The sequence below is a fragment of the Calypte anna genome, chromosome W, assembly GCF_003957555.1.
Source record: "Calypte anna isolate BGI_N300 chromosome W, bCalAnn1_v1.p, whole genome shotgun sequence".
In the NCBI taxonomy this organism is placed as follows: domain Eukaryota; kingdom Metazoa; phylum Chordata; class Aves; order Apodiformes; family Trochilidae; genus Calypte; species Calypte anna.
In genome coordinates this window covers 18,965,268-19,109,446 of record NC_044276.1, presented here as the reverse complement: position 1 = coordinate 19,109,446, position 144,179 = coordinate 18,965,268, and the positions used below count along the sequence as shown (strand labels likewise).

The 144,179-nt window shown below is 41.6% G+C and overlaps 2 protein-coding genes and 1 non-coding gene across 3 annotated transcripts; 1 reads left to right on the top strand and 2 right to left on the bottom strand.

Moving 5' to 3' along the window:
- Nucleotides 1-40,003: 40,003 nt before the first annotated feature.
- Nucleotides 40,004-105,144, bottom strand: LOC103534487 (zinc finger RNA-binding protein-like). The gene is made up of 20 exons (XM_030468298.1): nt 105,055-105,144; nt 104,722-104,806; nt 93,587-93,869; nt 88,101-88,239; nt 87,140-87,358; nt 85,609-85,856; nt 84,430-84,621; nt 80,573-80,861; nt 79,448-79,638; nt 76,433-76,552; nt 69,394-69,539; nt 68,856-69,018; nt 66,972-67,177; nt 66,580-66,730; nt 64,180-64,321; nt 58,704-58,801; nt 57,797-57,892; nt 41,121-41,232; nt 40,915-41,012; nt 40,004-40,235 (listed from the first exon to the last, which is right to left on the bottom strand). Exons 1-20 carry the CDS (start codon nt 105,089-105,091, stop codon nt 40,056-40,058), a joined length of 3,195 nt encoding a protein of 1,064 aa, XP_030324158.1. The 5' UTR covers nt 105,092-105,144; the 3' UTR covers nt 40,004-40,055.
- Nucleotides 96,404-96,540, bottom strand: LOC115600158. Its single transcript, XR_003988835.1, has one exon. It is a non-coding gene; the product is annotated as a small nucleolar RNA SNORA66 (small nucleolar RNA).
- A 17,387-nt stretch (nt 105,145-122,531) lies between the features above and the next one.
- Nucleotides 122,532-137,233, top strand: LOC103534485 (activated RNA polymerase II transcriptional coactivator p15). Its single transcript, XM_030468307.1, has 5 exons — nt 122,532-122,680; nt 124,493-124,565; nt 126,356-126,475; nt 131,801-131,909; nt 133,883-137,233. Exons 2-5 carry the CDS (start codon nt 124,494-124,496, stop codon nt 133,960-133,962), a joined length of 381 nt encoding a protein of 126 aa, XP_030324167.1. The 5' UTR covers nt 122,532-122,680; nt 124,493; the 3' UTR covers nt 133,963-137,233.
- Nucleotides 137,234-144,179: the final 6,946 nt, after the last annotated feature.

Below are 144,179 nucleotides of genomic sequence, written 5' to 3'. Positions count from 1 at the left end.
CCTGGGGTTCAGCAGCAGTCGGGAGCTGGAGGCAGGAACACACAGATTCAGGCTCACATGGATCAGGACCACAGGCAAACAAACGGACTGAATCCTCCCCCCAGGATGCTAAAGCAAACAGGAACAGGTGAAGAAGAGGAGGAAGGAAGGAAGGGAAGGAAGGGAAGGAAGGGAAGGGAAGGAAGGGAAGGAAGGGAAGGAAGGGAAGGAAGGAAGGAAGGAAGGAAGGAAGGAAGGAAGGAAGGAAGGAAGGAAGGAAGGAAGGAAGGAAGGAAGGAAGGAAGGAAGGAAGGAAGGAAGGAAGGAAGGAAGGAAGGAAGGAAGGAAGGAAGGAAGTTTGACCCTCTTGGTCCCTCAAATTTATACTGAGTATGATGCGTATGGGATGGAATACTCTGGTCAATTTTGGTCATTTATCTTGTCCGCTCCTCTGTAAAGGAGGGTTGCAGGTGTGACCCCTTTACTCCTTTTCTCTTTATGGAGCATAAGATGTTCCTCAGAACTGAGCAGTGTCCTTGGTTCTGCATACCATTCTCTGGCTGTAACTATAAACATTGAGCGTTATCAGTCCCAGAAGGAGACACTGTCTGAGAAACTTGCTGTTAATTTCAGCAACTACAGCTACTTACAAAAGATTTAGCTGAAAGCAAAATTACAAGACTTGTAGACTGGTGACTTGTAGTTTCATTGGTTTACTTTAGAAGCTTTCTGTCTTCCTTGTATGTCCCGGAAATTCTTGGAGTGTGTGGAAGATAACTTTGTAACACAGCTGGTTACTGAACCAACTAGGGAAAGCTCACTGCTGGATCTACTGCTTGTGAACAGAGAGGAACTAGTGGGAGATGTAAAGGTTGGTGGTCATCTTGGAAAAAGTGACCATGACATGGTTGAATTTTCAATTCTTGGGGAAATAAGGAGGGAGGTCAGTAGAACTTCCTCCCTGGACTTCCAGAGGGCAGACTGATAAGTTTAGGAGATTGCTCAATGGTATCCCCTGGGATATAGTCCTCAAGGATGAATGAGTTCAGGAAGGCTGGACAGTTCTCAAGAAGGAAATCCTTAAGGCACAGGAACAAACTGTACCCATGCATCTTAAAACAAGACAGCATGGTACAAGACCAGCCTGGCTGAACAAGGAGCTTTGGTCAGAACTCAGGAAAAAAATTAAAGTCTATCGGCTATGGAAGGAAGGGCAGGCAACTCAGGAAGATTACAAAGTTGCTGTGAAGATATGTAGGAAGAAAATTAGAGAGGCCAAAGTTCAGCTTGAATTAAATCTGGCTAGAGTCAATAGAGATAATAGAAAGAATTTCTATAAATACGTAAATAGCAAAAGAATAGCTAGGGAGAATCTCCCCCCTCTAATTGATGTGGGAGGGGAACTTGTGACCATGGACAAGGAAAAGGCTGAACTGCTGAGTGCTCATTTTGCCTCAGTCTTTGTCAGTGCCAATTGCTCCCTGAGGGTACAGCTCCCTGAATTGGAAGACCAAGATGGGGAGCAGAATGAAGCCCCCATAGGGAACTACAGACCTGTCAGTTTGACCTCAGTGCCAGGAAAGGTTATGGAGCAGGTCATCTTGAGTACCATCACACGGTACATACAAGATAACCAGGTGATCAGGCCCAGTCACCATGGGTTTACAGATGGTGGGTCCTGTCTGACTAACCTGATCTCCTTCTACAACAAGATGACTCACCTAGTGGATGAGGGAAGAGCTGTGGACATTGTCTATCTAGACTTCAGTAAAGCTTTTGACACTTTCTCTCACAGCATTCTTCAGAAACTTATGGCACTTGGCTTGGATAAATATACCCTGCATTGGATAAAAAATTGGCTGGATGGTTGGGCTGAAAGAGTGGTAGTGAATGGAACTAAATCTGGCTGGTGACCAGTCACAAGTGGTATCCCCCAGGGTTCAGTGCTGGGGCCTCTTCTCTTTAATATCTTCATTAATGATTTGGATGAGGGGATTGAGTATACCCTCAGTAAATTTGCAGATGACAGCAAACTAGGTGGGTGTGTTGATCTGCTGGAGGGTTGGGAAGCCTTACAGTGGGACCTAGACAGGTTGGACCAATGGGCCAAGGTTAGTTGTATGGCCAAAAGCCAGGTCTTGCACCTGGGTCATAACAACCCCATGGTTATCTACAGACTTGGGGAAGTTTGGTTAGAGAGCTTTAAGTTGGAAAGGGACCTGGGGGTATTGGTTGATAGTTGACTTAATATGAGTCAGCAGTGTGTGCATGTGGCCAAGAAGGCCAATGGCATCCTGGCTTGTATTAGGAACACTGTTGCCAGCAGGAATAGGGAGGTGATTGTCCCTCTGTACTCAGCTTTAGTGAGGCCACATCTTGAGTACTGTGTTCATGTTACTTCTAAATGGGAAGACTTGTTCCATTCTTCCAATTACTTTCTGTCCATTAAAAAAAAAAAAAAAGAGCTCATAAAATCCTGTAATTTAATTTTATTCAATTTTAGATGTATGTCAATGATGGTCATGCAAATGAAGAAGAGTAAAAGTATTTTTAAAAGTCAAATTCTAGTTTGCCTGTGATGGGTTAAGAACACACGGCATTTTACTGCCCCCATTTTATCCTGATATTTTGAATTATTTATAAAAATGTAATTGCATTATTTACCTCTAAAGCTGTCTGCAGGAGGGAAACTCACAGATGTCATTCATTTAATTGCTGGCCCAGCATTAAAATGCCACAGATTTGTCATGGTTTAAGCCAGGATAGAACTAATTTTCCTTGTTTTAATTTTACTTTCAGATAAGTCTCTTCTAAGTAGTTGTACTTACTGAAATTAATGGCATGTTTCTCAGTGTCTGCTTCTACGACTGATAATGCTCAACGTTAATAGTTACTTCTAGAGAATGGTATGCAGAACCAAGGCCACTGCTTGGTTCTGAGAAGCATCTTATGGTCTGGAAAGAAAAAGGGAGGAAAAGGATCACACCTGCGACCCTTCTATGGGGAGGAATGGACCAGGCAGGTGAACAAAATTGGCCAGAGTATTCCATCTCCTACGTGTCATACTTGGTATAAATTTGAGGGATCACTAGGGTCAAGCCCCTTCCTTCTTCTGATCCTTTGTCCATGGCCAGCATCCTGAAAGGATTCCATTCGTTTGTCTGCCTGGAGTCCCAATCCGTGCCATCCTGAATCTGTGTATTCCTGCCTCCAGCTCCCAACTGCTGCTGACTCCAGGAGCCCAGCCTGGGCCTTTCCCAGGGCCTGCCCTGCAGCTTCATTGGTGACGTGAGCATTATTGGGGGGAAGGGGGGAGGAACATGATATCACTTTTGTGTATATTTGTAGATATTTAATAATTTTTCCTTTTTCATCATTACTATTTCATTAAAGTTGTGGAGTTTAGTTTCCAACCTGTGAGTCTCTCTCCCTTATTCTCCTTTCTTTATCAGGCAGGGGAGGGGTATTAATAGAGAGCGTATGTCATTCGTTTAATTGTTGGCCCAGCATTAAATCGTAACATGTTTATGGTGCCCAACATGGAGGCTTAAGCTCATTATCTCAAGCCCAGGTTCAAATTTGGACTAATTTGCCTGAATAATTTGAATTCCAACTCCAGTGGGAGGATACCAAGATGACTCTGCTGAGAGGGAATCAGACTTTTCCCTTTGTACAGTGTGGTACATTGTGCAGTGGTGTTTTGTACAGAGATAGAAAACTTTGTTGATAATTATACTTTCAGTTTTAACTTGGGAAATTATTTTGTCTCAGGCTGAGTCCACCAGATTCTAGTCAAAATATCATTATTTTTCTCAGTTTCCTTCTGAGTGTTATTAATGTTTCTCATATATTGGGGAGGATTAAGACAACTATCCCAGCTCTAAGAGTGAACATATCTTTTGGGAAACTGAGAGCTGCTGCTCGGAGAGTGAGAGCTGCCCCTCGTATAGAGAGTACTTCCACTTCTGCCTCTGCAGCCACTGCTTCCCCACACACACGCAAGGCCAGGACTCTGATACAGATGTCAAGTATTGATAGTGTATCTGATACAACTGCAGCTGCTGCTTTCTCTGCCACAGATACTGCCATTATTCCATTTCAGGAGGTAAGCCCTGCTGCTGCCGCTACTGCTGCAGATACTACATCCTCTCCCCCTCAATCTACATTGCTACTAGTCGACACTGCGACTAGGAGAAAAGCAAAGAAAAAGAAAACAGTTCCTAGCCCTTGTCCACCAGAGTTTTTAAAAAGTCAGTGAAAGCAGCTAAAAGACCAGATCCTTCTAAGGAAGAATTATCTGAGGAGGACTCAGAACCAGAAGTACTTGTTCAATCCTACTCTATCAGGGACTTGCATACTCTGAGAAAGGACTTTGTCTGTTGTAGTGTAATGAGGCAGCCAGGTGCCACTAATTGCCAGGGAGTGAGCATGAGCTTGTGTCAAGCCCACCTGTGCCCAATTAGGGTGGGCCCCCACTGCGCATGAGCAGGATTAGGGGGCCCACCCTAATTGGGCACAGGTGGGCTTGACACAAGCTCATGCTCACTCCCTGGCAATTAGTGGCACCTGTCTGCCTCGTTACACTACAGTCTGTCATGAAGGTGAATCACTTCTCACTTGGTTATTCCGATGCTGTAATGATGGGGTTGATACCATGGATTTGGGTGACAGAGAAGCTAGGCAGTTGGGATCCCTGGCTGAAGATGCAGGTATTGACAGGGTGATTGGGAAAAACGCTGGAACTATCAGCCTATGGAGGCAGCTTCTGTCAGCTGTAATGGGGAGGTATCCCTATAAAGATGAAATAGACTGTCCCCATATCAGAGCACTCATGCTTGAAAAAGCTATCAGGTATCTGAAAGAATTATTTGCATGAGGTGGGATTTATGATGATGGTCAGACTGTAGATCCTGATCAAATGCCAGGTGCCCTAAGCCTATGCTGCAAAATTTGTGCATGCTGCACAACCACCATTTCCCCACATATTGTCAGTAATGTTATGGCTACCTGGAAGCCTCAAACCAACTTTGAATGACATGCTTAGAAAAGTACAAAAGTATGGAGATGTTGTCATTACTCCCCCTTGGGTCTAGATCTCAGCCGTAAAGGAAGTGACTGAGAGACTGTGTAAAACTCATTCTTCCCCAACAGGGGAAGTAGGACGTATTAGAGCCATAAGGAGGAGACGTCTTCCTATGAGACCAAATCGAGAGAAACAGAATATAAGAAGTGGTATCCTATGGTGGACTGTGTAGATGCAATGGCCTGGCACATTAGAGCCACAAAAATATAAAGCCTTAGAATCATAGAATCATAGAATTGGCTGGGTTGGAAGGGACCTCAGAGATCATCGAGTCCAACCCTTGAACCACCGTTGCGGTTGCTAGACTATGGCACTGAGTGCCACATCCAGTCTCTTTTTAAATATCTCCAGGGACGGAGAATCCACTACTTCCCTGGGCAGCCCATTCCAATGCTTGATCACTCTCTCCGTAAAGAAATTCTTTCTAATATCTAACCTAAACTTCCCCTGGCACAACTTAAGACCATGCCCTCTTGTCTTGTTGAAAGTCTTCTGGCAAAAGAGCCCAACCCCCACCTGGCTACACCCTCCTTTCAGGTAGTTGTAGACAGCGATGAGGTCTCCCCTGAGCCGCCTCTTCTTTAGGCTGAACAGCCCCAGCTCTCTCAGCCTCTCCTCATAGGGTCTGTGCTCGAGTCCCTTCACCAGCCTGGTTGCCCTCCTTTGGACCTGCTCCAGGACCTCAATATCCTTCCTGAACTGAGGGGCCCAGAACTGGACACAGTACTCAAGGTGTGGCCTCACCAGGGCTGAGTACAGGGGCAGCCTTGGTGGATACTGGTGCACAGTGTACCCTAATGCCATCGAATCAGAAAGGGACAGAACCTGTCACTATTTCTGGAATGATGGGGATCTAAGGAACTGAGTGTTGTGGAAGCTGATGTGAGCCTCACTGGTAGAAGGTGGCAAATGCACTCTATAGGGACTGGCCCAGATGCTCCGTGCATCCTTGGCATAGACTACCTCAAAGGAAGTGATTTCAAGAACCTAAATGGGTACTGGTGGGCCTTTGGTATAGCAGCTCTAGAGACTTAGAACACAGAATGGCTGCATACTTTGCCTGGCCTTTCAGATGACCCTTCTGCAATGGGGCTGCTGAAAGTTGAAAACTTCAGTAGTGCATCGAGGACAATATCACACAAACCAAGATGCTGTGATCCCCATTCATAAGCTGATCCGGCAACTAGAGAGCCAAGGAGTTATCAGCAGGACTCACTCACCCTTCAGCAGTCCTATATGGCCAGTACGAAACCTGATGGAGAGTGGAGGCTGACAGTGTACTATCGTGGCCTAAATTAGGTTATGCCAGTACTAAGTGCTGCTGTGCTAGATGTACGAGAACTTCGGTAGAAACTGGAGTCAAAGGCAGATAGATGGTATGCCCTTATTAACATTGCTAATTTTTTTTTTGCTATTTCTTTAGCACCAGAATGCAGGCCACAGTTTGCTTTCATCTGGACGGGTGTCCAGTACACCTGGAATCGACTGCCCCATGGGTGGAAACACAGTCCTGTCATCTGCCATGGACTGATCCATGATACCTTGGAAAAGGGTGGAGCTCCAGAACATCTACAGTACATCAATAACATCATCATCATGTGGTGCAACACAGTAAAAGGAGATTTTGAGAAAGGTAACAAGATGCTCCAAATTGTTTTGGAATCTGGGCTTTGCTATAAAAAGAAGTAAATTCAAGAGACCTATAGAAGAGATCCAGTTCCTGGGAATTAACTGGCAAAATGGGCATTACCACATTCCAATGGACGTGATTAACAAAATAATAGATATGGCCCTACCAACTACCAAAAAGGAAACTCAGTCCTTTTTAGGCACTGTGGGTTTCTGGAGGATGCATATTCCTGGTTACACTCAGATTGTGAAACCTCTCTATGAGGTGACCCAAAAGACAGGCTTTAAACGGGGCTCCAAACAACAAACAGCTTTTGAACATATCAGAAAGGAAATTGTGCAGGCAATGGGCCTTGGACCAATTCAAACAGAACCATATCTTATAAAATATGTTACACACCGCAGCTGGGGACAATGGTGCTACCTGGAGTCTCTAGCAGAAGCTCCAGGGGAGACTCGAGGTCAAACCCTAGGATTCTGGGATTTAAACTACAAAGACTCTGAGGCCAACTATGCTACTGCTGAAAAAGAGATATTGGCAGCATATGAAGGAGTTAGAGCTGCTTTGGAACTGATCGGTATGGAAGCACAACTCCTCCTGGCACCCTGATTACCTGTACTGGGTTGGATGTTCACAGGTAGAGCTTCTCCTCATCGTGACACCGATGCTACATGGAGTAAATGGACTGCATTCATCTTTAATTAATTACATTAATTGAGGAACGAGGCAGTGGCAACAGTGGCAACTCTGTGCCTGTGTCTACATTTAGTTGAACAGGGAGGTTCCTGTAGCCAGGGAAGCCTGAAGGGGAGCAGAGACCTGACTTCTACAGGAGTTGGTGGCTCTTGTGTATGAGACTGAGAGGCCAGCTTTCACAAAGGTAGTGCACCCAGGGAGCACTCAGGAGCCCAGCAAGCATTGTGCACAGGGAGGAGCATGAGTGAATAGGGGCTGAGCAAACAGGGAGTGGCAAGGGCAGTTAGTGTGGCTGAGTGTAGGCAGGGTGCTGAGAACTGTCATCCTGGTCCAGGTAAAATGGTGTCTACCCGGCAGAGAAAGATCATGCTCCCAGCACCCACCAAATTGGATGTGAGTACTCAGAGGGCACTCCCATGGAAGGAGGCAGCTATCCAGGTGACATGCTATTGGGAATGCAACAGCTTTTCAATGGTAACAGGAGGTAACTCTGACTGTGTCTGTGTCTGGTTTGAGGAGGTTGGTGACCTGCTCCACTGGGTGGCACAGTTGCAAGATGAAGTGATGGAGCTCAAGGAGGAGGGGATCAGATTAAGGAGAATCAGAGAGTGATAGAGGGAATTAGATAAGTGTTTCCACAACCTGGTCTCCACAGTAATGGAACAGGAGGTAAGCCTTATTAGTGGAGAGGATTTCATATCCTCTCAGCAAGCTTCCCAGCCTTCCTGCACCAACTTACAGGAGTGGGGACAATGGGAATAGGTCCCTGACCAACAAAAAAACCAGAGCAGGCATGTTCCCTTAAAAAACCCATCACCTCCAGTACCCTTGCAGAACAGGTAAGGGGCCTTGCAGGAGTAATCAGCAGTTAAGGAGGAAGATTGGTCTCAAAGGCCAGGAGTGACACCAAGACCAACTCCTCCTAGTCAAACTATCAAAACTAACCCTGAAAAGAAAAATAGATGGGTCATTGTTATGGGAGACTCCCTCCTGAGGGATGCAGAGGGTCAAATATGCAGACTGGACCTGCTTCATAGGGAAGTCTGCTGCCTCCCTGGGGCCCAGATAAAGGATGTTTCAGGTAAACTTTCCACCTGGTGCGGCCTTTAGAATATTACCTGCTCTTGGTCTTTCAGGTGGGTAGTGATGAAGTGACAAGAAGAAGCCCAAAACCGATAGAGATTTCAGGGCTTTGGGGCAACTGGTTAAGTGATCAGGAATGCAAGTTGTGTTCTCCTCCATCCCTCCAATGGCAGCAAAAAATGAGGAAATCAACAGGAAGAGCCAACAGATCAATTCATGGCTCTGGGGCTGGTGTCATCAGCAGAGCTTTGGGTTTTTTCATCATGGGTTGCTGCAGCCCTCCCTTAGGGAGGAACGGGCAAGATAGATGGCCAAAATTGACCAGAGTATTCCATCCCATACATGTCATACTGTCCTGGTTTGGGCCAGGATAAAGGTGATTTTCAGTATAAATTTGAGGGATCACAAGGGTCAAACCCCTTCCTGGTTCCCCCTCTTCACCTGTCCCTGTTTGCTTCAGCATCCTGGGAGGATTCTGTTCGTTCGTCTGAATGTGGTCCTGATCTGTGCCAGCCTGAATCTGTGTGTTCCTGCCTTCAGATCCTGACTGCTGCTGACCCCAGGAGTCCATCTTGGACTTTCCCAGGGCTTCCCTGCAGCCCTGGTGGTGATGTGAGAGTTACTGGGGGAAAGAGGGGAGGAACATGGTATCAATTTTCTTGTATATTTGTATATATTTAGTAATTTTTCTGATTTATCATTACTGTTTCATTAAAGATGTGTAGTTTAGTTTCCAACCCATAAGCCTCTCTCCCTTATTCTCTCTCCTTTCTTTATCTGGGAGGGGGATTAATACAGAGCATCTGTTATTCGGTTTAATTGACAGGCCAGTGTTAAACTGTGACAGATTTATTGGCGCCCAACGTGGGGCCCAACCTAATTGGATCGAGTCCAGTTCAAATTTTGACTAATTTGCCTGAATTGTTTGAATTCCAGCTCCAGTGGGAGGATACCAATATGGCTTTGCTGAGTGGGAATCAGACCTTTTTCTCTGGAAATTTCACAGAGTTGGAGATTAAACCAGTTGTGCTATACCTTTGGTGCTCAGGGTATGTGATATGTGGTTTTGCAGCTGGAACGAGTGTTAATGGTTTTAATAAGCACTGCTTGAGAAAAGTAGTTGTGATATGGTCTGCAATACTAATATACAGTGCAGTACATGGTGCAGTGGTGTTTCATACAAGGATTAAAAACTTTGTTGGTAATTACATTTTAAGCTTTAACTTGAGGAAATATACCACTCTTGGGCTGAGTTCACCGGATTCTAGTCAAAATGGCAATATGATTATTATAGTTTTGAATCTCCTTCTTGTTGTGTTCGATGTTTCTCAGATGTGTGTATGTATTCTCATATGTTATCATATGTTGGTGAGGAGTAAGACAACTACAATTAGGGGAACAAGAACACCTGGTACCTTCCCCCCCTCAAGCAAGGGCTCAACTCAAATACATCAGCGAGCATTGCCAGCTTATCTGCTACAGCTGCAGCTGCTTCCTCCACCCCCACAGACGCTGTTGCTGTTCAAAAAGTGAACCCTGCTGCTGCTGCTACTGCTGCAGACACCACAGCCTCTCCCCCTCAGCCCACACAGTTACTTGTTGACCTTGTAACTAGGAGAAAAGGAAAACAATGGAAATCAGAAATGAGCCTTAACCCTTCCAGCTCTGAATGAGATGACCAGGTGATAGAGGAAATAGAGGATACCGTCTCTCCTTGTAGAGCAGCTAGAGAAGAGTGAGCTGAGGAGGACTCAGACTCAGAATCTGCTCAGTCCTATTCCATGAAGGACTTGCGTAGTCTGAGAAAAGACTACAGCCGTTTTGCAGGTGAACCACTTCTCACTTGGCTACTCGGATGCTGGAAGGATGGGGCTGCTACCATAACATTAACTCAGAGGGAAGCCAGGCAGTTGGGATCCCTGGCCAAAGATGGAGGTATTGATCGGGCATTTGGGGAAAAGGCTGGAACCACCAGCCTATGGAAACGACTCTTGTCAGCTGTAAGGGAGAGATAACCCTATAAAGGGGAAATAGGCTGCCCACAGATCAAAGCAGCCACACTTGAAAAAGCTATCAGGTATCTGGAAGAATTGGCTGTACGAAATGTGATCTATAATGATGAAAACATTGAAGATCCTTATCACATGCCATGCCCTAGACCTATGTTGCAAAGGTTTGTGCATGCTGCAGGACCACCTTTTAACCATACACTATCAGTAATGCTATGGGTTCCTGGAGAACTGTATGGAATTGTGGGTGATGTGATTAAAACATCACGATGCTGTCACTTATCTGTAAAGGGAACAGCTGATGATGTAAACACTTTGAAAATACGAAATATGTCTCTCGGATCAGTATTTTTTCTGCTCTTTTAAAAATATGCCAAACATATTCTCAATTAACAGATTTTTACCCCAAACTTAACGAGCTTATGCTTTGTATCATGCCTGACAGGCACCTAAAGATAAGAATGCTAATCAGGTCACCTCCTGGTACATGGTCAAGACAAAGATAAATTTAGCAAGTTAACAAGGACTGAAAGATAATAATAAATAAAAGAGAAGTTCTTTGGATGGCAAAATCTGTGTCATCTTTAGCAAGTCTGTGTGCCAGTGATTTATGAAAAGAAAGAACCCCTTTTTGCTGTATAAAAACTCCAAGAGAAAAGGAGGTGCGGCTCTCTTTTCCCCCTCTTCTCTCTTGCCACTTCGGCTTCAGCTACGGGACAGCAACAGTAGAGGAAAGGAAAAGTGGAGAACATCAACCAAGCAGGAACAGCAGGTCCTACGGCCCCCCCCTCCAGACAGAAGCCAAGGCCGGTGGATTGTGATAAAACTTAATTGCTCTCTTGTTTTCCTTTCCTTTTCTTAAAACTCTCTCCCCAAAGTGACTAATTTATGAAAATTCTATCCTCTTGTAAACTTGCTTTTTATTTTAAAGGTGACGTTATTGTCTCCTTTCCCTGTGTCCTGGTTTGGACCAGGATAAAGGTGGTTTTCTGTTTCTGTACTTTTGCTTTTAGCTAAGTCCCTTGTAAGTAGCTGCACTTGCTGAAACTAACAGCAAGTTTCTCAGTGTCTGTTTCTAGGATTGATAACACTTGATGTTTATAGTTACTGCTAGAGACTGGTATGCAGAGCCAAGGACACTCAGCTCTGAGGAAAACATTTTACCGTCCAGGAGGACACAGAGGCCCCACCTGAGCCCTCCTTTAGGGAGGAACGGACAAGATAGATGCCAGAATTAACCAAACAGAGTATTCCATCCCATATACGTCACACTCAGTATAAATTTGAGGCATCACGTGGGCCGAGCCAGATCTTTTCCTGATTTCCTGCTTCCCTTCCTTCACCCGGCATCCTGGAAGGATCCTGTCTGTTCATCTGCCTGTGGTCCTGATCCGTGCCAGCCCATATCTGTGTGTTCCTGCCTCCAGTTCCCAACTGCTGCCGACTCCAGGAGTCCAGCCTGGACTTTCCCAGGGCTGCCCTACAGCCTCGGTGGTGACGTGAGAGTTATTGGGGGAGAGGGGGGAGGAATGTAGTTTCCATTTTCCTGTATATTTGTATATATTTAGTAATTTTTCCCTATTTACCATTACTGTTTCATTAAAGTTGTGTAGTTTAGTTTCCAACTCATAAGTCTCTCTCCCTTATTCTCTCTCCTTTCTTCATCGAGGGGAGAGAGAGATTAAAGAGAGCGTCTGTTATTCGGTTTAATTGCCGGGCCAGTGTTAAACAGTGACACCCTGAAATAAATCTTCATACTTTGCTTAAATCATAAAGCCTGTTATTTTTGTAAATTCGTGTGACGTCTATGAGTAGTGGCTGATTTTTCCTCACAATCAAAATATAAAATAATAGCTCGGATCGTAACAGCTGAGAAACTGCATTTACCCTTTTTTCCTCAGATAGGAGGATGCCACATTGCAGCCATTAAGAGGACATGCCCTCCTATGAGGCAGAATTGAGACAAACAGAATTTAGTAAGAGGAATCCTATGGACGCTCCTGAATGAGTGTGGAGAGGACATGAAAAAGTGGAATCAGAAACCTACTGCTGTCCTACAGGACCAAGTATGTAAGTTGCTGAGTAAGGCAAATGCAAAAGGAGGTCCTTCTAAAAAGGAGACTGCGCAGGTCTCCAGTGTGGAGTTACCCAATCCAAATATGCTGGTGATTCAAGATCCTTGCACATCAGGTGTGAGTAATGGGGATGCAAACTCCAGTAATGCACGTACTGACAATGCTGTATGTGCTCAAGCTTAGAGGTGCCCTGCCTCCAGCCAGGTGGAGGAGAGGGACAACTGAATTTATTGGATTGTGTGGATTTGATGGCCTGGCACATTAAAGCCACAAAAGTATAAAGCCTTGGTGGACACTGGTGCACAGTGCACCCTAATGCCATCGAATCAGAAAGGGATAGAATCCGTCACTATTTCTGGAGTGACGGGGGGGATCTAAAGAACTGACTATTGTGAAGGCTGATGTGAGCCTCTGTCCTGGTTTGGGCCAGGATAAAGGTGATTTTCTGTCTTGTACTTTTTTGCTTTTAGCTAAGTCTCTTTAAGTAGTTGCACTTGCTGAAATTAACAGCAAGTTTCTCAGACAGTGTGTGCTTCTAGAACTTGTAACACTCGATGTTTATAGTTACTGCTAGAGACTGGTATGCAGAGCCAAGGACACTGCTCAGCTCTGAGGAAAACATTTTACTGTCCAGGAGGATAAAGAGGTCCCACCTGAGCCCTCCTTTGGGGAGGAACAGACAAGATAGATGCCAGAATTGACCAAACAGAGTATTCCATCCCATACACGTCATACTCAGTATAAATTTGAGGGATCACAAGGGCCAAGCCGGATTTCCAGATTTCCTGATTTTCCTGCTTCCCTTCCTTACCCGGCATCCTGGAAGGATCCTGTCTGTTCATCTGCCTGTGGTCCTGATCCGTGCCAGCCCATATCTGTGTGTTCCTGCCTCCAGTTCCCGACTGCTGCCGACTCCAGGAGTCCAGCCTGGACTTTCCCAGGGCTGCCCTGCAGCCTCGGTGGTGACGTGAGAGTTATTGGGGGAAAGGAGGGAGGAATGTGGTATCCATTTTCCTGTATATTTGTATATATTTAGTAATTTTTTGTCCTGGTTTGGGCCAGGATAAAGGTGGTTTTCTGTTTCTGTACTTTTGCTTTTAGCTAAGTCCCTTGTAAGTAGTTGCATTTGCTGAAATTAACAGCAAGTTTCTCATGCAGTGTGTGTGCTTCTAGGACTGATAACACTTGATGTTTATAGTTACTGCCAGAGACTGGTATGCAGAGCCAAGGACACTGCTCAGCTCTGAGGAAAACATTTTACCCTCCAGAAGGAGTAAAGAGGTCCCACCTGAACCCTCCTTTAGGGAGGAACGGACAAGATAGATGCCAGAATTGACCAAACAGAGTATTCCATCCCATATACGTCACACTCAGTATAAATTTGAGGCATCACGTGGGCCGAGCCAGATCTTTTCCTGCTTCCCTTCCTTCACCCGGCATCCTGGAAGGATCCTGTCCATTCGTCTGCCTGTGGTCCTGATCCGTGCCAGCCCATATCTGTGTGTTCCTGCCTCCGGTTCCCGACTGCTGCCGACTCCAGGAGTCCAGCCTGGACTTTCCCAGGGCTGCCCTACAGCCTCGGTGGTGACGTGAGAGTTATTGGGGGAAAGGAGGGAGGAATGTGGTTTCCATTTTCCTGTATATTTGTATATATTTAGTAATTTTACCTATTTATCACTACTGTTTCATTAAAGTTGTGTAGTTTAGTTTCCAACCCATAAGTCTCTCTCCCTTATTCTCTCTCCTTTCTCTATCAAGGAGAGAGAGAGATTAATAGAGAGCGTCTGTTATTCGGTTTAATTGCCGGGCCAGTGTTAAACCGTGACAGATTTATTGGCGCCCAACGTGGGGCCCGAGCTAATTGGCTCGAGTCCAGTTTAAATTTTGACTAAATTGCCTGAACAGTTTGAATTCCAACTACAGTGAAAGAATGGCTTTCCTGAGCTGGAATCAGACCTTGTTCTTTGGAAATTTCACAGGGTTGGAGATTAAACCAATCGTGCCGTACCTTTGGTATTTAGGGTATGCAATCTGTCTTTTCGCAGCTGGAATTGCTGCTGCTATGTGGGTTTTCTTTCGTAAGAGTTGCTTAAGAACCATCATTGCAATATTGTCCTCAATACTGGTGTATATCATGGTGCATGGTGCAGTAGTGTTTCATACAGAGATAAAAAACTTGGTTGGTAATTACACTCCCAGTTTTAATTTGGAAAATTATACCATTCCATCGTATTTTGGGCTGACTCCACCTGATTTTAGTAACAGTAGCATTTCATCTCTCAATCTTTTAGTGGGTGTTGTTAATTTCTCTCATATATTGGTGAGGAGTAACACAAAAACCACAGTAATGAGATTGAGTATGCCTTTTCGGAGGCCGAGAGTTGCTGTTCGGAGAGTGAGAGCTGCTCCTCGTACAGAGAGCACCCCCACTCCTGCCTCCACAGCCGCTTCTCGCCCCCCCTCACGCAAGGGCACAACTCAGATAAGGCCGGCCAGCATCGCCAGTGTTTCTGCTACAGCTCCAGTTGCTGTGTCTACTCCCACAGACACTGCTGCTGCTCAGAAAGCAAGCCCTGCCGCTGCCACTGCTGCAGATGCCTCAGCCTCTCCCCCTCAGCCCACACAGTTACTTGTTAACCCTGTAACTAGGAGAAAAGGAAAACAAGGGAAATCAGAAGCGAGCCTTAACCCTTCCAAGTCTGAACGAGATGACCAGGTGATAGAGGAAACAGAGGATACTGATACTGCCTCTCCTCGTACAGCATTCCCTAGAGCAGAGTCAGATGAGGACTCAGACTCAGAATCTGCTCAGCCCTATTCCATGAGAGACTTGCGTACCCTGAGAAAAGACTACAGCCGTTTTTCAGGTGAACCACTTCTCTCTTGGTTACTCCGATGCTGGAATGAGGGGGCTGCTACCATAACATTAACTCAGAAGGAAGCCAGGCAGTTGGGATCCCTAGCCAAAGATGCAGGTATTGATCAGGCATTTGGGGAAAAGGCTGGAACTACCAGCCTGTGGAAACGACTCTTGTCAGCTGTAAGGGAGAGTTATCCCTATAAAGAGGAAATAGACTGCCCACAGATCAAAGCAGCCAGACTTGGAAAAGCTATCAGGTATCTCGAAGAATTGGCTGTGCGAGACGTGATCTATAATAATGATGGCATTGAAGATCCCTATCACGTACCATGCCCTAAACCTATGATGCAAAGGTTTGTGCATGCTGCACCACAACCTTTTAATCATACACTATCAGTAATGCTATGGGTTCCTGCAGAGGTAGATGCAACTGTGGGTGATGTGATTAAAACTGTACGAGAGTGTGAAGATGCTGTCATAGCCCCTTGTCGGGCCTGGGTCTCAGCTATCAAGAGAGCATCTGAGGAATGGTATTCACCCCTTTCTCCTCAGACAGACAGAGGACACCGCATTGCAGCCATTAAGAGGAGGCGCCCTCCTATGAGACAGAATCGAGAGAAACAGAAATCAGCAAGAGGGACCCTATGGGCACTCCTGTGTGAGTATGGAGAGGAAATGAAAAAGTGGGACAAGAAACCTACTGCTGCCCTACAGGACCGAGTGTTTGAGTTGATGAGTAAGCCAAAGGCAAAAGGAGGTCCTTCTAAAAAGATGGCTGCTAAAGTCTCCAGTGTAGAGTTACCCAATCCAAAAATGCTGGTGACTCAAGATCCCTGCACATCAGGTGTGAGTACTGGGGATGCAAGCTCCAGTAATGCACATACTGACAATGCTGTATGTGCTCAAGCTTAGAGGTGCCCTGCCTCCAGCCAGGTGGAGGAGAGGGACAACCGAATCTATTGGATTGTGTGCATTCGATGGCCTGGCACATTAGAGCCACAAAAGTATAAAGCCTTGGTGGACACTGGTGCACAGTGCACCCTAATGCCATCGAATCAGAAAGGCACAGACTCCGTCACTATTTCTGGAGTGACGGGGGGATCTAAAGAACTGACTATTGTGAAGGCTGATGTGAGCCTCACTGGAATAAAGTGGCATAAACACCCAATAGTGACTGGTCCAGATGCTCCGTGCATCCTTGGCATAGACTACCTCAAGGGAGGTGATTTCGAGGACCCAAAAGGGTACCACTGGTCCTTTGGTACTGCAGCTATTAAGACTGAGAATGCAGAATGGCTGCATGCTTTGTTTGGCCTTTCAGATAAATCCTTTGTAGTGGGATTGCTGAGAACTACAAACCAGCGGCTGCCAACTGCTACTTCAGTAGTGCATCGTAGACAGTATCGTGTCAACAGAGATGCTGTGATCCCCATTCACAAGCTGATCCGGCAACTAGAGAGCCAAGGAGTGATCAGCAAGACTCATTCACCCTTCAACAGTCCTGTATGGCCAGTGAAAAAGCCAAATGGAGAGTGGAGGCTGACAGTGGACTATCGTGCCCTGAATGAGGTTACACCACCACTAAGTGCTGCTGTGCCGGACATACTAGAACTTCAGTACGAGCTGGAGTCAAAGGCAGCCAGGTGGTATGCTACTATTGACATTGCTAATGCATTTTTTGCTATTCCTATAGCACCAGAATGCAGAGCACAGTTTGCCTTCACCTGGAGAGGTGTCCAGTACACCTGGAATCGACTGCTCCAGGGGTGGAAACAGCCCTACCATCTGCCATGGACTGATCCATGATACCTTGGAAAAGGGTGGAGCTCCAGAACATCTACAATACATCGATGAAATCATTGTGTGGGGTGACACAATTCGAACAGGGCCAGACATTAAAAATGTGCTTTACACCGGAGATGGAAGTGATGGTCCTTCATGGAGCCTCTGGCAGAAAGCTCCAGGAGAGACTGGAGGTCGACTTCTGGGATTCTGGGGTCAAAACTACAAAGGCTCCGAAGCCAACTACACAGCCACTGAAAAAGAGATACTGGCTGCATATGAAGGAGTTAGATCTGCTTCAGAAATGATTGCTACTAAAGCACAGCTCCTCCTGGTGCCACGATTATCTGTACTGGGTTTTATATACACAGGTAGAGAATCTTCCCTTCATCATGCTGCTGATGCTACCTGGAGTAAATGGATTGCTTTAGTCTCACAGAGAGCTAGGATAGGAAGACTCGTTCGTCCAGGAATTGTAGAAGCAATAACACACTGGCCAGAAGGCACAAACTTTGGAATGCCATCAGAAAAAGTGGCAAAATGGGCTGAAGAAGCCCCACCATGCGACCAACTACCAGAGAATGAGAAACAATATGCTCTTTTCACTGATGGATCCTGTCGTCTGGTAGTAAGACATCAAAGGTGGAAAGCTGCCGTATGGAATCCTACACGACTAGTTGCAAAAACAGATGAAGGAGATGGTGAATCAAGTCAATTTGCAGAGGTAAAAGCCATCCAATTGGCTTTGGACATTGCTGAATAAGAAAAGTGGCTGAGACATTATCTCTATACTGACTCATGGATGGCAGCAAATGGCTTGTTGGGATGGTTAAAGCAGTGGAAGCAAAACGAATGGCAATGTAGAGGTAAACCTATCTGGGATTGCTGAGCTGTGGAAAGACATTGCTGCTCGGTTAGAGAAACTTGATGTAAAGGTGCATCAGGTGGATGCCCACGTAACTTTAAGTTGAGATATTAAGGAACAGCGAAACAACCAACAAGCAGATGAGACCGCTCAAGTGTTCCAAATAGATTTAGACTGGGACCATACAAGTGAACTACTTTTAGCTAGGTGGGCCCGTTACACTTCAGGTCACCAAGGAAGGGATAGAACATACAAATGGGCTTGTGACCGGGGGCTGGACTTAACTTTGGATGCTATTGCGCAGGCTATCCACAATTGTGACATATGCAATGCAATCAAGGAAGCTAAACATTTGAAATATTTGAGGTATGGAGGGAGATGGTTGAAATACAGGCATGGGGAGGTGTAGAGGAATGGCTTGAAAGACAGGATCATGCTGTGTTGCAGCATGCTTGTATGCACAACCCCATATTTGAGGCCGATCAGAGTGACAAGGACACCCTGTCCTTGACACTGGATTAAGAGGAGGCACGAAGTGAAAAACAAGCAAGAGCGGATGCTATTCAGGACATTGCTAACCACAAGGTGGGAGGCGTGAGCCTGTGCTAAGCTCGTGGCTCCCACCCCTGCACTAATAGGATTTGCTTTTGCTGCGCATGAACAGCATTGGGTGACCAATAGAATAGAGTGCGTGGAGGGGGCATGGACAGCTGAAACAGTATATTAACCGAGCTTGTACGCAATAAAGTTGAAGCCTTGACCATACCTCTATGAGGACTCATCTTTGACTTTGCACCAAACCCCTAAGGTCGCCTTTCAGGAGGCCTGGAAAATTGACTATATCACACCGCCTCAAACTTGCCAGGCTAAGTGCTCTGTGCTTACAATGGTGAAATTATCACTTTAATACATATATTTCCCTTGTAAGGTGATGACTACCTAAACAATTTCTTAGCTTCTCTTAAACAAGCATTCTGTATTAGCTTCTATCAGGTCAATGTGACCCCTATTTTATATTTTATATAATATAATATAATATAAATATATAATTTACCTTTTATAATATACATTTTATACATATACATATACATTTTATATTAACCCTTACATCAGAAGCAAGTACTGGATGGCTTCAAACATATCCTGTGCCTCATGCCACAGCCTAGAACACCATCCTGGGCCTAGAGAAGCAAGTCTTGTGATGACACAGTATGCCAGAAAGAATTGAGTGGGACAATGGGACTCATTTCAAAAACAGTCTTATAAATAAGTGGGACAAAGAACATGGGATTGAGTGGGTATATCATATCCCCTATCATGAGTCCAGCCTCAGGGAAAATTCAGCTGTACAGTTGACTGTTAAAAACTACCCTAAAGGCAATTTGTGGTGGAACCTTTAAAAATTGGGGCAAGCACTTGGCACAAGCCACCTGGTTAGTTAATACTAGCATTCCATCAATCGAGCTGGTCCTGCTCAGTCAGACCTTCTATATGCAATAGATGGGGATAAAGTCTTCTGTTGGGAAAACTCTTTGGATTTCCCATTCTTTGGTCAAAGGTAAACGCATCCGAGGTATTGCTTTTGCTCAATGACCTAGATGTACTTGGCGGGTAATGATGGAAGATGGAGAAGTGTAATGTGTACCTCAAGGGAATCTAACACTGGGTGAGAATAACTAATTTTTTTGCCCGACTAGCTAAATTGATAGAGCATGGAATTTTGGGGGGTGTGGATTTGAGCTCCACATTAATTGGTGTTATGTAAATTGTTTCATAATACTAACAGTGTTCAATAAGTGTTTTTCAGGATAACATCACAGTGATGAAACCAGAACTAGGCTCATTGATTGGCATACAGTAACTTTCTTGAAGCTATCTGTAACCTGTAATCCGTGAATATGAACTGCGACAATCGTTCTTGCCCTGAGAGACTGCCACAATAGATAGACATCTGTAATTGTTATGGACGTGTCAGTAAATTGAAAAAAATGTCTCTTGAATCAGCAAAATTACATCCAAGCTGGCATCAGACTATGACACTTACTCTGTCTACACTCTTCAAGAGATAACAAAGTTATTTTCAGCAGCAGACCCCATCTCCTTTGATATAGTAACAGTCACCTTGAAGTAACAGGCTAATAAAATAAAATGCAAATCAGTGCGGGAGAACAGTGGACAACACGCAGATTAATGTAATCAAAGTATTGCCGTTTATTGAGAGTAGCGGTAGCCCTTTTATACACAGTCAGGCTGATAACATAATATAAGCATATTGCTGATTGGTACAACACAGTCTTCATATGCCACAGTGCACTATCTAAGTGGTTAAATACAACTGTTTATGTGCTGTCTATGTGATGCTTTCCCATCCTGTTATTCTTCTTTTCTGCTACCAGCTCCCTTATCTTTTGCCCGTAGCTGATCTTTTAGTAACCTTGCAGCTGGGCCTCAAGGCCCTTAGCTCACTCTGGTTAGAGCTAAATAGTCAGGATTGCTCACATGTCCATTTTCTTCCAAAAAGTCTCCAACAAATCAGAATGACTCCTGATACAAAGTTGCCAGACAGATAACGCAAAGAATACAAGAGCTAAGTAATTCTTGGAGTGCCTGAATACCAAATGGAAGGCCTACAGTTACCAATTTGCAATCTCTGGCAATGATTGATGAAAAGCAAAATTTTTTTGGCTATAAAATTCAGTGGAGAAAATCCGCTTCCACTTGATCCACTCACTCCCACTTCCTTTGACATCATTGGCTTCAATGAGACAGCAATCTGGAGTGCAGCCAGCAGAAGAACTATAACTTCTTCTTGGTGGCAAACACAGAGGCCAACCCAGTCTTGATCTTGATTGTGGTAGGAGGCACTTGGCCGGCATCTTGTCATGTGAGGCCAATACTATCATCCAGTTCCACAGTCTCTGGGGAGCCCCGGTTGCAGTGAGGATTTGGAAAACCCTTCCTGGTAAGTGGAATAATCATATGCGGTACATCCACCTGCAGGTGAGGCATCTGAAGTTGCTGCAAGTGGGTCCAACCTTCTATACTAAACAACCAACAAGTCAAGACGACTTGAATATTATCTTATACAGAAACACCTGGTTCATCTCCTGACCAGTGATGAACGGGAACGGGACAGAGTCCAGGGCATGGTTGGCAGGATTTCTTTAACATACTCTCTTTCCAAACATCAAGTCAATTACTTTTGATAAATGATGATTAATTGTCATGGTTTGGGCCAGGATAAAGGTGATTTTCTGTCTTGTACTTTTGCTTTTAGCTAAGTCTCTTGTAAGTAGTTGCACTTGCTGAAATTAACAGCAAGTTTCTCAGACAGTGTGTGCTTCTAGGACTGATAACACTTGATGTTTATAGTTACTGCTAGAGACTGGTATGCAGAGCCAAGGACACTGCTCAGCTCTGAGGAAAACTTTTACCCTCCAGAAGGAATAAAGAGGTCCCACCTGCAGCCCTCCTTTGGGGAGGAACGGACAAGATAGATGCCAGAATTGATCAGAGTATTCCATCCCATATACATCATACTCAGTATAAATTTGAGGGATCACGAGGGCCAAGCCATGCTTCCAGTTTCCGGCTGCCTGCCCTTCCTCCTTTCCTGCTTCCCTTCCTTCACCCGGCATCCTGGAAGGATTCTGTGCATTCATCTGCCTGTGGTCCTGATCCGTGCCAGCCCATATCTGTGCGTTCTTGCCTCCGGTTCCCGACTGCTGCAAACTCCAGGAGTCCAGCCTGGACTTTCCCAGGGCTGCCCTGCAGCCTTGGTGGTGACATGAGAGTTATTGGGGGAAAAGGGGGGAAGGAATGTGGTATCAATTTTCCTGTATATTTGTAAATTTGTATATATTTGGTAATTTTTCCTATTTATCATTACTGTTTCATTAAAGTTGTGTAGTTTAGATTCCAACCCATAAGTCTCTCTCCCTTATTCTCTCTCCTTTCTTTATCAGGGAGGAGAGAGATTAATAGAGAGCGTCTGTTACTCGGTTTAATTGCCGGGCCAGTGTTAAACTGTGACATTAATACAACTAGAGTATATACAATTTTGGATGGTTACACAGAAGGATTACTTACAATTGCTAATATTAAGATCATTAGAAAATAGGAATATAAAAGGATGCAAGATAAAATTGATAAGTGAATGCAGTGTCAGATTAGCTATAGTTTATTTTCCATAAATATACATCTGAGAAACATTTCGTTGCTAAAAAAACAAATCATGTTTCACTGTATGACCTTGAGTTTTCACCATTTCTACCTCATGACCCAGCAGTGTTTTGATGTTTCCCCATGTTAGCAGTTCTTTTCTCTGTGTATGCTGGCTTGGAGGTCTCTGACATCTCTGTCATTTGTTCAGCTGCAGGGTCAGCTGGCGGAAGGGCTTGGTGACATGTGGCAAGGCTCCTGTCATCACAGGTTTGGACATTCTTTTCTGGAACCCAAATGGGTTTATCTGCAGATTCTGGAAAGATGCAAGCAAAACCTTGACCCCATGTCATTAATGGATCAGGACCTTTCCATTGCCCTGTTAAAGGATCTTTCCACTTGACTGTAGCAAACAGGTTGTTTGAAATTTATGTTCAGCTGCTGTATCAATATTTTAAAAACTTAATGTATAAAGTGTTGTCATGAGAGTGGGCACGGATAGAGTTCCCCAGAGTGGGGGTTGACCCAGAGAGATTTGGACTGGACCCTCTTGCTTTCTAAACTCCTTCAACCCTTGAAATTTTAGTCCACTGTATCCTGGCATTATAAAGATCATGGATCCATACTTTTGGCAGATGGACAGGGCATGTTGCCCTGGTTGTATTAAACACAAAGGACAGGTTAATAGGAATAGCAAAAAATAGTAAACCACCTTCAGCAGATCTAGGCAGAGCAATACATAGTTCTTGATCTGTATGATTCCAAACTCGTGTAAAACCCTGAATCAAGTCCCATGCTAGATTATGCGCAGCATTTTCATCCCCTCCCTTGACACTAAGGGAGAAGAGACGGGTCGTCCAAAACAATGAGAATTGTGATAATATATATTACAATATTAAAAACTACACAGATGACTGAAAAAATAAAAAGCAGCATAAGCCTTCTGTTTGTGGCTGGCTTCTCTGGTACTCAGTAGATTCCTTTCCTATAAGAGAAAAGAAAAGAAAACCTGGCTCCACCAGAACCAGTGTTAAAAGGAAGGTACTATCCACCTGTTGTTAATTTTATGTTCTCTGCCATGGGCATCTGTGGCTACCCATGCATACACATTTATAGGAGTCTTTCGTACCAGTAAGACCTGCCTGACTTTTGGTAGGTCTACCAGCACTGGTTGTCCTGGATAGTGCAAAGGATTCCTGGAATCATCAGGTCCATCATTTTGGGGGAAAATAACTGTTGCTTTGAGACAGAATGCTCTAAGTTGTGGACATCCGTTTACTCCCCATCAATCATTCACCTTAATCATTGCATCCCAGAGTTGGTCTGAACACCCTGAATCTTGGAGTCTTAAGAATCATTTAAGAAGACCCTTTGTTCTTTCCCCTATCCCATTTGCTTGTGGGTAATAAGGAGCATGGAATACCCACTGAATTCCTTCAGTCTTTGCCCATTATTGGACTATCCTAGCATAAAAGTGAGTACCATTATCAGATTGAATTGGTTTTAGTTTGAGTGGAAAGCTAAACCAGATTTTTAGTCCTCTTACTGTACTTTCTCCTGTTGCTCATGTTACAGCTTCTGCTTGTACTAATCCTAATACTACCTCTACTCCCACCAATACATACTTTCCCTTCTGATTTCCAAAAGGGACCAATATAGTCCACTTGCCAGGTATCCCAAAGTCCTTTTCCTTCACATAAGTGAAGTGGGGGATTTTGTAGAGGTTGTTTCTCTAATCTAGTGTGGCACAGACCACATGCAGAGATAACCATTTCACACGCCCTTCAAGTGACAGGCCATTGTAGCGGGGAGAGCATTTCTTGCTCCTGAAGCTCAACAAGCTGCTAGCCTCTCCATTGCCTCACACCAGAGTGAGCTCCTCTCTGTAGGTGTGTGTCCCACCTTTATTGGCCCCCTGGTAACAGGGGGCCTGCCCTAACTAGGCACAGGTGGACTCACACCCACTCTTTGGTAACTCCAGGCACCTGGTTTATCTTGTTTCTCTACAGGCCATCCTCTGCTTGCAGCTTCTCTTAACAAATCTTTCACTCCAGAATGGCCATGCTTAACATGTAGCCATTCTAAGAGATAACCCCATTTCTCCTCTTCCTTTCCTTTCTCTTCTTCCTCAGCTAAAAGAGCTAAATGGGTGAGAGAGTCTACTTGATTATTCAGAATGTAGGCTGGATGGTCTCCCTCCTGGTGGGCAGCTACCCATCCAACCAATATGGGTTTTCATTTAGCCACATAGAATCATAGAATCATAGAATTGGCCGGGTTGTAAGGGACCTCAGAGAGCATCGAGTCCAACCCTTGAACCACCGTTGCAGTTGCTAGACTATGGCACTGAGTGCCACATCCAGTCTCTCTTTAAATATCTCCAGGGACGGAGAATCCACTACTTCCCTGGGCAGCCCATTCCAATGCTTGATCACTCTCTCCATAAAGAAATTCTTTCTAATATCTAACCTAAACTTCCCCTGGCACAACTTAAGACCATGCCCTCTTGTCTTGTTGAAAGTCGTCTGGCAAAAGAGCCCAACCCCCACCTGGCTACACCCTCCTTTCAGGTAGTTGTAGACAGCGATGAGGTCTCCCCTGAGCCGCCTCTTCTTTAGGCTGAACAGCCCCAGCTCTCTCAGCCTCTCCTCATAGGGTCTGTGCTCGAGTCCCTTCACCAGCCTGGTTGCTCTCCTTTGGACCTGCTCCAGGACCTCGATATCCTTCCTGAACTGGGGGGCCCAGAACTGGACACAGTACTCAAGGTGTGGCCTCACCAGGGCTGAGTATAGGGGCAGAATCACTTCCTTGGACCTGCTGGTGACGCTGTTCCGGATACAGGCCAGGATGCCATTGGCTTTCTTGGCCACCTGGGCACACTGCTGGCTCATGTTCAGCTTCCTGTCGATCCAGACTCCCAGGTCCCTTTCTGCCTGGCTGCTCTCCAGCCGCTCTGTCCCCAGCCTGTAGCACTGCATGGGGTTGTTGTGGCCAAAGTGCAGGACCCGGCACTTGGCCGTGTTAAACCTCATCCCATTGGAATCAGCCCAACTCTCCAGTCTGTCCAGGTCCCTCTGCAGAGCCCTCCTGCCTTCCAGTTGATTGACACTCCCCCCCAGCTTAGTGTCGTCTGCGAATTTGCTGATGATAGACTCAATCCCCTCATCTAAATCATCAATGAAGATATTGAAAATCATCTAAATCATCAATGAAGATATTGAACAGAAATACATCTAGTATCTCTTCCCATTTATCCCTTTGCCACACAGGCACTCTGTTTACTTCCCACTGGTTCTGTTTCCAAAAGGGAAGCCACACTGTGCATCCTCTTAATACAGCATATGAGTCTGTATAAATGTATATGGGCTCAGTACTGTCTGCATTCCATATTATCACACTCCAAACTGCTATCAACTCCCCTGTTTGAGCACTCCCTTCTCCTTATGTTATAATTTGTTCTCTGGAATCAATATGCAAAGCTACTGCTCGGTATTTCCAAGTTTTTTCCTCTCTCCTTGAAGAGGCATCAGTGAACCACACATTTCTCAGGTGGGATTCAAATGAGGGGGCTTCCTTGATACAGGAAGGAGGAGTTTACTTATCTAGGGAAACAGATGATCCTCCTTGTATCTGAAGTACTTTGGTTGCTCCCTCCTCTATTTGGTATATGCGACTGTAATGTTCTAACTGAGCATACCATTTTCTAACAGTTTCTCTTTGTGCAACTCCTGCAGAGGGTGGAGTGTCAGCTAGCACAGGTTTTAGGACCTTAAAGGGTCCCCTCAGAATTATTGTTCTTGACTTTATGGTTTTCTCGGCTTCTTGCAAGGCAAGACTGACTACAAACAGCCCTTTTTCCCAGATGGAATAATGTTTTTCTGCATCTTTAAAGCTGAAAGAATAAAATCCAATGGGATGAGTTGGAACTTCTGGTCCTCGCTGCCACGTGTGTATTGACACTCCATGAATTGCAAAGCCCTACTCAATTTGGAGTGGATCAGAGGGGTGTATTGGGCCTAAGGCCTGCTATACTCCTGCTTCAAAAATTAACAATTTTAAGGCTTTCTCATGAATGGAGTTCCCATTCCTGGCAACTCTTTTTTGTGTTATACAGAGGATGAACTATAATGGAGAAATCTGGAACATGTTTCCTCCAGAATACTAATAGGCCTAGGGCATGTTGCAGTTTCTTTTTGGTTTTGTGTGTCTTTATTTGTTCTAAGGCAGTCAGGGTGTTGGGAGGAATACATGCTGCTCCTCCTCTCCACCATATGCCTAGAAACTTCACCTCAGGAGAGGGAAGTTGCACTTTCTCAGCTGGAATCTGAAATCCTAGACCCTCTAGATGAGTAATTATTTTTGTTTGGGTTTCCCTACTGCAACAGTATTGGACCCTCCTATTAATATATCATCAATGTATTGGTACAGCCTAACTCCCTCCTCAGGAGTGATTTATCTAAGCGCCAGGGCTAGGGCATAATGTGCCAAGGTAGGGGAATGCCAATATCCTTGGGGCAAACGACTAAAGGTGGAAACTTTTTAAATGGTGTAAACGTACAAATAAGTAAATACCTTGCCAAGTGAATGCAAATTTATCCTGATCATTCTCCTGTACCATGAAAAACATATCCTTTACATCAATGGTAGCTAGAATTTGATGAGACTGTTCCTGTATGGTGGAAATTAGTTCAGTTATATTAGGTACAGCTGCAGTCAGGGGACTGGTGCCTGCATTTAGGTGTCAATAATCAATTTTTAGTCACCACTTGCTGTTTGGTTTGTGAACTGGCCATACAGGAGAGTTATAAGAAGAATGAGTTTGAATAATTACTCCTTGTTCCTACAGTTCTTTTATTACTGGAGTGATTTCTTCTCTTGCACCCAATGGCAGAGGATAAGGTTTCACATTTATGACCTTGGATGGTGGAAGTTTAGGGGCAGTCTGGAAGAGCCTTACCAGGGTTTCATCAGATCCAAACTTCCATTCCCTTCCTGATGTTTCTGTCCATGGTTTCCCTTTTAATAAATCTAATCTGAAAATAGTTGTAGGGAATGCTCCCAATATCATAGTGGTTATGGTGGAGGTGGTATCTCTGGGCAACCAGCATTTTACTTGGGCTGTAGGTTGGGATCTGGAATACCCAAAAACATCTTTGACCTGTATCTGCCTCTTGTCAGGGACTACCCCACTTTGTTTGGCATTGCTGCCATTTAAAGCAGACATTTGTGCTCCTGTATCTACCAAGAATGTGACCAGAGTCTTGAAAGGACCAACAGGAACAGTTACTAATAGATCCCCCTCCGCATTTTCAGTGAGCCTCCAGAAGTGCACCCACTATATCAGTAGTGATGATCGCTCTTAATTGATTGAGCACATCACGGCCCATTAGCATCTGTAGATTACCGGGCAGGTCCATCACATACACCATCAGAGTTACTGGGGTCTCTGAACGTACACTGACTGTTACTGGTTTAGTGCTTACCTGTGTCGTGGACCCTCCCCCGACACCAACGATATTAGAATGGGGTCATTTTAAGGGCCACTCCAGTGGCCAGCATGAATGGCTTATAATAGTTACATCTGCCCCTGTGTCAATCATGGCCATCAAATTAATGACCTTTGCATCCTGCTCAATTTTAACTGCAATAGTTGGTCTGTCATTCAGTGAGCGGGTAGAACAAACCACCGGACCAAAGCCTCCTTGTCTTTGAACATCAACAACCTTTTGTTGAATACTTTGCAATGGCACAATTTGCACAATGCAACTCCCCACAGGGATCATTAAAGGGGGATTTAAAGTGTAAGCCATGATTTGAATATTCCCTACATAATCAGCGTCTATCACTCCAGGAATCACAATTAACCCCCTAAGCCCTGCTGATGATCTACCAATTAATAGCCCTCCTATCCACTGATTTTGTGATAGAGGACCGTCAACTTGACTAGGGATTTTAGTAACTGAGGAGTTTGTTAAAGTCACTGCTACTGTAGTTTCCAAGTCCACGCCGAGGCTTCCTCAGGTGGCTGGCGAGTTGCAATCCAAGAATGCTGGTTTGCAGCTATTGCTGTCTTGGCGCGGATGCTCGCGCTCTGCTGATCGTTTCCCGGCCGCCGACAAATTTTCATACAATGAGAATCAATCTGACAATTATCGCACCAGACAGCAGTTTTACATTTGGTACAAATATGCCCAGGCTGTCCACATTTAAAACACAGTAACTTCCTCATCGTAGTTTTCTTTCCTTGTTTGATTGGCCATAGCGCTGCTGCCAGGACCTGGGTCTGACTTTCTACCACTCCACGACAAAAGCTGCTTGGGTGGAATGCATTGCTCTGTTAGCACGCTCTAACATCTGCTCAATAGAAGCCCCCTTTTGGAGGGTCGCCAGCAGCCTTTTCGTAGGTGGGTTAGCATTCTCAAAAGGCAGAAGCTTAAGCATTTGGTCCCAACCTGCATCGTCCAAATCAGATTGAGCGCGCAACGCCTCAATCAGGTGATCAATAAAATGTTCATAAGTTTCAGTCAGTCCTTGCTGGACACCTGCAAAACACGGCCCGTTTTTCTCACTCGGCAAAGGCATCTCGAGCTAGACGAGCAGACAAATTGTGTACAAAACCAGGAAACTGCAGCTGAGCTGTTACTGTCTCATAAGGACCTTTGCCTGTTAATATGTCTGTAGATATCCCATACAGGGGATCATTTGGAAGTCTGGGTTTTTGCACCTCCAATTCAGCCATCCTGTGCCATTCTTGCTCCCACAGAATCTGTTGTGAGGGAGTTAATAGTAACTTGGCCAAATTCTTGCAATCAAAGGCACAATTAATATCTGCCTGAAAAATCCAGCCTAACATCTGTCGTGCGGGTTCGGAGTGCAAGCCATATTCTGAAACCACCCTTCTGGCTTGTTGTAAAAGTTTCCAGTCTTGCACTTCCCACCTCACTGTTCCCTGCTGATTGATCATAATAGGGCAAGCCACCACGGAAGCTGTCTGCCAATCTCCTTCTATAATAGCATCTTTTACTAAACCCGTCCATCTTCGAGCAACCGTTCCTGCATTACGCATTGAGTGCCCTATGTCTCCAACCGGAGCCTCAGATCCTGCTGCCGATTCAATGTTCCGATGAACCTCTGCGGTGGAAAGCAGCACCTTCTGGGGGTCTAGATAATTAACCTTAGGATTCACGCGATTCACATTGCTTTCAACCTGTAACGACTGCAACTGCTTCACCACCTCCTGCAGCATTTTCTCTACCCTGCTCTCCTTTTGCGGTTTCATGATTCTTGGAGAAGCATTCCCACTATTATGACCACTTACACAGGTCGAAAGGTGCGAACAAGGGGGGGGGACCCCCCTGTAGCTTTTGCCTCTTTCAGTATGACCGTCTTTTCGTAATTCCAAAAACCCAGGTAAAGGCGGGGCCGTAGGGACAGCCCCAACTGCCCCTTTAGTATTGGTAACAACATCAATTTGTGCTGGCATTTGCTCATTTTTTGATTTAATGTCCACTATTTGCTCATTTTTTGTTTTAATGTCTGCTATTGTTTTAGCAACAGGCACCATCATACCTTTTACTGGTATCATTTTAGTGGAACCGAAAAAAACCTTTTCTAGACACAATTGACCTTTTTCCGCCGCCGGTGGCTCGGGTTTTTCTGGCGACGCAGATGCGGGAGCTGCCACTAAGGCTTGAACAGCAGCCATTGCCACTTGCTGCTCGGCTCGCATTTCTTGGCGACTGTTGGAAAACGGTGAGGGAAAACTCATGCAACCAATATGGCTGGTAAACAAGCTTCAACTTTATTGCACAGTAACTTTTTATTTTATAGTGTTTCTGTGACCACACCCCCGCCACTACACATCAACATAACGTTTTATTGGACACCCGGTGTGTTTACCTGTAGCACAGCGAATCCCTGGTGCAGGTAGCACAGGATTATGGGCCGATCTAATTGGCCTCTCAAACATGGGGTTGGGCATGGCAAAGGGGTTACACACCCTACCTTTTCGGGAACATTCAAGAGCATTCTACGACAGGAGACTGCTAATTACTGCTTTCCAAGTAGGACCTAGGTCCTTTGCAATCTTAGCATCATCTTTTTCTCCAGTAATGCTAGTGTCCCATAGTTTATCACCCACCTCTTTCCAATCTGTTGGGCTAAAAAGCAACGGAATTTCTTGCATCATTCCCCATTTCTGTGCCCACTTGATTAGCTCATGGAACTGTTTCGAATAACTAGGAATCCCTCTCTTAGAGAGTATACTACCTAGTAACGGCACCGCCGCCTCTGCCTGCATTTTGCATTAGGTTTGCAGCGCTTACCTTACAGGGGTGAGTGGCCAGCTCACTTCCAGCTCCTGCCACAATTGCCAAACAGTGCCTTCCCCGTCCACGTTTCCCAACGTCCAGGTAAACCGTCACGTGAAGCAACTACCAACAATTCAAAAACCCAATTCGGGCACCATTTGTCGGGAAGAGCGCTATGGAGACTGCAGCACACCAATATGATTAACACACAGCTCCCTTTATTCATTTTCACACCACTTTATATAGAGCCCTTGTTTACATACGATATCTTGCAGGTGGCTATATCTTGGCCACAAATCCTGTTCTCACAGAACTACAGCAGGCTACATCATTATCCTGCTTTTTACAGTACTGCTCTCATATCTCAAACCGCTTCTTCAAGGACAAGTTGTTTACTGCTCTCAGAACCAAAGGCCTCAGTCTGCTTCATAAGCCTCAAAGCATGGTTTGGCCATAAGTTCCGGGTCTCCACGTTCTTTCAGGAATTCCTCCACACTTCAGTATCAATAAGTCCTTCAAATTTTCATCCTTGAATAGTTAATGTTATTGTGGGTCATTGATCGGTAACTTCTTGAGTCACAAAATTTGTTGTTCCTGAGCTACTGAATCCAGTAACTACTCTCACTCATTTCTGTTCCTGGCCAAGTTTAACATATGGAAGTATAAGAATTTGTGCAATTCTAGGTTTCTCTGGGATCTCGATAACTCATTGAGACCATGCCAAAATCATTAAAGTACCCTAAGAATCCTCATCCACTACCCTGGGGATTACAAGAAACCCTTTTGCTTAATACCCACTATGGCCTACTATAAGGCCTACTGTAACAATATGAAGGGGCCCCGTAGTAATGGTAGGAATTTTTTGAATCCCCATTTCAGGTGTTAGTACACATCAGGAGGTGGTGTGGAGGTCCAATCCCGCACTGCTGTGGCTTGTCCTGCTGAGGCTTTGAAGCTGTGACTTGCTGGGATCTTTTGCAGAGGTGTCAATGACATCGCTGCCCTATTGTTTTGGGGGGCCAGGGCATACCCCACTGCCAGTTTCCTGACAACTGAACCCCATTGTTATGACATCTTTTTCTGCATTCAGATACCCAGTGAAACTCTTTCTGACATTTTGGACATAATTGAGGAGGTAGTCTGGAATTAGGATGGCTCTTGGTCCTTCTACAATCTCTCGCTAGATGTCCCTCTTTACCACAATTAGTCAACATTTCAAAGGTAATAGCTACATTTGCCTGTTGATTTTTTTGAGCCTTATCCATGCAAAGATCACGATAATACATTTTCCAGAGTAAATAGTCACCTACGTCTAGGGTAGTATGAGCCAGTATGTTCCAATCATAAAGGCACATAGCTTCAGTGGCTACAAGTTACAGTAAATACGTAAGGTGCAGCTGGACCATACACCCTATAGCCTGTTTTAAATCTTTCAATGTCTTTAAAAGTATAGCTTTATGCGAGCGAAATACTTGCCCAGGATTATTAGATCAAGATCCTCCGTAACAGGGGATGCCTGAAAAAGTTCCAAAGGGACTTCCTCCCCATTCTGCAGTGCAGCACTAAGACCTTTTTGTATGCTTGTCTGAAATACAGAACCAGTCAGAAGTCGAGGTGCTGGAGACACAGAAGGAGTTACAGCTCAGTGAACAAGGGACTTTTTTTCTCTCACAAAAATGGCTCATCCTGAGGTTGCAACACATTTTCTCTTCTATCATCATCTTGACCCTCGTCATGTCTAGCTACTGCAGCATCTATCATACTTGGTCTGTTAACTGATTTAAAGATATCAGTCTGGGGGGTTAAACATCTCTTTACAATATTCCAAATGGAAAGAGCTGTTAAAGGTAAAGCATCTGGTCTTGAAGCTGTGCATTCATTTGTTTCCCTATAGTCTACCATTGGTCTAAATCAATTGTTCCTGCTGTGGGAAACCAAGGACAACATTGCTCTATGCATCGTAAAATTTCCTCTATCTGATCTTTTGAAATATGAAACCCTCTTTCCTTAGCTACTTTTTTCAGTACGCTAATAAACTGATCTCTATCTTTAAAGTGAATTTGACCCATATTGTTCAGAAATAAATTTATACTCTAGGCAACCAGATTCTATGAAAGAGTTAACCAAATCGGCTAATTTCGTTACTGCTCCCTCTAGCTATATTTTAGCTTTTAAAATAAAGGGTTTGGGAGAAAAATGCACAGTTTTCTTAGATAGTGGACAGTTTCATTCACAAGACTCTATGAATTGTATCAAAATGTCTTAACAGCCCTTGAAGTTTCAGATCGGAATTCCGCATCTCACTCACATTTACTTTTACAACTACAAAACAATAATGTATGATGATACAAGACAAAGAATTGCAATTCCACACATAAAAGAACAAATGACAAAAAACAACAAATATCAAAACCAAATCTCAAATGCAAAAACCACCTAAGGCCTTTCTCAAATGCAAATAATACTTAATATCTTGGCGCCCATTCTTGTACTTGCTCTGTAAAAGACATCCCTCATAAAGCCCAGTGATAATCCTCTTACCTTCTCTATGTGTAATGTGGACTCCAGAGTCCCTTGTGGTAAGCCGCCATGTTCACGCACTGTCTCTATTCCTATAAGTCGCCCCATGTCTGGGTGCCACTTCTTGTGAACACAATGAGGAAAAAAACAGAGAGAAGATACACTGAATTGTAATATGTATGATTTTATTCATCAGTCAGTGTTATTTTATAGTGCAGAGTAAACATGGCATCACGATAAGGTGGATTTTTTAAAAGCAAGATACAATAAAGGCCATGGTTTTACTACCTACAGATGTTGCTTACAGCACTTTCTCACAATGGAACATCCTGGGTAAAGCCGAAAATTGATATAATACATAATACCTTTATTCAATCAGTTGTCCTCCAAATTCCTTACTATCTTTTCTGTCGATGAGCCTGGCCTCATCTTTATTTTTCTGGCAGCAGGCCTTGACTTGCTGCTATCTCTGGTCAGTCTTGCTTTACAGTGTGGGACCCTGCTTTTTCGCTAGCTCTCAGATCTGTCAAATAATTGCAGCGGTTTTCCACACCTTCCTTCTTCACCAGCCTTGGTATCTGCTCTGGCATTGCTCTTGCCTCCTCCTCTCTTCTGCAGGTATTTTTTGCAGTTTCATTTTCCCCTTCTTTAATATGGGGCTGGAATCCAAGCTGGGGGAGCTACCAGCAGCTTCTCACAGAAGCCAACCTTGTGCCCCCATCCTCCCCCAATATCAAAACACTGCTGCACTAACCCAAGATGCTATGAGCTTTAATGGTTTAACACTGAGCTGGCAATTAAACGAATGACAGATGCTCTGTATTAACCTCCCTCCTCTCTCCTGTAGAGAAAGGAGAGAGAATAAGGGAGAGAGACTTATGGGTTGGAAACTAAACTACACAGCTTTAATGAAAGAATAGTGATGAAAAGGAGGCTCCTGTAGTCAGTGGCAGACAGGAAGTGGAGGCAGGAACATATGGATTGGGATCAAAGGCAGATGAACAGACAGAGTCCTTCCAGGTCAATTTTGGTCACCTGTCTGGTCCATTCCTCCCCACAGAAGGGTTGCAGGTGTGATCCTTTTCCTCCCTTTTTCTTTCCAGACCATAAGATGTTTCTCAGAACCAAGCAGTGGCCTTGGTTCTGCATACCATTCTCTAGAATTAACTATTAATGTTGAGCATTATCAGTTGTAGAAGCAGACACTGAGTGAGAAACATGCCATTAATTTCAGCAAGTACAGCTACTTAGAGGAGACTTAGCTGAAAGTAAAATCAATAGAAAGAAAATTGGTTTTATCCTGGCTCAAATCAGGACAGGTGACACAAAAGAAGATCCATTTTTAATGAAGCCCTGAACAACAAACAACTTTTGAACTAATTAAAAGAGAAATTATGCAGGCAGTGTGCCTTTGACCAGTCTGAATAGGACCAGACATTAAAAATGTGCTCTACATCACAGCTGGGGACAATGTTCCTACTTGGAGCCTATGACAGAAAGCACCAGGGAAGGCCAGCCCTCAGGATTCTGGGGTCAAAACTACAGAGGCTCTAGCAGGATGCTCTGCATCAGTTTCCCTTTATGATTCAATTGCTTTGTCTCTCAGATTCACACTTTGTCTCAGTTTCACTGCCCTTAGCCAGGAGTTGGAGAGTTTCCACAAAAAGCAAAGGGCATAGCAGACTTTGAACTGGAAGCACTAACAGAAGGCCAAGTTGGTATCTGTGTTGCCAGCTGCTCCTCTGTGTTGAAAAACACAGAGCCCACTTTTGCTCCAGCTAGGCCAAAGACCAAACAAGAAAGGACAGGTAAATTAAATAATTTGTATAATGAGGGAAAAGGCTTCCTTAGCTTTTCCTTTGTTTCCCTTTTGTTCTCCAATAGGTGTTGGAGGTATGGCCAAGTAGTCACATGACAGCAGCCAATCACTTTATTCTAAAAGGCTAGTCCCATCTCTTGGTCAGTGAGAATCCTGTGCTCTTTCTCTGGAAGGTTTGCTGGATCTTTTCCCTCCAATGGGGATGCCTGCTCAAGTGATTTGCTCCTGACGAGGAGGAAAAGGGATACCCGACCACAGCCATTGAATGGTAAGAAGTATCAAATCCCATATATGAATTCTTCACTTTAAGTCTAGGATCCTTACAAAGCTGCAGTCATTGTATTATCATATTGCCTATAGGTATTACTTTAATCATTCTTCTAGAACTAGTATAAGACCTACTGATAAGTAATTTGCAAGTACTCAAACAATTATCCTTGTGTAACATTTATCCACATATTTGAATATTTGCATATTTTATTTTTAAGATACCTTTTTGTTTGTTATCCTAACATCAGACAGAGGCCAACTATACTACAACTGAAAAGGAGATATTTGCAGCAGTTGAAGGAGTTGGAGCTCTTTTGGAAGTGATTGTTACTGAAGCACAGCTCCTCCTGGCACCCTGATTACCAGAGCTAGGCTGCATATTCAAGAGTAAAGTCTCTTCTACACATCATTCCACCAATGCTACATGGAGGAAATGGATCTCATTAATCACACAGCGGGCTTGAATATGAAACCCCAATCATCCAGGAGTTGTAGAAGTGATCATAGACTGGCCAGAAGGCACACGCTTTAGAATGCCACCAGAATAGGTGGTGAAAAGAGCTGAAGAAGCCCTACCATATGATCACCTACCAGAAGATGAGAAACAGTATGCTCTGTTCACTGATGGATCCTATCATGTTGTAGGAAAACACGAGAGGTAGAAAGCTGCTGTGTGAAGTCCTATATGACTACCTGGAGAAGTAGCTGAAGAAGATAATGCTGCTCTTCTGGTGGAGAGATTGCTTTGTAATTTGAATGTAATTTAAGTAATTCTTTGTGCTGAATTCTCAGCTGTGGCCAGGCTCAGTGGAAACAACTGATGGAGTAGAGCCACAAAGGAGCAATTTCCAGCTTTCCCATCAGTTTTCTTTCAGGGATTCTCTCAACTACAAGTTGTCTCATATTTTCCTTTGAGACAGTCCTTCTTGTTAGGGTTGCCTTGGCTCTGGGATATGAGTAGCCTGGGTAAAGCATTATTCTAGGCTGAGTATCCTAGGCATTATCCTGTCTGGGGCACAGTTGGCAAAGATCACTGAATACAGCTTTGTACCACATTTCAGCTTTTCTGAGCCTGGGGCCATTTATGAACTGAGCCAATCTGCATCCTAAATTAGTAGTCTCTGGGTTGTTAAAACTGATGTTGTGGCAACACTTCTCCTGGGGAGACACAGATTATCTTTGAAACAATCTCAACATTTGTCTCCTGCCAATTAAGACCTGAAGTCAAAGATCTATTAATTCAATTGATTGTGACAGGAGAAACACCTTCCTGTAATTCTTCAGGACTCCAAGGAAGGAGGTTCAGAGAAGAGCCTGATCTGATATTGTCTACTGCTGAGCCTGGCTTGGGATCAGCTGTTCACACATGGTAACAGACAGAGTTTTCTTCTCTGGTCCCATACGTTTCCCTTAAACTTTGTAAACCTTGATGTCTTTGATAGTCTCAAGGGTGCTCAGATGGGCAGAGCTGGTGGGGGTGCTCACTTTCCATCATTTACCAGCAGTCCTGGCTGACTTGAGAGATACCATCTGATGTAAACACTTTGAAAATACAAAATATGCCTCTCAAATCAGTATTTTTTTCTGCTCTTTTAAAACATACCAAACATACTCTCAGTTAACAGATCTTTACCACACTATATCATGCCTGACAGGCACCTAAAGATGAGTGATTATCAGGTCGCCTCCTGGTACACAGTCAAGACAAAGATAATAAATTTAGCAAGGTAACAAGGACTGAAAGATAATAATAAATAAAAGAGAAGTTCTTCGGATGGCAAAATCTGTGTCATCTTTAGCAAGTCTGTGTGCCAGTGATTTATGAAAAGACAGAACCCCTTTTTGCTGTATAAAAACTCCAAGAGAAAAGGAGATGCGGCTCTCTCTTCCCCCCCTTCTCTCTCGCCACTTCAGCTTCAGCTACGGGACAGCAACAGCGGAGGAAAGGAAAAGCGGAGAACATCAACCAAGCAGGAGCGACGGATCCTATGCCCCCCCCTCCAGCCAGAATCCAGGGCCGGTGGACAGTGATAAAACTTCATTGTTCTCTTGTTTTCTTTTCTTTTCTTTTCTTTTCTTTTCTTTTCTTAATGACTCTCTCCCCCAAGGTGACTAATTTGTGTAAATGCTCTCCTCTTGTAAACGTTTTTCCTTTTAAAGGTGGCATTATTGTCTCCTTTCCCTAAAATAAATCTTTGTAATTTGCTTAAATCATAAAGCCTGTTATTTTTGTAAATTCGTGCGACGTCTATGAGTAGTGGCTGATTTTTCCTCACAATCAAAATATAAAATAAGAGCTCAGATCGTAACACCATCAGATTGGAAAACAGCCAATGTAACCCCCATATATAGGAAGGGATGGAAGGATGATACTGGAAATTACAGGCCTGTTAGTTTTACTTTGGTACCGGGGAAGCTGATGGAGCAGATAATCCTGAATGCCATTATGGGATACATGCAGAACAACCAGGTGATCATGCTCAGTCAGCAGGGGTTCATGAAGGGCAGGTCCTGTTTGACTAATGGAGTTGAACTAGCATCATGAACAGCAACTGTAGCTTTCAAAAAATTAGTAACAGCTAACTAGACACTGTGGCAGCAAGATATCTGTTGGGGAAACAGTTCAGAAATATACAGGTTGTGAGCAATCCTGACTTACTTCAATTTAGGCCACATTGGGTTAATGGTTATTGAGGCCTAGTTAGAGGCTTTCTGAGAATGAGCTACTGGGAAAGAGATAACTTAATTGGCAACAGAAGAGGAAAATAATTATGTGAGAAGAATCTTTCTGTGAGAATGGTATGTGTAATTGGAATACAAAGCCACCTGCATGATAAGATGGTGTAAACAAGGCTTCTCTATATAAAGTGAGTGCAAGTTGCTAATAAATGATTTCATACAATCATATTGATGTGCACATGGAATCCTTAAGCCTCCGCAGACTGTTTTCCCACAGATATCCTCTTAAAAAAAAGGAATTAGTGTAATTTTTAAAAGTAATTTTAAAGCACACATTATTGTATTTCTGATGCTGAAATTGGTGAGAAAGTTTTCCTTTTATTTGCTAAATAACCATTCATTTTAAAATTGAAGTCTGATGCTTGAAGGACACTATATTTAGACTAGATATTAGAAAGAATTTCTTTACTGAGAAAATAATTAGGCATTGGAATAGGCTGCCCAGGGAGGTGGTGGAGTCATCATCCCTGGAAGTATTTTAAAAATGTGTATATGAGGCACTTCAGGACATGTTCTAGTGGGTATGGTGATAGATATATATTTTTTACATTATTTATTTGGAGTGGGGATGTTAATGATTGGACACAATGATCTTAGAGGTCTTTTCCAACCATTACGATTCTGTGATCAAAATTTTTCTTTGATTTCCTCTATTTTTCTAAAATATTTTCTTTTTATTCCACAGGCCCATGCTGTTAGCAGTTGTTGCAAACAAAACATCCCCCTACACGAAGAGCTACTTAGTAAAAAGGTCAAAGATAAATTCAACATCAGAATGGAACAAGAGGTTTTTTTAGTGTGATACTCTTCTATAGTATTGATAAAGTAGTTACCAGAATGCTAGTCTGTGTTAATCAGTGTATTTTATGGGTTTGCAACAAAGCATAATACACATTGAATAGAATGAGTGAAAATTCTGTTTCCAGTATATAATTAATTTTAGTAATTTAATAAATTTTATGTTTTATTTGCATATTCCACTGTAGTACTGTGACAACAAATCACACCTATTTACCAGAGCATACATCAATAGTATGATGTAACTTTACTACGCCACTGCTATATTTAGTTTTTGAAAGAGACACAAGCATACACTATGGCCACATCAAATAATTTTCTGTAATTTTTTTTTTCTTCAATAGCCTTCACTTTTTCATTAATACTTTATTTTTTAAAATTTTAATTATTGAAAAAAATTACAGAAATTTTATACAGGAACAGCTAAAAGGAACAACCTCACAGGCACTGATATGGCAAGCATTTTTTTAAGGGCTGAGAGGCATTAATATCATATGGACAAGTCAACTGAAAATAATGACTAACTGTCACAAGGGGAAATGCCTACTTCTTATAAGTTGAGAAAAGAAATCCAGAAAGTTATTTTTTGGCCTTGCTACATTACTTAGTCAATTATACAAAGTCCTACACATTTAACCTAAAATAATATTTTTAAAAGCCCTTTCATTCAAAACAAAAACATCATGCAAATCTTTGATGCAACTGCTTTAAAACTGTTGCAAGACCACACTATATATTAGCTTTTGTACTGCTAATGCATAACTAACATCAAACTTGATTAGATTAACACAAATATGTCTTAATTACACCGTTATATCACACTAAGGAGACAAATGCCATAAGACTTGCAAAAACATTTAAATCTAAGCACTCAAATGTCAGGATAATTATGTCGTGTAATCCTTTCACAATTAGAAAAAGCACCCCAATACAATCCCACAGTCTCACTTTACAAAATAAAGTTACATAAAATATTAATTGTGAGGAGAACAGTTTATACTATCACAAAGTAACATACAACTAGAGTCAAAAGAAACAAAAAGTTCTAAAAAAAAGTTGAAATACACATAGCAACAGAAGCACAAATGCTACATTAAATACAGTCAAATAAAGAAGACAATGCACTTCAAAACCCCTCAAACTGTTTTTTCCAGTGACAAGAGGTTCCATTTGCAGTCTTTCCATCCATAATTTGTCTGAAACATTTACATTCAATATAGTATTTAGAATCTCACAGAGGAGCTAGATTGTTTTCTCTTTCAAATCTAATTACCAAGTTGGTTTTGGATGTTTTAAACAGACATTATGCCCCATTAAAAGCAAGGCAACAAATGGACTTTTTATCACCTTCAATCTTAGCACCAATGACAAACATTTTTAGAAGTTATCATAATCTTTTTTGTCTTTTTTCCCCTCTGCTTCAAATCCATCAACCCCATCACTGTCCCTTCTCCTTTTACGATTATTATGGATGTTGAAACGTTGATTCATCTGTGGTAAAGGATCCATTCCTAAAACTTTGTGTATCTGACGGAATGCAAGGAGTCTCAGTGCAAACTAGAAAAAGAGTAGAAAGGAGATATTTCTATAAGAAACAAATATAAATTTTGAGTACTTTGCCAAACAATTAATGAAGAACATTAGTGGTGAATATTACCCTTAGCTCTTATTATTCTCTCTTCCTTTCCTGAACAAATTCAACACAATAAAATGTGTACTTGATATTTGCTGCTTCTGTACAAAATACATAATCTTAGTTTAACAATAATATGTGTTTTAGCTGCTGGACTTGCACTGAAGCTGTCAAGGCCTGTCACATGTCCCATTATGCATTAGTAATCTTTAGCAAAAGGATCAAATTAAGAGGTAGGGGCAGTAACCTCTTAAGCTGCAAGTGGGAATGGTCAATATTGCAAGTGGATACAATAAATATTAAATGTTAAACTTACACAGATTTATTTATAAAATATTAAATGCCAATGTAATTTTAAATCTAATAACATACTGCTGTAAAGTGAGCATCTTTACAATTATAGATATATATATGGCAATGCTTCAACCTTTTCAGGAAAATACATTAATTTTAGTGCAAAAATGAAAACTATTATATATCCTCTGTTGTGACATTTTCATTGCCTAGCTTAAGAATGATCATGTGAAAGACCAAACTATATTCTAAAATGGGAAAATTCATGTCCACCATACATGTATAGATACATTTAAAAAAAATAATTACCTGTGCACTTGAAGTAATATCCTCTCGTTGCTGATCTGACATTACAGCAAGTGTATCAAAAGGATCTTTCTCACAAGGGTCCAGAAGGCCAGGACCACCTACAACAGTTAGGCTAATTAGTAGCACAGCTTTACCTTATTTTCATTAAGATTACAGATTTTACATTAGTTAAGCATAGCTATAGACACTGATCAAATTCAACTTGCCTTTAAGGATGATTCCTGAAGATATACACTCAAAAACTCTTCTCAGTGCATCCCCAGGACTCTGTGGTCCTGTAGCACTGCTAATTGCTTTTTCCACAAGCAACTCCATAGCCTAGACCAACAAGAAGAAAATACATTCAATTAAGAAAATTTATTTAAACAGAAAAAACCTACTACTGTTGTTTAATAAAGAAGTTTTGATACTGGAATTTTGAAGAACATTGCACTTCACAGAATGTTTGCGTTTAAAATGGAAAAAATCAGATATTTTTAAAAGACGAATAAAAAGAAAACTGCTGCAAGATTAACACTGAATATGCTGCTTCTCATCACGAGTTGTCTAAAAGTTTTGTAGAAATTTGTAGCCTACATTTGCAGGTAGACAATTTGTCCAACTTTTTTTTTTTACAGAATGTGGAAAACAGGACTGGCCACTTGGAAGGAATATAGGAATGTAGTCAGAGAATACAGGGAGGGATGCAACAAGGAGAGCTAAGGCCCACCTGGAAATAAATCTGGTGAGGAGTATCAAGGACAAGAAAGGTTTCTTCCAGTACATCAATAAAAAAAGGAAGAATAAGGGAAATGATGAATGAGATGGATGCCCTAGTGGCTGAAGACACAGGGAAGGTGGAGTTACTGAATGCCTTCTTTGCTTCAGTCTTCACTGCAAAAGCTGACCCTCTTGAATCCTGGAGGTTAGAGATAAGGTCTGGAGAGAGGAGGAGGCTTTCCCTCTATAGAGGAGGACCAGATTAGAGGCCACTTAGCCAAACTGGACATCCATAAATCCATGGGCCCTGATGGGATACATCCACGAGTTCTGAGAGAGCTGGCAGATGTTATTGCTAGGCCACTCTCCGTCATCTTTGAGAGGTCATAGAGAACAGGAGAGGTGCCTGAGGACTGGAGGAGGGCTAATGTCATTCCAGTCTTCAAAAAGGGCAAGAAGGAGAACCCAGGGAACTACAGGCCAGTTACTCTCACCTCTGTCCCTGGTAATGTGTTGGAAAAAATCATTCTGGACATCATCACAAAACATGTGAAAGCAAAGAATGTTATTGGGAGAATTCTGCATGGATTCACCCAAGGGAAATCATGCCTGACCAACCTGATTGCCTTCTATGACGTTGTTACTGACTGGCTAGATGAGGGGAGAGCAGTGGATGTTATCTACCTTGACTTCAGCAAGGCTTTTGATATTGTCTCCCATAACATCTTCATTGGGAACTATGAGTGTGGGCTCAGATGAGTGACAGTGAGGTGGACTGAGAGCTCGCTGTGTGACAGAACTCAGAGAGTGGTAATCAATGGAGTAGGGTTGAGTTGGAGGCTTGTTATCAGCAGTGTCTCCCAGGGGTCAATACTGGGTCTGGTCTTATTCAACATATTCATCAACGACCTGGACAAGGGGACAGAGGGAGAAATCCAGGATGTATTTTGGTAACAGCAAGTTTGCCGATGATACAAAGCTGGGAGGGGTGGCTGACGCTCCAGAGGGCTGTGCTGCCATCCAGCATGACCTGGACAGGCTGGAGAGATAGGCAGAGAAGAGCCTAATGAGGTTCAACAAGGGAAAATGTTGGGTCCTGCACCTGGGGAGGAAGAACTCCATGCACCAATATAGGTTAGGGGTGGACCTGCTGGAAAGCAGTGCTGAGGAGAAGGATCTGAGAGTACTGATAGATAGTAAATTATCCATGAGCCAGCAGTGTGTTCTTGTTGCCAGGAAGGCCAATGGAATCCTGGGTTGCATAAAGAAGAGTGTGGTCAGTAGGTCAAGGGAGGTCATTCTCCCCCTCTACTTTGCCATGGTGAGGCCACAGCTGGAATACTGCATCCAATTCTGGGCTCCCCAGTTCAAGAGAGACAGGAAACCACTAGAGAGAGTCCAACAGAAGGCAACAAAGATGATTGGTGGATTGGAGCACCTCTCTTATGAGGAAAGGCTGAGAGAACTGGGATTCTTTAGCCTGCAGAAGAGAAGGCTGAGGGGAGACCTTATTAACGTCTACAAGTATATAAAGGGTGGGTGCAAGGAAGATGGAGCCAGACTCTTTTCAGTAGTTCCCAATGTCAAGACGAAGGGCAACAGGCACAAGCTAGAACATAGGAAGTTAAATATAAGAAAAAACTTCTTGATTATGAGGGTGACAGCATTGTAACAGGATGCCCAGGGAAGTTGTGAAGTCCCCTTCTCTGGAGATATTCAAAACCCACTTGGACGCAGTCATGTGTAATGTGCTATAGGTGATACTGCTTTAGTGGGACAGTTGGACTAGATGATCTCTAAACATCCCTTCCAACTCTGATAATTCTTTGATTCTGTGAGTATGAAACATGATGGGTCACTGGAATCTGTCAGTCACATGAATAGTCAGCACACAGTATTAAATGATGTATTTGATTAATCTAATGGAATTAACAGGATGCTACAAATAAATTGTTTTCTACAAGAATACAAAAATTTAAAGCATCAAAAATGTAATGACCTTTTCATGTTTAAGTAGTTAAAGCTTCTTCAGTTTAACAAAACTGAAGTTCACAGCAATTTTTTCCTGGATGTAGGCTAACAATAACTCAGATGTTCAACAAGTGTAAAAAAACCTTGATGATAAACAGGTTTTCTGGAACTTAAACATTATTTGATATCATTTAAAATGCTTTAAATGATTAGCTGTATTTTAAGTAGTTTTTTATTTTAATATTTCCACTGTTTACTTTTATTAAACTAATTTTTTCCAGAAAAACCTATAAAATATATTTGCAAAAATAAAGAATAGCTTTCCTTAGCTTTTTCAGCATTAAATGGATGTTTCAATACCACCTCTTTGGAGAGTTTTCAAACAATGTGTTTCTCATTATTTGGTGGGATTTTTTGGGAGTCTGTTATTTGGTTCTTATTCAGTTTACAGCTGTTCCAATGTTGTCCTTTTATTTTTATTTTTCAAGAGTAAATGTCAATTCTATTGCATGCAAGTAACCACAAGCAGTGTTGATTACAATATTTCACTAAGGGTGCTCATTCTTTTCTATTTTAGCTCAATTTAAGTGACAAATTTCAATTCTTGCTCATGGTATTTCTTTACTACCACTGTATCAGTCAGGATCAAGCTTTGTGTTTCAGCAACAGTAATTTAGTTGTTTTCAAGTATGAAGCAAAATACATCAGGAAAGAAAAAAAGCAGATGATATTTCATTTATTCAAGTCTAGTTATTTTGGATCCTCAAACAATAAAGTCCACAATCCTAGGAAAATGTGAATTATGATGCCCTGGTGTTTATATGCACATAAGGCTGGGTTTCAAATTTGAAAAAAATAAACCTTGAATATCAGTTCCTTCTAAACTGTAGGAACTTGACAAAATTCTTGTCCTGGTTTGAGGCAGGATAGAACCAATTTTCTTTCTTGTAATTTTACTTTCTGCTAAGTCTTTTCTAAGTAATTGCACTTGCTGAAATTAATGGCATGGTTTTCAGTCAGTGTCTGCTTCTAGGACTGATAACGCTCGATGTTTATAGTTATGGCTAGAGAATGGTATGCAGAACCAAGGCCACTGCTTCGTTCTGAGAAACACCTTATGGTCTGAAAAGAAAAGGGGAGTAAAGGGGTCACACCTGCAACCCTCCTTTAGGTACTAGTGGACAAGACAGGTGACCAAAATTGACCAAACGGAGTATTCCATCCCATACACATCATACTCAGTATAAATTTGAGAGATCATGAGGGTCAATCTTCTTTGTCCATTGCTGGCATCCTGGAAGGATTCCGTCCATTTGTCTGCCTTTGATCCTGATCTGTGCCCTCTTGAAAATGTGTGTTCCTGCATCCATCTCCTGTCTGCTGCTGACTCCAGGAGCCCAGCCTGGGACTTTGCAGCCTCAGTGTTGACATGAATGTTGTTGACGGAAGGGGGGAGGAACATGATATCGCTTTTATATATATTTAGTAATTTTCCTTTTCATCACTATTGTTTTATTAAAGTGATGTGCTTTATTTTCTAACCTGTAAGTCTCTCTCTCTTATTCTCTCTTCTTTCCATGTAGGGGAGTGGAGAGGGGTAACAGAGAGCATCTGTCATTCATTTAATTGCTGACACAGTGTTAAACAGTTCAAATTTGGATCATAGATGAATACTTTGAATTCCAACTCTGGTAGGAGGATACCCAGATGGCTCCATTGAGAGAGAATCTGGTTTTTCTCTGTAAGTATCACAGGGTTGCCATCCGTACCTGTGGTATTTAGGGTATGCAATATGTAGTTTTGCAGCCAGGATTAGTGTTTCTTTGTGGTTTATCAATGGCAAGCACTGCTTAAGAGCTTCAGTTGTGATATGGTCTTTAATACTGGAATACAGTGTGGTACATTATACAGTGGTGTTCCATATAAATATTGGAAACTGTTAGTGATTACACTTTCTATTTTAACTTGGGAAATTATACTATTCCATTTACTCTCAAGCTGAGTCCACCAGATTTTGGTCAAAATAGCATTATGTTTCTGAATTTCCTGGTGGGTGTTATTAAAGTGTTATCTCATATACTGGGGAGGATTAAGACAACTATCCCAACTCTGAGAGTGAGCACATCTGTTGGGAGAATGAGAGCTGCTGCTTGGAGAGGGAGAGCTACTCCTCATGAAGAGAGCCCTGCAGCTTCTGTCTCCACAGCAACTGCTTTCCCTCACTGCATGCAAGGCCACGAGTCTAGTACAGCCAGTGAGCATTGCCATCATTGCTGCTAGAGCCACAGCTTCTCCACTCCCACAGATGCTGCCACTATTCTGATTCAGGAAGAGAGCCCTGCTGCTGCTGCCACTACTGCTGAAACTGCTATGGACACTCCCACTCAATCCACATGGCTACTAGTCAATCCTGTGACTAGAAGCAAAGCAAAGAAAAAGAGGAAGTCTGGTCCCAGGACTTATTCCCATGCAAAATCTCCAAACTTTGTACAAAGGGAGAGAATGATAAGATCTGTCCTTCTCAAGCAGATAAGGGAGCAGGTCCGTCTCAGAGTCATCTGATGAGGATTAATCAGAACCATAAGTAAATGTTCAATCCTACTCTGAGAACGGACTTTGGCCGTCATGCAGGTGAACACCTTCTCACTTGGTTACTCTGATGCTGGAACGATGGGGCTGATATTTGGATTTGGATGAGAGAGAAGCCAGTCAGTTGGGATCCCTGGCCAAAGATGCAGGTATTGACAGGGTGATTGGGAAAGATGCTGGAACTATGGAGGCAACTTTTGTTGGCTGTAAGGGAGAGGTATACTTATAAAGATGAAAGGGACTGCCCCCTAGTAAGAGCACCCACGCTTGATAAAGCTATGAGGTATCTGAAAGAATTAGCTGTACAAGATGGGATTTATGATGATGGTCAGATTGTAGATCCTGATCAAATGCCATGCCCCTAGCCTATGCTGCAAAAGTTTGTGCATGCTGCACCACCAGCATTTGTTCATACAATGACAGTAATGTTATAGGTCAGTGAGAACCTTGTACCATCTGTGCATTGACATACTTTTAAAAGTGCAAGAGTATGAACACACTGTCACTAGTCCCCATTGGGCCTGGATCTCAGCCTTAGAGGAAATAACTGAGACTGTGTAAACCCCATTCCTCCCCAACAAGGGGAAAGGGGCTGCATTGCAGCCATTAGGAGAAGACACCCTCCTGCAAGACCGAATCAAGGGAAACAGAATACACTACAAAGCGCGCTACGGACTCTCCTGCGTGACTACGGAGAGGAGATGAAAAATTGCCATGAGAAACCTACTGCTGACCTACATGCACAAGTACATGAGCTGCTAGGTAAAGCAAATACAAGAGGAGGTGTAGCAGACAGTGTTTTAGGTTATAGAAATTTTAGCCTAGATGAGCTAGTGCTTTGCCCTTGAAACAAAATAAGTTAACTTTAAGTAAGAAGAATGTAGATAACAGTCATAACAAGACCCTGGCAAGAGTAGAGCAGCACATATTCTGCTGATTAGGAAGATTACATTAAGCAATTAAAGGAGGCTCTGCTTCATGTGAACAATTTGTCATAACCTATCCGCTTTAAGTTTTGAATGCATGGACAGATTGTAATGGCCAATTATGAAATAACACGGAATGTGTCTGAACACGTGAACAGATAATGACAGTATAAAAGTAGAGATGTCTCATAAATAACGTGCTGATGCTCAAAGATCCCATGGTGTCAGTCATGTGTGGTTGCAAATGGTGCCCCGTGTGAGGAATAATCAGGACTTGATCATTTGGGGAGAGGACTGCAGATTGAGCAGATGTCATGACAGCTCTGCTGAATGGAACAAAAGATAAGGGTGGAATTCAGGACGGAGAGACTCCCGGGGACAGAGCCCAGATTCCGGAGCACAACAAGCTTGCATCTCTCGGAAAGATGATAGCAACAGAGAACTTTTTTGGTTATGAGGTCACAAATATATTCTGAGGATAAGTCTATTTTAAATGTCTTTATGAAAATTCTCCAAAAGAGAGGAACTCAATATGACGAGCATGCCATGAAAGTGTTAACTACCTGGCACTTGATCTTGGAAACCTTGAAACAAAACAAAGGCGTCGAGGCCGGAGCACAGCAAGATGCCTCGGCTGCCCTTCAGCCCCCAGGACGGAAAACTCGAGCCTGGCCCCTGCCTACAACCCCTGGCCGCCGCCAAGAAGGTACCTCACCTCCTCTCCAAGATCTGATCAAGCGGCGGCTGCCGCGGTGGCATTCACCACAACACCTCTATCCCTTAGATCAGAGGGCGGTTTGGCCTTCTGTGACGATTCAACAGGCAAAAAGGAGGCTCAGTTCAGACAACCCCTTTGGCCGACGTTCTTGTTGCACAAACACCACCCACGCCCCGTGGGCACAGCCCCGGCCCCTCCGCCACAGCGGGTGAACACAGTCAAGCTCCAGAGCAGCTGCGGACGGGGGACTATCTGCACCAACGGCCTCTCAGTGCGGTGTGAACAGGGAAGGTTCGGAGCGGCTGCCTGGGGGGATCGACATCCGCCGCGGACCCCAATGTGCCTCCGCCAATGCCAGTTCCCCTCTCCCCCTCTCCCCACCTCCCTTCCCACCCTCTAGCCGCTAATAGCTAGAGGGAGCAGTAACGAAACTAGCCGATTCGGTGAACTCTTTCATAGAATCTGGTTGCCTAGAGTATAAGGTTATTTCTGAACAATATGGGTCAAATAAATTTTAAAGACAGGATAAAGTGGCACAGCAGATACACAGGACAAAGGTCAAGATATTGATAAAGGAGAAAATGTGTTGCAACCTCAGGATGAGCCAGATTTGGAAGAAACGGGGTCCCTTGCTCACCGAGCTGTAACTCCTCCATGCCTCCAGCACCTCGACTTCCGACAGCTTCTGTATTGCAGACAAGCATACGAAAAGATCTTAATGCTGCACTGCAGAATAGGGAGGAAGTTGCTTTGGTACTTTTGCAGACATTCTCTGTAATGGAGGATCTTGATCCTAATAATCCTAGGCAGGTATTTCACTCACATAAAGCTCTACCTTTAAAGACATTGAAAGATCTAAAACAGGCAGGGCGCAGATCCTCCTAGTACCCCAATTACATGTTCTGGTTTGTATGTTCACAGGGAGAGATTCTCCTCATCATGCCACCAATGCTACATGGAGTAAACGGGTTGCATTAAATGCACAGTGGGCTCAAACAGGAAACCTCACTCATCCAGGAATTGTGGAAGTGATCACAGACTGTCCAGAAGGCACATGCTTTGGAATGCCACCAGAAAAAGTGGTAAAATGGACTGAAGAAGCCCCACCATATGACCAAATACCAGAGGATGAGAAAAAATATGCTCTTTTCACTGCCATCTTGTAGAAAACACTGGAGGTGGAAAGCTGCTGTGTGGAGTCCTACACAACTAGTTGCAGAAGTAGCTGAAGGAGGTGAACTGAGTCAATTTGCAGTGGTAAAAGCCATCCAGTTGGCTTTGGACATTGCTGAACAAGAAAGGTGGCCAAGACTCTCTCTCTACTGACTCATGGATGGCAGGAAATGGCTTGTAGGGGCAGTTAAAGCAGTGGAAGCAAAACAAATGGCAATGTAAAGGTAAACCTGTCTGGATTGCTGAACTGTGGAAAGACATCGCTGCTTGGTTAGAGAAACTTGATGTTCGTCATGTAGATGCCCACGTACCTTCATATCGAGCTACTGAGGAACATCAAAACAAACAGTGAGCAGATGAGACTGCTCAAGTGTTCCAAATAGATTTGGACTGGGACCATAAATCTGAAGTATTTTTAGCTAGGTGGGTTCATGACACTTCAGATCATCAAGGAAGGGGTGGAACATACTGATGGGCTCATGACCTAGGGGAGGACTTAACTATGGACGCTTTTGAGCAGGCTATCCATGATTGTGACGTATGCAATTGTTGGGAAGCTGTCTGGAAGAAAACAGACATGTGAGCAATCCTGACTAAATAGATTTAGCTAGAGTAAGCTAAGGGTCTTGAGGCCCAGTTGCAAGGTTACTGAAAGATGAGCTATGGGAAAAAGATGAGGGAGCTGGCAGCAAAAAAGAAGAATAACAGGATAATGATGCAGCCAGCAGAAGTTCTGTGAGAATAGGACTTGTGGCCAAGATATAGCCCCCTGCAACATATCGTTGTATAAACAAGGGCTTTATATAAAGCGAGTGTGAATTGTTAATAGACGACTTCACTTTAACCATATTGGTGACTACGTGTTGTCCTTAAGCCTCCACGGATTTTCTACATGCAATGCAATCAAGGAAGCTAAATGGTTGAAACATTTGAGGTATGGGGGGAGATGGTTGAAATAGAGGTATGGGGAGGCCTGGCAAATTGACTATATCACACTCCCTCAAACCCACTAGGGTAAGTGCTATGTGTTTACAGTGGTGGAAGCAAGTGCTGGATGGCTGCATGCATATCCTGTGCCTCATGCCACAGCCTGGAACACCATCCTGGGCCTCGAGAAGCAAGTCTTGTAATGACACAGTATGCCAGAAAGAAGTGAGTGGGACAATGGGACTCATTTAAAAAATAGTCTTATAAATAACTGGGACAAAGAACATAGAATTGAATGGGTATATCTCCTATTATGCACCAGCCTCAGGGAAAATTCAACTGTACAGTCGACTGTTAAAAACTACCCTAGAGGCAATGGGTGTAAAAGAGAGAAAAGATCCTGACAGGATTAACTCCTGTAAAGAGAGTGGATCAGGCCAAGCTGCTTGTGTGAATTTACTGTAAAGAAGTGAACAAAGCAGCTGAGACATGTCAAGACCCTAACGGGATTAACTTCTGTCTTGGAGATAATTAGGAATGTAAGTCTTGGCACCACCAAGGCTAGCTAGACACTGGGGGAGTGCAAACACCTGCTTGGAAGACAGGATGAGGCTGCCATAACCAGCAGATAAGGGGTAGATAATTGCAAGGGTCCAATTATCCTATATAACAAGAGGATGAAGTCATTGAAAGCAAGAAAGGTAAAAAGTTCAACCCTGAGGAAGACTTTGTTACTTCACCTGAAGACCCCTAAAGACCCCGAGACATATCCCCAAAAAGACGACTCCGTCCAGACTCCACCTGTTATGAATATGCATGTAAGGATGATGTAACCTCCCCTTTTAATGTATAAATATCCTAACCCTTTCCCTTAACCCTTGGAACTCTTTGTCCAGCGCGAGCTGGGAGTTCCCCGGATCCGAAAATAAATACCTTTGCTGTTTAAAGGCTCAAGATTTTGTCTCTAAACAGTTTTGCTGGCCTTTTTCGGCTTCAGGTGGTGGAATCTTTAAAAATTAGGACAAGCACTTGGTGCAAGCCACCTGGTTAGTTAATACTAGGGATTTCATCAATTGAGCTGGTCCTGCTCAGTCAGACCTTCTACACACAGCAGATGGGGACAAAGTGCCTGTGATGTGTAAAAGGAAACCGTTGCAGAAAATAGTTTGGGTTTTTCCTGCTTCGGGAAAAGGCAAACCCATTTGTGGGGTTGTTTTCACTCAAGGGCCGGGACATACTTGGTGGGTGATGATAAAAGATGGAGAAATGCAACGTGTACCTCAAGGGAATCTAACACTGTGTGAGAATACCTAATTTTTGCCCAACTAGCTGAATCAGTAGAGCATGGAATTTTGTGGGTCCTGGAATCGAGCCCCATGTTAATTGCTCTTATTTGAATTGTTGCTTTTCATCACTACTGTCTCATTAAAGCTGTGTAGTTCAGTTTCCAACCTGTAAGTCTCCCTTATTGTCTCTCCTTTCCCTATAGGGGAGGGGAGTAGGGTTAATAGAGAGCATCTGTCATGTGATTAATTGCTGGCCCAGTTTTAAACCATGGCAATTCTTCTAATTTAGTTTTTATTTTTAGGTATATAAAGAGGCAGACACCAATATCTGTGTTTAGGCTTCCTAGTATTATTCTTCTATTATTACTTCTGTTATTATATATATTATTAACTTCTATAACTATTATTACTTCTATTATTACAACTACTTAGGCTCTTCTTGAAAATCTCTTGGGCATGTAACAGGCTTCTAGCATACAGGTCAAGTTCTGTATTCAGAAAAATATATTTATTCAGTCTGTGAAATTTTATCTGTAACTTTCAGAAATTACACATATTTTAAATCACTGTTTTCATTCTGTTATTGCTTTTGTCAGTAAGACTTTACCAACAGGCCAAAAGAACAACTGACTACACAGATTCAGTGTTGATTCATGTCACTGGCAATGCATCAGGTAACAGGAGCAAGCCAGAAAACACTTTTGTAAGCAACTGAGACACAGCTAGGCATGATACACTGCTTCATATCCCTCTTCCTTTCTCGCTGTCCCTTAGGACACATATTACAATAAATAAGAAAAAAAAATCCTTGTTCTTCGTCTATTGCAAGTAGTTCCAAGGATGCTTTTCTAAAAGTATGTTAGGGTTTATTCTTTGGCAATTCAGTATCGTAGTGATATTAAGGGCACTTACACACTTCTAAGTTTCTTTTAGGCTTTATTTGTACAGTGTATCTTTCATTAAGCGCAGCACAGAAAATGGATCTTTTTTTTTCAATTTAGGTGTCTAAAAACCAGAAATAACTGCTTCACATTTTTTCCAGATGCAGTCATATTATCAGAAGTAATTTAACAGTCATCTGCAAGGTTAGTGCAGTTGTAAACCATTTCTCATTCAAATAATGCCAACTATTGTAACTGTCCTGACAATATTACCACTCTTCCTGCCAAAACTGAAAAGTCTACATTAAGAAGTAGCACAGTACAAAAGGATTTGGTCTATGAAACAAAACAGTCAGAGCTGAATATACCTCCATATAGACACATTTCAAAGATTTTGTTTCAGATTAATTTTGTCCAGCCCACAGATTAACTCTATGTTAATATTTGTTGCACTTCTGGAGAGCATAATTTTGTATGCAGCTACAGTGTAGGTAAGTCCACACTTGGGAAGGGGATCATGGCATAAAGGGCCAGCAAAAGGGCTCTTTTGGGGGCTTTTCAAAGATGGGAAAGCAGCTAGTCTGTGCAGGTAGACTGGCAGCTTGTGGGCAGGCTTCTGAGGTGGCACAGGCAGAGCCAGCACCACCTTCTATAGAAGGCTGCCCCAGGGAGAATGAGCAACCAGAAGTGCAGGGAACAGAACGAGGCAAGTCAGTCAGGGCGTGATGCAGCAGTTTGCGCAGGCAGGGTGTGCAAGACAGAAGCTCTGACGGTGGCTAGTTAGTATAGTAGTTGGTTTACACAGCAGTTCACATGGGAGGGTGCTGAAAGCCTGCAAACTCAGCCAGGAAGCAGTGGTTACCACTTGGCAGAAGACCATGGCATCCCTGAGCTCTGCACCCACCTGATGCAGCTTCCCAGACAGAGCTCTCATGGAAACATGCTGCCACCCAGGTGTTGGTCTGCAGGGTGTGCCCTGCTCTTATGCCAGTGTCAGATGGCAACTGTGAGCACCCCCGTGGGAAGTGTGCTCAGGTAGAGGAGCTCCTCGGCTTAGTGATGGAGCTCAGGGAGGAGATAAGCAGGTTGAGAGCCATAAGGGAATATGAGAGAGACAGATGCTTGTAGTTGTACCCTGCCCCTCATGATAGAAACCCAGCAGGCCAACGAAGCACCTGCTACAGAGAACTCCCTGCCCTTTCTCTGCCCAACTGAATGTGGTGACTTGAATGACAGGGGGCAATGGCAAGAAGTTCCTGCCCGGTGCAGCAGGCACCACAAGGATGTCTGCCCAGTGACTACCTCACCTTCCCAGGTCCTGTTGCATAACAGGTACAGTGCTCTGCAAAGAGAACAGGACAAAGGTGAGGATGATAGTTTTTCCAACCTGTAGGTGTCAGCAAGGTCTAGCCAGACCACCCCCTGCATCAAAACCTCCTCAGTAAAGAATAAAAGATGGGTCATTTTCATAGGCAACTTGCTTCTGAAGGGAGCAGAAGGCCCGATATGAAGACTGGACCTGCTACATAGAGAAGTCTGATGCCTCCCTGGGGACCAGGTTAATGAGGTAAAGAAGAAGCTTCCCTCCCTAGTACACCCCTTGGATTGTTATCCCCTTTTGATCTTTCAGGTAGGCAATGATGAAGTAGTGAGAAGTCATCCAAGGGCAATGAAGAAGGATTTCAGGGCCTTGGGATGACTGGTCAAGGGATCAGGAGCACAAGTTTTGGGGATGATGAAAGAATAAACTGTAAGAACCAGCAAATCAATGCCTGGCTCTGAGCCTGGTGCTACCAGCAGGACTTTGGGTTCTACAACCATGGCTTTATTTAAAAGACACCAGGTCTGCTGGAAACCTATGAGAAAAGCTTATCTTATGAGGACGAAAAGGACTCTAGGAAAAGAGTTAGCAGGGCTCATTCAGAGAGCTTTAAAGTAATTTCAGAGATACAAGGAACTGCTGGAGAGAGTCCAGCGGAGGGCAACAAAGATGATTGGCAGATTGGAGCATCTCTCTTATGAGGAAAGGTTGAGAGAGCTGGGATTGTTTAGCCTGGAGAGAAGACTGAGAGGAGACCCTAACAATGTGTATAAATATCTAAAGGGTGAGTGTAAGGAGGAGGGAACCAGACTCTTTTCAGTAGTGCCCAGCAACAGGACAAGGGGCAATGGGCACAAACCGGAACACAGGAAGTTATATCTGAACATGAGGAAAAACTTCTTTACTGTGAGGGTGATAAAGCATTGTAACAGGTTGCCCAGAGAGGTAGGTGATGGAGTCTCCTTCTCTGGAGATATTAAAAAAACACCTGGATGCAATAATGTGTAATGTGCTCTAGGCAATCCTGCTATAGAAGGGAGGTTGGACTAGATGATCTCTAGAGGTCCCTTCCAACTCCAATGATTCTGTGAACTGGAGATCTGTGTGTAGTCACAGAGCCATGATCTCAGGGCAATTATTGAGACATGGTGGGATAGCTCACATGACTGGAATGTTGTCAGAGATAGCTATGTCCTTTTTAGAGGCCTTGCTGGCCTGTCCTTTCTAAAAAGGATGAAGGGGCAACCTAATATGGGAGACATTGTGGGTTTTTATTACAGGCCACCTGATCACAATAGGGAAGTTGATGAGGCCTTTACGGTCCATTGAGAGTAGCCTCACAATCACAGGCCTTGGTTCTCATGGGGGACTTCAATCACCCTGATATCTGCTGGGAAGGCCACGCAGCCAGGCATGCACAGTCCAGGAAGTTCCTCCAGTGTATTAATGACAATGTTTTGACTCAGGTGGTGGAGAAGCCAACAAGGAGAGGTGTACTACTGGACTTAGTACTGACAGAGAAAGAGGGACTGGTGGAGGACATTATAGTTGGGGGCAGCCTTGGCTGTAGTGATCATGAGAAGACAGAGTTCAGGATCATGGGTATCACACACAAAACAATAAGTAGGATTGCAACCTTGCACCTCAGGAGGGCTGACTTAGACCTCTTCAAGAAATTGCTTGGAGAAATCCCATGGGTTAGGGTTCTGGAAGGTAGGAGGGACTCATGAGAGCTGGTTGATATTCAAGCACCACTTCCTCCAAGCTCAGGATCAGTGTATCCCTAAGAGCAAGAAATCAGGCAAGGGAAACAGGAGACCTGCATGGTTAAGAAGGGAGCTTCTGAAAAAGCTCAAGTGGAAGAAGGTAGTTGACAGTTTGAGGAAGAAGGGACTGACCACTTGGGAACACTACAACAATGCTGTAAGAGAGGAGGGAGGAAATAAGAAAAGCCAAGGCCTCCTTGGAATCAAGCCTGGCAAGGGATGTCAAGGTCAGCAAGAAGGGTTTCTTCAAGTATATCACAGGCAAAAGGAAAACTAGAGAAAATGTGGGCCCGCTGTTGAATGAGGCACGTGCCATCGTGACAAAGGATGCAGAAAAGGCGGAGTTACATCTTTGCTTCAGTCTTTACTGCTCAGGCAAACCTCCAGGAGTCCCAGACTTTGGAGGGAACAGAGAAGGTTACAGAGAAGAGACTTTTCCTTGGCTGAGGAGGATCAAGTTAGAGATCAATTAAGTAAACTGGATATCCACAAGTCCTGATGGGATACACCTGTGAGTGATAAGGGAGCTGGAAGAAGTAATTGCTGGGCATTCTCCATCATCTTTGAAAGGTCCTGGAGAACAGGTGAGGTGCCTGAGGACTGGAGGAAATCCAATGTCACTCCAGTCTTCAAAAAGGGTGAGAAGGAAGACCCAGGAAACTACAGGCCAGTCAGCCTCACCTCCATCCCTGGAGAGATTATGGAACAGCTCGTTCTGGGTATCATCTCAAAGCATGTGGAGGAAAAGGTTATCAGAAATAGTCAACATGGATTCACCAAAGGGAAGTCATGTCTGACTAATCTGGTAGCCTTTTACAATGGCATGACTGCATGGACAGATGAGAGGAGGGCAATGGATGTGGTCTACCCTGACTTCAGCAAGGCTTTTGACACCATCTCCCACAGCATCCTCATAGGCAAGCTTAGGAAGTGTGGGTTAGATGAATGGACAGTGTGGTGGATTGAAAACTGGCTTAAAAGGTAGAGCTTAAAAGGTTCCAATTAGTGGCACAGAGTCTAGTTGGAGGTCAGTAACAAGTGGTGTTCCCCAAGGGTCAGTACTGGGTCCAGTCCTGTTAAATACATTCATCAATGACCTGGATGAAGGGATAGAGTGTACCCTCAGTGAGTTTGCTGATTATACAAAACTGGGAGGGGTGGCTGACACACCAGAGGTCTGTGCTGCCATCCAGCATGACCTGGAAGGCTGGAAAATTGGGAAGAGAGAAACTGCACAAGGTTCAACAAGGGCAAGTGTAGGGTACTGCACCTAGGGAGGAACAACCCCATGCACTTAAGGTCACCCTAGGGGCTGACATGCTAGAAATAAGCTCTGTGGAAAAAGACCTGGGAGTCCTGGTGGACGACAGGATGACCATGAGCCAGCAATGTGCCCTTGTGGCCAAGAAGGCCAATGGCATCCTGGGGTGCATCAAGAAGAGTGTGGCGAGCAGGTGGAGGGAGATTATCCTCCCCCTCTACCCTGCCCTGGTGAGGCCCTATCTGGAACACTGTGTCCAACTCTGAGCTCCCCAGTTCATGAAGGACAAGAAAAAGTGCAGAACCACTAAGATGATTAGGGGACTAGAGCATCTACCACATGAGGAAAGGCTGAGGGAGCTGGGTCTGTTCAGCCTGGAGAAGAGAAGACTGAGGGGGGATCTCATCAATGCTTACAAATACCTAGAGTGGGTGCCAGGAGAATGGGACCAGATTCTTTTCAGTCATGTCCATTGACAGGACAAGGGGCAATGGTCACAAACTGGAACACAGGAGGTTCAACCTAAACATAAGGAAGATCTTTTTTACTGTGGGAGTAACAGAGCACCGGAACAGGCTGTCCAGAGAGGTGGTGGAGTCTCTGACTCTGGAGGAATTCAAAACACGCCTGGATGCCATCCTGTGACACTTGCTCTAGGTCAACCTGCTCTGGCAGAGGGGTTGAACTAGATGATCTCTAGAGGTCCCCATTTCCAACCCCTAACATTCTGTGATTTTGTGATCATTTAAGATAGCCAGTGTAAAAGAAATGTTCCAAGAACAATTGGCTGCAAGAACTGAGAGAGTTAAGTGGGTACAAGCTAGAGATCTGTTTCTAAGTGACACCGATTAAAATGCTAATGGTGACACATCTGCAGACTAGTACTGTAGTATTTCATCTTGCAGAAAGGATATATTAATGATCACAGAAATTATTGTGATTTTCCTTTCATGTAGCTTTTCTGTTATCACAAAGCTATCTGGGCACAGCTGACACATTTTTCAATCAGTTTCAGTAGAGTCCAAGCAATTCAGAGTAGATGGTTAGAAAAAAACAGGTTCTTTTATACAAAGGAAAAAATGCTGAAATCTAGAATAAGAATACTAACCACAAAGAATTCAAAAGGAAGAAAAATCCAGTTTCAAATGACAAAACCACATAAAATTATATTTTTAGAGGGAATCTGGATCATTTTTTGGGGAAAAACATCTCAAAAAACAAAAACAAAAACAAAAAAACCCCAAACAAAACCCTACATTACTCCTTGAAAAAGTGTACATTTTAAAACTGTAGTAACTCTTTCCTATGCTTTACTTGCAGTCCCATGTGCATTGAAAAGACTCATTCAAAAGAACATTACTCACCCAGCTTGGAAAATCAGACCAAGTTGGAACCCGTTGACAGAGGTCACGAAGAATACGTATGATAACCACACAGGACTGCAGGCCATTAGCTCTAGCCTTGAGAGCAGTACAAAATCAAATTAATTAATCCCAGCACCTACAGCAAATAGGACTTGTTGAAAGACTTAAACACCACTGTTCAATGGAAGCTCAGAGACAAGACTGAAACAAATCATTCTACAACTTTATTTCATGAGCTGCCATTTACAGCAGTATTTTATACAGGGTTAGTAACTTAAGGTGGTAGAAGTCAAAATGCACAGGTTATGCAAGAAAAATATTTCTTGATCCCCTGTACACTTTGGCCTATGTTCACTTGTAACAACAAATACAGTATCTTTCTATATTAGAAATAAACAGGTCTAAGAAATAGGTATAGAGATTGAAAGGTCAAGTGAATCTGTTTGATTTCTCTATTGTGCCTTTGCCAGAATGCAAAGTCACTAAACCAAACAGTTGTTTCTTGCCTTTCATTCCCTACACTTAATACACTTAAAGAAATTGTGGAAAAAAGGTTTAAATCTAAACACAAAGCTTTAAACAAAAATTCCATTATTTAAAGCAAAGTTACTCTGCAGCCTTATGGAATATATAACAAATATACAACGTATGATCACCCCAAGCGAGTCAAGTTTTCAACCTCACCTTCTCAATAATCAGAAAAAAAAAATAATCACGTCGAGTGAGCGATAACTGCATTAAGCAGTTCCTCCATACTCAACCTTCTACATTTAAATTTAGGGACCAGAAAAATATTACGTATTATTAGCATGAACAACGCTGAGTGTTTTCACGCAGTTAAACATTTACATTGCATTTCATAATCTCTCATAAGGCTACAAGAAGAAAGTAAAATGATGTTCCGAACCTGGAACCACTTAGCGTGGCGTAGAGCAGCCAGAGCGTCAAGGCATTTTTGCCTGTCCAAGACGTCCGGTGGGTCTTTCACCATACCCGAGGTTACATCTAAAATGGATTGAATTGGCAAAATGCAGTGAGGAAAGGGTGTTTGACCAGGTGAACAAGACACTTTAAAGTAACTTCAGTGTCACACATGCCATTTAAAGTTTAAACACTTGAACTATAAATGGAAATGTGCAATAAAAGCCATTCAATTAAGGGCATCAACCCAGTATGAAGATCAATAGTATACTATATTTTGTCTCTCAGATTATATTTGAATGCATTGCAGATTATTCAATGCATAGTACTTCTTAATTTAAATTAACACTGGAAAAAACACATATTCCCTAAAATTAAATACTGAAGGAAGGATGATTGGACACAGTGCACCAATACAGAGAACACAAGACAGAAGGGACACAAAAATCCACTTTAACTGAGTAGAAACACTTAAACTTAGTTTCTTGTAAATTTTAATGATAACGTGTTATTTGGGACATACTCTTTAAAAGAAAAAAAAAAAAGAAAAAGTGTATTAAAAAGAAAAATCTTAAAAGCACTAAATGTTTAGTAACAGTATTATTTTTATCATACCTTAAACTTAAAATGGAAATTAGTTTGCTTTAAAAAACTTTACTAAAGGAATGAGAAATGGTCTTCAGTATTATGCAGTTCTGTTACTTTCTAGCAATCTCTCTCTTACTCATATAAACTCCTCAGTCCATGGTATATGAGATCCAACGTCATTTAGGATAAAAGGAAGGATCTGAAAAGGGACTTAAGATTCAGCAGGAAAAAGAAAAGCAAGGAATAGTTTAAAAAGCAAAGTAGAAAGCCTGAAAGATAAAGAAAAGATAGCAGATCTTGTATATTTTAATGTCCAGAAAAAGGATTAATTCAATTACCAATCTGATTGCTTTGTTACCAAAAAGGAAAAAGCACACGGCCCTTTTGGAAGCGGTTTAAACAATGAAACTGGAACCACTGCACAATGTGAAATGGTATCTTTTTGTTACTTAAAAATTGTAGGTGTAAAGAATAAAGATTTAAAATTGTAATGTATTGTTTCGTTGAGTGTGTCTTTCTCCAGAATGTTCGATTTAATAATGTTTGCAATAATATGGTTGAGGCTTTGTTTAGGCTGTTTGTTGAAATAGCATGTTATATCCTGTTATTCTAAAGTGTATGTTTAAGCGTACTCATAAGGAGGAAAAGTCAGAAAAATAAGAAGAGGGGGCCGACCGCAAAAGCCATGAGGAAGACATGTAACCATTGGCCAATTCCCTCAGCAACAGGACAAAGCCCACGAAACAAGAACCAATGTTGGGAGAGCCCGCAAAATGAAAACCAATGATAAAGTGATAAGAGACTAAGGGGAAGGGGGTGACGAAAGGTATAAAAGAACTGGTTTTACCTTATTGAACTTGCGAGCCGTTGGTAAAGCTGCGACTCCCCGGCCGCCCAGCGCGCTGCAGCGCGCTGCTTTACTTATATCTCTCTCAATAAAAAGTTTTATTGTTGATGCATCAAGTCAGTCTTTTTAACAGTAGGGATATAACGCAATGATCAGCTTTAAAAGTTCTTTGGTTTACTAGTTATGAAAATAGCTTTTGTGACTAGTGACAAAGTATATTGGTAGCATAACTGGTGACACACTAGATAATATGGAAGAAAAAGTCCTCCCTTGATGGCACTCATTTCACAGGAGCTGACTATGTGGAACAATATATTTTTCTACAGCAAGATATAATTTTACGTAAGTCTGAAAATGAAATTTATATATATATAGAGAGAGTCTCATGAAACATGCCAGCAAGGATAAGCTTCTAGGGATGCTGCAGAGTCAGCTCTGAAACCACCTATTTATACACAAATGTAAAAATAACAGTAGGATATTTTACAGAGAAATAAAATGTTGTGAATGCCAACATGGTGCTATAACTTTGCATTAGAATTATTAATCTGAAGTACTACATTCATATTTGGGCATTTTTAATAGAATAGTGCCATTGCTCTGCACAGGGATAAAAGTGGGGGGATTTCAAAATATGAATGAAGCTGAGAAGAACATAGGTATCTTCTCACACAGATATTCAAACTTTTGGACTATATGTTAAAGTGGAAAGAAGAAAAACTGTATTAACAAGGCATTTACAGAGCAAATTAAGACATTTAAAGCAGTATTTCATTTAATTAAAAACAAAGCTAACTTCCCTCCTCCCCCAAATCTATACAAGAGAGTTGCCAGGTAAGATAACTCATGAAAAGAGCACAATTTGGATATAAAAGACAAGCAGTACTCTTAAAACTCACAGAGGGGGGGAAAAAAGAGTCAAAGTAAGGGCTGAGAAAACAAATGAAAAACAAATACATGGGTCTGTTTGGTCTAGTAGCCTAATCAGTCAATTATTTACATTCTTCTAAAACTAATATGCAAATAGGTGACACTGTGCAAACTTCTATCATAACAATTCACTATATAATTTGAAATTCCAATTACTTCTAGCTCTGCAAAAATTCAATTTGAAAAATAATTTTACCAAAAAGAATTACAAGTTTAAGTGCACAGAAGAAATCTTAGTGCTGAAAATGTCAGTCTAAAATGTGCTACTAATAGATATACAAATACCCCTGAAACTTAAAAAGACTAAGTCAGAAGTCGCAAGGCACCTATTGCACTGAGAATACATTCACTGAAAACATGTTTCAGGGAAAGTCTTGTAATACTTAATCTGTGGATTTTTGCATCTGCTTCACATTTCAGGATTAACCCCTTAAAGACTATTTAACTAAATTCAGATGCCTAAGATACCACCCTCTTAAGCTAAGACAAAAAAATTAATTAATTTACAAATACAAGCACAAATTCTTACCCTATATAATTTCATTTATTACTAGGCTAAATATAAGGGGTTAATCTTCAGTTAGACATACTGTGTCCACACTACTTCTTAATCAAAAAATAACAGGTATATCAATTTCAGTAAGTTTTATTATGTGAAATACATTTCACCCAGACAACTATTTCAAGACTAGTGTGAACACTGTTTAATTCTAGGAAAAAGAAAAAAACCCAAACACATAAAGTAACAGTAGATGCTAGGACTATGCATCCAAACCCCCTCCTTTGTAAAGCATGGCAGGTGTGACACTGAGCTTTAGAAAACCTTGGTCAAAAATCCTTCCAATGTCTTGGCAGCAACCCTGACAGGAAACAAGTCCCTCTGCTAGAAGGCTTTGGACCAGGGCTGTTAGATAAGGATAAAAAAGACCCGCATACAAATATATCCATTTATAAGTATGTACACTTTGCTTGCTGAAGGAAAGATTCTACAGCAGGGGTTAGAGGGGTTGAATATATCAGATTCAATAAATTGTCAAATGCACAATACTATAAGGAACAGTAACTATGCGGTTAACAATTTTCACACTATTTTTTTTAGCCTTTTATCATGTAATGGGATTATTATACATCAAACATAGTCCTAACTCCACATAGCAAGTCTCAGTCTCATCTTTACTCAAATTGGTTCCTTTGGTAAAACCTTCCTTATCACCTGAACTAGCTTCCCAAACAGGCTAAAAAAAATAATAATAACATAATGAAAACTTTAAAACATTGTAAGACACAGAACATGAGAAGCTGCAGTGAGAAAAACCACTTTGTTGCAAAAATTTGCAGTTCACTCTTCTATTTGCTCTAGTTTCAAAAGAGCTTTCTGTGCATCCATTTTATACTGCTCCGTGTATTTTCAAAGAGAAATCTAACTTGATTTTGCTTGCCTAGAGGTAGTACTGCATTTAGCAGTGAATAAACTCACAATGATCATTTTAACTCAAGCGTGGGTCAGACAAAATACAGATTTGTTTCCTTTAGGTGGCATAAATTAAGGAACTTGAAATATTAATTTGAAATTTCTTTGTAGTCTACATCATAGAATTTTAGGCCAGAAAATTGAAATTGAGTATTGTGGCAGGAATCAATATTGCACTTTTGCATAGTACATTAACAAATAAACATGGTGCTTAAGGTTAATGTAACTTAATAATCAATTATTTAAGTATTCTTTATAAGTCTAAATAATACATTCAGCACAGAAAAACCAAGAGTCATGTTATGCTTAGATTGTCAAAAAAGAAGTAGAATTGGTTGGGTGTGACAGTACACATACAAAGCCTTTATAGCTAGGAATAATAGACATGGTTTAAAAGTAATGTACAAAGCACTCTTAATGATTCTTGAGAAGTCATCCAAACCAGACGTTGTATATTTGAAATTTTTCTTTCTGATTCTGTAGGACAACTTTGTTAACACTGCTTACTTAGGATGCACTTAGTCATATCTACAGAACATTCACTAATGCAATATACCTAAAAAATAGCTCAAGTATTTTAAAGGGGATGTAATGATGAGATGAAATTAAAAAGCCTCTGTGGCTTATATTAATACGTATATATACAAGCACATGTATACATACACACTATTTTTTCAACCTGCATGAGAAGTGTTAAGATAGCTGCAGATTTCTATTTTGTAGGTTCACTGTCAAACACCAGAACCATATTTTCTGTGATCTCTTTCAACAATAAAAATACAGGATTTAAAAGAAACAAAAGTTAATTTTATCTGACCCATAAACAAAAAGAACCAATGTACTGCAGATATTAATCATGCTTGCTGCCTTAAAAGCTTTTGGAGCTTTGGAAGTGTTACAGAACAGACCCTAAAGCAACACTGCTGGCATCAGAGAAACTGTAAACTTAAGAAATGTAATTTGATTTGCAAGCTCCACCTTCTGCTTCAGCTCAATGACAAAGCCACTTCTTACAGTGCTAGTCTGGGTTTGCCAGTTGGATAGAAGACTGATTGTTACACAAGGAGCCTAAATATACTCAAAAAGCACTCCAGACCAAAAAGCAACCTTAAAGAGCTAGAAAAAAAACCCCATCACATCATTTTTTAAAATTAGAAGCACTGTTACCATAAAAAGTATTATAAAAGTGCATTTTAAGAGGTACTGCCTTTTGGAATGTGTAAGTGATGGTAATACTGATACAGTTTAAACCCAAAACCTTGTGATTTTTCTAAAGCTATATGATCTTTCTCTTAGGGTAAGACCATTCTAGAAAGCCAGTTTATAGCCACTTGCTATAAAATACCTAAGCTTTCCACATAATGTTATAAGGGGGAAGAGTAAAATTTGTACCTTTTCCAGAAAGCTGAGGTTGGACATAAAATTAGAATTTTTAAAAGTTAAATAAATGCATCATATAAACATTTATTTTTACTAACTATTCTGTACCGAAATTGGTTGTTGAAAAACAAGGTTTTGATTAAATACATAAGTTATGCCAGCATGTTACCTTCTAGGACCATAATGCATACAAAATGCATATAAAAACAGGTGAGAAAGAAGTAACATCTTTAACAACTTCCCAACCTCCATCCCTCATGCTCTCCTCCCGAATGACTGGAGATGTCAGTGTGATAGTAACTTGCATTTTGGGTTCCACACATGAATTTAAAATTATTGATGCTTCTGGGACTGCACACTTGATATCATACTTCTCAGGACTTATTACCTAAATATTGAGAAACAAATTTCTATTAGCATATAGTGAAGAAAAGTATGGGGAAGAAAATGGATTTCAACATAGTCTTTCTAACAGAAAGACAGAAATGCAATATAATTAGATGAAGCAGATACCTCTGTATTCCAAGAAACAACAGTATAAACAATTAAGATATACATATATATATATATGGACTTGCACACTGTTTCCAAATCATTAATGAAAATACACAGCAGTCACCAAGCATGCAAAAGAAAGAAAAACAACACGTAAAGGAAACTCATAGACTAAGTAAATTACATAATAAGAATCTTATAGAATCACAGAATGGTTTAGGTTGGAAGGGACCTTAAAGATCATCTAGTTCCAACCCCCCTGCCATGAAGAGGAACACCTTTTGCTAGAAAAGTGGACTCAGTGTCATTTAAAACTATTTCTCATTGGAACATAGAAGCCTTTAAAAAGCAAAAAGCTGCAGTGGTTGTTCAATGGATGTGAGGGTGATCTGGCTGAGACATCTGTCACCCCATTGATCACCAGGGTTAATTAGGCTGATCTGGCTGACTAGGCAGCTGTCTCCTTCCTCCCTCACCACTCCATGTGCATCCCTCCCAAAGCTGCGTGCTCGATCAAAGAGGATGACCTTCCCCGACAGAGATGTACCATTCATTGGTCAAGGGTACATGGTAGCTGCGCTCCCCTGCTAGAACCTCCAAACAAGCTCAAGGTCTGTTTGAAGGAGAATGCAGGGTGGACAAGCTTGGAAAAAATGGACTGGTTGAATCGATGAACTGAGGCCAATTGCATGAGGCTTGACAAGGCCAAGTGCCAGATCTTGCATTTCAGTCACAACATCACCAGGCAATGCTACAGGCTTGGGAAAGAGTGGATGGAAAGCTGCCTGGCAGAGAAGGGCCTGGGGGTGTGGGTTGACACCTGGATGAATATGAGCCAGCCAAGGCCACCAGCATCCTGGCCTGCATCAGGAATAGTGTGGCCAGCAGAAGGGAAGTGATTGTGCCTCTGTACTCAGCACTGGTGAGGCCTCATTTCTGGGCCCCTCACTACAAGAAAGAAATTGACTTGCTGGAGAGAGTTCAGAGATTGGCAACCAAGCTGGTGAAGGGTCTGGAGAACAAGTCCTATGAGAGGCTGAGGGAACTGGGAATGTTTAGTTTAGAGAAGAGGAGGCTGAGGGGAGACCTTACTGCTCTCTACAACTACCTGAAAGGAGGTTGTCGGGAGGTGGGTGCTGTCCTCTTCTCTCAAGTGAACAATGATAGGACCAGAGCAAATGGTCTGAAGCTGCACCAGGGGAGATTTAGACTAGATATAAGGAAGAATTTCTTTACTGAGAGAGTAGTTAGGTCCAAAGAGTTGTGTTAAACGGAGTTAAATCTGGATGGTGGCCAGTCACAAGTGGTGTCCCCCAGGGCTCAGTGTTGGGGCATTTTTAATGATGATTTGGATGAGGGGATAGAGTGCACCCTCAGTAAGTTTGCAGATGACACTAAGCTGGGTGGAAGTGTCCATCTGCTTGAGGGTAGGGAGGCTCGACAGAGGGATCTAGATAGGATTGATGGATGGGCCAAGGCCAATTCTACAAGTTTCAACAAGGCCAAATGTTGGGTCCTGCACTTTGGCAACAACAACCCCCACCAGTGCTACAGGCTTGGGGAGGAATGGCTGGAGAGCTGCCCAGCAGAGAGGGACCTGGGGGTGCTGACTGACAGCTGTCTGAACATGAGCCAGCAGTGTGCCCAGGTGGCCAAGGCGGCTAATGGCATCCTGGCCTGTATCAGGAACAGTGTGACCAGCAGGACCAGGGAGGTGATCTTACCCTTGTACTCAGCTGTTGTGGAACAGGTTGCCCAAGGAAGTTGTGGCTGCCCCCTCCCTGGAAGTGTTCAAGGACAGGTTGGATGGGGCCTCGAGCAACCTGGTCTAGTGGAACATGTCCCTGCTCATGCAGGGGGGTTGGAACTAGATGATCTTTTAAGGTCCCTTCTAACCCTATCCTTTCTATGATTCTATGATACTATACCATTATCTTGAACACCTAGACACTTCTATGGACACAATAATCAGAAAACAAAACATGTAGCATAGTTCCTGAATTCAGACAGAAACACTCAGAAAATGAAAACAAACCGAACCAGAGCTATGAAATGCAGCACAGTCAGACCTGCAGACATTTATTTGACTCAAGGACATATTTTCACAGTATCTTAAAAAAATTCAAATCAAAAAATCTAAATTCTACTTACTGCAAGTTGTTTAGGAAGACTTTCAGCAATACAACTGAGTAACATCTTTGAAGGCTTCTCAGCACATAACAAAACAAGACTGACATTTCTGTCTCCACGGAGTAATAAACCTTTAGCCAAAACGCCTACCCGCAAAACTCCTTTCAAAGCTCTGTGAATTATAGTTAGAAGTTGCATTTAAAATAATATCAAAACCATGAAATTAATCCTGAAGATAGAAGAGTGAAATAAAATAGGGAGTATTCCATATATTCTTGAGGCCATAGTAACATATGCCATATAAAGACGCAAAGAAAACAGAATCCCTGGATGTGCTGATAGTGCAAGTAAAAACATAAAATTACTTCATAAACAAGTGACAAAATTCTTAAAAAATAACAATTAAAAAATACCTGTCTTTACTGCCATCTTTTTTGTCATCTCCTTCTTTGCTCTTGATTTTTTCATGGTCAGACATGTTGTCAGAAACAAGTTTCAAAGCACGCTCAGTAATAGAAACAATTTTTTGGACTGCTTGAAGTTCCTCCTCTGTTGGATATATAGCTGCATGCTTGGTCATCACATAGCGGTCATCAGAGGAGTCAGGACGGCGTAGAGGCTAGACAGATGAAAAAGTACATTTCTGAAATTTGGGTACACTTTCAAGTTCACAGATGATATGTGACCAAAAACTAAACATGTGGCTAGAATATTCAAACCTCCAATAATTGAAATGTAACAAAACATGAACTGAAGTGTCCTTAATAATTTACACTGGTCAAAATCGATTATTTCTGAAAAAACATGAAATATAAAAAAAATAATCAATTTTATGAAATCCTAGGGTCAAAAGTACCTCCCCAACATAATTATCTAGTGTCTTCCTGTTAAGTAGGAAATACTGGCATACTGCTTCAAAATAAAATAGCCATGATTGCTTTCATAGAGTCACAGAAGAATTCAAATAGGAAGGGACCTTGGGAGGTCCTCTATTCTAACCTCCTGTGCAAACCATGGTCAGCTATAAGACCACATGATATTGCTCAGGGCTTTATTCAGTCAGTTCTTGAAAACTGCCAAAGATGGAAGATGCACATCATCTGTGTGAAAAAAAAATTCTTATATTCAGTCTGTCTGAACCTCTTGTCTCAGCTTAAGCTGGTTGTATCTCATTCCCTCACAACCATAAAGAGCTTGGCTCCATTGACTTTATAATGCACAGGGTATTAGAAGGCTATTACATCCCATTGAAGCTCTTGTCTTCTCCAGACTGAATAAGTCCAGATCCTTTAAGTCTCTCCTCACAGGGCAAGCACTCCAGACCCCTGACCATCCCAATAGCCTACCACTGAACCTGCTATGGTTCATCAGTATCTTTCTTGTACTAGAATGTACAAAACTCAATGAAGTATTGTACTTTGTGTCTAATGAAAGATAACCATTTCCCTTTGTCTACTGATTATGCTCCTATTAATATCACCCTGAATGCTGTTTGCCTTCCTTGCTGCCAGGGCACACAGCTGGCTCAAGGTCAGCTTGCTATCTGCCAAGAACCCCAGGTCTCTTTCAGCAAGGCTGCTACCCAGCCTGTCACTCCTCAGCCCCTCGGTGCAAGGGGTTATACCTTCCCAAGTGCAGCATTAGGCATTTGTTCTTGCAGAATTCCATAAAGTTCCTGTTAGTCCATTCCTCCAGTCTGCTTAGGTCCCTCTGGATGGCAGCCCTCCCCTCAAAGGTTCAACTGTTCTCTCCACCATGAACGGATTCAGTTTTGTGTCAAATGCAAACCTGATGAGTGTGCACTTACTTCACTGCCTTTCAGATCATTGATAAAGTGCTAATGAGACAAATCCCAAGATAAACCCATGTAGTACTGCACTTGATACTGACCTCCAGAAAGAGTACAACCCCAACAACAACCATTATCCTCTGGGACTGACAATCCAACCACTTCTTATCCATACATTTGAACACAGTTAAATAAGTAAAGTATAACACAATTAAATAAAATAAAAAGTAGTACACAAATCCAGAGTGATTTGTATTTCAGAAGAAATAATTTTTGTCTTCAAGGCATCCTTTTGTCATATAAGTATACTTATTTTCAAAGACAGGTCCATCTACACAGTTTCAATAATAATTTTTTTCTTCACTTTTCCAAATTCTTTATTAAGAAACACCAGAAAAAACTGGAGTAGCAATTAATAATTTATAGTTCTTAACTGTGCCTCCTGGGAAGTATGATTTTAATTTAATGTTTTTTCTTCCCTCCTCCTTCTCCAAGTTTAGACACTCACAGATGGTCCTTGGGACTGAAGAGGCATTCCTGGTCTAACTCCCAGCAGGCCTAGAGGTCCCAGAGGACCATGAGGATATCCTCCATCTGGTATTCTGCGACGGTCATCCCAGTGATGCTGCTCTTCCTCCATTCTCCTCCAGTACATGTCCTCTTCATATCGCCTGAAGTGCAATAAAAGTATTCCCTTAACATAGCAGTTAATACTTCCAACCATTCTAAATAACTTATTGGATGTCCTCACAAACTCATTCTAACAGTCATGAGCAAATACCAGTGAACTCCAGAGGGTAAATAAAACAAATGGTTATTTTGAAAGTGGGTCTCAGTTTATAGCAAATGATTCTAGAGGGATTGAACACTAACAACAAAAACCAAATAAAAAACCCAGAGGGATAAGGACAACTCAATTCAAAACAAGACAGTACAGAGTTCCCAAAACAAGTATTCAAAATAAGCATAAGTAACAGAAGCAGAGTTCAGTTTAGATAATCTGACTGTAGCTTTATCTCATTCACTGATAAAACTTAATTCATTACCTCATTTCCATCCTCCAGCGTTCTTCTTCTTCTCGCCTTCTCCAGCATTCTTCTTTCTGCATCTGTTTCCTCATCTTCTCTTCTTGAATTTTTCTTGCTCGAATACTAGGCTTTACTTCTACCTGTAAGTCTGGGTTTACTTTTTTCTAGTTCAGAAAAATAATGAATGAAATGTTGGTTTGCCTCTTGTCATCTCAGGGTTACGGAGTTCTGGCATGTTTAACAGACACTATTGGTGTACGATACAATCAAAGGTGAGTAAAGTGCAGTTTTAGAATTGTACAGAATTAATAGGTGAAGAAAAAAACAACAAAAAAAAGGTAAACTTGGTATGATGCGTATGGGATGGAATACTCTGGCCAATTTTGATCATTTGTCTTTTCCATTCCTCCCGAAAGGAGAGTCGCAGGTGTGACCCCTTTGCTCCCTTTCTCTTTCCAGACCATAAGACTGTCCTGCTTTGGGCCAGGATAAAGGTGATTTTCTGTCTTGTACTTTTGCTTTCAGCTAAGTCTCTTGTAAGTAGCTGCACTTGTTGAAATTAACAGCAAGTTTCTCAGTGTCTGCTTCTAGGACTGATAACACTCCATGTTTATAGTTACTGCTAGAGACTAGCATGCAGAGCCAAGGACACTGCTCAGCTCTGAGGAACATTTTACCCTCCAGAAGGAAGAAAGAGGTCCCACTTGCAGCCCTCCTTTGGGGAGGAAGGGACAAGATAGATGTCAGAATTGACCAAACAGAGTATTCCATCCCATACACGTCATACTCAGTATAAATTTGAGGGATCACAAGAGATTTCCAGCTTCCAGGCTTCCAGCTTCTGGCCTCCTGCCCTTCCTGCTTCCCTTTCTTCACCCGTTCCCTGTTTTCCTTCACCCGGCATCCTGGGAGGATTCCGTCCATTCGGCTGCCTGTGGTTCTGATCTGTGCCAGCCCATATCTGTGTGTTCCTGCCTCCAGTTCCCGACTGCTACCGACTCCAGTAGTCCAGCCTGGACTTTCCCAGGGCTGCCCTGCAGCCTTGGTGGTGACATGAGAGTTATTGGGGGAAAAGGGGGGAAGGAACATGGTATCCATTTTCCTGTATATTTGTATATATTTAGTAATTTTTCTTATTTATCATTACTGTTTCATTAAAGTTGTATAGTTCAGTTTCCAACCCTTAAGTCTCTCTCCCTTATTCTCTCTTTCTTTATCAGGGAGGAGAGAGAGATTAATAGAGAGCGTCTGTTACTTGGTTTAAATGCCGGGCCAGTGTTAAACCGTGACAGATTTATTGGCGCCCAACGTGGGGCTCGAGCTAATTGGCTCAAGTCCAGTTCAAATTGTGACTAATTTGCCTGTATAGTTTGAATTCCAACTCCAGTGGAAGAATGGCTTTGCTGAGCTGGAATCAGACCTTGTTCTTTGGAAATTTCACAGGGTTGGAGATTAAACCAAACGTGCCATACCTTTGGTATTCAGGGTATGTGATATGTATATTCGCAGCTGGAATTGCTGTTACTATATGTTTTTTTTCGTAAGAGCTGCTTAAGAACCATCGTTGCACTATGGTCCTCAATATTGATGCATATCATGGTGCATGGTGCAGTAGTCTTTCATACAGAGATAAATAACTTGGTTGGTAATTACACTGCCAGTTTCAATTTGGGAAATTATAACATTCCATCGTATTTCGGGCTGACTCCACCAGATTTTAGTAGCAATAGCATTTCATTTCTCAATCTTGTGGTGGGTGTTGTTAATTTTTCTCATATATTGGTGAGGAGTAAGACAAAAAACACAGTCATGAGACTGAGCATGCCTTTTTGGAGGCCGAGAGTTGCTGTTCGGAGAGTGAGAGCTGCTCCTCGTACAGAGAGCACCCCCACTCCTGCCTCCGCAGCCGCTTCTTGCCTCCCCTCACGCAAGGGCACAACTGAGATACGGCAGGCCAGCATCGCCAGTGTTTCTGCTACAGCTGCAGCTGCTGTCTCTGCCCCCACAGATGCTGCTGCTGCTAAGAAAGTGAGCCCTGCTGCTGCTACTGCTGCAGACACCACAGCCTCTCCCCCTCAGCCCACACAGCTACTTAATACAGAGCATCTGTTATTTGGTTTAATTGACAGGCCAGTGTTAAACTGTGACAGATTTATTGGCGCCCAACGTGGGGCCCAAGCTAATTGGATCGAGTCCAGTTCAAATTTTGACTAATTTGCCTGAATTGTTTGAATTCCAGCTCCAGTGGGAGGATACCAGTATGGCTTTGCTGAGTGGGAATCAGACCTTTTTCTCTGGAAATTTCACAGAGTTGGAGATTAAACCAGTTGTGCTATACCTTTGGTGCTCAGGGTATGTGATATGTGGTTTTGCAGCTGGAACGAGTGTTAATGGTTTTAATAAGCACTGCTTGAGAAAAGTAGTTGTGATATGGTCTGCAATACTAATATACAGTGCAGTACATGGTGCAGTGGTGTTTCATACAAGGATTAAAAACTTTGTTGGTAATTACATTTTAAGCTTTAACTTGAGGAAATATACCACTCTTGGGCTGAGTTCACCGGATTCTAGTCAAAATGGCAATATGATTATTATAGTTTTGAATCTCCTTCTTGTTGTGTTCGATGTTTCTCAGATGTGTGTATGTATTCTCATATGTTATCATATGTTGGTGAGGAGTAAGACAACTACAATTAGGGGAACAAGAACACCTGGTACCTTCCCCCCCTCAAGCAAGGGCTCAACTCAAATACATCAGCGAGCATTGCCAGCTTATCTGCTACAGCTGCAGCTGCTTCCTCCACCCCCACAGACGCTGTTGCTGTTCAAAAAGTGAACCCTGCTGCTGCTGCTACTGCTGCAGACACCACAGCCTCTCCCCCTCAGCCCACACAGTTACTTGTTGACCTTGTAACTAGGAGAAAAGGAAAACAATGGAAATCAGAAATGAGCCTTAACCCTTCCAGCTCTGAATGAGATGACCAGGTGATAGAGGAAATAGAGGATACCGTCTCTCCTTGTAGAGCAGCTAGAGAAGAGTGAGCTGAGGAGGACTCAGACTCAGAATCTGCTCAGTCCTATTCCATGAAGGACTTGCGTAGTCTGAGAAAAGACTACAGCCGTTTTGCAGGTGAACCACTTCTCACTTGGCTACTCGGATGCTGGAAGGATGGGGCTGCTACCATAACATTAACTCAGAGGGAAGCCAGGCAGTTGGGATCCCTGGCCAAAGATGGAGGTATTGATCGGGCATTTGGGGAAAAGGCTGGAACCACCAGCCTATGGAAACGACTCTTGTCAGCTGTAAGGGAGAGATAACCCTATAAAGGGGAAATAGGCTGCCCACAGATCAAAGCAGCCACACTTGAAAAAGCTATCAGGTATCTGGAAGAATTGGCTGTACGAGATGTGATCTATAATGATGAAAACATTGAAGATCCTTATCACATGCCATGCCCTAATCCTATGTTGCAAAGGTTTGTGCATGCTGCACCACCACCTTTTAACCATACTCTATCAGTAAAGCTATGGGTTCCTGCAGATGTGGAGGGAACTGTGGGTGATGTAATTAAAACAGCACAAGAATGTGAAGATGCTGTCACAGCCCCTTGACGGGCCTGGGTCTCAGCTCAGCTTTAAAGAAAACAACTGAGAAATTGCATTCACCTGTTTTTCCTCAGACAGAAGGAGGACGCCGCATTGCAGCCATTAAGAGGAGATGCCCTCTTATGAGACGGAATCGAGAGAAACAGAATTCAGTAAGAGGAACCCTATGGGCACTACTGTGTGAGTATGGAGAGGACATTAAAAAAGTGGGATCAGAAACCTACTGCTGTCCTAGAGGAGCAAGTATGTAAGTTGCTGAGTAAGACGAAGGCAAAAGGAGGTCCTTCTAAAAAGATGGCTGCTCAAGTCTCCACTGTGGAGTTACCCAATTCAAATATGCTGGTGACTCAAGATCCCTGTACATCAGGTGTGAGTACTGGGGAGGCAAACTCCAGTAATGCACGTACTGACAATATTGGATGTGCTCAAGCTTAGTGGTGCCCTGCCTCCAGCCAGGTGGAGGAGAGGGACAACCGAAATTATTGGATTGTGTGCATTCGATGGCCTGGCACATTAGAGCCACAAAAGTATAAAGCCTTGGTGGACACTGGTGCACAGTGCACCCTAATGCCATCGCATCAGAAAGGGAGAGAATCCATCACTATTTCTGGAGTGACAGGGGGATCTAAAGAACTGACTACTGTAAAGGCTGATGTGAGCCTCACTGGAATAAAGTGGCATAAACACCCAATAGTGACTGGTCCAGATGCTCCATGCATCCTTGGCATAGACTACCTCAAGGGAGGTGATTTCAAGGACCCGAAAGGGTACCGCTGGTCCTTTGGTACTGCAGCTTTTAAGACTGAGAATGCAGAATGGCTGCATGCTTTGTTTGGCTTTTCAGATAAATCCTTTGTAGTGGGGTTGCTGAGAACTATAAACCAGTGGGTGCCAATTGCTACTTCAATAGTGTATCGAAGACAATATCGCGTCAACAGAGATGCTGTGATCCCCATTCACAAGCTGATCCGGCAACTAGAAAGCCAAGAAGTGATCAGCAGGACTCACTCACCCTTCAACAGTCCTGTATGGCCAGTGAAAAAGCCTAATGGAGAGTGGAGGCTGACAGTGGACTATCGTGCCTTGAATGAGGTTACACCACCACTAAGTGCTGCTGTGTCGGACATACTAGAACTTCAGTATGAGCTGGAGTCAAAGGCAGCCAGGTGGTATGCTACTATTGACATTGCCAATGCCTTTTTTGCTATTCCTATAGCACCTGAATGCAGGCCACAGTTTGCTTTCACCTGGAGAGGTGTCCAGTACACTTGGAATCGACTGCCCCAGGGGTGGAAACACAGTCCTACTGTTGGGAAACTGTCTGGAAGAAAACAGACATGAGCAATCCTGACTATTTTGCTTTAGCTAGAGTAAGGTAAGGGCCTTGAGGCCCAGTTTCAAGGTTACTGAAAGATGAGCTATGGGAAAAGATAAGGGAGCTGGCAACAGAAAAAGTAGAATAGCAAAGTAATGAGGTAGCCAACAGAAGTTCTGTGAGACCAGGATTTGTGGCCAAGTTATAGCCACCTGAGAGATATCGTTATATAAACAAGGGTTCTGTAGTGGAACAAAGCAATCAGATGCCTCTGATTACCGAGAAGTGGGTGTGAGCCGGTATCAAATCCACCTGTGCCCAATTAGGGCAGGCCCCCTATTGAGCATGTGCAAGACCAGGGGGCAAATAAAATGTGAAAATCACAGCCACAGACTAGCTCACCCTTAAGCACTGTATTACCTTTATTGTGCCACTAGCGCTCATCGCCTCCAAGGTGAGGCTCTCGTGGCGCAGCTGGTTAAGACCCAGTACTACAATGCCGAAAGCCCCGGGTTCGAGACTCCACAGAGTGTTCCATCTAAAGCGAGTGTGAATTGTTAATAGACGACTTTACATTAACTATATTGGTGACTACATGTCGTCCTTAAGCCTCCGCGGATTTTTTCCACATCCTGCCGTCTGCCATAGACTGATCCATGATACCTTGGAAAAGGGTGGAGCTCCAGAACATCTACAATACATCGATGACATCATTGTGTGGGGTGACACAGCAAAGGAAGTCTACGAGAAAGGTAAGAAGATAATTGAAATCCTTCTAGACGCTGGTTTTGCTATTAAAAGGAGCAAGGTCAAGGGACCTGTGCAAGAGATACAGTTTCTGGGGGTTAAGTGGCAAAATGGACATCGCCACATCCCAATGGACGTAATTAACAAAATAACAGCTATGGCCCCACCAACTACCAAAAAGGAAACTCAGTCCTTCTTAGGAACTGTTGGTTTCTGGAGGATGCATATTCCTGCTTATAATCAGATTCTGAAACCTCTCTATGAGGGTACCTGGAAGAAGAAAGACTTTAAATGGGGCTCAGAACAACAAGCTGCTTTTGAAAGTATTAAACAGGAGATTGTGCAGGTAATGGCCCTTGGACCAATTCGAACAGGGCCAGACATTAAAAATGTGCTTTACACCGGAGATGGAGGTGATGGTCCTCCATGGAGCCTCTGGCAGAAAGCTCCAGGAGAGACTCGAGGCCGACCTCTAGGATTTTGGGGTTGAAACTACAAAGGCTCCGAAGCCAACTACACAGCCACTGAAAAAGAGATACTGGCTGCATACGAAGGAGTTAGGGCTGCTTTAGAAGTGATTGGTACTGAAGCACAGCTCCTCCTAGTGCCACGATTACCTGTACTGGGTTTTATGTACACAGGTAGAGAATCTTCCATTCATCATGCTACCGATGCTACCTGGAGTAAATGGATTGCTTTACTCTCACAGAGAGCTAGGATAGGAAGACTCGATCGTCCAGGAATTGTAGAAGCAATAACACACTGGCCAGAAGGCACAAACTTTGGAATGCCATCAGAAAAAGTGGTAAAACGGGCTGAAGAAGCCCCACCATATGACCAACTACCAGACAATGAGAAAAAATATCCTCTTTTCACTGATGGATCCTGTCGTCTGGTAGGAGGCCATCGAAGTTGGAAAGTTGCCATATGGAATCCTCAGAACCGAGCAGTGGCCTTAGTTCTGCATACCATTCTCTAGCTGTAGCTACAAATGTGAAGTGCTATGAGACCTAGAAGGAGACACTGACTGAGAAACTTGATGTTAATTTCATCAAGTGCAGCTACGCAGGAGAGACTTCGCTGACAGTACAATTACAAGACAGAAAATTCGTTCTATCCTGGCCCAAACCAGGACAATGGTTTATCCTTCCAAAAACATTGAGAACTACTATTTTACAGTATTTGAAATGAATGGTAAACTACATAAAGCACCTACTGTTGTTTGCATATGTTTTACACAATTTTAACATTTCATAGTTTGCCTAAAAGCCATGTTCAAAATGTTTAAAAGTACCTACTTTTGACTAGTTTTTAAATGTAAAAATGTGTAATCAATCAGCTGACATCTGGTGTATCTTCAGATAAGAAGCATTTAGCATTTCTACTAACCTTATACTGAAGTCTGTGCCGCCTCCCTTTTAAGTGCATCTCCTTGGCATTAGGATCATTAAAACTGCATTCACAAAGTTTACAGTGAAAGCGGATCACCTTTCCTTCATCATTTCTTACCTGGAAAATAAAGTTATAACATATTTGGCTTTTTTATTAATTAAAAAACCCAAAACAACAACACACCAAAGCTGATGGAAAAATTAATCTAATTCAGTGACAGTGGATAATGTCTACCCATCTCAAAACACACTAAAAAGTTCACACAGTAACTGAAACAAGGCAAAATAGAACTTCAGTTCTGACAGACACACCATTGTGTTTGGTAATGAACAAAGTTCTTCCATTCCAAAGAGTACACAGTTTTAAAGTTGAGCCTGAATATATTGAGTTGAATAATTACAAACTTGCAAATGATGAAAAATTTATAGACTTCATTTATCTCATGCTGTCCACATGAAGAATGCCCCACTGAGCATAAAAGAAACATTTACAAGCCTTTGCAGGTTCAATGCCTTGTCACTATTATCTTCAAGGAGGACCCAGGGAACTACAGGCCAGTCATCCTCATTTTAATCCTTGGGAAGGTGTTAGAGCATCTCATTCTGGAAAGCATTTCCAGGCACATTAAGGACAAGAAAATCATCAGTAGTCAGCGTGGCTTCACAAAGGGGAAGTCATGCTTCATCAACTTGATAAACTTCTACAATGAAATGACTGGCCTGGTAGATGAGGGGAGAGCAGTTAATAGTGTCTACCTGGACTTGAGGAAGGCCTTTGACAGTATCATATATCCTCATAGAGAAGCTGTTGATGTATGGGCTGGATAAGCATATAGTGAGCAGGTTGAATGGCAAGGCCCAGAGGGTGGTGATCAGTAGAACCAGTTGGAGGCCAGTAACTAGCAGTGTACGCCAGGGCTGTAGCGTCACAAAAAGAATAATTGTCTCAAAAAAGCCACCCTGACAAAATGGACATTGTGCTTGGGTGGGAGGCCTCATTCGATAAGCCACCTGGACTCTGTTCTCACAGAGAGAACCTCATTTCTGTAACCACTCTGATAATCAGTGCCCTTTTCTCACAAGAAGCCCTCATTTTGGTTGTCATCCTGATAAACAGGGCCCTCGTCTCACAAGAACAGCCCCTACTTCAGTGGTTATCCTGATAAGATGAACACTGGCCTTGCAAGGGGAGTCCCTCTTTGACAGCCACCCTGATAGGCAGGACACTGTCCTTATTCAGTAAGGGACAGGGGCAGGCAAGCTGTACCCAGTGGAGGCAGAGTGCTATCTTGTGTATGCCCCGTGTAAAGCCACTGAAGAGGGCATGTGCAGATATGGGTTACTGCCCAGTCATCTCGTACAGAGGGGCCCAAGTGAACACCTGGCTGCACAAGATACGCCAAGGTGGGGTCAGGTGGCATAAAAGAGGCACACTCAAAACACTGGGTACGTGCCCAGCATCCAAGGACCACAACTTCCTACCAAAATTATCGCTGCATCCAAGGGTGGTGATATCTTCCCTATCATTATCTTTATCTCTCTCTCTCTCTCTGTATCTCTGTTTCTAACCTTATCTCGGCACATGAAGGCAACATAGTGAATAAATCTGTTAAGTTTTACAACTGGTTGATTTGTTAAGCTTTGTTATTTGTAACGTTGTCTTGACAATTTTCTTAGGTTTTGCTATTCTGAAATCTGTTGCATTGAAAGTACCATTTTGCTAAATTTTGCTATTTGTAATCGATTGCTTTGAAAGTACCATCTAATTCTGCTAGATGTAATCTGACATATTTATAAACTTACTCACTTTTAAGTAAAGTTGTGTTTTTATACAAACCTCCTGGGTAATAACCTTACTCCTAGAGTACTGTGCAGAGAATTCCCAAACTTAGTCTCGCTGAATGGTTGTTAAAAGAGATTAATTAATAGAGGAGGATTGGGCCCAGCCACACCTAGGCTCCTCTCTGAAGGAGTTCAGAAAGCAAGGGGGTCCAGTCTGAATCTCCCTGGGTGGACCCCCACTCTGGGAAACTCTACCCATACCCGCTCTGTGGGATGTGATATTTGGTTTGGGCCCCCACTTCTGGGGAGCCATGCTCACTTTGTGAGACATGACAGCACCACACCCAACTTGTGGGTTGTGTCATGGGTAAATACTGGGTCCAGCCCTATTTAATATCTTCATTAATGATTTGGATGATGGGGCAGAACATATCCCTCAGCAAGTTTGCTGATGACATAAAACTGGGAGCAGTAGCTGATGTGCCAGTGGACTGTGCTGCCACCATAAAAGATCTCAACAGTCTGGAGAAATGGGCTGATGGGAACCTTGTGAAGTTCAACAGGGGAAAGTGCAAAGTCCAGCACCTGGGGAGGAACAACCCCATGTACCAATATATGCTGGAGGCCATCCAACTGGAAAGCAGATTGGCAGAAAAGTACCTGGGGGAGATTTGGTGAACACCAAGTTGAACCTGAGCCAACAACATACTCTTGTGGCAAAGGCAGCAAATGGCATCCTGGGCTGCATTAGGCATTGCCAGCAGGCTAAGGGAGATGATCCTCTCTAACCCAGCACTGGTGAGGCCACACCTGGAGTCCTGTGTCCAGTTCTGGGCTACTCAGTGCAAGAGAGACATAGAAATACTGGAGAGAGTCCAATGAAACTAAAATGATGAAGGGACTGGAGCCTCTCTTCTATGAGGAAAGGCTGAGAGAGGTGGGACTGTTTAGCCTAGATAAGAGAAGGCTTGGGGGGGATCTTAATATATATATATAAATACCTGAAGGGAGGGTACAAAGAGGAAAGAGTGATGCCCAGTGACAGGACCAGAGGCAATGAACACAAAAAAAAACCATGGGAGGTTCTCTGCAGGAATACCGTTTGGTTTTGTTTGTTTGGGGTTATTTTGTGTGTGGGTTTTTTTGGTGTTTGTTTGGTTTGGGTTATTTACACATTGAATTAATTTTCACTAAAATATTTAAAAAATAATCCACATTTTCATATCAATACCTCCTCCACATAGTCATGGCCAACTGGCTGGACATCACTTTGCAAGGCAGCAAGAGTTGTAGGAGTCACTGATTCAGCTGCTGTGTCTGGTTTTACTTCCTGTGTTTGCACTGTAGTAGCAGTTATTTTAACACTTTCAGCTGATTTAATTTCTTCCAGTTTACTTTCTGCTGTCTGAAGCTTATTACCACCTACAAATCAAAGAAGTTAAATTGTTAAATTTTACAAAATGAGAATATGATTACACATTATGTGCAATGTCAAGACACTATTTGCAAGTATCATTTTTGGGGGCAAATTATTATCAGTATTTTAAAATTAGTTAAAACTTAAACATATTTTAATACAATTAAAGTTTTATTTAAACAAGCTTAACAATAAGTTATTTAAACACTTATTTTTTTTATTTTAACAAGAAAAACTTTTGCTTTATATAGTTGCAATTTTCATAATTCATTTTCATGCTTTTCTTAGAGAAGATAAGACTGAATGGGAACAACTCAGCAAGTATATTTTAATCATCTCACTTTTTGTCATCAAATTATATTTTTCTTTGTAAAAGGATCCAAAAGAGAACTTCAAAACCTTAGAATGTTTTTACTAACAAAGGTAGTATAATCTCATTGTTGTAACTGTGTAGGTCTTTCCTTCAAGAGCAGGATAGTTTATTGTTGAACAACTGCTTCCTGTCTCATAAATGTTTGTCATGCTTATTTTAAAAGTTTCCACTGTTAGATTTTCACTGTTACAAGGATATTTCAGTTGCCCAGTTATCAACTGCCAACCTATTTCAAGTTGCCTTAACAGCCCAGGCTGTAAACGGAAATTAGGACTGATTGGACTACAAACTGCAATACTCCAACAGCTACTACAGAAGAAACCAAAGGAGGGAGGCTTCTTATGAAGGTGGGAGAAGCCTCCAAAAGAGATCAGGTGGAGAAACCACCATAAATTATGAAGCAAAATTTCTATATACATACAATTTTCACTTATTAATGATTTTCTTAAACACAACAGAGCTACTCATCCATAAAGTTAACTAAATACATTTGCATTTGTTGCAATAAGCTCTTAAAAATATAGAATAGGTTAGGTTTCAAAATAAAGACTGACTTCTGTACTTGCCAACAAAGTTTATTTTCGGTGTAGATATTTTCTTTACAGCTACATTAGCAGTGGTTGAAGATGCTTTGTTGTTGGACGCTGTGTTAAGTGGTATGCTTGTTGTGGGAGTAAGAATTTTTACTGCAGAGGATGCAACAGAGGAGTTCACAGTACTGCTGCTAGTTGCTATATTTGAAGCCGAGGCAATTGTTTTGGAAGCAGATGTGGATGTTGAGGAAGTAGCTTGGGTAATTACATTTGGTTCAGTTGAAGGAATGGGTTTACCAAGTTTTGTGTGCAACTTTACTACCTATAAGAACAAAGAGAAATTAATCTTATGATCTCTCTGAGATAACTATAAAAATGAACTTGTTATAGGTTATGGAAACTTTAACAGAAACCTCAATATCACTAAAAAAGTAATACAATAAATCAATATAACACAATATAGAAGAGGCATATTTCAGAGGTCTTTAGTATCTCATAGAAAGCGAAGAGGTAAATGCTTTGAGTCCTTTGAGATTTCAGTTTTACACTGATGACAATCTAAATTAGCATTAGTTAATGACTATCTACAAAGAAGAGAAAGTGACATCCAAATATATAAAGATAATATATACCATACTCCATATACCTTTAGAGTTACCAAAAAATTTAATAGCTCAACTTATTAATAAAAGAAAGAACACTAGGTAAGTCTGTCTAAATTATAACTTTTGTTCTTGTACTAACAAAAAATAATATTGGGAAAATTGTTTTAAGTTTACTATGATATTTATTTAATAGCACTGATGTTACTGATGCCACTTTTTATGGTGTTCTGAAGTATAAAGGGGTATAAAAGCTGAATATGAATACCTTATCTCCTACTGATATTAACCTTTCCAGAGTTACGAGGAAAATCTGTAACATCTAAGCACACATTCTACACTGCCATTCCATTTACTATTGTATGGCCAAATTTAAAACACGGGTCATAAGGGTTCACAGTGCACTCTACAGTCTTTATTCCACAAAGCCCACCTAACTGCACCCAGACAGTAGGGAAAGCACGCTTACCATAACTCTTCCAAACATACTCATTTTTAAGTCTACTACAGGACATTGTTCCTTGCTCTCATATGCCAATTTCCTTTGCAAGAAATACCAAAAAGTGATACATAATAATCCCATCCCTTAGCACTGACTCAACTTACAGTATCTCAAAGGGCACTGAGAGCTTCACAGCACCAGACAAATAAGAATGTCAAGAAAAGTCTTGAAGAGTTAGGGAGCACAAGCATGCTACTGCATGCACTCATTGATGCTTTTCCTCATCTTACTCTACACCTTCTTCCTACAATTTACATACTTTCCCCAATACATCTGCTTCTCATTGATGCCACAACAATATTTTTCCCCCTTCTTCCCAACAAGGCCCTTCTAATAGAGAGCTTAAAGATAATCATAGAATGCCAGGTTGGAAGGGACCTCAAGGATCATCTGGTCCAATCTTTCTAAGTAGGAACACAGTTTAGATGAGATGGCCCAGCACCCTGTCAAGCTGAGTCTTAAAAGTGTCCAGTGTTGGGGAATCCACCACCTCCCTGTGGAGATTATTCCAAAGTCCCAACTGTTCTCATAGTGAAAAATTTTCTTCTGATGTCCAATTATTATTTCCCCAAAGTAAATTGCACCCATTAACTCTAAAAAGGGAATCACCATCTTCTTGGTAGCCACCCTTTAAGTACTGGAACACAGCAATAATATCTCCCCTAAGCCTTCCTCTTTACTCAGTACATCTGTAGTCTGCACCGGTGAGGCCACACCTCAAATAGTGTGTTCAGTTTTGGGTCCCTCACTACAACAAGGACTCAGTTTTGGGTCCCTCACTACAATAAGGACATTGAGTTGCTGGAGCATGTTCAAAGAAGAGCAACAAAGCTGGTGAAGGGTTTGGAGCATGTATCTTATGAGAAGTGGTTGAGGGAACTGAGGTTGTTTATAGTCTACAGAAGAGAAGGCTGAGGGGAGATCTTATTGCTCTCTACAACTACCTGAAAGAAGGTTGTAGGGAGGTAGGTGTGGGTCTCTTCTCCCAAGTTACAAGTGATAGGATGAAAAGAAATGGCATCAAGTTGTGCTAGGGGAGGTTCAGATTGGATATTAGGAAAAATTTCTTGACGGAAAGAGTGGCAAGGAGTTGGCTTAGGCTGCCATAGGGCAATAGGCTGCCCAGGGAGGTAGTGGAGTCACTGTCCCTGGAGGTGTTCAAAAAGCGTGTGGACATACCACTTAAGGACATGGTTTAGTTGGCTGGTGGTGTTGGGTTGACAGTTGGATTTGATGATCTTAAAGGTCCTTTCCAGCCTTAATGATTTTATGATTCTTTTCTCAAGGATGAACAAACCCAAGTTCTTTCAGCCTTTTCTCATAAGGCAGGCTTCCTAGTTCTTTTATCATCTTTGTGGTCCTTCTCTGGACCCTCTACAGCCTATCCACATATTTTTTGTATAGCAGGAACCAGAACTGAACACAGTATTCCAATTGTGACCTGAAAAACGCTGAGTAGAGTGGGATGATGACTTCTTTATCTCTGCTGATGATGCCCTTGTTAATGCAGCCCAGCATCCTCTTGGCTTTCTTTGCCCTTGCAGCACACTGTTCGCTCATATTGAGCGTGTTATCCACTGAGACCCCCAGGTCCCTTTCCACAGAAATGCTTTTCAGCCAGGTAGATCCCAGCCTGTACTGCACTCCTGAATTATGTTTTCCTAAGTGCAAGACTGTACACTTGTCCCCATTGAACTTCATAAGGTTCTTGTTAGCCCACTCTTCCAGCCTGTCCAGGTCTTCCTGAAGGGTAGCTCTCCCTTCTGGAGTGTCAACCTCCCCACTCATTTTGGTGTCATCTGCAAACTTCATCAGGGTGCACTTGATCCCAACATCCAGATCACCTATAAGGATATTAAACAGCATTGGGCCTAATATTAATCCCTGGGGGGACCCCGCTTGTGACTGGTTGCCAGTTTGAGAAATAACTATTTACTATCATCCTCTGGGTACAGCCTGTCGGCCAGTACCCTGCCCACCACACAAACCACTTGTCTAGGCCCTAACGTGTCAGTTTCTCTAGGAGGAGGCTGTGGGGGACCATGTCAAAAGCCTTGGAGAAGTCCAGGTAGACAATGTCCACCACTTGCCCTGCATCAACTGAATGGGTTACTTTGTCATAGAAGGCGATCAGGTTTGTCAAGCAAAATGGTGAATCCATGTTGGCTTTTCCCAATCATGTGCTTCATTTGACTTGTGACAGTCCTCAGGAAAATTCATTCCATAACTTTCCCAGGGACCGGCTGCATTTAGCTGGGTCATCCTCTGAATCCTTCTTGTAGATGGGGGTGACATGAGCCTTCTTCCAGTCTTCTGGGACATCCCCTGATCTCCATGACTTCTTGAAGATTATGGAGAGTAGCCTCACAATGACATCAGCCAGTTCTTTTAACATCCTCAGGTGTATGGCATCAGGACCCATCAATTTGTTCAGGTCAAGCTACTGTAATAATTCACATACCAACTCTTTCTTCACTGACGGTGGGTCAGTGATTGTATGGATTTTTATTTTCATAGTCTGGGGCCCAATAGCACTGATAAAGACAGAGGTGAAGAAAGTATTGAGAACCTCTGCCTTTTAAGCGTTGTTGGGGTCTTGTTCACTTCTCCTGTTTAACAGTAGGCAAATATTCTTCTTTTGTAACAAAAAGCAGAACTAAACATCTTTAAACAAAACCATCCTAATTATATTGTTTCTGTGTATTTTCTCCTCTCTAAGATGAGAAAAAATGATGTAAGGAAATATACAACTGACTTGTATAGCAAGGACAAGAGAAAGTTCTTACTTTCTGATGCTTGGCTCCACGGATATGGGCAGCATAAGCATCTGCTCCTGTACAAGATACATCACAAAGCTCACAGCGCAACTGATTCTGAGTTCCACGAGCAGAAGTGATGCTGTTATTGGTGTTCTGGGAAGCTTTTAATGCTGCTTCTTTCTTTTTGTGTTTCTGGCCTTCTAAGTGTTCTTTATAAGTCTGTTTAAATAAACAATACACACATAATAAGATGTCTTTGTACTGCTCATTTATCATTCATGTGAATACATGTAATATAGAACATAGCATAAATCACATTCTTTTTATGAGAAATACTTTCTATACTGAACATTTCTTTCGTATGACATGTTCTAAGGTATCAGCAGGCCACTTTTAAAGAATTTTTCCTCGCCATCAGTATTACACTTTGAGGTAGTACAATACGGTCTTTTCTCCTCTACTTTCTCTCTTCCTCAATCAAGTACTGGTCAAGAGATATTACCATTGAAAGTTTAATTAGATCAGAAAACTGCATCTCAGTTGCAGTTTCCTGCATTGCATTGAATTATTTTTGATTCTGAAATTTCCTCAAACTGCAAGACCACAGTTATTAAATGTATCCAGAGAAATAAAAAAATACATTCAAAAGAAGTTGGCACATAAATAAAACTGTACTGAAAATGAAATACAGAAGTTGATATTTGTTCCTATACCAACACCGGCAATCTATATAGCAGACAAGGTGAGAAATAATGACAAATTTACCTAAAGTGTAAGAACTGTTTTGCTACACGCACTAACATTCTACATGAATTGATAATCTACTTTTTATGCACTTGTACCCACTGTGAAACTGAACTAGGATGCTGGAATACAATGAAAAGTAAATTTTCAGGCTTACCATTTACAAAGTTTGGAAAAAAATTATTTACTAATTTTGCTATGCTAAAAAAGTAAATAAAATTCAAAAGTTTAAAATACGTCTGGAGTCCAAAACACAGCTGAAGCTTCTCTGTACAAGGTAATAGGATGCATCTTTTTGTCTTCTCATAGGACCTCTTTCTATAATAGCACACATTTTAATTTAATTATTCCTTTAATAAAAACATAGAATCGGGTCTTTAAAAATATTCTTAAAGGGGTCATTTTTTGAGTTAAAAAAATTATGACTGAAGCATATAGCAGAATATTATATAATACAAGTACCTGTGGTCCAGCACAGCTGATCTTACAAACATCACAGTAGTGAATCTGGGGTGGTTTGGGAGGTTGCTTTGGTTTCAGTTGCTTATTTTGGAATGGTGCCTTTTTAGCAAAGGTGGTCCCTGTCCAAGCAGCTGTTGCAGCAGCAGCAGCAGCTGCTGCCGCTGCCTGTTTCTGCTGCTGCTGCTGCTGGTGGTAATAAGACGATGCAGCTGAATACACTGCAGCTTCATAGCCAGAATAAGAGGTACCTCAAAGATCAAAATAAAATAAATGTTATATCACTGTACATCATGTATCAATTGCATAATACACTAATTCCAAGCTTGTTGCATAATAGAGTTGGGGGGAAGAGGGCAGGATATAAATGATTTATTGACATCTTGTTAGGCAGTCTGAATTTTTCTTTATATGTTTCACAGGACACAAATATATAGCATACCATTTGTATCAGGAATGTATTTGATTTCAGACAAATCTTTGCAGACACACAGTTATGTTAGATATATGAAAGCATCCCTAAAGAATATGTGAAATTTCCTAGTACCTCTGGTAAGAGAGTATGATGTAACTAGAATTTTATTAAAAGATTTATCAAAGGCCCCTTGAAGTAAGCAGTCTTCCAGAATCAAATTTACTGATAAAGTTTCAAATGAAAAGGACAGATATTATGTAAGACGGGGAAAAAAACATGATGAGAAAAGACAGAATGGCTAGTGCTATTATATTCTATTTCAGTGATCTAAATTGTTTTAGAGCAGAGGCTGCTCGTGTGATAAAACCTCTGCAGCATACCCTGTCTACACACCCCTTAATTTCTAGTATCTAAGTTGAATAAATGAAGGAAACTGGGCTTTCATACCTTTGAGCCAGTTTTCCCATAAAATTTCTACACCTACCAGTTCAACTATTTTAATCCTCTGATCAGGCTCTGTTGCAAGGTAGTCTTAAAATACCTTTTTAAATAGAAAACAAAACAAAACAAAAATTCAAGGTAGCTATAATATGCCAGTTGATTACCATCTGGCCATAAAGTTAACAACTTTTCACCTTTACCTGCTTTTTGTATTTTTAATGTTTGAAGGAAAGTTGTTTTTTTAATACCCCTTCTCCTCCCGTTTTGAGTCAAGACTACCCAAACTTACAAGATTTATATTGTACTGCTCCTCCTTGTCTCTGTAACTGCTGTTTGATGGCATCATTCTCCCAATTTCCCTGGGTTATATTTGTGTGGATGTGTTTCCTTATTTTTTCTATCCCCCACATTTTCTCTCTAAACCTTACAGTAAGTCACAAAACACCATGCATGTAGCAATGCCAATGCTTTGTATATTCAAAATGTAACAAAATAGGCACATAAAACATCAAACTTCTTTTAAAGATACATCAAAATATTTTGCCATTATGATGATTTAACTGGTTGATACTTCTCAGTACACTATAATTGAACACAAACTGCTAAGATTCTTCCTATTTAAATCCTTTCTTGTAACAATTGCAAAGAACCCAGCAACATAATATGCAAGTTTCTTACCAGAGTATGTAACTGCTGTTGTACTGTAAGTTGCACTTTGAGTATAAGATGGAACAACAGTAGCTGCAGCTGCTACTGGCTGCACAGTAGAGGATACTGGATATATAGAAAATGTAGTTGTTGCTGGACTTGGGGTTGCAGGCTTTATAGCTGTCACTTGTCGTGTTTGCTGGGCTTGGGTATACTGAGTTGCCCCTTGGCTATATCCTGCTTTTGGAGCTAATTAGGATAGAAATTAGAAGCGTACAAACATTGATATATTTTAGTTCACTTAAATGCAAACCACATTAATTGATACTTCATGATAAGCTCGGGAATTAACACATACATGGTTTTTGGTTTAGTTTGGTTGTTTTCTGCTTTTTTTATACCTTTTTTTTTACAGTAATGGTTACACACTGCTTACCATATATCACACAAATGTTTAACTGTGTCGCAGTTCACACTAGTAAGCCTCAGATTTATCTACGCATTTTAACTGTGCTGCCATGTTTTTAAACAATCTTTTTGTTCAATCGTTTTACTAGAGTACACTAAACCAAATCACATCTAAGCTTTCCTATTATTCCTAATTAAATTAAAAAAATTAAATAGGGTAGCATTCATGATACCAATAATTAAAAGATCTACAGACATTAAGTAACTAAAGAATTAAAAAAAAGTCTTCCTAACCAAGTTATCATCTGAACCCACCACTGACTTTTTGAACCTACTTCAGCAAAAGTTTGCCTAGAAGTATGTTTTGAGTGTATTTAATAACAATCCAAACCTCAAAGATAGATACTGATGAAAATATCACAATAATGTTCAAGTTCTAAATGCGTTAAATTTTTCTACACATTGGGAGGGATTACATGTCAAAACTACAAAAAAAAAAAAAAAAAAAAAAAGTAAGGTATTAAAGTAGTACACAGACTGTGTATAATGACAGGAGTTTGCCCAAACCAGGACAGCCACTCACCTGTCTGGTAGTATGATTCAGCTACTGAAGGTTGAGGCTGGGCAGCAGCAGCCACAGCAGTTGCTGTTGGTTGTTGATAGTATTGTTTGCTGTCGTAAGCTACAGCTGGGGCAGTAGATCGAACATAAGAATAGGAATCCTAAAAATTCAAAAAAGAAAAACCAGCAAATTTCTACTTAAGTATATATCTGGAGTAATAAAAATCACTAGAAAAGATTTTTCTTCTACTAAAATAGAATTTTTAAAATATTCAAAGATAAAGAATATACTAATATGCATTGAAGAAATTAAATTGATGTTTACAGGTACTTCAGTCCTGAAGACAATCCTGATGGTCTTTTTCAGATTTAATATAGCAAATAACCACATGCTGTTCAATCACATCCTCTTCCAAATTATTTTTGTTACCAAAAAACAAGTATTCTCACTAGTTTTTCATAATGACTGTACCAGACTACATTCCTGTAAAATATGAAGGAAAAAACCACCACAAATCTCCAGAAACCACAATAAATTCACAAGTTTACAAACATGACCCTTTACTGTCCTTAAAAAATACTTTTATTGGTTATATTTTTTAGAGTATGAAAGTGATACTTTTAAAGCCTTCTTTATTTTTTGGTGTATTAACTATTCAATTGGGGAACTATATCTAGTTTATAAGGGCAAGGCAAATAGCCCATTGACATCTTCAGAACTCAGGAGATGGCTAGTAAGTTTAGAAGACGAGGGCTTGGAAGACAATATATGCATATATATATTCTCCTATCCTCACATTAATAGTAAGGCTTATTTAGTTGATCAACTGGGGTAGCAAGACATGAACATTAGATGAAATGCACTAATGTATTTTTTTATTATTATTTCAAAGAAATATAACAATAAAATATCTTTAACATCCAACCTGTGCAAAGTAGAACTATTTTTCTTTAATTTAGGGGACTCTTCTATGTCTGAATAAATCTAATAACTGACTAGTTTAATGACCTCATAATTATGAGTAAACATGCTACTGGAAAGACCCCTGCATTTCAATTCATTACCAGGTGTAAAAAATTATAAAAGCCATACAAAGGAATTTATAGCATACAGCAACAGTACAGTCCTTTTAAACATACAAAAATATTAATTAGAACCTAGATAATGCCTTGATATTTTACGACTGATAAGGTGAAGAACTGTTACAAGGGACATACTATTTCAAAATGTCCTCTTATAGTAAATGCACATTTTTACTATGAGACACACCATAAGAGTTTGATAACTCTTGTGCATAACCACAACAGCCTAGAAATATCCACTGAAGACTAAAATAAACTAATGTAGTAAAAAAAGCAAATAAATAATAATACAAATACAGAAGATAATTCCCATAGGAAACTACCTGGCCTAATTGAAACCAACAGTCTAGGGTTACTGATGTGTATATATGCTTGCATTGTGTGAAGTCTGCTGCCTCCCTGTGGCCAGGATAAGGGATGTCACGAGTAAACTTCCAACCCTGGTGAGGCCTTCCGATTACTACCCACTCTTGGTGTTCCAGGTGGGTAGTGATGAATTGGTGTCAAGAACTACAAAAGCAATCACGAGAGACTTCAGGGCCCTGGGACAACTAGTTAAGGGATCAGGCATGCAAGTTGTGTTCTCCTCAATCCCTCTCATGACAACGATGGATGAGGAAACTAGCAGGAAGATCAAACAGGTTAATTCATGGCTTAGGGGCTACTGTCAACAGCAGGGCTTCGGGTTCTTTAATCATAGATCAATTAATATTTCACCAAGCCTGCTGGCAAAAGATGGGGTACACCTATCTCAGCATGGGAAAAGGATCTTCTCTTAGGAGTTAGAAGCCCTCATTGAGAGGGCTTTAAACTAGACTTGAAGGGGGAGGGGGATAAAGCCAGGCTCACTGAGGGCAAGCCTAGGGATGGCCTTCCATCTGCCATCACATTCAAGGTAGGAATCGGTAATAAAAGGGGTGTAGTTGGGTTTGTGCCAGGGTTGCAATGTACAAGTCTGAATGAAGACCAGAAAGACTCCCATTCCCCTAGGGTGGGGTCTGCAGGCCCAACCCACAACCTGGAATGCCTGTACACAAATGTACTTAGCATGGGGAACAAACAGGAAGAGTTAGACATCTATGTGAGGTCAAGGGGCTATGATCTAGTGGCAATTTCTGAGACATGGTGGGACAGCTCACATGACTTGAATGTGGTCATGGATGGTTATGTCCTTTTTAGGAAAGACAGAGTAGCAAGGCGAGGTAGGGAAGTTGCTCTTTACATAAGAGAGCAACTTGAAAGTATTGAGTTCTGTCCAGGGGTAGATAAGGAGCAAGTTGAGAGTTTGTGGGTTAGAATTAAGGGGCAGGTTAATGTGGGGGATACTGTGGTGGGTGTCTATTACAGGCCACCTGAGCAAAATGAGGAAGTTGATGAGGCCTTCTACAGGCAGCTGGTAGCAGCCTCACTATCACAGGCCCTGGTTCTCATGGGAGATCTTAACTACCCAGATATTGCTGGGAGGCCTACTCAGCCAGCTATTCACAGTCCAGGAGGTTCCTCTAGTGCACTGATGATAACTTCTTGATGCAATTGGTGGAGAAGCCAACTAGGAGTGGAGCATCACTGGATCTTGTCCTAACCAAAAAGGAGGGCCTGGCTGAAGCAGTGAAGGTTGAGGGCAGCCTTGGCTGCAGTGACCATAAGATGGTGGAGTTCAAGATCTTATGTGGTAGAAACAGGATTCCAAGTAGAATCACAACCCTGAACTTCAGAAAGGCCAACTTTGCCCTCTTTAAACAATTGCTGGGGGAAATTGTATGGGACAGGGTAGTAGAAGGTAAAGGGGCTCAATATGGTTGATTAAAATTCAAGGACCACTTCTTCCGAGCTCAAGACTGATGCATCCCAATGGGAAGGAAATTAAGAAAGGGAACTAGGAGACCAGTATGGTTGAACAGGGAACTGCTAGGTAAACTCAAATGGAAGAAGACAACCTACAGATTGTGGAAGGAAGGGCTGGCCACTTGGAAGGAAGATAAGACTGTTTTCCGAGAATGCAGAGAGGCAACTAGGAAAGCTAAAGCCTCCTTGGAATTAAACCTTGCGAGAGGGGTTAAGGACAACAGGAAGGGCTTCCTCAAGTACATAGCAGATAAAACTAACACTAGAGGCAATGAAGGCCCAAAGCTGAATGAGGTTGGTGCCCTGGTAACAGAGGATACAAAGAAGGCGGAATTGCTAAACACCTTCTTTGCCTTTGTGTATACTGCTGGAGGTGGATGGATTATGGCAGAGCAGTGGACATAGTCTATCTTGATTTCAGGAAGGCATTTGACACCGTCTCCCACAGCATCCTTGAAGCTAAACTGAAGACGTGTGGCCTGGATGATTGGGTAGTGAGGTAGACCGGGAGCTGGTTGAGGGACAGAAGCCAGAGAGTTGTAGTCAATGGGACGGGGTCTACTTGGAAGTCTGTTTCTAGTGGAGTCCCTCAAGGGTCAGTACTGGGTCCAGTACTATTCAATATATTTATTGATGACCTGGATGAGGGAATAGAGTGTACTATCAGCAAGTTTGCTGATGACACAAAACTGGGTGGAGTGGCTGACACCCCAGAAGGCTGTGCTGCCATTCAGAGGGACCTAGACAGACTGGAGAGTTGGGCAGGGACAAATTTAATGTATTACAACAAGGGCAAGTGTAAAGTCTTGCATCTGGGAAAGAACAACCCCAGATACCAGTATAGGTTGGGGAAAAAACTATTGGAGAGCAGCATAGGTGAAAGGGGCCTGGAGGTGCTGATGGATGGAAGGATGACCACGAGCCAACAATGTGCCCTTGTGGCCAAGAAGGCCAATGGCATCCTGGGGTGCATTAGAAGGGGCATGGCTAGTAGGTCGAGAGATGTTCTCCTCCCCCTCTTCTCTGCCCTGGTGAGGCTGCATCTGGAATACTGTGTCCAGTTCAGGGCCCCTCAGTTCCAGAAGGACAGGGAACTGCTTGAACAAGTCTAGCACTGAGCAACTAAGATGATTAAGGGAGTGGAACATCTCCCTTACGAGGAAAGACTGAGGGATCTGGGTCTCTTCAGCTTGGAGAAGAGGAGAATGAGGGGTGACCTCATCAATGTTTATAAATATATAAAGGGCGAGTGTCAGGAGGACAGAGTCAAGCTTTTCTCAGGGGTGACTAACAATAGGACAAGAGGCAATGGTTATAAACCGGAGCATAGGCGGTTCCATATAAATATTAGGAAGAATTTTTTCACTGTGAGGGTGACAGGGCACTGGAACAGGCTGCCCAGGGAGCTTGTGGAGTCTCCTTACCTGGAGACATTCAAAGCCCACCTGTACACATTTGTTCCTATGTGACCTGCTATAGGTGACCCTGCTTTGGCAGGGGGAGTGGACTAGATGATCTTTCGAGGTCTCTTCCAACCCCTAACTTTCTAGGATTCTATGATTCTATGAATCTAGACAGAAAGGAAAAACTGCAACTTCTTACTTTCTTAAAAACAGTAGAAAACACTACTAAACCCAAGATAACCTCTACAGACTGACATTTTCCAGCTGCAATACTGATGCAGCACTCTGATTTGTACTGCTAACTTTATTCCTGAAGTGAAGAATACAAATCACCAAACAGGATGTTGTTTCATATGACGTTTAAGGCAGCATAATAATGGGAAGTTGTCTGCAGTACTATCACATCTCTCCTCACAGCCCTACATGATTCCACCTCCATCTCTTGCATTTTCATCACAGTTGCAGAACCAAGGAAATTCTACAGAAGCTTGTCAATCCAATGGAAAACTGCTATTCCTTTTTTGGTTGGTTTTCTGTGGGATCCTCATCCTGAACTGACCCACCCAAATGCTGAAAACTGCTAGATTCAATAAATGGAAGTGTCAGCAAAGGTCAGGGAAAGATGAAAGCAGTCAACAGTTCACTTTTGTAGAAGCCTGTAGCCACTCAAGGTTAAGCAGTGGTCTCACAAAGCGTATGCAAAAGGTAGTTCTCCTAGGGTACTCTTCTATTCTCTTATATTTGGCACTAGAGCTCCTGTGGCACCCAGGAATCTGAGAAAGGAAATATTTTTATCTCCCATTTAAGATTTTTATTGGAACAGTTTTTGAATCTAAATCAGTTCCATAACCCAGTTTACCACATGCCACTTGAACATTTAGGCTATACAAGACAAGTATTTCAGCAGTAGTTCACAAAATCATTTAGATGTCATTGCTAACTGTGTTAATGTCTTAAGTCTTAGCTCCTGCAGTGCTACTGCTGATATACATGCCATATGAGACTGCAGTCACTTCACATTCTATCAGTTTTAGCTACTAAGTAGTTTGAGTTGCATTCAAACTGTGATTCATGAAAGAAAAAAATATAAATATAATCACATTATCTTATACAAACAGGCCTCCTCTATTTAACATACCATTTAAAAATCACACAAGTAATACATTTTTTAACACACCTGATAATTCTGTGTAGTAACAGGAGGTGGTGGTGGTGGAGCTTCTTGTTGCCTCTGTGTATAACCATAATCTGTAGCTGTGTGTGCTGTAGGATAGCCTCCATAAGCAGCAGCTGTTGCAGCAGCAGCAACAGCTACTGGAGCAGGTCTGGCCACTGCAACTGTAGCTGCTGCTGGAGCATAGGCCGCAGTAACAGTGTGTGCAGCAACTGGTGCCTGATGGACAGTGTAGCTAGCAACTGTAGTTGGATGGGAATAGGCTACACCCGAAGCTGGCTGCTGGCTATATTGGAAAAAGTAAGTAAATAATTAGATTAATTAAACATACTAAGCTAATGCCTAAATATTTCAGAATTCTATTATTGATTAATACTTGTCTGTTCTACACACAGTCCTGGAACAGCTATCTATGCATACACTTTTAACATCTCTCTTCCACATCCATTAAAAAGGCTGTATAATTTTGAAGTTTCTGTGGATGCAGATATATCATGCAGGTGATGACTTTCTTCTTCGCAAGGGGTAATTGGAATGGTTGTTGTGTTCCACTGCTTGAAAATAACTCATGTCTTTAATTCAAAATAATACAGAAGTCTTACACTGGTACCTTTTAATGACTGATAAGTTAGTTTTGGCAGTTCTTCAATAAAGCTAACATATCTGTCAAATTAAGAAAAATACAACTTTTCTGTGAGAGCTCATTAAAGACCTGCACTTGCATGATGTTTTTTAGTGAACCACATTAAAATAATGAGATTTTAAATGAGATTTCTGTAAAAATTAGTTCAGAACTCTTAAATGTAAGGCAGAAACACTTTAAATACAAACCTCTGATAAGGGAATTTTCCCACAAAAGTTTAGAATTGTAAAAGCTGGCCCCACTCATACATAAGTCCATTGACTCATAACATAAAGCATCAAAAGAACAATCAGATTGAGCAAGACAACTGCTACCAGAGCTCTGACAATATTCCAGGCACATGCTGAGACTAATCTGCTTTTCTTAAATTTGCAGGTAAATTTGCACATATTAATGAATATGTGGCTGTTTATTAAGAATGAGTAAATATTAACAGTGGAAATAAAAAATTATGGCTTCAAAGGCTTAATTATTTGAACTGAAACAAATATTATTGTCCTATATTAATCTATAACTGTGTATAATTATTAAAAGCCTAGAACAGTTATTTTCATTGTTAAACAAAGTGATCTGGGCAAAATATCACTATGTGGAACTATTATACGAAATGGGAATTGAGTGATTATTCTGAAATTTTTAGTACACTTATTGTACTGCTTTTCAATAATATATAACAATCTCTATAGGGTTTCACATCTCCAATGCATTATTAAAAGATAATTCAAAACAAATTCCATGCCTATCAAGGATGCAGTATCCCCTATTTTTTAGAAGAAAACAGTAAAACAAAATCTTACTTGAAGCAAACATATTCAGTAGCAAAGTAGAATCACAGCATGGTTATGCTCCAAACCAAAAGGAACAAGAAGTTACAGTATTTTTTTTCCTAAAGACTGCAATATTCTCTGTGACATAACTATCAGAAACATAGCAACTTTGTAACTATAGATACTATTATTTCTGCAAAAGACATTTCCATAATTCCCTTGTATTTAGGTTCTTTTATTATTATTTTTAGGGCAATCTTATTTTTTTCATTTTAATTATAGCAGATTCCATTAACTTCAATATATATTAAAAAAAAACATTATTACCACATAAACACACAAAGAAAATATTGTTATTGGACTTACATGCCTGGACTCCACCTTCTTCCCATCTCAGGCCCTTGATTGCTTAAAAGACCACTTGCATTCCATCAAAATTTAATTCAGTTGTGAGTTATACTCTCAAATATGTTTAATTTTTTCAGCTTCTTAGCATAACAGTGGAAGGAAAAAACCTTAACCACTCCAGTGTAGCTCCCATCACTGCTTGAAACAATTCCTCCTACTTGATGTATATAGGCAGTTTCTCCATTTCGTCAGTTTAAGGTGAGAAATCAGACTCCGCCAGAGAATTCAGGGCAACTATTTTATAATGGTAAAAGTGAATGACAATGTATACAATTAGGCTAGATTACCTAGATCTCTAACAGCACAGAAGTGTAAAATATTCAGAAATTCTTAGGTAATTCACATTATGTGTATCTACTAAAAATATATTAAATCAAGAAAAGAGGCAGTTGAACTGCACTTGAACACATGAACTACCAACAAGGAAAAGTCTTGCTCCATCCTATTCCCACTCTTATTCTTCCCTCTTCCCATATACCAAAACTAGCTATGCTATCCTATTATATCCCTAGTGCTAGGTCTGCTACTTGTCACACTGAATAGTGCACTGATTTAACTCATTAATCTAGTAGAAAACTATTTTTTTTCTCTTGGTCTCATTTTCTAACATAGTAGAAACTTTAAAAACATTGGAGCTCACAAAACAGTTTGCCCATGCCAGAAGCCACATATGTTATATGTATGGAAGCAAGGGGGGAAAAGGGAGGGGGAGAAAGAACAAGGACCTGTCCAGGAAGCATTCATTCAGCTCTAAGTTTCATTAAACCATACTATTACAAAATAGAACATAGCATTTCACAACACACTATGAGGTAACAGTATCAGTCAGTTTATCAAAGAAAATTATTTCATTCTCAGAATATATATGATTAAAGCTGTCTGACAGTTTTCAGTATTTAATACTGAAATGAAGAGATGATTGTGATCATTATGAACAGAACTATTAACAAGATTTTGTTACAGACAGTTTAATTTCTTCTATAGTTTTTTTGGATCAAACTTCCTTATCCCTGGTATAGAATTAAAAGCTCAAATAATTTATTTCAAAGCCTAATATAGTTCTATGACCATGTTTACTTTAGCAAGCCTGTTCCCCTTGCTTCTGCAACATCATGTAAAGCTAGCAATCAAGTTTCCAAGAGTACAAGAAAATTCTAGAATTCTAGAATTGACTGATTCTCCCTTGTTAAAAGTTATGTGACACTGCATTACAGAAATTCATGGTGACATCTTTTCTAAATTTATTATGTTCCTTTTTCTCCCCATGGTCTTACTTGAGAACCTTTTGACATAAAGATGACCAGATGCTTTCATGTAATTATATCAAAAGATTTCTGTGCCAACTTAACCTGGGTTGATGTGGTACTGGTTTTTGCCCACCTCTGGCTAATGTTGAGCATATCAGTGACAGCTCACCTCTACGAGCAGCTATAAGACCTCAGGGCAGAGGGGAGGAGGAAGAGAGATCAATACCAGAGGTGAGAGCAAAGCCAGAAGTGAGGAAGGAGGGAGAAAAGGTGTGGGAGCAGAAGTTACCCTGCATCCCGTGGTGAGATGGCAGGCTGTCCCCCTGCAGGCCACAGAGAATCACAGTGGAGCAGATGTGGATCTGAAGCCCATGGAGGAAAATGGTGGAGCAAAAGTGGATCTGCAGCCATGAAGGACTCCACACTAGGGGAGGCAACTGTGCCTGAAGCAGGCTGTGACTCTGTAGGCAGCCTGTGCTGGAAAAATTTGCTCCCGAGGGACTGCACCTCTCGGGAGAGACTCACGTTGTAAGGGTTTCTGACAGACCCTCCTCCCATGGGAGGGACCCCATATTGGAGTAGGGGAAGGCTATGAGGAATCCTTCTCCCTGAGGAGTGAAAGGCCCATCTGCTAGACACAAATATTGCTTAGCTAGGCCTTTTGATTGATTAACTTTGAGAATGTGCTTTGAGTTATGACACTAATTAGAATATATAAATTAACTGGTGGTATCGAGGTATGTAAGAGGTGAGAAAGTTTAATCACAGGAGCAGAAGACACTGGTTCTGGGCAGTGTAAGCTGTAAAGTCGAAATCCTTTTGTAGTTGCTAAAGATGTGCAGAGGATAAATAAGGAGGCAGACTTGGAGCACCATCCCTTGGAATTGGACTGATAAGGGTGATGGCTACAAAACATTCTTTATTAAATTTAACGTACTAGGTTATTTTATTGTAGAAAGGTATTGAAGTAAAACCAATTTGTCCTCTTAGATAAATGACTAACCACAAAACTATCAGCCAGCATCCTGTAGATTGTGATAACAGAACCCCAGCCCTGCTTGTGTAACTCCTGGAGACTCTTTTCTGACACAAAGCAATAGGATATTGATTTGGGCTCATCTAAGCTGTGTCCAGGCCTTGTAAATAGAAATTGGCTAAAACCAGCTAGACTTGCTGCATGTGTCAGAAAAGGGATTAACAAAAGGGCATCACAGGACTACTGCCCAGAAGACCACCTAAGACACACACACCCCCAACTAAGAATGCAAATATTAAAATTAGTTCCAGGAAATGTGATGTTTATTACAATGAGTTTTATACATATGCATCTAATAGTACAAGTCATGTCTGTTGTTGCCTATGTTTATGCACAACTATCTATCTCTTGTGCATCCAGCACTGCAATAAAGAATGCCTGCCTTCTAAAACTTAAAGACAAGTGTTACAGGGTTCTTTCAGCAACTGAATTTTACAGTATCACTCCCATGCCACTGGAGGAGGGGGAAGAAGTAGAGCTATTTGGAACAAAGTAATTTGGGACCAGGAAGAAGGGAGGGGTGGGGTAAGGTATTGAAGCTCATGTTTTTGTTTTCTCTTTCTCATTTTGATTTGATTAATGATAAATTAAACTGATTTTTCCCCAAGTTTAGTCTGTTTCGCCCATGACCATAAACACTCCTAGTCCTTGTCTTGACCCAGGAGGTTTTAGGTGGATTTCCTTCTCACCATCATGAAGTGGGGGGAAGGGGGAGTGAGCAACCATGTGGTCCTTTGTTACCAGCTGGGCCTAAACCACACACTTCATTTAATTTACAGGAGGTTTTAATCCTTGTTTGGTGATAAATGCCTCATCAGATTTGCCGAGTTGAACTTACCTCCTCCCAGACTATATTGCCAGTCTCCCTATTCCACTGACCTTTCTTGCAGTTGTTCTTAACACCTATCCTAGTATTATCTACTCTTCTTTCTTGACTACAGATAGCAAAAACTGTATGCATCATTTCAGATGAAGCTTAAACTGTGCTACCAACTCTGCTCTAGACTGCTCTTTCCAGTCTAGCTTCCTCTGAGCAGCTTCTTGTAAAGTTACCTGTGTATTGACAATATTTGCCTTGCATCAAATATGATAACACACCACACTAATATAAATACTAAGACTCAAGATCAATCTCTAGGGTACTCCACTGCAGTTATTCATATTTGATAATCACTCTTCTAATTCTACTAACCACCTCTACCAGATCCTTCTCTAGAATTCTTTTATTAATCTCTACATTAAGTAGTAATTTTCCATACTGCACCACATCAAGTATTTAAACTTAGTCTCAATAAATAAAACTCAAAGAAACTTAAACACATGATCAATTTATTAGAGCAAAAATAAAATATAGTATGTCAACTGAGCTAGAGCATGTTCTTCACCACAACAAAGCAAGCAATTCAGTTTAGCCTTATCTCCCAACAGAGGAGGAAAAAGTTGAACCAAATTACAAGCAAACAGAGAAACTAACTGATTGACTTGGTAACTAAGCAAGTTTTCTCTATAGGTCAACTCTTCTCTTCCCCAAACTAAATTCTAATATCCCTATTATCTTTGAGTTCAAAGAATTCTAGTGCTCTTAATACGAAGATATGCAGTCCAGCTGACTTTATGAACTAGGTAGAGCTTAAAAATCACAGAATAATTTAGGCTGAAACAACGATTTGGAGATCATCTGTTCTAACCCTGTGCTCAATGGACAGCTAATTTCATAGAATGGCTTAGGTTGGAAGGGGCCTTTGAGATCATCTACTCCAACCTCCAGATGGGCAGCGACGCCTCTGATCCAGACAAGGTTGCTCAAAGCCTCATCCAGCCTGGCCTTGAACACCTCCAGGGGGCATCCATAACTTCTCAGGGCAACCTGTTCCAGAGTCTCACCACCCTTGTACTGAAGAACTTCTTCCTAAGATCCAGTCCAAACCTGTTCTCCTTCAATTTAAAACCATTTCCCCTTGTCCTGTCTCCGGACACTCTTATGAAAAGTCCCTCTCCACCCTTCCTGTAGGTTCCCTTCAGCTATTAGAAGGCAGCTATAAGGTCCCCCTGGAGTCTTCTCTTCTCTAAGCTGAGATATCCCAGCTCCCTCAGCCTCTCCTTGAAGCAGAAGTGCTCCAGCCCCTGGATCATCTTGTGGCCCTCCTCTGGACTCATTCCAACAGATATGTTCTTATGGTGGGGACACCAGAACTGGACAAAGTATTTGAGGTGGGGTCTCACAAGAGCAGAGTAGAGGGAGAGAATCATCTCTCTTGATCTGCTGACCATGTTCCTCTTGATGCATCCTAGGATATGATTGGCCTTCTGAGCTGCATGAACGCACTGCCAGCACATGTTGAGCTCATCATCAAATTTCAAAGTTACTGTCCTGGTTTGAGAAAACCAGGATAAAAAATTCCTTTAACTATACTAACCTGAGACCTTCTGGGACCTACCCAGCTGTTGCCAGCCTGTTGATGGGGCAATTGCAATGGGGGGAGCAGCTGTATGGGGAGGAGAGCATGGGTCAGGTGACCCAAAATGGAACAATAACAGTATTCCTTCTCATAGTGTTTCAGTATAAAACAGTTCCTAAGCAAGTCCTCTGTTGGCTGGATTGGGATTTATGTGTCTGGTATGTTTCCCTGTCCTGCTAGTGTTCCTACATCCTTTTTCTCACTTGATAAGAACACTTTGTGGCATACAAAACATTATCTGAGGGTCCATATATGTACTCTAGCTTTCCCCAGGGCCCGCCCACAAGACCCTCCCAAGTTCCTCCAAGGTCCAGTATTTCTCCATTGGTTTTCCAGTAATTTTCAACCCTTCCTTCTAGTAAACAAGGTAACTTCATTAGCACATTCCTTTCTTATCGCCCACATTAACTTTGTACCTCCCACAACTGCTCATCAAGACAAGTTATCTTCTTGTGGACTGTGACCAGGACACTGGACTTCAGGCACCCCTACCTGCTGCTGAGTCCAATTTGGGAAGTAATTGCCAACTGAGGAGTATGTGTTCCATATTTACATATTTGTAATTTACCATTATTATTAAGACATCATTAAACCTATTTTAGCTTTTTTCCCAACCTTTATCTCTCTCCCTTATTCCCCTTATGTTCCCCTGGGGCATCTGTCACCTGGTTATTGTTTAAAACTGTCATCTATAACAGAGACCCAACAGGATATCCTCCTTATTCTCCTTCTCCCGCATCCTTACCCATAAACACTCCACCTTGTCATCATCAAGCTCTATGCAGTCAAGACACACCCTAACATATAGAGCCACCCCACTGCCTCTCCTTCCCTGTCTATCCTTCCTGAAGATCTTATAGCTATCCCATTGCAACATTCCAGTCATGAGTCATCTCACCATGTTTCTGTGATGGCAACTACATCATAGCTGTCCTGCCACACAATGGCTTCTAGCTCCTCCTTTTTGTTGCCCATGCTGTATGCATTGGTGTACATGCACTTCAGCTGAGCTCATGGGCTTGCTCCCTTCTTGGGGAGAGAAGCCTTAATTCCTATTTGACCACACAAAGACACTTCCATTGTTACCAACCTATCACTAACTAACATGTCTTTGCTGCCACATGGATCACCATCTCCCACCTCCACTGGGACAACAGATTGCAAGACCTTGCTAGCACCTTTACCCACAAGCACTGGCATGCTGCTCCCAGGCTCCTCTCTACTAAAACTGATTCCATCCCCACACCCCTTCAAATCTAGTTTAAAACTCTTTCAATGAGCCCTGCCAACTCCTGTTCCAGAATCCTTCTTTCCATATGTGTTAGGCTTTCTCCACCTGCAGCCAGCAGGCTTGGTGTTATGTAAATTAACCCATGAGATTTATAACCTTATGCCCCAATACCACCAGTAGCAAAAAGTACAAAGGTATTGCAATATTAAGATTAATTTCCTGTATTGGTATTTGCATAATCTAATGCTTTTCTCAGTAAGCCATGATATTATTACTGGGTAGTGCAGACAAAGAATTCTGAATGAGCAAGGAAGCTGAAAGTTTTATGTAGTGACAGCACTGAAAAGAATGAGAATGCTTCTAATCCGTTATTTACAGGTTTAAAGCACTTAGCTCTTTTGCTGTCTTTGAGAAAATATTAAAAAGTTAAGATTTCAAATGTGCTTTATAAAAACTAGTATTTATGAACCAATATAGACATCTATTCCCTTTCTTTTAATCAATTTAGGGAACTATACTGCTTACACTGTTATAACAGTATATATATGATCAACTCCTGCACAGATTTCCCAAAACCAAGATCTAACATATCAGCATGTACCACTCTGATTTTTATAACTGCTTCACATATCAGTATTTCATGTTAAGACTATATTCCTTGAACAAATTTTAATTTATCCTTCATGTCAATGATGAGGGAATATTTAAACAATATACCATGGCTACAAATAAACTAGAATCACAGGAAGACAGAGTTATTTATATGCCAATAATAGCTTCATCATCTTTTCATTTGTTAATTTTAGGAAGCTGTTTCCTTGAACCCAATAGTTCTAATATGTTGTCCCTTCCCTAGTATTAACACAAATTAGAATATTGTCATTTTGAGAAACTGTCTACAAGTTGGTCTACAAGTCTAGAATTAAATACAGAAAATCTTTATTACAAGCACCTTTCAAATATCTTTTACTACAGAAGATTTTTCTTCTTTGAAATTATTTATCAGAAATTATTTAGATTCTCTTCTTTCTGATGCAAAGTTGTTTTTTTCTTCTACATGTCTCCAGCTGAAGATTTAACAGTTTCATACTTTGAGATATTCCAAGAAAGGATTGTATCCTAAAGAGAATTGCAGATTTTTTTGCATTTAGCCACAGCAAGTGCTGAAATCAACACAATTCTTTATACTGTCATTAAGGAGCACTGACTGAGATTCCTTTGGAGTTCTTCCAGTGCATTACAAATTTAAGAAACATTTTATCAAGAGATAACCCAAAAAATGTGACTAATATTGTGTTTATTATGAAAGTTTCTGTTAGTTGCTATAAAAGCTATTGTAAACTACTTTTTCAAATTCTGTGGATTTTTTTTTGTTTTTTGGTTTGGTTTGGTTTTTTTTAATTTATGAGGCCCACCTATGTGTTAACTACAAAGATAACCATCTATTTGTATTCTCCATTATCCTAATTTCTAATGACACTGGAATTTTGTTATACTAAAAACTGTTACTTTGAACACCGGTAACAATCTTAGGGAACTTGTTGCAACATAAAAGATTTAATTATCTGCCCCTGACACCACCACTGCTTTCTCAAATATACTGGAGTGGAATATACATTTTATAACACTCCATAAACAAGCTACTAAGGACTTGCCAAATCTGCTTCATGAAGGTAAGCTCTTTTAGACTTTTTAAGACTCGTGTCTTTTCTGCTTAAAATATTAAATTAGTTCTTATGAAAGGACTGCTTTAACACCAATTGTTGCGTCCCTTCACTTTCAGATGCAGTAAATATATTTATAGAATGCAGAGTCTTTAACTGAGACACAAATGGAACAGTGATAGCAAAGGAAAAAGCTTCTTTCAATCAGTTTTTCCATTTTCTCAAGAAGACATTTCTCAAGTTCTTAAATCTATAGACCTCAACTCCACAAGAAAAGCAATAATAATAAAAATGATCTCCACTTCAAAACTGCAAATATATGAATCTCAGTTTTTCACTTAAATATTATTTACTTGAACAAAAAATAATTCCTCTATTCTATTTAGCAACTCCTTCATACCCTATAATAACCCAGTTTCAGGTTTTACTGTAACTGTCAAGTAAAATGCAAACATACTGTGAACACCTAATCTTAAAAGGACTAGAAAACAAGCTAAATTCAGTCCTCTCCTTTAACTATTATACATTGGAATAAATTAAAATTGATGTATTTTATTTCCATTTCCAGGAAAGAATAGATAGAAAGAACAGATTGGGTGTCATTCCAAGATCCCCATAAAACTGTAAATTCCTGAAACTATGTCAGGTACATGATTTTTACTAGCTAGTTAACAGTAGCACACATCTGCATTAGTTAGTAACTCCTCATATATTTGCTTTATTAATCCGCTTTTCACCATTAACCAAGTCAAGGAAGGTCTTTATTACAAATTTATCAAACAAATAATGTAGATTTAAATGTGGACTTCAAGGTGCTACTCCAATACAAACCAAAAATGTGAAGATATTCCTGATTGTATCTGTTTTTTGCCAAATTTAAGAGAGATAATAGATGCTACAAATTACTTTTTAACACTGTTACACAATTTAGATGCACGAAGAGTACAAAGATACAAAGATTTAAGGCAGTATGCCTACACAAGATGTATAGTTACAGGTCCCCAAGTTCCACTATAAAACCTGCTCCTGGTCTTAGATAATAAGTAGGAAATGTCTTGATAAGGTGCCTGACCCCCAAAATACCTTCTCTAATCTCTGAGAGACATTAACAATAACATTGCTTCAGTGGACTGAGACAGTCCCCTTTATTTTATGGCCCTTATTCATTCAATATTCCATAATTTGGACTGGTACAATTTTAACCTCTGTTGAAAAGGATTTCATCCTCCTACACTGTCACAGGGGGCAGCAAATATTTGGGGAGCAAGCCCTATTTTCCCTGAAGATGAAGAAGAGCCCAGAGGCAGCAGACAGTAACTCGCTGGTGTTTGACTGCAAGTGGTCATTTTAATTTAATGGCCTTGGGACCTAATGCTGCTGCCGATTCTCCGTGATACCCGGTTCTACCTCCCACTCTCACACCACGGCGGATACAGGAAGGCCCTTTACCAGGAGAAAAAAAAAAAATACACCCGCGGGCGGGGCAGATGAGCAGAAGGGTCCCAAGCACAACCATCCCGGAGGAGAGGGAAGAGCGGAAGGATGGGAACACTCATCCCCGAGGAGGTGGGGAGATTCTAGTCAGGGACAAGGGACCGGAGACGAAGAGGAGAGAGGTGTCTCCAGGGCCAGGCAGAGGGAGGGGAGGAGCGGGGCACGGAAGGGAGTGATCGCGGTAGTTACCTATACTGGGCAGCAGCCCCACTATGGGTGAAACCAAAGTAGTTGCTGGTGGCCATTTTGGCATCTTCTCCCAGCCGGCTGGGCACTGTGGCGATGATAACCAAGAGGCGGCGGCAGTGGTGGTGGTCGGGACCATGACAGGAGGCCCAGCAGGAGAAGGGTGGAGAAGAAAGGGGGGAGGAAGGGGACAGGCAGACAAAAGACAGAAAGAGCGCGCGAGCGCCAGGTCAGAGAAGGCACCTCAGGACTCCCATTCCCCCGCGCGCGCGCCTCCGCCCCTCCCCACCTCCCGCGCACAGGGACACGAAAAAAACCACCAGCGCTCTAACTTACCATAGGTGAACGAAACTACCGGGCATATAGGAATCATGAGTCCAAGCTAGCAGCGACAACCGCAGCTGAACTCTCAACTCTAACCCCCTCCTCCTCCTCACTGCCGTGTTCGCTCTCGCTCCGCTCCGCTCCGCTCCCCTCCCCCTCCCCCCCACCTACGACAACTGCGGAGTGCAAGCAGACCAGGATGGTGCGCACGCGCGAGATCTATAAGAGGCCGCTGGGACTTACGGTCCCCCCTATGACTGTGCCCCCTCCACCCCACTCGCAGAAGAGCGCGCTTGATGCGGCGGGAGCCGTCGCTATGCTTGAGGCGCGAATTCTTGCGTGCGATTGCGCGGGATGAGAAAAAGCTCTTGGAAGCTGTAGTCCCCCACCCTTAAGGCCAGGCACGACGGAGAGCTGCTGTCAAAAGAGCGCTTCACGTACCGCCCGCCTGCCCCCTTCCTCCCCCGTGTTATGCACTCATAGTCACACCACGCCTGTATCCGTGAACTGATATTGCAAAAATTCAGTCGGTTTCTCATTCTTGCCTGCAAAGGCACAGCGCACCACAGTAGGTAGCTCGAGTAACAGAAATCTAGGTGAAGGGGGGCATTACTGCCCTTGTCACATACTGGTGTTTGTCCACATGCATGTATTGCACCTGACAGTATTAATCAGCTTTCCCACACAATCCCATTGTCAGCTGAAGACTAGATATGGTGCTTAGGGACACGGTTTAGCACTGGATGTGGTAGAGTTAGGTTAATGGTTGCACTTGATCTTAAAGGTCTTTTCCAAACAAGATGAATCTATGATTTTATGATACACAGCAGGTAAGTAGTGAAACAAAGAAAGACCCTGACAGGATCAGAAAATAAATACCTTTGCTGTTTAAAGACTCAAAACTATGTCTCTAAACAGTTTTGCTTGGCCTTTTTGGGCTTCATTTTGGTGACCCAGATGGGACTGGACTCCATCGTGCTGTGATCCAGGGGGGCCCGGGGGTGCTTTTGGGGGCCCCCCGACGAATTCGGTTGGATAAGCCTCCCCTACTCCCTTGGCTCTACGCGCCGATGGACACCAGACCTTCCTCATACTGAAAAGGTATTTATATTTGCTTGGGTTTTGAGGCCTTCAGGGAAAGGGGGGGTTCGAGTCCTCCCCTAGGATTTATAGGGGTTCGAGTCCCCTTGGATTTATAGGGACGCGGGGGACGCCCCCAGACTGGCAGGTTCGAGTCCAGACCAAGTCTGAGTCCCTTTCAGGGTTAAGTGGTTCGAGTCCGGTTAACCCTGATTCTCAAGGAGAAGCATTCGAGTCCTTTCTGGGGTTTGACTCCCCAGGAGAATTGTATGGTATTGATAGGTTTCTGTTTATGCTGTGTTCGTTGATGCCGGGATCCCTCGCTGATATGTTGGTTGTTGATTGTGCTATTCTTGTTGTGCCGCTTTTAAGAGAATTAAGGGCTTTGAGTGTTTGTTGCGCCGCTTTTAAGAGAATTAAGTGTTTTGCGTAATTACGCGTCCCTATCGAAGAGAAGTTTTATAGCTTTGTCTTCGGGGGGGGGTCGCGGGGGCTGCTGCCAGGTATTCGCGGTCTATAGCGACATCTTGTGACCCTAGGCGGTAGAGCAACGTGTAAATTTTGTGCAAGTTTTACCTGTGCAAAGTGTGTGTGTGTGAATGAAAGTGAGTGATTGAGACGCAATATAATTGCACGGTGAGTGCGGGGTCCTGACCTGCGTCTCCGTGTCACCCGCAAGGGGGGCCAGCCAGAGATGGACGAAGCGATTGGTGTGGATTGTTGGAACAAGTAAGCTAATTAAAGTGTTGATATCTGGGAAGAATTTGGTAACTGAGAGAGAGAGCGCGCCCTTTTAATTGTAATATCTCAAGTGGACATAATAGGGGCTGGGCAAAGTAAGGAAATTAATACCAAAACCCCCCTTGGGATGTATTTTAAAGCATTGGAAAGAACTCGATGGAATTCCGGGGGGAAATATGAGGAGAAAGACACTTGTGAAATATTTCCAAGATTGGTGGCCTCTGTATAAACTAGATGATGGAGAAAAATGGCCACCAGGCGGGAGTTTAAACTATAATACCATCCTACAACTTTTGCTATTCCTCCGTAGGATGGGGAAGTGGGATGAAGTAAAGTACGCAGACATGTTTTTTACCTTAAGGGATAAGCCGGAATGGCAAAGGGATTGTGGAGTAAATGTATCACCTCAAGATCCCTTCGTGTTAACACTAGAACAGGATCAGAAAAACAGCAGAGTGAAGGAGTGCTGCTGTGATGCTTGTAGCATAGGGAAACGATGCCTTAAGCTGAAAGAGAAAGACAATGAAACAGAAAGAGCAAAACTAGAAGTAGAGAAAGCGAGAATAGAAGTGGAAAAGGCCAAAGCTGAAACAGAAAAGGCAAAGCTAGAAGTAGAGAAAGTAAAAGCAGAAGTTCCTGGAGAGGGAACAAGCCATCCATATTTATTGCTGCAATACAGGAGGTTAATTACACAGGGCTTACGGGGAGCAATACCGAGGGCAATAAATTGGGGAGCCCTATATGAAGTTAGACAAAAACAAGATGAAATGCCGTCAGAATTTTTGAACAGGCTTAGAGCGGCGATGAGACAATATACCCCCTTAGATCCTGGGTCAGATCAAGGCAAGCAACTGGGATTAGTGATGGGACAGTCTAGTGCTGATATCAGAAGGAAATTACAAAAACTTGAACATCCTGCTGATAAAAGCCTAGAGGCTTTAATGAACGAAGCCTGGAAAGTATACAATAATAGAGAGAAAGAAAAAGAGAAGAAGGAGAGTAAGAACCTTGCAAGAATCGTTGAAGCAGTGCAATCGACTCCAAGATTCCCAGAAACAAATCCTAGAGGTACAGGGTGTGGGTATGCCATGAGAGGTAGAGGAAATTTCCAGCGAGCCAGAGCAGCCCCGAATCAGTGTTCCTATTGTTGGCAGATAGGACACTGGCAACGAAGTTGCCCTAAAGCGAAACAAGGAACTGAACTTGGGGGGGGCTGCTGCGGCTCATAAAGGAAATTACTAAGACTCTACATCCAGTAGTGGCTAACCCTTATACACTCCTGACCAAACTGAAAGATAATCTGATTTGGTTTACAGTGTTGGATTTGAAAGATGCATTTTTTTTCCGCCTTACCCTAGCCCCAGAAAGCCGAAAGATTTTTGCCTTTGAATAGGAGTTTGTTAATGAAGGGAGAAAGACACAGCTAACCTGGACGGTGTTACCTCAAGGTTACAAAAATAGCCCTACAATACTTGGAGATCAATTGGCTAAAGAATTAGAATAGTGGGAGCGACCACAGGGAGAGAGCACCCTTCTGCAATATGTGGATGATTTACTGAAAATAGCTATAACAGAGGAACGATGAGTGGACAATCTCGTTGTTAAATTTCTTGGGTTTAAACGGTTATTGAGTCTCTCAATAGAAAGCACAGCTGGTGCAAGAAAAGGTGGTCTACCTGGGATACGAGATTTCTAGAGGACAGCGATCCCTGGGAACCTCGAGGAAAGAAGCCATCTGCCAGATGCCCAGGCCTGAAACGGTGAGAGACCTGCGAGCCTTCTTAGGAATGACAGGTTGGTGTCGCCTGTGGATATGCCAGTATGGGATACTTGCTAAACCCCTCTATGATTTGTTAAAGCAATCTAAAATTATTCTAGTCTGGACTCCTGAAGCGGAAGCAGCCTTTAGAAGACTGAAGCAGGAGCTGATGAGAGCTCCAGCATTAGGCTTGCCTGATGTAACAAAACCATTTTGGCTGTTCTTGCACGAGTGCCAGGGAATGGCCCTAGGAGTCTTAGCCCAACAATTGGGACCATACAAAAGAGCCGTGGCTTACTTCTCTAAGCAACTAGATGAAGTAAGTAAAGGATGGCCGACATGCCTGAAGGCCATAGCTGCAGTAATAATAAACATAGAAGAAGCCAGAAAGCTTACTATGGGCCAGAAAATGACTCTGTTAGTGTCCCACACCGTATTAGCGGTGCTGGAACAGAAAGGTGGCCATTGGCTGTCACCCTCTTGGTTCCTGAAGTACCAGGCAATTTTAGCTGAATCAGATGATATAACCATTCAAGTAACTAATATTGTCAACCCAGCCTCATTTCTAGAAGAAAACCAGCAGAACCAATTGAACACGACTGCCTAGAAACCATCGAGGCAGTATACTCCAGTCACCCAGATCTCAAAGAGCCACTCAAAGGATCAAATGATTGGTTCTCGGATGGCAGTAGCTTCATGAAGCAGGGGGTAAGAATGGCCGGTTACGCAGTAACTACAACAGAACAGATAATTGAATCGAATCCTTTACCTGCAGGAACCTCAGCGCAGAAGGCCGAACTGATAGCTCTTACCCGAGCCCTTGAGTTAGCAAGAGGGAAAAGAATTAACATATGGACAGATTCGAAATATGCCTTCTCCGTCATACACACCCATGGGGCAATACAACGGGATGAGGTTCAACAAGGCCAAGTGCCGGGTCCTGCACTTTGGCCACAACAACCCCATGCAGCGCTACAGGCTGGGGACAGAGTGGCTGGAGAGCAGCCAGGCAGAAAGGGACCTGGGAGTCTGGATTGACAGGAAGCTGAACATGAGCCAGCAGTGTGCCCAGGTGGCCAAGAAGGCCAATGGCATCCTGGCCTGTATCAAAAACAGCGTCACCAGCAGGTCCAGGGAGGTGATTCTTCCCCTGTACTCAGCGCTGGTTAGGCCACACCTCGAGTACTGTGTCCAGTTCTGGGCCCCTCAGTTTAAGAAGGATGTAGAGGTCCTGGAACAGGTCCAAAGGAGGGCAACCAGGCTGGTGAAGGGACTCGAGCACAGGCCCTATGAGGAGAGGCTGAGAGAGCTGGGGCTGTTCAGCCTGAAGAAGAGGAGGCTCAGGGGAGACCTCATTGCTGTCTACAACTACCTGAAAGGAGGCTGTAGCGAGGTGGGAACTGGACTCTTTTCACAGACGACCTTCAACAAGACAAGAGGACACAGTCTTAAGTTGTGCCAGGGGAGGTTTAGGTTAGATATTAGAAAGAATTTCTTCACGGAGAGGGTGATTAGGCTATGGAATGGACTGCCCGGTGAGGTGGTAGATTCTCCGTCCCTGGAGACATTTAAAAAAAGACTGGATGTGGCACTCAGTGCCGTGGTCTAGCAACTGCTCCGGTGGGTCAAGGGTTGGACTAGATGATTTCTGAGGTCCCTTCCAACCCGGCTAATTCTATGATTCTATGATTCTATGAATCTGGAAGGAGCGAGTACTGCTGACTGCCCAAGGAAAAACCATAAAATATGCAGAAGAAATCCTACAATTTTTGGAGGCTGTTCAGCTCCCAACCCAAGTTGCCATAATGCATTGCAAAGGGCACCAAAGAGGTAACACCGTTCCAGAAAGAGAGTAACAGAGTAGCTGATACAGAAGCTAAATTGGCTGCTGCAAGGACCAAAGACTCAGTAGTTATGGCTCTGGTACCAGAAACCCTAGATACTAATTTCCAACCGCAGTACCAGGAATCAGACCATAGGTGGATAAAAAGAAATAAAGGTGACATGCTAGATAATGGATGGGGTCAGCTAGCAACAGGACAACTGATATTGCCAGAAAAATTAGTATGGCAATTTGTAAAAACAGAACACAACAAGGCCCACTGGGGGTTAGACCCTCTCTACCAACATTTAAAAACTAGAGTAGCAGGACCAAAACTATTCACAGCAGTAAAACAGGTTACAGCCCAATGTGAACGTTGTCTAAAAAATAATCCAAACATGGGAGCTAGAGTATGCTGGGAGTAATAGACAGAGAGAAATTCCCGGGAGATGTATGGCAGATTGATTTTTCTGAACTCCCAAGGAAAGGGGGGTATAAATACCTCTTGGTTTTAACAAATATGTTTTCTGGCTGGCCTGAGGCATTCCCATGCAGAACAAATAAAGAAAGAGAAGTGACTAAAGTCTTGTTTAATGAAATCATACCGAGGTTCGGGGTGCCTAGGAGCATCTCCTCAGACAGAGGCTCGCACTTTTGTGGTAAATTGTACGAGCAATAAGTAAGGCACTGCAAATCAAATGGCAATTACACACGTCTTATAGACCTCAAGCTAGTGGACAAGTAGAAAAGATGAATCATCTCATTAAACAGCAGATTGCTAAAATATGCCAAGAAACCAACCTGCAGTGGTACCAAGCCTTACCTATTGCTCTAATTAGACTTAGAGTAAAGCCTCATTCAAAAGAAAAACTGAGTCCATTTGAAATCTTATATGGGAGACCCTACGCAGTGCAAATTGTAAATAACGAGGCTGTAGACCAAATAGGTAATCAATATGTGTATGATTATGTTATAGCTGTGGGGGAGGCACTTTGATAAAAATGCCACAGTGGTGATGGATCACCAACCTAAACAACCTGATTGTAAATTGCATCCCTTTAATCCTGGTGACTGGATGTATGTTCAGAACCTTTTAGGGAAACCTCTGCAAGAGAAGTGGGAAGGACCCTTCCAAGTACTACTGACCACCTTCACTGCAATCCGAATTAAGGAACGGCCCACCTGGATCTACTATTCCTGAGTCAAGAAGGCCCCTGAGCTTTGCAACGAACAATCCTGAGGAACCCCGACACTACGTCCCTCAGTGTGGATGCTCGGAATTTGGATAAGTATAACCTTATCACAAAATCCTACCCGGAAATGGCCATGGTCGGGGACACGGATAATTAAAGCAAGACCATGGGTTGATACACCACTCAAAATATTAAACCCGGTGCTTGGCCTAGACATCCACGTCCTACGTAACAACCTGTTGCCATATAGGCAAAGGGGACTGGAGTCAAGGCCAAGGCCTATTAGACTCTTTAATAGGAGAAAGAGGAGATGAACTCCAGATAGGCCACAATGTTTGGACAAGTTTTGATTACTCCGGAAATAAGTGGCAATCAGTCAGTACAGAGGCCTGTATTCCTAAAGAACAACAAGGATATGTTTGTGAAAATGCAGTTATAAAAAATGAGGATTTGTGCTTAGATCATAGAATCATAGAATCATAGAATCCTAGGGGTTGGAAGGGACCTCGAAAGATCATCTAGTCCAACCCCCCCTGCCAGAGCAGGGCCACCTAGAGTACATCGCGCAGGAACGTGTCCAAGCGGGTTTTGAATGTCTCCAGTGAAGGAGACTCCACAACCTCCCTGGGCAGCCTGTTCCAGGGCTCTGTCACCCTTACAGTAAAAAAATTTTTTCGAATATTCAACTTGAACCTCCTATGCTCCAATTTACACCCATTACCCCTTGTCCTATCACTGGTAATCACTGAGAAAAGCCTAACTCCATCTCCCTGACACTCGCTCCTTACATATTTGAAAACATTGATGAGGTCACCCCTCAGTCTCCTTTTCTCCAAACTAAAGAGACCCAGCTCCCTCAGCCTTTCCTCATAAGGGAGATGTTCCACTCCCTTAATCATCTTCGTAGCTCTGCGCTGGACTCTTTCAAGCACTTCCCTGTCCTTCTTGAACTGAGGGGCCCAGAACTGGACACAATACTCCAGGTGTGGCCTCACCAATGCAGAATAGAGGGGGAGGAGAACCTCTCTTGACCTACTAACCACACCCTTCCTAATGCACCCCAGGATGCCATTGGCCTTCTTGGCCACAAGGGCACATTGCTGGCTCATGGTCATCCTCTTGTCTACCAGGACCCCCAGGTCTCTTTCACCTACACTGCTCTCCAGCAGGTCAGCCCCCAACCTATACTGGGACATCGTGTTGTTCTTCCCCAAATGCAAAACTCTACACTTCCCCTTGTTGAACTTCATCATGTTTCTCTCTGCCCAACTCTCTAGCCTGTCTAAGTCTCTCTGAATGGCCGCACGGCCTTCCGGTGTGTCAGCCACTCCTCCCAGCTTAGTGTCATCAGCAAACTTGCTGAGGGTACACTCTATACCCTCATCCAAGTCGTTGATGAAGATATTGAACAACACTGGTCCCAGTACCGACCCCTGAGGGACTCCACTAGTCACACACCTCCAACCAGATTCTGCCCCATTGACTACAACTCTCTGACTCCTTCCTTTCAACCAGTTCCTGATCCACCTCACTACCTGATCACCAAACCCACACTTGGTCAACTTATCTACAAGGATGCTGTGAGAGACGGTGTCAAATGCTTTACTGAAATCAAGATAAACCACATCTACCGCTCTTCCATCATCTATCCACCTAGTAATTTCCTCATAGAAGGCTATGAGGTTAGTCAAACATGATTTACCCTTGATAAAACCATGCTGACTGCTCTTGATGACCCCCATGTCCTTGATATGCCTGGAGATAGCGACAAGAACAAGTTGTTCCATCACCTTTCCAGGGATGGAGGTGAGGCTGACCGGTCTATAGTTACCCGGGTCCTCCTTTTTGCCCTTTTTGTAGACTGGAGTGACATTTGCTATTCTCCAGTCCTCAGGCACCTCTCCTGTTACCCATGACTTACTGAAGATGATGGAGAGTGGCCTAGCAATGACCTCCACCAGTTCCCTCAGCACCCTTGGATGCATTCCATCTGGACCCATCGACTTATGGATGTCCAGATTACTCAGCTGATCCCTAACCCAATCCTCATCTACTATGTCAAGCTCCTCATCTATCTCGACTACTTCTGGGGCTAAATGAATCTGGGGCTCATGCGGAAACCCTGCAGGAGTAAAGACAGAGGCAAAGAAGGTGTTCAGCACCTCTGCCTTCTTTATATCCTCTGTCACCAGGGCTCCCATCTCATCCCTTAGTGGGCCAATATTGCCTCTAGTGTTAGTTTTACTAGCTATGTATTTGAAAAAGCCCTTTCTATTATCCTTAACCTGACTTGCAAGGTTAAGTTCCAAGGAGGCCTTAGCTTTCCGAATTGCCTCCCTACATCCTCTGACGACAGTCCTGTATTCCTCCCAAGTGACCAGCCCCCCCTTCCATGATCTGTAGATTTTCCTTTTCCACTTAAGTTTTCCCAGCAGTTCCTTTTTTAACCATGCAGGCCTCCTAGCTCCCTTACTGGATTTCCTAACCATAGGGATGCTCTGATCCTGTGCTTGCAGATAGTGGTCTTTGAATATTGACCAGCTATCTTGAGATACTGAGGATAGTGTACGTACCTTTGAAATGTCTCCCCATAATAATAACCAACCACAAATTTACTATGTAGGGAATCGCTGTGCATGTATTAGAACATTATGTATTAGTATTTTTGTTGATCATTGTCACGAAGTAGCAAACGGTACTAATCTTTGTGTGTATGTAACTTTACTAGAATTGTAGGATGTGATTTCGATTATTCTGCCCCAATAACCACTATGCAACTGGTTTAAAGTGAAACAAGTAGGAAAACATCATTGGTGGGATGTTTTACAGGATACTCCCCTTCAGCTACACGAGTATTCCATTACCTAATACACACTATATTAGGCATAATAGCGGCAATACTCTTGCTATCGCTGTTAAATTTGTGGCTGTATTACAAATTGAATAATATAGCCAAAAGGATCCAAATAATGTGGGCAATGATTCACCCACCGAAACCTCTCCTTGGAACTTGATGAAAGAATTCGTAAGTTCTATGGAAAGGGGGGAAATGAAACAACGAAAGACCCTGACAGGGTTAACTCCTGGTGGAATTAATTCCTGTAACTTTCCACTAAAGCAGTGAGAACATCTTCTGTCTTGTAAATACAAATCCCCCTTTTAAAAACAAGATGTTGGGAAACAGTGAGGGAAAAATAATGCAACCAATATGGTTGATAAACAGGCTTCAACTTTATTGCACAGCAACTTTTTCTTATATAGTGTTTCTGTGACCACACCCCTGCCACCAAACATCAACATAACGTTTTATTGGACACCCGGTGTGTTTACCTGTAGCACAGCGAATCCCTGGTGCAGGTAGCACAGAATTATGGGCCGATCTAATTGGCCCCTCAAACATGGGGTTGAGCATGGCAAAGGGGTCACACCCCCTACCTTTTCGGGAGCATGCGGGAGCATTCTACAACATTCTACAACAGAACGTTTTTGTAAAAAACTCACAAGTAAATCTAGGACTACTTCGCTCTCCATTGCGCGCTTAATCTATCCCTTTAGTGCAGCCTTTACCTGTTGCAAGCCGGTAGCCCCGTTCCTGGATGGCGAGCCTCTTTTTTGCCACTCGAGCACGGGTCGCCTTCTTACGCCTGCGTCAAGGCGACCTTCTGCCTGTCGATCGCTGCTATCGACGCTGCTCCGGGCTCGTCGCTCCTTGTTTCGCCGATGTGGGTCTGCCAAAGTGTCCCTGTTTGGGCGCCACTATGTCAGGAGCAACGAGGGAAGACAAGTGGGCAATCAATATGATTGGTAAACAAGCTTCAACTTTATTGAAGGTTCAGGGTTACATTTATAGTGCTTCTGTTAATTATGCCTACGAGTCAGTTACTGATTGGCTACTACTAAAAAGTTACATTTGCACGCTCCTCCCACTTGGGGATTTTCCACCTGGACCTACACCTTGTTTTCTTTCTATCTTACTTCTTCAAACTTATGTCACAAAACTGCCAAGGACACTGTGTCCTTGCCATGTCTGCTGATCAAGCCATTCTCCAACAGCCATTTATGATTAAATTGCAGCTGTTGAGAAGGAGTTAACAGAGTATCAATGAGCATTTTTGTGTCATATGGCATCAACAATTGAGCAGTAAAAAAATGTTGCAAAAGAGATTGAGTAAATGACAATTTCAAACCCTACTGCGTAATGGCAGCTTTGGCTTCTTTTATCATTTTCCAATCTAATGCAACCCATTGACCTCCTCCTCCTGGTACCACAGTCACTGGAAAAACCATCAGAGCCATGTTGGGAACCATTTCTCTTTCAACTATAGAATTTCAAATAGAATCATAGAATCATAGAATTGGCTGGGTTGGAAGGGACCTCTGAGATCATCAAGTCCAACCCTTGATCCACTACTGCTGCAGTTACTTAGACCATGGCACTGAGTGCCACATCCAGTCTCTTTTTAAATATCTCCAGGGAAGGAGAATCCACTACTTCCCTGGGCAGGCCATTCCAATGTCTGATCACCCTCTCAGTAAAGAAATTCTTTCTAATGTCCAACCTAAACCTCCCCTGGCACAACTTGAGACCATGCCCTCTTGTCTTGCTGAGATTTGCCTGGGAAAAGAGGCCAACCCCCACCTGGCTACAACCTCCTTTCAGGTAGTTGGAGAGAGTGATGAGGTCTCCTCGGAGCCTCCTCTTCTCCAGCCTGAACAGCCCCAGCTCCCTCAGCCTCTCCTCATAGGATCTGTGCTGGAGTCCCTTCACCAGCCTGGTTGCCCTCCTTTGGACCCACTCCAGGACCTCAATATCTCTCCTAAACTGAGGGGCCCAGAACTGGACACAGTACTCAAGGTGTGGCCTCACCAGCGTTGAGTACAGGGGCAGAATCACTTCCTTGGACCTGCTGGCCACGCTGTTCCTGATACAGGCCAGGATGCCATTGGCCTTCTTGGCTACCTGGGCACACTGTTGACTCATGTTCAGCTTCCTGTCAATCCAAACTCCAAGGTCCCTCTCTGTCTGGCTGCTCTCCAACCATTCTGTCCCCAGCCTGTAGCGCTGCATGGGGTTGTTGTGGCCAAAGTGCAGGACCCGGCACTTGGCCTTGTTGAACCATAATAATTCCCTTCCATCTAGTTACTGGATCCACACTCCCACAGCCCCCCCCCACCACCCTCCCCTCCCCTTGTTGGATGTGGAAGAGGTGGAGCAGTGGGCACTGAAGAGTTAAGGGAAGTAGGAGCAGGAATAGGGAATGGATCAGGAGGTAAAAAATAGATTAGTGCCCCTGGGTTGTTCGGAATGTTCCCCAGAGCAAAAACTAGGGTTTTTTTCAGGAGTATACTCATCCTTGGTCTCCAGTTCTTTCAGTTTTTTTCAGCAGTTCCCTTAGTTGCTTGTCTCCGAGTCCCAGCTCTTCCTTGGGTTGTTGCTCTATAGCAGGCATTGCCAGTGTTGACAGGGGAAGTGGAGGATAAATTGATGGCAATGGTGGTAGAGAAGATAAATCAGGTGGTGGAGGTGGAGAGGAAGGCAGCAGCGGCAGAGCGGCCGGGAGCCGCGGCAGGCGGGTGTGTGGGGGACGGGGTCTGCATTCTGAGATTCCTCAGCTGTGTTCTCCAGCTTCTCTCCCTCTGGGTCCTCCAACAATTCTGGTGGTGTTTTTGGTCGCTTTTGGTTTTGTTTCTCGGTATCATTTTTACTTTTCAGCGGAACCCCAGGGTCAAACAGCACAGTTTGGCTGAGCCTGAATCAGTATAGCCCCCACGGGTGCTAGTGGGGATATTTTAGGTGTCTCAAATAACTGTTTAGAGGTCGAGTCCATATTTTGAGCATTCGTCAATAACTGTTTAGAGGTCAATTACATATTTTGAGCATTCATTGGTACTGGTAGATTAGGCCTTAAGGCAGCAAATGCTGAGGCTGCTGCTGCCCTCTCACTTATCATTTCTTTTAATGTGTCTCGAATCAGCCTCCACAGCATGGCTAATTTTCCAGCCTCCTTAGATCCTTTGCTATTTTCATCCCATAGGGACTTCCCAATTTCTTCCCACGTTTCCAGCTCAAAAGCTATACTGACAGTGGGGATCAGGGCTCTCTCTTTAGCCCCCTTGATCAGCTCATGGAGCTGTTTCGAATAACTAGGAATCCCTCTCTTAAAGAGTATACTACCTAGTAATGGCACCACGCCTCTCGCTTAACAAGAAATATGCTTAATAATGAGATCGTCGCTTCCCTTTCCATATCTCAATCGGGAAGTTGAACTCATCGGCACTCGGAGGGCAGCTGCTCCTCTTTTTTTTTATAAATCCTCTTTAGTGCCACCGGCCTTTCCTCCAGTCACCGCTCTCACGGAGAGTCAAAACCACGTTGGGGTCACTTGCAGAGAGCCAAATATCCAACCACGTTGGAGTCACTCTTGTGGAGAGACAAATAGCCGACCCCCTTGAAACCCCACTATATGTGACCTATAGGGATCCTGCCACAGGTATATGGCAAGGACCAGCAGAAGTCAGGTATTTAGGCAGAGGTCACATGTGTGTTTCCACCCCTACAGGTACCCTGTGGGTTCCCAGCAAGTGGACTCGGCCGGCACCTGCTCCACTGAATCCGGAAGCATAAGCTCAAGAGCAGAGACGGCTGTATTGAGTGGTTAACATGTTCAAAGACAAAGACTGCTGTGTTGGCCTCATTATAGGCTTAACTATAATTTTAGGTTTTGATTGCTTCACTTTGCCAAATTTTGACCCTCGACAGAATGTCTGGGTTACCCTCACGCGCCAGCTCAATACTACTTCCTTTTGTGCCAGTTTAGCAACCCCACAATCACCTTTTATTACGTTTGGTTGGCATACCAGCCTCTGAAGGAATCTGGCCAATGTTTCAAGCAGCCATGAACCGCACACAAACGCAATTTCGCGCTAAGAGCTTATGTTCTACTAAGACCAGCTTATCTACATGTCTAGATGATTATGACGTTTGGGATGATCGTTTGCCTACAGGGCCAGATCCCCAAGAACTAAGTCTTGTAGATTCTCTAAATGCTACCTATTGCTTTTGGATGAACAGTTTGGCTGCTGATTGCACAGAAGGTACAGGAAGACAATGTGCTACTACCAATGTTTTCCCAATTGGCAATTTTAGCCAATGGTGCAACTATACCCTCTGCAGTGCTACTAACCCATTGCCTGGGACGCAGCTTCCTAGGAAATTATGAGCAGGGTATTTTTTAATTTGTGGAGATTGGGCATGGTCAGGTATTCCTTCCCGTCCTGTTGGAGGGCCCTGCACCATTGGTCAGTTGAGTTTAACCATGCCTCATGATTGTGCAAAAAGAAAAAGGTATTGTTGGGGAATGGCTTGAGGAACAAGGACATGGACCTATTCTAAGCACCAAAGATTGTGAACGTCTGCACAAGAAGTACATAAAGATGTCATGAAATGTAAAAGGTTTAACCCTGGCGAGAACCCTCAGAGACCCCAAGACGTATCCCTAAAAGAACAATTCCGTGCACATTTCACTCAGACTTTGCCGTTGTGAATGTTGTAGTTACATGTTGCAATCCCAGGTCTTTTGTATTTCAATTCGGCAACCATGAAGGAATTCGGACTCCATCGTGACATGAGCCAGTGGGGTTCAGGAACGCCTGTAAGGGGCCCCCCGACAAAAATTCTGTTGGACAGGCCTCCCCTATCCTCCCCTTGGCCTTACGCACTGATGAATGCCACATCTTTAAATTCTGACGATTTATGACCAAATACAATTGATTGACGTGGCAAGATCCGGTTGTTAACCAGTTTGCTTGATTGTTATCCAAATAGTTTTTAAGTTGTTTAAGAAAGATATTTCATATTCTTAGGTTCTGCATGGTTTTGTTGTTTATATTTTGTTGGTTTGAAAGCTAGTATTGCAAAGAACACTAACCAAACATGGGATTGTGCAACAAGAAAAAGGGGGATATGTTGCAGAATGCTCCTGGAAGGTAGGGGGTATGTCTTTCCTTCATGTGCACAATCCCATGTCCGTGTGCACAATCCCATATCTGAGGCCAATCAGACTGGCCCTTGATTCTGACCCCTGTACGACTGGGATTTGCCTGTCTATAGGTAAACACACCGGGTGTCCAGTAATACATTATGTTGGTGTGTGGTGGTGGGGGTATGGTCACAGAAACACTATATAAGTAAAAGTTACTGCGCAATAAAGTTGAAGCTTATTTATCAATCATATTGGTTGCACGAGTCTTCCCACATCCTCCCCACGGCAAGTGGATTTCCCTCGTCGCCCCTGACAAGGAAACTCACCTTAAGTGGATAGATGTCTCACCTATGGCCTTACTGAGAATTAGAATCCCTCCAAAAGCCAGGGAAGAGGTAAGTCCATTTGAGATTCTAGATGGTAAACCTTATCCAGTGAACAGCACTGTAACAGAAGTGAGCATATCAAAGGGGAGGGAATTATTATCTGCTGTCTTTGCTGAAGGTTTTGTCATCTCTTCACAGGTACCCAAACCATCAAACTCCTCTACCTTTGGAACTCACCAATGCATCACTTCCAAGAGACTCAGTCCACATCCAGACCTGGATGACAAGCCATTGAAGGAGAAGTATAAGGGACCTTATACTGCCTCGATGACCATTTACACCATAGTGAAGGTGAATGGGATCAACTCCTCACCAGAGAGAAGGATGCTCCTCCTGAGGGACAGTGGATATTGATGCCTACAGAAAGACTAAAGTTTAAACTGTCTCTGTCTAGAAATTAACTTCAGTTAATTAACTGTACTTGGGAAATGGGGAACACTAATTTATAGCTGTTGTCCCAGGAACTATCAGTATTATTCTTTGTGATAACTTGTATTAACCTTAGTATTATATATAAATATATATATATATAAAAAAAAAATATATATAATATACCTTGCTCATGTAGAGAATCAAAGTTAATCAGAGGTCATATTCATCCAGAAGAGTATGGGTCTGTTGAACTTGACAATACTAATACTAACCTCGGGAACATATGCTATAGACATACCTCATATGCCTTGGTAAAAGAACATGCATGTCAGCTTGGCCCAGGAGATAGCTAAGACAAGCAACCAACCTCTGAATTAAAAGCATAATCCTGAAAAGAATATTTGTCTCAAAACAGCTGCCTTGACAAAATGGACATTTCGCTCAGGTAGAGGCTCTCTTTCTTTCTCATTCAAAAGGATGACACCTCTCTTCGATTTACTGAAACATAGAAAAGCGTTATTTCTCGGTTTCCAGACTCAGTAGTTGGTTAAGAAAAAAAATGGCAGGATTAGCAGTAATTTCTATATTAATAATTGTGTCTTTATAAAAATATTTATTCAATGCACTTTAAGATGCTATAGCCAAGCTCTGTTCTCAAGGAAAACACCTCCCAGTCTTAATAAGGAGAAAATGCTATTGGAACCTAATAAAATATTGGGAAAATACATGCAAAAATGAAAACATGAGTGAGACTTAAATGACTAAAAGTTTAAATATTTATTTAAAGTCTCGAAGGGGGGAACTGATGTCAATTATTAATTGAAATAAGTAAAATTATAGGGGGGAAAAACCCCCACATTTGGGAAAAAAAAATCACATAAAAGAGAACAAAAGAGACATGCAGAATAAACACAGGGCTCACATAACAGTGAAACAGTAAGAATTAGACAAAAACAGCTTCTAGCTAGAGAAAAAGATGTCCCAAGAAGTTAACAGCCTGGCCTTGAGACAGGCCTGTAAGACATCTGAAACACAGATGAAAGGAATAGGAAGGCGTATGCCCCAGAACTCATCTTGGTTACAGCCTTGAGCACTGTGTAGAAAAAAAACATTGAGTAATTGGATTCACTGTATTAATGTACTATTAACATATTAATGAGCTATTAGCATATGGAAATACCAGCCCATAGGCTAGAGTGACCCCTACTAATAAAAAGCCCATGTGTGTGGATTGGTTTATTGCACACTGGGTATGGGACCCTGCTTTTGGGACAACAATGTGATCAGAAGTACGAGCTTGTAGTTTTCAGCATTCTCATTCAAATCTGCATGCTAATTTTTTTTTTTTTAAAAAAGCTGATACTTCATCATTCTTCTCAGCCAAAGATGTGTGTGATATGAAATGAGTGAATCAGGCTGTATTTAAGAATTTAAGTTCTTTTAAGCCATCTACATAAGCAAAGTGTGTGATGAGGAAATAAACCCATTACAAAAATCAATTTAAAAAGCTTAGAAAGTTTCATTTTTGTTTATCTCAGAAGCTGTTACATACTAGTTTACGCATCCCTTGGGTGGACAGATGACTCACTGAGAAGGTAACAGAAGAAACTTACCTTGAAAAATTAAGGCCCCTCAACCGCAAAGCCCGGCAGGAAGAAAACAAAACGCACGTCACTCGGTAAAAGAAAGCGGAATCAGCACTTTCCTGAAGAGCGCCTCAGGTGCCGCGGTTTCAATATGCAAAATCTACGTAGCTACACCACCTCACAGCGTTGCCTCTTTTTCCCTCGGGCAGGGCTGCCTGCTGGGCAGCATTAAGCGAGATCAAGCAACCGCTGCAGCGTGCAAAAGAAAGCAACGCCGTACAGATTTATTTTTAAGGGTTCCTCTTAAGTATTAAGGACTCTCCTCCCCGCTCCCCTCTGACAGACACTCAGCTGAAGGCAGGCGGCTGGTGAAGACCCTGCCTCGGCGGCACCTCCCCTCACCGAGGCCTGGTTCCAGATTAGGCTGCGGGCGGGGCGCGGCGCGGCGCGGCGCGGCGCGGCGCTGTCGTCAGCCCCACAAACCTCCCTCAGTATGCGTGAAACGGCGGATGCGGGGACTAGTCCCATGAACGAGGAATTTTTTTTTTTTTTCTCCTGTTACCCCAGACGGGGGGAGGGGAGGTAGGAACGAGTAACAAAGGGACGCGTCCCCTTTAAACGCCTCATCCCTCCACGTGGTGTAGGGCAAGGGCGGGGATTCCGCTATTCGTCACTTAGGGCTCCCGTGGTGGAAAGGAGCTGCGCGCGGAATAGGACGTGAGTATTGGGATTCCCCCTCGTGCCCAGTGGGTGTTTCTGCCATTTTTTTCCATCTTCCACTTTGGGGTGTCGGGAGCTCAGTACCTCCCGGTCGTGTTGGACTGCTGCATGATGAGGCTTCCCCTTTTTTTTGCCACACTATGGAGTGGGTCTGAGGCAGGATGAGGAGTCGTTGTTGATGAACTGCTGCCATATTGAGGGGGCAAAGAGAATTTGAATGAGGAAGAAAACGGCCGTGCCCCCGTGTCAGGATCTGGCCCTGCCGCTGGCGACCCTGGACCACTATCATTATTATCATTATTTTCTCTCCTTTGCTGCTGGGCACCTGCACCTTTCTTGTTGCCACCCTGCCCCAGGAGGATCTTGGTGTCGCTGTCTGTGCGCCCCTATCGGGTTCTCGCTCCTTCCCCCTCAGGGGGGGCAACCCGAGACGTAGAAAAGAGGAAGAGGGGAAGAAAATGGCGGCTGGGATCTACCTACCTAGTGTTCCTAGCTCGTAGTTGCTTGTCTTTCTCATCTTCCTTTTCCCCGTCCTCGCTTGCCCCGTCTTATTCCGCCCTCGCTTTCCCCGGTGCTTCGGTGTCTCTTCATGCTCTGCCTGCCAGATTCTACTAAGAGGCGCTCACCATCCTCCATTTCTGTTTCCGCACCCACCTTCCTCCATATTGTTATTCCCCCATCCTGATGCGTTGTCTGGCGTTATCCTCTGCTGGTGCACCGCGTGTATTGGGATTTTTGTTCGCCTTCCCAATTTCATGTCATCGCTGTGCTTATTTTTGCATTGTCCCATATCACCACTCTTCTGCGTAGCTCATATGTGCTTCCCATACCCTGTTTCATTTTCAGTGCTACAGCTTCCATCGTTTGCTCCAAGCTTTACAACAGAATTTTCCTTGATCTAGAGCCACATTGATCCATTATTATTATTCAAACTGTTTTCCTTTGCACATGGTTTATTTCATTGCCAGTTTAAAAACATGGCTATTCCTTTTTTTCCCTGAGATATGATTTTTAAATCTTTTATTAGCCTTTCGTAGCCGTAGTTTATTTTATATGGTTTCACCCTGTGATGCATATTTTTATTCTGAAAAAAACAAATGAGCTATTTTTTTGTTACAAAGACTTTTTAGTAGCAGGCAAGATGCTTGGCTGCTGTATCTAACCATGTGTTTGCAAATTTATGAGATGTAGAAGCACACCTGGAAGCATGCAGTCAAGGAAAGTTGAATGTCTGGCAAATTAATAGACTAGTGGTAAAGCTGCAGTGGAAATATTAATTGCAATACTATTGTTCACTGAAACTGAGACTTTTTTTTTTTTCTCCAGACTTTAGTAATATTGATGGCAACTTTAGCTTCATGTATGATGATTATACAGCTGTTTCTTGCAAATTCAACTAGGTGAAATGCCCATGTAAGAATATAGATGATACTGGGGCCTTAATAGTTTATATTTATGAATGTAATATTGAGAACTCAACTGGAGGACAGTATTATATTTTGTACATTATGGTTTATACTATACCCAGGAATATACAAAACTGGTAAAAATTGTACCTTCATAAAAAAAATCTAAAACACTGCATTTAAGGCAGTTGCAGCAAAAAGAGGGAGATATACAAGAGGGGAAGAGTGTTTGAATTTGTATCTACAACATATTAAAGCTTAAAGAATAAAACTTAAAGGCAGAAAAGTATTCAGTGTCATTTTGACTAAGACGAGCCTTTACAAATAGGTTTGAAGTTGGCTTTCTAGATGTAATGGGACATACTAATTGTATAGTGTTCTCATGTTGTTTTTCTCTTCCTAGAATGCCTAAGTCAAAGGAACTGGTGTCTACAAGCTCATCTGCCAGCGATTCAGATAGTGAAGCAGACAAAAAGGTGAATGTTAAATGCAGTTTATAACTATTGTATTAATGCTTGTATTTCAGGCTGAGGTTAAGGAGCATGATGTCACAAAATGAATGTTATTCAGTATGATTTATCAGATGCTAAAAAAAAAACACAACCCAAAACCAACAACAAACCCAACCCAAGTAAAACATCCCTCCCAACCCCAAAGCAACAATAAAACCCAAAAAACCAAAATTAATCTGCAAAGTCCCCCAAGATTAGGGTTTCGATGGATGCTTTTTAGCAAACTTTTTTCTTAAATTGCATTTTGCTTTCTTCAGGATTTTTCATGTGGTATATCTAGCCACAAGATTCCTGGAACTCTGTGCTGCTTTATGGCAAGTGATAAAAGGCTTCTGTATAAGCTGCCTCTGGGTGGGAAGACTTTGGACTAATTTTGATGATGCTTCCCATGCCCCTCTTCCTTTTGGTATCTGGATTACTTGCAAATCCAAAACTTAAAACTTCAACTTGCCCTGTCATTCATGTACTATTTGCTTATTTTGTTTGCAGATTCTTTTTTGCTGTTTTAGATTCTACATTTACTGTAATACCATCTACTAGTTTCTCACTTAAAAGCTGAGCCAACCTGAACGTCTTTGAATTGATAATTTTCATGTTAACTGTTTAAATGTTTAAATTTAGTGTTCTCTTTTATTTTTAAGTTATTTGTTTTATGAGTTTGTATAGATGTACCAGTCATTATGAACAAAAACTGAATAGAACAGTGAATTTGTCTTAAAGAAATACTAGGTGGTAATGCAGGCATCAGGTCTTTTAGTGCAGTATGCAAAGAGGCTTGGTCTGCTTTACTCAATTTTTTTTCAAATATGACTGGTTGCGCTTAGCAAGTTAGGTATTTTGTCAAATTTCAATATAAGAGAAAATGGTCAGGTGTTTGGTGTTGTGTGTTGTTTGTTGCTTTTCTGTGTGTGTGTATGTTTATGGTTGTTAAGTACATGTATTCCTAAAAAGACACAGTTTAACAGTCTGCTTTAGTGGGCAATAAGGTTGTTGCTTTTTTTTTTTTCTATGACAACCTCCCCTATTTGTTTGAACTCTTTATCATTAAAAGAGATTATCTACAAAATTATTCTAGCAGGTGGGACACATGTTTTGTATCTTTGTATTAATCGCATGATTACTATAAAAACATAAGTAAAAATAGTAACTTCGTAGCAGCTTCTGGCAAAATAATTGATTTACAGTTGATATTGTCTGAATGCTTAATTTTTTTTTATTTTTTTTTTTTTATCATGCTAGGGATAGAGATTGGACTTAGATTTAAGAAAAACAAAACCAAACAACACAACCAAGTCCTCTGTTGGATTTGATTTCCAGATTCTTTTTTCATTATCTTAGCTATTCTTTCTTGTCACTTAGAAGAGTTATTAGCTGGCCTGTATTAGTCATTGCACTCAGTGGAAAGGAAGGTAATACTTCCATCAGACTTTAAAATTTTAATTAAAAATACCAAACCAACAATACTAATATGCAAGAAGAGTAGATGTTTTGAAATGTGTTTTTAATTAATTCACTTATGTTTAAAGCCAAAGTATATTATGGTAAACTTCACTTGGAACAGAATTAGGCTTATCTGAAGGTTTTTCCTTTTTTTAAATTCTAGTCTAAATGTACAGTATTGGATTCCTGCCTTCACAAAAGGAAGGTAATAATGTGTATTACATAGTAGTAGTTTATGATCTGTAACAAAGTTTTTTGTAACATATGCATGAACCACAACTTATTTTATTTCTTCTTAAAATTCTTGCTCCAAGGCAAAGCGTAAAAAGCAAGCGGCTCCGGAAAAGCGTGTAAAGAAACAAAAGACTGGTGAAAGTTCAAAAGGTGTAGCTTCTTCTAAGCAAAGCAGTAACAGAGATGAGAATATGTTTCAGGTAATATTGATGACTCTCTTAGAGCCTGGTTAAGGTAAACATTTAAATCATATTCAATATAAATTTTATGAGGTATTCTGAATATCTTGATAGAATAGTGATTGGTCTCCTGAAGCCTTGGCCAAAGGGGATTATGATGCAGATGAAATGCTCAGAAAAAGCATTTTCAGGTTTTTACAATTACCACACGGTAACTCTCTGGATAGTCATTTTATCTGTAGATACAGTACTTACCACCAGTATACTGTAAATATTAAATCAGGACAGTCTCTATGTGGAAATGTTTTTTAATCAGGGCTCTTGAAAGAATGGTTTTCAAGAACCTAAGCATATGACTCTTTGTTCCCATTTAACTAGGTCAAGGGCAACTTGGCTTCTGTCTTATGAGAGTTTCTTGGAATAAGTTGTGCTTGTTCCTTTATGTGTTTTTCTCACTGAACAAAAAAAAGATTGTAATTTTTTACATTGTCCTTATTTTTAAGATGGGATGAATGTACGTTTTTCAGCATCAAGAAGCATTTGTGAATTCAGGGTATTGTAGTCCTGGGGTTAGCCAAGGCAGTAGCAGTGTGCTGAAAGCTGTGCAAGAATATATGTAGCTCAGAATTACCTGGTTTAGGGGTGTGGATCAAGACTTATTAAATATCTGTGACTAGCTGACTTGAATGGAGCAGGGGATAGAAAAGGAACTTAAATTCTTAGAGACTTCAGTTCTGAAGTTTGTGAAAGGGTATGGGAGAGGTGCCCAATAAGATGATCCCAACACTAAGTAAGGCAAATGAAATGGGTTTGTGCTGTAACTGTGCAGGAAAAAAATATCTTTTATAGAGAAAAGACATGATGAACTGATACTGTAATACAGGGCAGTTATTTTTAATGTAACAATTCTCACTTTCATGTATAATTGGAGGGAGAGCTTCAGTTTAAGATGCTGGGAATCAATGCCTGGACTTAGATCAAAGAAAGACTAATATTTTTAGTTCTATTGGGGCATACTTTGATCTATATAGAAAAAATGAGGTAGTATCTTTTACACCTCATGAGGTGAACTGCAGTTAGAACTCAAACTATGTATAGGCTTTATGCTATGTTTGTTATAGGATCAGAAATTGCAGCCTTAGGGAAAATGTTTAAAATTTTCAATATTCTCCTGATGGGGAAGAAAACCCAAGGAAACCATACCTGAAAAAAAACCAACAAACAAGCAAAAACCAAACCATCTAAAACTCCCTCATTTCAAATAAAAGCAAAAGTACTTGTGAGCTCTGGTTTCTTTCAACCTTTTTGACCTAAGGTGATAAGTTACTAAAAATAGACAGTAGAGGACTTGTATTAGTCTGATAAGAGCAGGATTCTTCCAGTGTTGAGTAAAATGTAGAAAAAATATTTCAATATCACTTTGAGCCATCAGTGTTCCTTAGTCTCTGCCTGCCTTGTAGTTACTCAACAACAAAAGTTTTTAGATTGCTTATTGTGTTATGTGAAGCATCGTGGCTTTTTTTTTTTTTTTTTCATGCTACATCAACTTATGTGCATTAATTAAGATGCAACTTTTTCAGTGTAGAAATAGTACTGTAGGTCTGAGGATATTTCCTCTCTCCCCCCTACCCAGGAGAGCATGGTAGAAGATTTAGTTGTGTATTAATTTTTAGATATGGTTTTCTTTGTTCTAGGACTATTATTAACACTAGAAATTCTCCTTTTGGCTTTCCTGTGGTAGTAATATGTTCTCTGTGCAAGTGACTTTGCAGCATAACTTAAAAATTATTACTTCAAGCCGGTGGGGAAGAAGGCCAGCCTGGCTGAATAGGGAGATCTGGGTGCAATTTGGGGGAGGTGAAAGGGAAGGAGAGTTGATGGCTTTTGGAAAAGGGGCAGGTCACTCAGGAGGACTACAAAGGTGTCATGAAGCTATGCAGGGAGAAAATCAGAAGGGCCAAAGCCCAAAGATATTAATCTGGCTGTAGCTGTCAAAGATAAGAAATGCTTCTACAAATATATTGGCAACAAAAGGAGAACCTCTATCCTTTATTGTATGCAAGGGGAAACTGATCAAGGATGAGGAAAAGGCTGAAGTATTTAATGCCTTCTCTGCTTCAGTCTTAAGTTATAGGATCAGTTGTTTGCTGGGTATCCAGTCCCCTGAGCTGGAAGACGGGGATATGGAGCACAAAGAAGCTCTCGTAATCCAAGTGAAGATCGTTAGCAACCTGCTGCACTACTTATACACAAGTCTATGGGGCCAGATGGAATATAATCAAGGGTAGTGAGGGAGCTGGGGGAAGTGCTCACCAAGCCACTTTCCATCATTTACCATCAGTCCTAGCTAACTCTTGAGGTCCCAGTAGACTGAAGACTGGCAAATGTGATGCCAGAAGGAGGATCCATGGAACTACAGGCCTGACCTTGGTGCTGGGGAAGGTTATTGAGCAGACCATCCTGAATGCCATTATGCAGCATATGCAGGGCAACTAGGTGATCAGGCCCAGTTAGCATGGGTTCATGAAAGATGGGTCCTGTTTGACCAACCTAATCTCCCTCTGTACCCAAGTGACCTGCTTAGTGAATGAGGGAAAGGTTGTGCATGTTCTTTAGCTGGTCTAGAGTAAAGCCTTCAATAGTGTTTCTCGTGGCATTCTGGAGAAACTGGCTACGTATGGGCTAGGCAGGTGTATACTGAGTAAATAAACTTCCTGGAAGGCCAAACTCAGACGTTTGTGGTGAATGGAATTAAATCTAGTTGGCAGCCAGTTACAAGTGGTGTTTCTTAGGGCTCAATATTGGGACCAGTTCTGTTTAATATCTTTATCAATGATCTGGACAAGGGGATTGAGTGGTCCCTCAGGAAGTTTGTGGACAACACCAAATTGTGAGGGGGTGTTGATCTGCATGAGGGTAGGAAGGGCTCTACAGAGGCATCTGGACAAGCTGGATCAATGGACTGATGTCAATTATACGAGGTTCAACAAGACCAGGTGTCAGGTCCTGCACTTTAGTCACAACAAATCCATGCAATGCTACAGGCTTTGGAAAGTATAAATGGTGAGCAGCCCAGAGGAAAAAGATCTGGGAGTGTTGATTGACAGGTGGCTGAATGTGAGCCTTGAATACTGTGTTCAGTTTTGGGCCCCTCACTACAAGAAAGACATTGAGTTGTTGGAGCATGTTCAGAGAAGGGCAATGAAACTGGTGAAGGGTCTAGAGAACAACTCCTCTGAGGAGTGTCTGAGGCAACTGGAGTTGTTTAGCCTGGGGAAAAGCAGGCTGAGGGGAGACCTTATTACTCTCTACAACTACCTGGAAGGAGGTTGTAGCAAGGTGGGTGTTTGTCTCTTCTCCCTAGTAAGAAGCAGCAGGACAAGAGGAAATGGTCTCAAGTTGCACCAGGGGAGGTTTAGATTAGATATTAGAAGAAACGTACTAACTGAAAGGGTTATCAAACACTGGGACAGGTTGCACAGGGAAGTGGTTGAATCACTGTCCCTTGGAGGTATTTAAAAGATGTGTAGATGTGGTGCTTAGGAAAATGTTGATGGTTGGACTTGATGATCTTGAAGGTCTTTTCCAACTAGAATGATTCTCTGATTCTGTGGTAAGTGTGGCTTCAATTGATGGAAATTGATCTGTATAACATTCATAGGGTTGTCGGAAGTTCTGTGGCATCCATGTTGTGTGTGAGTGGCAGCAAATTATATGAAATGTAGTGGTTTGCTGTTCTCTACACCTTTGGGCTTTGTTCATGAAATATATAGCTTCCCTTTAATATTGAGGTAGTTGTGATTGCTGTATTTGGAGGATTCAGCATTTTGGTGAAGATCCATTTTTGTTTAAAACTGTTGTTGGTATAATAGCATTCTTGAAACTAATTATGAAGACTAGAATAATTGTAAGTAGAAGGGAATTTATTCAGTATAAGAGACCAAATGTAGCCTTTTTGGGTTTTATAGGTAGCCTAGTATACTTTGGAATTTGGTAAAGGTTTTGGGTGCAGAAATTTATTGTACTCCCATTTGTGAGGCTCTAAGGACAAGGATTATTCATATTAATGTGGAAGCATTTAGTGTTGATAAATTAGATTCTCGTCTGTGGCTTTGAGCCAAGGTGAGTTCTGCATCATGTGTTTTGGTTAGTTTGACAAATTCTGTCATCTACCTATGCCTGCTTTGTATAAAGTTTGTTAATGCTGTCCTGATACAGTATAAATGACTATCCAGAGTGGAACCATATAATGTGATCAGGTGTTTCACAGCAATTGTTACTTCAAGAGGAGTTTGCCTGATATCTGTTTCCCCTGTACATTTTGTTTGTTTGTTTTGGGTTTTTTTTTCCCAAGTGTTTGTTGAATTTGCTTTTTGACTTGAGACAAATAACTTCTTTGGTTTCCCAGTGCAATATCTTTACCTAGCATTGACTCCTAAAAGTAGATAGATATATGTTTGTGATGCTTTGGAAGGTGATTGTGAAATGCATTGGTGACTACCTAAGATTGAGAATTGATGTGCCGAACCCATTTTCTGTTCTGCGGATCTCCTCTATTTACAGGAGGCTCTATTATAGGAGTTTATATTAGCTTATTTTGCTACTTCTAATGCTGTACATATAGTTATGAGATAAGAAAGAACACATTCTAAAGTACTCTTTCTTCATAAAGTGTATCCATAAGGTACATAAAAAATACTAAGAATTTTTTACATTAATGGTATTTGATTGTGGGTTTATTATTTAATTTTTGATTCTCAAATTCACATACTTCATTCACATAGATTCAAAGTATAGTTTTTTATCAAATTTGGAAAAAATTGATAAAGCCTAGATATGTAGCATGATGCATAGTTGTCAGTGTGCCTGTCATGTCTCTCTTCCCTTACTCCCCCTTTTTTTTTCTTGTCCTAAGGAAAAAGAAGCCCTTGTATTTCAATTAAGCCACTGATTTCTGTACATATGGTATGGACTAAAATTTTGATTTGGGAGTACAGCTCCCTCTTCCCTGTTTGTTAGTAACTGCTACTAACAAAGATAGTTATAACAGAGGCAAAATTTTATTTCAGAAACCAGTAAATTAGTGGGTTTTGTAAGAGGTAAGCTTATTAAGAATATAGGTATTTTTATTCTAGGAGAGGCATTTTTGCATCAAATGCTCAACTGTTTAAGTTGTTCATCCATTCGTATTGTCATTACTTATTTGCTTACAATCCAGTTGTCTTTCTGGTGTCTAAAATAAGTTGCAGTATGCAATGTCATGTGTCCAAGTCTGATACTGCTGGAAAAAGTGAATGCTGTAACATGTAAATTAACTAAAAAATATCCTTATATGTGTATTGACAGATTGGCAAAATGAGGTATGTCAGTGTTCGTGACTTTAAAGGGAAAGTCTTAATTGATATTAGAGAATATTGGATGGATCAAGAAGGGGAAATGAAGCCTGGCAGAAAAGGTATTTTTATGTTTTGTGTTACTTTGCAATGAAACATTATGTGCAGATTGTTGTGGTATTTTACAAGTAATTTTTTTACTTTGATTTGTCAAAACAGAAATTATAAAAGTTTTATCTGTAGATTATAAACAAAAGCAAAGTGACTTCATTGGCCTGAGTCTGTTTTCCTAAATGGATACCCCATGATTTATGGAAAACAAAGCATTTAATATAAGCAAAGTTGATATTGGAGTTGTATACCTAGCCATACATTTTCCTTTTGATTAACCTAATCAAGTACATTTCTTGCTTTTATTACAATTGGATTTCTTATTTTAAAAGTCACTGAAAAGATTTAATAAATTAATTTGTAATAAGATGTTAATTTCTTCAATTTCTATCAAATTTTAGATTACAAAGTAGTCATATTAAATATTAAAAATATTTCAATATTTTACTTCAGGTGAAAATAGCTCAAGTGTTCATGTTTTGGTACTGTGCTTCTAATCTCCAACACAGCATAAGCGATTGTACCTTGATTTGCTACTCCCATTCCTACTTTTTATGGCATGCCTTCACTGAACTGTTTTCAGAACTTTGCAACTATCCTTATATCCCCATCTTACAGATGGCAGCCATAGTGCTCTCCTTAAAGTCACATTGCTTCTGTTAGAAAAGCTTACTTGTAATAATTTTTTATATTGTGCCAAGGAAAGAGGTAAGTATGAAACATCCTGTCCCAGATATTGGAGACATTTAATGTAGAATCAGCGTAAGGTTTGTTACATTCTCCTAGTATGTACAGGAGCAAATAGATGTTTGGAAAGCTTCAAAAATGTTTTAAACAGTTCTTAAATAACCACTGAGTCGGTTTGTATGAACAGGGGTACTGGTACTGTACAGGAAATACACTGTACTGTTGTCTTTGTTTAGATGTGTTGCTGCTAATTAACAAAAATGGTTACTCCAACTTCTAAGGACTTTAAACTGCTGTGTTTTGAGGTGGAAATTGGAATTATATGCAGTTTGAGTGGTAAACTACAATGAAACTTGATGGATATGCCAAATGACGAAAATTACATGATGTAGATAAAAATAATCCAACCATTTAGAATTCTTGTGAGATTGCTTCTAACAGCAGGTCTGAACTGTGTGCAGTTTATCTGATGTGTTGTTCAGGGGCATCTTGATGATTGGTCCCCTAATAATGGTTAGCACACCTGGCCTAACTGCTTTCAGAAGAAACTTGCTATCTGAAGACTGGTGGAAAACTACTTAGAATAGTTCTATGTGGATTTCTCAGTGCTTTGATAAGTGATGCTCTGATAGGACAGTGATGGTAGAAGGAAAAAAAAAAAGAGCCCCAAAAATGGAATTGAAAACTTCACCTGTTTTCAGGACCTGCTCCACTTACAGAGAGAAAGCAATGAAGGAAGCCTGATCAGATCACTGAGGGGGGGGTAAATAGTGAAGAGCCTTTTTGGAGAGAGTATGAGGTAGATCTGCAAGTCTACTTGTATAGAGATGTTACTTAAAGCACTATGAGTAACACACTATAAGAAACAGAAGGGAAAACCAACCCAGAATTATGGTACTTTTAAAAAAGTACATAGAAGTTAGATCCACAGAAGTACGGCTTTTAGGAGCCAACAGAAATATGATTTCCTACGAGTCTTTTGTGCTGCCTTCTATCAAGGCCAGAGCTGTATTTGACTTCCTGTGTTTAGCCTAACTCTTGTGAATGAAATTGTTATACTGCACTTGTCTTTGTAAGTGAAACCTGTGCAGAGATAAGCTAAGGTCTATAGTTGAACCGAATTGTTCCAAATGAATAGCTTAACTTTGTAGCTGAGATAGTTGTTACACTTGAGGTAGCTTAAGTATTAATAGTCATGGCAGCTTTTGTGTGTGAAATTAGCCTTAACATTAATTATGCAAGATCCTGCACTACAATTTTCTTTTTGTCCTAAGTATTTATTTTTAATGCATTTCAGGTATTTCTTTAAATCCAGAACAGTGGAACCAGCTGAAGGAACAGATTTCTGATATTGATGATGCAGTAAGAAAATTGTAAATAGAGTCATAGAGAAACCTTTTATCATTTTAGTTATTTTAAGTGGTCTTTTTACATTGGCTTCTTTTTTCTAAAATATTGTTTTCCAAGCTATTGTATATTTGTATTGCAAAATTATTTGTCAGATAAATACTTTTTTTTATATCCATTAAAAGTGTATTTTAAGTGAGATTATTTGTGTATACTTTACTAAAAGGAAATGTATTGCTTTCACCTCATGGTATAAAATAAATCAAATAATATGTAAAGCATAGTTTATAGCCTTTTGATTGAAGGTGTTTGCTGCTAAGCCACCTAATGGTGGCTGGTTTAGCTTCAGTTAACTTCTAATATGAATTTGTATTCTGAGGAGATCTCTTAAAATGTTTCCATTCATTTTTCTTTTTTAATTTTTTTTATTTCATACTCTTTGGTATTGTCCTGACAGCTTTCTGTTTTAAGATTTGATACAAACAGTGAATACCTGGGAAAACACATTTTTGTAGATAATTTTAAATATTTGCTAATTTACCATATTTATTGAGGTGTAAACAGTCCTGAGTATATGGACTTTCTTGCAATACTTGCATGAAGTGTTATGCTAAACAGTAACACTTGAACACAAGTCACACAACTTCTTCCTGTTTTTCTATAGCTTGCTTGATTTAGAAAATATAATTATCCTTTATTCTTGGACCCTAGGTTTTAGAATGTGGTGCATAAACATGCCTCAGAGTAAGATAATAATTAAAAGCTCCAAATGTGGTTATTAGTTAGGTACTTTTTTCAAGCTTTGCATTAAATTGATTCTTGAACACATACTGAATTGTTACTCTGTAGAAAAAAACAGTTAACAAAATCCCTACAAAGGTTAATTTGAGAGGATTGTGTAAACAATGATGCTTAATCTAGTCCATAACACAGGTTAAACAGTCAAACAGGTTTGAAATTGCTTCGGTCAAAATATTCGGTTATCATGTTTCTACCCTGTCCACACTGCCTGCCCAAACAATTTAACTTGGCTTGCCTTGTGTGGCTTACATGCACACAATCTTTTGCACAGAAGATACTTGGCACTTAAAAGGGAGCACTGGTACATAATGGATCATGACTCTGGAATTGGTTTGTCTATCAGTGTTGTATTCTGGTAAGAGAAGATTGTGTTCAGTTGGAAGCTCTATTAGACTAGGTGCTGCTCCAGTTGAGGGGCTTCTTGGTAGGTGTCACAAACTTTGGAATGAAGAAGGGAGAATATGATGTTTGAATAGAACTTGAGATAAGGGCCATGCTGGTATACAGGTTAATGGTGAAAAGTCAGTAAGCTGATGCATAACTGCAGCAAAAAAATGTATGTTAGCATAATTGGAGAAGAGCTTATTTTCTGACTTAATTCAGTTAATATCAAAGGAAGATGAAACTACTTCATGAAAATTGACATTTCAGGTCTATGTAGTGAAAGTACAACTTACTGGTTTGGCTGTAATTTTTCCCATTTGATGTTAAATATATTTTAATTTTGTATATATTAAACAAGATTTACTGTTTATTTTTTGAATATTGTAATTGTTTATATTGCAGACATACATGGAAGTCCTGTTCTCCTAAGTGTCATACACAAACTGTTCTTGTGCTGCAGAGTTTATAATTCAGTACAAATGGATATTGAAGGGTGAGAAAGGGTGACTTCATCATATTTAAATATTTATTTAAATTAAACATCACATACCTCCACCTGCTTTTTGTCCGTTGTTGACATATTTCAAATAAAGCTAAGATTTGATTTTGTATAGTTCAGGAATCAGAGTTTTTAAGAACTACTTGAGGGTGAATAAAAGGGTGAAGAGATGTTTAGCTGCATTTTGGGGTACATTTATTATTTTTTAGCGACTCTTAATGGGCATGTATTAGGGGCATTTGAACCAAATAGAATAAATATTAAAAATCTACTAAAATTTCACAGATGAGTGAATAAAATAAATTGCTTCAGATGACTTAGCAGATTCTAGATGTTTGGAGTTTTTTGTGGTACGTATATATAATTTTTTTTTCCCCCTTTAAATTTTGTGACCACATTTCACCTATTTTACCTTGAAAGTTTCATGTGGCCATGTTAGTGTATGACTATCATAATAGAGGGAACATTGTCCTTGTTTAGACTACTGTGGAAGTAGCTAATTGGATGGTGGTTGTGTATGAAAGCACAATATAATCGTGTTCAGGAAGGTGGAGAATTCATTTAATTCATTTTGGGGGAACATGTAAAAAAGTTTGAATATAGTGATTAGTTCTCTTGTGGAAACTGATGGTAGAGATGTTTAAAGTATTTGTTAACCAAGAGCTCTTAGTTCCTCTTACAGGTAACACCCTTGCTGGTTTTGGGGCAGTTTGTTTTTACTTAGTTGTGTGTTTAAAAATAGTTTTCCATCTGCCAGCTATATTTCTGCCTTGAATGATGATAAAATAGCATATATTTTACCTGAGCCAGTCTTGATGCCTGCATGACTCTCCTACAAAAATGTAATAAGCTAGTCAGTTTCACAAATTAACTCAAAATGTTGTGTTTAATTGTGAGGGAATTTGTTGTACCTTGGATGACTGATGTTCTGGTTACTTGATAAAAAATTGACATATTAAATGTTATTTTAAAATAAATGGTAGTGATTTGTCATGTTATTGCTATGGTTGTACTCTTCCTAATTTGAGAAGAAAATTTAATTTTTAATGAAGATTATTTTCTTGCAAACAAAATGGTAGTTAGTGTAGAAGTGTCCAGGTAAGAAAATTTTGAATGCATGAAAAGACTGTAATGTGAGATTAAAAACACTGTTCCCTTTCATTGAAGTGGTAAAAGAAAGATACATTTGATTCTTGATATTTATGCTGTGCATATTAGCAAAATGTTTAATTTATCAAACCTACTATGGAGCTGAAGAGTAAAAAATACACGAGAGCTGCCAAAGTACCATATGTGTGCAAAGTTAAACTGTCATGTACAATGATGTTCATATTAAAGTTTAATAAATGTAGTACTAAGTTTGATATTTCTGTTACAGGAAGTGCACCAGTTATGTACTTATGTGATCTGTTACAAAAAAATTGATGATTGTAATTCTGGTAATTCACATGTGGAACTATGTGGAATGTTTCATGGTTTGTTCTGGTGGTCTCTATTGCAAAGGCCCCTGGAAATATGTGCCCTCCAACTGTAATTATTTTAATGTTCAAATAAGAAGTAGTTGAATGCACCATGTGTAATAATTTGAACACTTGGAAATAAACAGATTTCTGTTGACATAGTGTCATGGTTTAACACTGAGCCAGCAATTGAACAAATGACATGCTCTCTATTAGTCCCCCTCCTCTGCCTGATAAAGAAAGGGGAGACTTATGGGTTGGAAACTAAACGACACAGCTTTAATGAAACACTAATGATGAAAAAGGACAAATTATAAAATATATACAAATATACAAAAAAGTGATACCATGATATCAAGGGTGCTTGAGGCATAAGGGCATGGATCAGGATCAAAGACAGACGAATGGACAATCCTCCTGGGATGCAGGCCATGGGCAAAGAAGAAAAAGTTGACCCATGTTGATCCCTTGAATTTATACTGAGTATGATACGTATGGGATAGAATAATCTGTTTGGTCAATTTTGGTCATCTGTCTGGTCTACTCCTGTAAAGAGGGTTACAGGTGTGACCCCTTTGCTCCCTTTCTGAAGCACAAGATGTTTCTCAGAACTGAGTCCTGGCCTTGGTTCTGCATACCATTCTCTAGATGTAATTATAAACATTGAGTGTTAACCTTCCTAGAAGCAGACACTGAGTGGAAACTTGCTGTTAATTTCAGCAAGTGCAGCTACTTATGAGAGACTCAGCTGAAAGCAAAATTACAAGGAGGAACATTAGTTCTATCCTGGCCTAAACCAGGACAGAGCCTTTGTTGGTTTGACCCCAGAACCCTAGGGGTCAACCTCAAATTTTCCCTGGAGCTTTCTTCCAGAGGCTTCAGGTAGGACCATTGTTCTCAGCTGTGCTGTAGAGCACATTTGTAATGTCTGGTTCTGTTTGTGCGGACAGTGCTCCTTGGACCAATTCAATCTCCTTGTCGATTTATCTGAAATCTGTTTGTTGTTCTGTCATGGTTTAACACTGTCCTGGCAATTAAACTGAATAACAGATGATCTCTATTAATCCCCCTCTCCTCCCTGATAAGAAAGGAGAGAGAATAAGGGAGAGAGACTTATGGGTTGGGAGCTAAACTACACAACTTTAATGACCCAGTAATGATAAATAGGAAAAATTACTAAATATGTACAAATATACAGGAAAATTGATACCAAGTTCCTTCCCCCCTCTCCCCCAGTAACTCACATCACCACCAAAGCTGCAGGGCAGCCCTGGGAAAGTCCAGGCTGGACTCCTGGAGATGGCAGCAGTAGGGAGCCGGAGGCAGGAACACACAGATATGGGCTGGCATGGATCAGGACCACAAGCAGATGAATGGATGGAATCCTCCCAGGATGCCAAAGCAAAGAGGGACAGGCAAAGAAGGAGAAGCAGGAAGGGGTTTGACCCTTTTGATCCCTCAAATTTATACTATGTTGTGTATGGGATGGAATACTCTGGTCAATTTTGGCCATCTATCTTGTCCATTCCTCCCCAAAGGAGGATTTTAGATGTGACCTCTTTACTCCTTCTCTCCTTCCAGAGGGCAAAATGTTTCTCAGAACTGAGCAGTGTCCTTGGCTCTGCATACCAGTCTCTAGCAGTAACTATAAACATTGAGTGTTATCAGTCCTAGAAGCACACACTGTCTGAGAAACTTGCTGTTAATTTCAGCAAGTGCAGCTACTTACAAGAGACTTGGCTGAAAGCAAAATTACAAGACAGAAAATCACCTTTATCCTGGCCCAAACCAGGACCTGTTTGGAGCCCCATTTAAACTCTTTTGAGTCACCTCATATAGAGGTTTCACAATCTGAGTGTAACTAGGCATACGTGTCCTCCCACAGTACCTAAAAAGGATTGAATTTCCTTTTTGGTAGCTGGTGGGACATAGGTGTTGTTTTATTAATCACATCCATACAATCATAGAATAGTTTGGGTTGTAAGGGACCTCTAAAGGTCATCTAGTCTAACCCCCCTGCAGTAAGCAGGGACATCCTCAACTAGACTGGTTTGCCCAGAGCCTTGTCAAGTCTCACCTTGAATATTTCCAGGGATGGGGCCTCAACTATCTCCCTGAGCAACCTGGTCCGTTTTTCCACTACCCTCATGGTAAAGAACTTATTCCTAATATCCAATATAAATCTACTCTCCTCTAATTGAAAGCCATTGCCTTTTGTCCTATCATTACAGGACTGAGAAACTTGCTGTTAATTTCAGCAAGTGCAGCCACTTACAAGAGACTGCTGGAAGCAAAATTACAAGAAAGAAAATTATTTCTATCCTAGCCCAAACCAGGATGCATAGTGTTATTTTTAATAGAAATTTGGCCACACTAAAACATACTTTTTCTTAAATAACAGTTGTCATAACAATTTGTTTGTTGCAACTGTTGTAATTTGGAAATTTGAAAACAATCATCTTATATTTGGTCTGTGTTTGCATATAGGTGGTTGCCCAGAGGGATAGAAGTTTTTCATTATGATAAAGACAAGTGTCATGTGAATATGTAAGCAGCAGACATAAACACTCTTTCAAACACCAAATAGAAGGAAAGTGCCTGATAAATTGCTACTGTTAAGAAAATGGCTGACTATTTTTAAGTGGAGTTTCTTTTTCATTTGATAATAAATGTAACTATAAATTAGATGGAAAAAAGCTTCTCACCCATTTATTGTTGGTCATAGATCAGTGCAGGCTTTTGAAAAAAACTGTTTCACACCTTAAGAATTTAAATGTTTTCTGCTTTCACTAATAGGCTATTGTGTCAGAATAATTTTCAGACCATTGAAAATAAGCCAATTTCACCTAAGGAATGAAAAAGACTGAATTTGTTCTATTCACTAAAATATCACATAATATCTGTGGGAGAGATGAATGACATTGCAAATATTACAAACAAATTTGAGATTGAGATTTGACCTTAGGAATCAACTACTTTAAACTTAGCCATAAAACTGCAGTCTGCCTCTATTGTTAATTTTACGTAATCTTTGAATCTTTTTTTCTAGCTATGTTAATGTGAAATGGCCCTTAGAGTTCTGCTGTTTCCTCTGCTTTCCATTTGTCATCCCTTACCCGAGATCTAGATCTCCCTTTGGGTTTCCTCTATTACTTATATTTTGATTGAAAGCCTCATTCGATCTCTTGGAACACAAGCATCTCTGTCTACACTCATATTATCACAAGAAGAGGAACATCTTAATGATTGAATACTAATGATAGTTGGCAGATATAGCTGCTATTGCTAATAGAGGCACAATAATGGTCATTTGTCTTTATTACTTTTTTTTTTATGTTGTGATAAAGCATACATAAAATAGTTGGATTACTTTTGCTAACACGCATGCTTCCCAAAGGAAATAATTTTCTTCATACTAACTTGGATTATTGTCTGCAGTGAAAGTACTAGACAAATGCTCTTTCTCCTGAAGTGATTATTAACAACTTGGAAAATGCTACAATGATACAGTTCCTGGGGTAAAAATGGAGATTTATCTCCTGGACATCTGCTTGTCATAAGTGTTAAAAATGACCGAGACTCAATATTCGGTTAATGGTTTAATTTAATTAATAAATTGAAATTGCAGTAAGCAAAGCAGCGCTGGGTGCATGGGGAGTCTCCGCTCCACTCACACGCGCCCTTCTAAAACTCTAGAATTACCTTATATTGATTACAATTCTATGAATATTAAAAGGGGTGGGTTTACATATATATTCATAGGGATTACATCATGTTATTACAATATTCATGATAGGCGGGGTCTGGGTGGAGTCTGGGCGGAGTCCTCTCTTGGGGAGATATCGAGGGGTCGTTAGGGGGTCTTTGGATGAAGTAAGAAGTCTTCCTCAAACTTGAACCCTTTACCTTTCTTGTTTTCGCCAACTTCATTATCTTATCACAGAGCAAAATTAGACCCTAGCCATAATTTTTCCCTTATCTGCTGATTGTGGCATTTTTATGTTGTCTCTATGCAGATGTTCGCATTCTTTTGGTGCCTCGTTAGCCTTGGCAGTGCCTTGTTTTAAGAACAAGGCCCATGCTTCAATTATCGCCGAGACAGAAGTTAGTCTCGTCAAGGCCTTGTGTTGCTTACACTGTTTTTGTGGAAAATTATAGGTCTCAATTGCTTTGTCTAGCCCCATATTCACTTTCTTCTTAGTTTAATTCTGAATTTACTGGTTAGGAATACAAAGTCATTAACATGATATATCACAATCCCCCGTTCTCTTTTTTATAACCATTATGAATTTTTATTCCTTTTAATAACTCTCTTCCTCAGAACTTGAGGATACACAGGTATGACACAAGTTGCACCCATATTTACAAGATTTACATGTAAATTGATCATTTTTACCATGTAATCACCATTTACAGGAACACAAATTGATATCATCTTCTTCTTCCTCTTCTTGATATTCCTCACCTGTGTTTACCATTAACAATTTAAGGGTTTCATCTTTTACTTTTTGGACTTCTGATCAGGCAAATTGTGTCATACAAGGTATTAAACATGGTATAATTAGCAATCCCAAAAATCCCCAACACCACAATCTCAATTTTTACCAGCCAATCACCTCCCAGGAAATTGTTCCAAATTCCTTCCAAATTTATTCCTCTCCAGGTCTGAACTGGAACATGTGCAAGTTTCTTCATTTCCTGTACAGCTTTTCCTTCATCATCTATTTCCAAGCAGCAATTAGTTAAATTAAATTTCCCACACACACCTCCTTCCTGTGCTAACAAGTAATCTAAAGCTAAACAGTTCTGATATAGAAAGGTTCTTGTTTGTGTATTTTGTTTCTCAATTAGCTCTAAAACATCCCCTGTTTTATTTACAACAATTTCTAACACAGCTTGTAATCTAATGATTCTATTGAGCATATAAATTGGAGTTTGGTATCCATACATACCATCCTCAGCCCATGTAGCTGGATCATAACATGCAATTATTCTTTCAGGAGGCCATTCATCATTATCCCAGTTACCTATCTGTAATTCATGCTTGATTCGTCGCCTCCTTAGTTCTTTGGCCTCTGCATATACTTGCACTCCAAGTCATTCTCCCTTACTTATAGGTAACAGGAAAAAGCTGGGTCTGATTGTTCCTAAAGCACAAGATCCTGGCCAATTTTTTTGTAAGAATGCATAAACGAATTGACCACAAATCCAATACTGGCCCGAAGGAGTGGGCCACCCCTTTGATATACTGATTCCATCAGTCCAATTTGTAAATGCCCGTGCCATTTCAAGAGGCGTTCCCCATTTATCCCACCTTTTTGTCGTTTCATTCCAGAGGTAACTTCTTTCACACTCAAGGTTACCCACTGGTATGCCATCCCCTAAATTTTACCAGCAACTTCTTCCAATTGTAGAGGTTTGTAATACCCACTGGTGTTTCTTGTTACCTTTTTCAATCCGTTCCCATGTCTTTGAATCAGTTATGTTACTCTCTCTCGCTTCCGAGGGCCATCAGTCTCCTTGATTCATTCCTCCACAACATAACAACCAGCGACATTCAAAGATTTAGCAATGTTTTCAGCCAAGTTTACAAAAAGGTTTTTTTGTAATTGTGGGAATTTCATATTTTGCTCCAGGTTCCAATTCATGATAAAATGAGTTAAAAAGCAACCTGTGCTGTATGGATTCCCTAATTCGCTCGGTAAATGTTACATAAATCACAGCTCCTGGATCATAACCAGACCCATATATTTTTATCCCAAATTTCACCTCCAAATGTTTCCAGTGTTGAGGGTTTAGAATGGTTAGATTTAGAGGGTTACAAGCGTGAGCAGTACAGTCTTTCTGCACTTCTTCCTTTTCAATTCCTTTATGGGTAGTGGCTACACATTGACTGCAATTTTTGACCAAGGTGGATGCTAGTATCCCCATCAAAATCAAAAAGGGTCCGGTAGGGATCATATTGCTCAGTGGTCACAGCCCAGAGGGGTTGCAGCCCTTGGCAGACTTTCTTCAGCTGCAGCTTCTATGTCCCATCCGGTCTTGCCCCTTTTCCTATGATGGGCAAAGTTAAAGAACTTAAGATAATTTAGTTTTCTCCTGAGTCCACCTTATGGCATTCGTCATTTGTGTTTCCACTCCCTTCTTCCCTTCCCTGTTCCTTTAGAATATTTACTTTTTTTTTTAAATAAAATTTTATCAGGTATCTAAATTTATGGAGTTACTATATGAAATTCCCCAATTACTTATCTGCTTATGTTCTTTTCAGTGTGATTTTCGGTTCCCCAGGCTGGGAGGTGATTTTCCACTCCTTTACTGGTCCTTTAACTCCAGAGGCATGTGCCCACCCTTTCTCAGCAGTACAGACAGCAGTATCTGTAGTTAATAAGACAAGAAAAGGTCCTTCCCAGAGAGGGGATAAGCTTTCTTCTTTTGATGTATTGCAAGCCCCTGGGGGGGTTGTTTGCACCAACATTCCCATTTTCCTTAACTCAACCGTTTTCCCAAAATTTCTATGTATTTTCTGATACTTCTATTCTCTATTGTATCATGTTTTATTGGCATTCCCCAACCATAAGACATCCCATATAACATTTCATATGGTGATAACCCAGTTTCACTTTGTGGTTTTGTTCTTGTACTTAAGAGTGCCAATGGTAGACAGCCAAGGCATTTGAGTTTCAAGCATTAATTTTGCCAATTGTTGCTTAATACTTTGATTCATTCTTTCCACCCTGCCCGAGCTTTGCGGGTGCCAAAGAGTATGATAATCTTAATGGTTACCCAAAGATTTGCATAGTAATTTAATTATTTTTGAAGTAAAATGTGTGCCTTGGTCAGAGTCGATACTCTAAATTACTCCATATCTAGGTATTGCCTGATCTAATAAAACCTTTACCACCATCTGTGCTATAGCTCTCACTACCGGGTAAGCTTCTACCCAGTGTGTTAAATGACCCACTATTACCAATAAATATCTGATTCTTCCTAGTTTAGGTAATTCAATTTGTATTCTCAAAAGGCCTGTGGGCAATTTTTCTTCCTCCCATGGCTACTTGTTTAAATATTTTCCTAGTAATCTTTTGACGAGTTAAACATCCTTG

Excerpts from the sequence above, each read along its gene's own strand:
- LOC103534487 (XM_030468298.1), bottom strand. The coding sequence starts at position 105,091 with ATGATTCCTATATGCCCGGTAGTTTCGTTCACCTATG. Across the intron at positions 57,893-58,703 it reads GCCACGCTAAGTGGTTCCAG|GCTAGAGCTAATGGCCTGCA; the intron begins GTTCGGAACATC and ends ACTGCTCTCAAG. Across the intron at positions 40,236-40,914 it reads ATATTACTTCAAGTGCACAG|TTTGCACTGAGACTCCTTGC; the intron begins GTAATTATTTTT and ends CTCTTTTTCTAG.
- LOC103534485 (XM_030468307.1), top strand. The coding sequence starts at position 124,494 with ATGCCTAAGTCAAAGGAACTGGTGTCTACAAGCTCATCTGCCAGCGAT. Across the intron at positions 124,566-126,355 it reads ATAGTGAAGCAGACAAAAAG|GCAAAGCGTAAAAAGCAAGC; the intron begins GTGAATGTTAAA and ends TCTTGCTCCAAG. Across the intron at positions 131,910-133,882 it reads AATGAAGCCTGGCAGAAAAG|GTATTTCTTTAAATCCAGAA; the intron begins GTATTTTTATGT and ends AATGCATTTCAG.